This window comes from Pelobates fuscus, chromosome 5 (genome assembly GCF_036172605.1).
Source record: "Pelobates fuscus isolate aPelFus1 chromosome 5, aPelFus1.pri, whole genome shotgun sequence".
NCBI lineage: Eukaryota > Metazoa > Chordata > Amphibia > Anura > Pelobatidae > Pelobates > Pelobates fuscus.
In genome coordinates this window covers 302,724,086-302,866,570 of record NC_086321.1, presented here as the reverse complement: position 1 = coordinate 302,866,570, position 142,485 = coordinate 302,724,086, and the positions used below count along the sequence as shown (strand labels likewise).

General features: G+C 43.1%; 1 protein-coding gene across 1 annotated transcript; it reads right to left on the bottom strand.

Annotated features, from left to right (window-relative positions):
• Positions 1-26,259: 26,259 nt before the first annotated feature.
• On the bottom strand, positions 26,260-102,244 carry RNF126 (ring finger protein 126). The gene is made up of 9 exons (XM_063457336.1): positions 102,113-102,244; positions 76,932-76,993; positions 75,622-75,679; positions 71,216-71,454; positions 54,108-54,176; positions 53,652-53,721; positions 52,093-52,186; positions 49,165-49,280; positions 26,260-26,792 (listed from the first exon to the last, which is right to left on the bottom strand). The coding sequence occupies exons 1-9, from the start codon at positions 102,185-102,187 to the stop codon at positions 26,640-26,642; spliced, it is 936 nt and encodes a 311-aa protein (XP_063313406.1). The 5' UTR covers positions 102,188-102,244; the 3' UTR covers positions 26,260-26,639.
• Between the last annotated feature and the right edge of the window lie 40,241 nt (positions 102,245-142,485).

Here is a 142,485-nt window from a genome sequence, read left to right as displayed (position 1 = left end):
CCCCTTCAGCTACCTGGGAGGGGAGGTGGGAGGGGACCTGCAGTGCCAGGAAAACAGATTGTTTTCCTGGCACTGGAATTTTCCTCTAACGACCATTTTTTGTCCGGGAAGGAGATTGTGCTAAATTGTATTTGGTGTGTTTTTATTATTAAGTTACCTGGAGGACCAAGGCACCCCATTTATAAATTGTCTTGGTGGTGGCAGCGTTAAAATAGTAATATTTATATTATGGTTAAGTGTGGGTGGTGTTAAATGGGATTTTATCATTATTTCCGGTCTAGTGCAGACAATTAGTTTTCTTTAACCCTTTCACCACCACAACTAGGTCACGCACACTCTTGAAGTAGAGTGCATTCGTGACAAATTGGGCAATGATTATAAACACAGATAAGTTGTCACTTAATTTCCTTTTTTTTGAATCCCTTAATGTAAGTTCACCCCGTCTTCCGCTCAGTTTCAATCAAAGCAACGTGGCAAAGTCAATAGACATGTAGAAACGACACAACGGCCAGTGGAAGAAAGTAAATAAATGAATAGATACAGTCCTACGCTGGAGTTGGTAGGGGTTGCAGGGTATAACGGGCATAACCCATGAGACATAATATAGAAAAGAGAAAGGCTGACAAAAGGGATTACAAACAGGTCCTCCCAATCATCAGTCTCAATACCCCTGGATGGATTTGTTCATAGTAGTGGCTAGAAATTGCCAGTATGGAACATACATACGAGAAATATGAACAATAATAAATTTTAATTAATCCCTTCTAGGGAAGAAAAAACACGACAAAATATAGAGTAAAAACAAAAAAACCAAAAACAGTGTATATACAGTATGTGTATATACAGACAGAGTAGGGATCCTCTGTCGAAAGCTGACCTCCCAATATACCTTGTAATCAAATAAATAGATAGATAAATTGCAACAAAGTTACAAACGTTAAGAGTAGCTATTTTAATGTATCTAGGGACAGACAGTAGTGTTGCCCTAATAGAGTTGCAAAGTATCAAAGTCGCTAGAGGGGGGAGGAAACAAAAGGCTCCCCTCACAAGGTATACTGAGGCAATAGAGTATTAAGCAATGTATGATTATATACGGCACTCTAAGACTAGCCCCAGATTCGGCATAGATTCCCCCTTAGTAAAAGATAGAAAGTGGACCCTGATATTGGTAGCCCACTGGCTGTGCATAGAGGGTAGAGCTTCCTAATGTTGTATATAGAGGGTAGAGCTAAGCATCCCATATGAGAGCCTGTAACAAAATCGTTGGCTCCTAATATTATGTCGCTTGGATGTATAGCTCAAAATGCAGCAAACAGACCTAAGTCCTAATGTATAGTTCTAGTCTTGAAAGGTAAATAGAGCGATGGAAACCCCCCCCCCGTCAGATAGCCCAACAAGTTATTAAAAAACTGGTAGAATCATGAGCTTAAACTGAAGGAAGGCTCCCTGCTCCCTCTATGTATGAACTCCGGTAAACAGTCTGCGTAAGCAAAGTAAAGCAAGTGCTGGCTAAACATAAAATCCTAAAGTTCAGAGGCATAGACTTCCCTATTGTTACTGCTAACGTCTGTAAACGAGCTCGGTGCTGGCTCGTACTAACTAAACACACATTCCTATCTGATTCGAGGAGAAAGCTTCCATAGAACAGAATAATAAGTAGACGGATCCCTAAATAAATCTTGGACCAAGTGGTCCCGGTATAGGCTCAACGCGCGTTTCGGCGCTTAGATTTGCCCCTCTGGGAAGAAATAGATTCTGACCACTGTGGGCTATGCTATTCGGTACCCAGAGGCAGTCACCCTGAACAATATTCAGGCCAAGAATGTAGCAGAGGCCCTGATGCGAGTGTTCTCTAGGATAGGTTTACTCCGGGGGATCATCTCATACTAAAGCACCCAGTTTACTGCAGAGATGACTCACCAACAGTGGAAGTTATGCGCCCCCTACCACCCCTCAACCAATGGCCTGTGCTAGCGCTTTAATGGCACGTTAAAGCAGATGCTCCGTACCTTTGCAGCAACCTGCAAGGATTGGGAAAGATTCCTGCATCATCTCCTCTTCGCATATCGGTAGGTGCTCCAAGAGTCTACAGGATTTTCTCTGTTAGAATTGTAATTCGGGCAGAGGGTTAGGGGGACCGTAGACCTTGTACAAGAGCACTGGGAGGGAAATGGAGAGGAGGAAGGGACCCCATCATCCCATATGTGCTGGAGCTGCGGGACCGACTGGAGGAACTCACACACCTGGTGCGTGGGAACCTCCAGGCGGCACAGGAGCACCAGCGCACTTGGTATGACCAGGGAGCCAGGTGCTGTTGCTTTCAAGTCGGTCAGAAGGTGCTGGTTTTGAAACCTGTCCAGTAGGACAGGTTGCAGGCTGCTTGGCAGGGCCATAGTGGACGGAACAGAAATGTGATACCACCTACGTTGTTGGTCCTTGCTCGGGTACCGGAGTTAGACGCTGAAGCCCTACCACGAGCGGACGGAGGAGGTAGCCGCTATATGTGCTCCTGCCTCTGAAGATTTTGACAATCTTCCCCTGCCTGATCTCCTAGAACAGGGCTTCCCAAACTTTTATGGGCCGAGACCCACTTTTCAAAATGGTAATTTTTCGAGACCCACTTGCTTTTAACGCGTATTTTAAAAAGTGAACACCATGGCAATCCGCTTCAGAGGCATACAATTGGCACACCATGGCAAAAAGCTTTAGAGGCATACAATTGGCAAACTATAGCAATCCGCTTTAGATGCATACAATTGGCACACCGTGGAAATCCGCTTTAGATGCATACAATTGGCACACCATTGCAATCAGCTTTAGATGCATACAATTTGTACACCATGGCAATCGGCTTCAGAGGCATACAATTGGCACACCATGGCAAACCGCTTTAGAAGCATATAATTGGCAAACTATAGCAATCCGCTTTAGATGCATACAATTGGCACACCATGGCAATTCGCTTTAGATGCATACAATTGGCATACCATTGCAATCAGTTGTAGATGCATAAACTTGGTACATCATGGCAATCAGTTGTAGATGCATAAACTTGGTACATCATGGCAATCAGTTGTAGGTGCATACAATTGGAACATCATGACAGCTTTAAATACATAAACTTGGCACACCATGGCAATCAGCTTTAGATGCATAAACTTGGCATATCATGGCAATCACTTTTAGATGCATAAACTTGGCACATCATGGCAATCAGTTTCAGAAGCATTTAATTGGCACACCATTGCAAACAGTCAGATGCATAAAATTGGCACACCATGGCAATCAGCTTTAGATGCATAACATTGGCATAACATGGCAGTTTTAGAGGCATAATTTTGATATATCATGGCAGTGTTAGAGGCATAATTTTGATATATCATGGCAGTTTTAGAGGCAGAAACTTTACACATCATGGCAATCAGTTTTAGAGACATACAACTGCTTACTCACAGACTCAGAATCAGAAATGTTGTTGTCCTGCGCTTTCATCCAGGCACCTCACATTGATTATCCTAGTGGTGGAACTAATGTAGAGAGGACCGTGGTGCAAGTATGTTTTCTGGGCCCCCATCTAGTGAAAGTGTGGCCAAAAGGTAGATCTCCATCTGTCGGAGAACTTCAACAATAATATGCCAGATGGAGATCTACCATTTGCACATCATTGCAGGGTTATATTTGTGAGCAGTGTTTGAATGTAAGCATGTTTTTGTATTAAGTATATGTGTGCATGTATGAGTGTATTTGTATGTAATGTTGCTATTGGAATGTAGTGGTGTACTTGTTTGTAATGTTTGCATCTAATTGCAGGGGTGTTTGTATATGTAGTGTAGGACTTTAAATGCAGGTGTGCTTTTTGTGCGTAGTGTTGGTGTTTGAATGAAGGGGTGTTTGTAGATCATTTTAGTGTTTTAATGCAGGGGTGTGTTTTTATGTAATGTTTGTGTTTGATTGCAGTGTGTGTGTAGTGGATGCAGTGTGTGTATATTGTGTTTATAAAATATACATATACACAATGTGTGTTTCAATGTAAGCATGTTTTTTGTATGGAGTATACACACACACAGACACACAAAAACACATTGACACAGCGATACACACAATGACACTTAGTTTCCCACACACAGATACACAGACACTCATGTACACAGATACACACAGACACACAAATACACCCACACACTGACTCAAAAGGACACGCAGAGACAGGAGGTGAGGGTGACAGTGTGGGAGGGAGTGTGTGTACTGGTAACAGTGTGGGGGGCAGTGTGAGAAAGGGTTACAGTGTGGGGGGGCAGGGGGAGAAAGGGTTACAGTGTGGGGGGGCAGGGGGAGAAAAGGTTACAGTGTGGGGAGAGGGGCAGGGAGAGAAGGGGTTACACTGGGGGGTAGGCAGAGAAGGGGTTACAGTGGGGGGGGCAGGGAGAGAATGGGTTACAGTGGGGGGAGGGGGCAGGGAGAGAAGGGGTTACAGTGGGGGAGGGTAGGCAGAGAAGAGGTTACAGTGGGGAGGGTAGGCAGAGAAGGGGTTACAGTGGGGAGGGTAGGCAGAGAAGGGGTTAGAGTGGGGAGGGTAGGCAGAGAAGGGGTTAGAGTGGGGAGGGTAGGCAGAGAAGGGGTTAGAGGGGGGGTAGGCAGAGAAGGGGTTAGAGTGGGGAGGGTAGGCAGAGAAGGGGTTAGAGTGGGGAGGGTAGGCAGAGAAGGGGTTAGAGTGGGGAGGGTAGGCAGAGAAGGGGTTAGAGTGGGGAGGGTAGGCAGAGAAGAGGCTACAGGGGGGAGGGCAGGCAGAGAAGGAGGGCAGGCAGAGAAGGGGTTACAGTGGAGGGGGCAGGCAGAGAAGAGGTTACAGTGAGAGGGAGGAGGGCAGGCAGAGAATGGGTTACATTGGGAGGGAGGAGGGCAGGCAGAGAAGGGGTTACAGTGGGGGGAGGGCAGGCAGAGAATGGGTTACAGGGGGGGGGGGCAGGCAGAGAAGGGGTTACAGTGGGGGAAAGGGCAGGCAGAGAAGGGGTTACAGTGGGGGGAGGGCAGGCAGAGAAGGGGTTACAGTGGGGGGAGGGCAGGCAGAGAAGGGGTTACAGTGGGGGGAGGGCAGGCAGAGAAGGGGTTACAGTGGAGGGGGGCAGGCAGAGAAGGGGTTACAGTGGGGGGGGAGGGCAGGCAGAGAAGGGGTTACATTGGGGTGGGGGCTGACACACACATGCTCCCTACAGAAAAGCTGACACACACATGCTCCCTACAGAAAAGCTGACACACACATGCTCCCTACAGAAAAGCTGACACACACATGCTCCCTACAGAAAAGCTCACTGACACACATACACATGCTTATTATAGACAAGCTCACTGACACACATGCTCACTACAGAAAAGCTCACTAACACACACACATGCTCACTACAGAAACGTTCACTGACACACATACATGCTCACTACAGAAACGCTCACTGACACACATACATGCTCACTACAGAAACGCTTACTGACACACTTGTTCACTACAGACAAACTCACTGACACACACATGCTCACTTACAGACAAGCTCACTGTAGTGGGGGGCAGTGGTGTATCTTGGTTTTGTGCTGCCCTAGGCAGGACAAAACTCAGAACCCCCCCCCCGCGCGCGCCACCCCCACCCAACCCTTCCCCGCCTTCTAAATACACACATATTCACTGACAGATACGCATACACTAGCTAACAGACAAACACAGTCAGACACACACTAACAAACACACAGTCGGACACACACACTAACAGACACACACAGTGAGTCACAGACACTAACAGACACACAGTGAGACACACACTAACAGACACACACAGTGAGACACACAGTGAGACACACACAGTGAGACACACAGTGAGACACACACAGTGAGACACACACAGTGAGACACACACACTAACAAACACACAGTCGGACACACACACTAACAAACACAGTCGGACACACACACTAACAGACACACACAGTGAGACACACACTAACAGACACACACAGTGAGACACACACACTAACAAACACACACAGTCGGACACACACACTAACAAACACACACAGTCGGACACACACTGAGACACACACTAACAAACACACACAGTCGGACACACACACTAACAAACACACACAGTCGGACACACACACTAACAAACACACACAGTCGGACACACACACTAACAAACACACACAGTCGGACACACACACTAACAGACACACACAGTCGGACACACACACTAACACACACAGTGAGACACACACACTAACAAACACACACAGTCGGACACACACAGTCGGACACACACACTAACAAACACACACAGTCGGACACACACACTAACAAACACACACAGTCGGACACACACACTAACAGACACACACAGTCGGACACACACACTAACACACACAGTGAGACACACACACACACACACACAGTGAGACACACACACACAGTCGGACACACACACTAACAAACACACACAGTCGGACACACACAGTGAGACACACACTAACAGACACAGTGAGACACACACACTAACAGACACACACAGTCGGACACACACACTAACAGACACACACAGTGAGACACACACACTAACAGACACACACAGTGAGACACACACACTAACAGACACACACAGTGAGACACACACTAACAGACACACACAGTGAGACACACACACACTAACAGACACACACACTAACAGACACACACACTAACAGACACACACAGTGAGACACACACTAACAGACACACACTGTCGGACACACAGTCAGACACACAGTCAGACACACACACTAATAGACACACACTAACACACACACTAACAGACACACACTGTCGGACACACAGTCAGACACACACACTAATAGACACACACACACTAACACACAGTCACAGACACACACTAACAGACACTAACACACACACACTAACAGACACACAGTCAGAGACACACACACACTCACATTAACACTTTTTTTTTTTTATTTACTCCCCCCCTAGCCTCCTTACCTTTGGGAATGCTGGGGGTGGGGGGGTTCTCCCATTCCCTGGTGGTCCAGTGGCTGCAGGGCGGCACTGGCGGGCAGGCTGGGCGGCCGGCGAGGGAGCCCTTCCCCTGAGCTCTCTGCTCAGCTCCCTCGCGCGCCGCCCGCAGAGTGAGGCTGGGAGGCGGAGCCGGAATATGACGTCATATTCCGGCTCCCAGTCTCACTCTGCGGGCGGCGCGCGAGGGAGCTGAGCAGAGAGCTCAGGGGAAGGGCTCCCACGCCGGCCGCCCGCCCGCCCAGCAACCAGCCCAGCATGTCTGTTAGCCGCAAGGCTAACAAGACATTTGCCTTGGGCATTTGGGGGCGGCATTTTTTGCCGCCCCCTGGAAAATGCCGCCCAAGGCAAATGCCTTGTTTGCCTCGCGGCTAATACGCCCCTGGTGGGGGGGTCAGGGTCAGTACTGCGGTGGATCTGGGACCTATAGTGTGGCATCAAAGGCTGAAATGGGGGGCAGGAGGGATCAATAGCAAGAGTGAGGGGAAAAAGGGGGGGGTCAGGACCTGTGGTGAAAGGTGAGGGGTAGTAAGGGGGTCAGGACCTGTTATGAGGGTCAGGACCTGTAGTGGAGGGGTCAGGACTTGTAGTGGGGGATCATAGGCAATAAAAAGGGATTAGGGGCTGTAGTGGGTACTTAATGGCAATAGTGATGGGTTAGGGGCTGTAGTGGGTGCTTAGTGGCAATAGTGATGGGTTAGGGGCTGTAGTGGGTGCTTAGTGGCAATAGTGATGGGTTAGGGGCTGTAGTGGGTGCTTAGTGGCAATAGTGATGGGTTAGGGGCTGTAGTGGGTGCTTACTGGCAATAGTGATGGGTTAGGGGCTGTAGTGGGTGCTTACTGGCAATAGTGATGGGTTAGGGGCTGTAGTGGGTGCTTAGTGGCAATAGTGATGGGTTAGGGGCTGTAGTGGGTGCTTAGTGGCAATAGTGATGGTTAGGGGCTGTAGTGGGTGCTTAGGACCAGATGAGAGCCATGGACTGTGGTTCTGCCTAAAACGGAACATAGCCCGGTTCACTAAACAGTGAACTGGGCTATGTGAAACTGATAGCTGCTGTGGTACTGTTTGGTAAATATATATACAGAATGTGAGTATTTACCCCACACACCTGTCTTTGTCACCACTTACTTTCTCACTACACTACACTACACACCCCTCCCAGCTGTACCTCTGCCTCCATTAATCATTTATTAATCTCTTCCTTCTCAAGCCCCCACTTTTATTTGTTTTAACTTACCTATTACTTGAGTCTCTTCTCTACACCAGCCCTTGAGCAGCATGCCCCTGCAGTAATCCTGCCCACAGGGTTTCCTCCTGCAAGCAGCATCTCCTAGCAGAGCTTACTACACGTGCTGGGAGCACACAACATGCTGCAGAAGGAGGAGGGGATGTCACTCCCTATTTCCTCCTCGTATTCAGCTCTGAGCTCTCCTCCCTGCACACAGAGAGCAAGACCTGGCAGGGAGACTTCTAACACTGCCAGGTCTTGCTCTATCAAGGATAAGGGTGGTGGGATTGATACTTCACTGGTCAGAGAGATCTTTTGAACTCCCTGCTGGCTCAATCAGCAGCAGGCTCTTTTCCTCGGCACCTCCAGTGAGCTGGGAAGGGCTGACCCTGGGGGAGGAGACAAGCTGAAAAATCCAGGGGGGGGGGGGGCAAGTACCCCCTCTTGCCCCCCCCCTGTGGACGCCCATGGCCCTACCTTCTTTAAACATCCCTGGTGGTCCAGTGTCTCCCTGGTGGTCTGCAGCTCCGCCGGGTGCAGAGCTGCAGACCGTGTAATAAAAGTCTCGCAAGCTCCCAGAGTGTTTCCATGGTAACGCTCTGGGAGCTCGCGAGACTTCTATCACACGGTCTGCAGCTCTGCACCCGGCGGAGCTGCAGGCCGGAGCTGCTGGGCAGACTGACTGGAGGGAGCCCGGCGGCATACATGCCAAGCCGCTGGGCTCCCTCCTGGTGTCAGTCTGCTTGCCTGACTCCCCAGCGGCCCTGGATGTGTGGGTCAGCGCGACCCACTGGGAATCGCCCTGCGACCCACCAGTGGGTCGCGACCCACACTTTGGGAACCGCTGTCCTAGAAGATGGGGTGCAGGCATGGTCCGTAGAGGAGGTCCACTTAGGGGACCAGCTGACCGAGAAAGAACGCAGGCAAGCGCAGCAGATGCTGTCTGCAAAGTGAGAAACTCTTATCTGCCAGGGTTTACCCCACTAGCCACCGACAGAGTAGAGACCACCCCGACCAACCACCTCTGTACAGAATACCAGAGGGAGAACATGAGGCAGGAGATCCAGGAGATGCTCCAACTAGGGGTAATAGAACCGTTCAAGAGTCCGTGGGCCTCCCCTGTAGTGCTTGTCCTGAAACGAGATGGAGCACCCTGGTTCTGTGTAGACTACAGGAGGCTCAATGACAAGACTGTCTCGGATGCTTACCCCATGCCCTGTATAGACGAGCTATTAGACCAGATAGCTCGTGGCCAGTACCTCACCACTATCGATTTGTGTAAGGGGTACTGGCAGATCTCTCTAGCAGCAGATGTTTTTCCCAAGTCGCATTCGTCACTCCATTTGGCCTGTACCACTTCAAGGTAATGCCATTTGGAATGAAGAATGCCCCAGCCACTTACCAAAGGCTGGTGGATCGGCTGTTGGATGGCCTCCAGGATTATGCGTACGCATACCTGGACGACATAGCCATATACAACGACACTTGGGAGGAACACCTGGTACATGTGTAATCGGTACTAGACAGAAACCTAGCAAATGCCATATAGGGGTGACAGAAGTGCAGTACCTGGGACACCGGGTACAGTGTGGGAAGCAGAAGCCCGAGCCAGCCATGGTTAAGGCAGTAGCTCACTGGCCCCGCCCCAAGACCCAAGTGATGGCTCTCCTAGGGATTGCTGGCTACTATCGGAAGTTTGTCCCCAACTGCAGTGCCCTAGCTAAGCCCCTCACTGACCTGACCAAAGAGATCCTACCCAGGAAGGTAAACTGGACCCCAGAGTCCAAGCCCTCAAGAACACCCTGATAAATGCCCGTCCTGGCTGCTCCTAATCTGAATAAACGTTTTCTCATCCACACAGATGCTTCTTTGTGTAGATGCTTTAGTGCAGAGCCAGGTAGGGGACGATGGCGGAGAACATCCAGTAGCTTACCTCAGCAAAAAACTACTACCCCGGGAGTTGAGCTACGCCACCATCGAGAAGGTGTGTCTAGCGGTGGTGTGGGCACTCAAAAAGCTGCAGCCCTATACTTGACAGCGATTCACTTTACTCACCGATCACAACCCGTTGGTGTGGCTTAACCGGTTCGCTGGAGACAATGCTGTTACGGCTGTTACGTTGGAGCCTGGCACTACAACCATAAGCAAAAAAGTGGAAAACACCTTCAAATAAGCATATAATTAATACAACCTGGAGAATATATCCAGAGTATGAATATTCAATATAAGAATATAGTGAAATCTGAAATAATATATATCATAGCGTAATACAGTTTAAATATAATAATTAGAGTGTGAAGCAAGTATTGAACTCACAAACGAAAATGAAAATCAGGCCTCTCACTTCTAACTCTAATTCAGGAGGTTATTCTAATTCTAATTCGTATTCTAAGTCCATTCAAAGAAAACGGAGTCCCCCCAGGTCTCCTAATGACTCCCATTTTCATAATGATAATCAGGAGAATTTTTTAGACAGGGGGCGAGACCAAAGGTCAGAACGAGCGTATACACTTCCAACCCAAAACAGATTTCAAACACTAAGATCTCCAATTAAAAAAAAAAGACCCCATTCAGAGGTAGAGGAAGATCAGAGTACATCAATTCATCTCCCATACAGACAGAACGAAACGGTATTTTCAACCTATCACAGGTTAGTTTTTCATTAGATGAATTATCACTCCTTAAAAAGGGACTTAAGTTTGCCCCTACATCTAATGCAAATAGTTTCAACTTATATTTAGACAATCAAAAGTTTTTGAGAAAATGGACTATTAAAAGATTTTTTTCATAATAAAGATATAGACCATTTACCAACTACCCCACCATTACAGGTAATCCAACAAAACGACCAGAGAAAGGATTCGGATCTTACAGAAAAAAATTATACATACTTCTTTTAAACCAAATTCACACTTCTATCCGTGGTCTGCAAAAAGTAAATATTTGGACATTTTCAATGAATTAGTCCAGGCAGATCTAGATAAACTTACTTACCATAAATATTATTCTAATTTAAATAAAAATGAAAGAAGAGCTTTAAAATGGTTAACTGAAAATCCAAATATTATTATTATTAAGGAGGCGGACAAGGGAGGGGGTACGGTTATTATGGGTAGGTCTTACTATATGGAAGAAGCGTACAATATTCTATATGATCATAACACATATGAGATTCTATCTCAAAACCCTACTTCTTTGTTCTTGCAAGCTTTAAAAGAACTACTGGATCTTGGGGTAGAAAAAGATATTCTCAACAAGAAGGAATATGATTTTATTTTCAATCCTAATTGTAAAACAGCCACCTTCTATTTCTTACCCAAGATCCATAAGACTCTTCAAAAAAAACCCTGGCCGTCCTATCAGTGGGATTGTCTCTTTGTCATGTAATTTATCCGAATACATAAAAAAATTTTCTTCAACCGTATGTTTCTCTTAGTGATTCTTATATCAAAGATACTGGACACATTCTACAAGGTATAACTACTATACCTTGGAAATCTACATATATTTTGGCTACTGCTGATATTACAGCCCTGTATTCAAATATTCCACACGAGAAGGGCATTTCAGCTATACAGGATATACTTATACAATATAAATTTCTTTCCTCTGTTCAAATAGAATTTTTGATACAATGCATATAATTTGTACTGACAAAGAATTTTTTCTGGTTCAGTGGCCAATACTTCTTACAAAAATGTGGCGTCGCCATGGGTACCAAATTTGCCCCTAGTTTTGCGAACATGTATGTTTCCCAATGGGAGCAGCATCATGTTTCACTTGGAGAACATCTAGGGGGCAATTTGGACCTATGGAGGCGCTACATAGATGATGTTCTACTCATATGGGAGGGTTCTACCGATAGTTTGAAACTATTTTTTGAATTTATTAATTCCAATGACTATAATCTTAAATTTACATATAATATTAGTCCAATTTCTTTGGATTTTCTGTATCTTACTATTTACATAGAGCATAATCAACTTAAAACTAAGAAATTTTTTAAACCAACTGATTGTAATGTACCTAGAAGTAAACTAATTCGCCTTAGGAGAAACTGCTCAGATGATGATATATTTTTACAACAAGCTAAGATAATAAAAACACTGTATTTAGAAAAGGGTTATAATCAGGATCAAATTGATTTAGATATACAGAATATATTGGATACTGATAGATCACAATTTTTGAAACATCGATCTAAGAAACAAGTTAATCAAAATATAGATATCCGAAAGAAAAAAATCAAATTTGCATTTACAAGTCAATATAATTCACAAGCCAAACAAATTTTAAAAAAAAAATGAAATAAATATTGGTATATCTTACAAAGAGACAATGTACTTAAAGACATTATTCCGAATAGACCTACGATTATATATAAACGAGCGGCCAATCTTAAGAATAAACTGGCCCCTAGTCTTCTTCCCGTATACCCTTCATCTACACCTGGTTCCTTTCTACAACCAGTAAGGGGCTTTTATTGCTGTGGACATTGTTCCACGTGCAAATATCAAAAGAGAAAAATCACTCACTTTACAAGCACCCAAACCACCAAAACATATCTTATTAAGAAACACATTCAATGTTCTACCACCTTTGTGATCCATTTACTTCAATGTGGGTGCGGAGCCCAATATGTGGGCCTCACCACTAGAAAACTCCACATTAGGCTCTTAGAACACTTTAATAATACCAGGAAGGGTAAATTTGATCATAGTGTCCCAAAACATTGTAGTACATGTCCTTTCTTTCGGTGGGAAAATTTTCAAGCCTTTGGTATAGAACATATCACCTTAGGATGTAGAGGAGGGGATAAACTCCAAGAACTAATTCGCCAAGAAGCCATCTGGATATACACTTTAAAAACATTACACTGTGGCCTTAATGCTGAAATAGACTTACAAGGTCTTATTTAGCATTTAATTGGAATACTAGATTTGGTATCTTATTTTGTGGATACGTTCATTTTCTTTTCTCTCTCATTTTTCTCTTTATTTTTATTATTATATTATTTGTGTTATTATATTATCATTCGTTTTTTTCTTCCGTTTTAGAATATTATTATTCCCAGTTTATATATGGCATTATTATATGGCAATATTATTCCCAGTTTATATATGGCATTGTATGTAAATTGGTAGTGCCTTTAGCCTTTATTATGGTATTTATCCATTTGATATATGAGTTGTGAAGTATCAGTTATATTCTAATGTCATTGGCTCTATGTATATTTCTTCATATCTATTCTACTTGTCTTTCATTCTAATAGTCATTTGGAATGTTTTCTGTTTTACTCATCCATGTGGCGACACGTTCGCCTGTTGTGTACACGTTCTCTTTATTTAGACCTCACGCATGTGCATTGACGCACTCGATTCTCGAGCGCATAGAACTTTGATTTCTTTTCACACATGCGCATTTCGAAAGACGGACGATACAGGAAGTACCTCTTTGCGCTCCAATGTGGAACGCACGCTGCCGGTGAACGGCATGAAAGAAGATTACGACGGGTATAAGAAGTCCCTTTACAGATGAATTTCTACATATCCCTGAAGAAGTCCCTTACATACCTGGACGAAACGCATTGGATATTGGACTTTGCTGCTTGTTGTTTCAATTTTATTTTACTTTATGTCCATTTATTGTTCCTGCTCTCTGCTACTTCAAATTGGATTTGTGCTTTCAACTTCCATACTGCCATCCAGTTCCACTGAGAGTGGAGATATGCCTACTACCATTTTATGTCTGTAAGTGTTTCCAATAAATACTTTTTGTACTTTTTTATTCATACTTCACTATGTATGGCTCTTTTTATCCATTTCTTTAAATACATACTTCGTTTTTGATCTATCAAGACCTATATACATATACCCCAGGGGGGTGAAAGGCCTGATTTTCATTTTCGTTTGTGAGTTCAATACTTGCTTCACACTCATTATATTTAAACTGTATTACGCTATGATATATATTTTTATTATTTCAGATTTCACTATATTCTTATATTGAATATTCATACTCTGGTTATATTCTCCAGGTTGTATTAATTATATGCTTATTTGAAGGTGTTTTCCACTTTTTTGCTTCTGGTTTTATCACTTTGGGTGTTAGTGAGTGTAGCGGAGGGCAGTATTAGAATCCACAATCTCCGCTGGTTTCACAGGTAAATCCACAGTCAGCGCTGAAAAGTAATGCAAGTCCCAAAATCCTCCCAATAACCGGACGAAACACAGTTTGGGAGTCAACTAACTCGCTTTATTCACAAGCTTGCATATTTAAGCAGTTCCCCATGCAAGGGGTTTCCTTACAGATAATTCAGGAGATTTCTCCCATCAGGCATTGTAATTCTCCCAACAGGCATTGCTGCACGAGAGGGATACTCCCACTAAAATGGACGATTAAGTGGATTATCCCCTCGTGCAGCAAAACCGACAATTTACTTTAAAATACATATTTTAGACAATATTCGGTACATTGAGGTAACCGAACGTTCGGTAGATAGCTGGGGTCTGAGCGCACCTTTTGTGAGAATACCGCTCAGATCCCAGCTGAAATGACCGAACGCCGCAACAAATACTGTTCTGTATAGAAGTTCCCCTCAATCTGTCGACTGTATTTAGGGGAACGATTCTACCGAAAACCGGGCTCCCGAACGGCCTGGAAGTGCAGCGGTGTTCACATCATCGAGTAGCCGTTTTTAGTTCCAGGCGCTCGATGACCAAACACCGCTGCAGAATAGACTATCCAAGATGGCCGACCGCCGCATGGTCGGTAGTCGAACGACGGCCACCCAGGAGAGCCTATAATTACCGATTGCAACATTGTTGCAATCGGTTAACAAGCGCCACACGACCCTAAGTGTGTGATCTATCAGGGGGGCCCGTATTCGTTTGGCGAACAGCCCAGATAGCCGCTGTTCGCCGAACGAAGTACTTGTATGCTGGTAGCTTAAGGCTGCCAGCATGCGAATCACTATAGCACAATACACACATAGCAAAATATACATAGCACACAGACAACCTTCCCATATTATATAACCTTCCCATATTATAGTCCAGAAGTGGCTAGGTTTGCCACAATGCTCCCCCAGAACCAAGCCGGCATACACAGTCTGATCCCAACGGATCGGCTTGGGGAGGTCCGGGAGAGTACTCACAGATCACTTTTCAAGTTCAGTCTGTCTAGATAACCCGTCGCCGTTACCGTTTTGTTTCCCTGGGCGATAATGAATTGTAAAATCGAAGGGCTGTAATTTCTTAAAGGCCCACACCACGGCCAGGCACTCCTTCTCAATAGCGGCGTAGCTTACTTCTCGTGGCAATAACTTTCGGCTCAAGTAAGCTACGGGATGTTCTCCGCCATCGGTTCCAACTTGGCTCAGCACTGCCCCCAATCCAAACATTGAAGCGTCTGTGTGAACAAGAAATCTTTTAGTTGGATCAGGAGCAGCAAGTACGGGAGCATTAGTTAGAGCAGTCTTTAGTTGTTGGAATGCCTGCTCACACTCTGGGGCCCAGACAACCTGTCGAGGAAGATTCACGTGTCAAGTCAGTCAGGGGTTTGGCCAGGGCGCTATAATTGGGCACGAATTTTCTATAATACCCTGCGGTACCCAGAAACGCTAGCACCTGGGTTTTTGTCCTAGGGGTGGGCCATTTAGCTACAGCTTCCACTTTAGCTGGTTCAGGTTTCTGTTGCCCGCTTCCCACCCGGTGGCCCAAGTACTGCACTTCTGCCATCCCTATATGGCATTTGCTGGGTTTCAGCGTCAACCCTGCCTCTCCAATGCGATCTAGTATGGCCCCTATGTGTTGTAGGTGCTCTGCCCTGGTCTGGCTGAATATAGCGATGTCGTCTAAGTAGGCACAGGCGTATTCCTGGAATCCGTCCAGTAACCGATCTACCATCCGCTGAAACGTTGCCGGAGCGTTTTTCATCCCGAATGGCATGACTCGAAATTGATATAAGCCAAACGGGGTGACAAACGCCGACTTGGGGATGGCATCCTCGGCTAGTGGAATCTGCCAGTATCCCTTACATAAATCTATGGTAGTGAGATACTGGCCCCGTGCCATCTTATCCAGCAACTCGTCTATCCGGGGCATCAGACACCGTTTTGTCATTTAGCCTCCGGTAGTCGACACAGAAACGTGTCGTGCCGTCTTTCTTGGGTACCAGCACTACCGGCGATGCCCAGGAGCTATCGGAAGGTTCGATAACCCCTAGCTGCAACATCTCATCTATTTCCATTTTCATATGCGTCCTGACTGCTTCAGGGACGCGATATGGAGTCTGCCGCATAGGTAGCTGTCCCGGGGTTTCAACTCGGTGGGTGGCTAGCGGAGTGTACCCAGGCAAATTGGAGAAAGTAGCCCCTTTAGCTACAATCAGCTCTTGTACCTGGGCACGCTCCTGAGGGCTTAGCCGCTCCCCCAGCTGAACCCCCTTGGAGGGCTCGGTCTGTTCTTCCTGTTCTAATAGGTCAGGTAGTGGCAGATTCTCCTGATCCTCAGAGGCTGAGGCGCATATCGCCGCCACGTCCTCTGTCCTCTCATGGTAGGGTTTGAGCATGTTCACGTGGAGCATGCGTCTCTTCCCTACCCCTGAGCATGGGCAAATCACATAGGTGGTGTCACACCTTTGTTCCACCACCTGGTATGGGCCTTGCCAGATGGCCTGCAGCTTGTCTGTGCGGACAGGTTTTAAAATCAAAACCTTCTGTCCCACTTGAAAGCCGCCTCCAGACGGTCCCTGAATTCCAGTACGTACGATACAATAGGGGTTCCATCAGGGCTACTCTCTCCCTCCCAATGTTCTCTAATTAGGTCTAATGGCCCCCGTACCCTTCTCCCAAACAGCAATTCAAAATGGGAAACCCTGTTGACTCTTGAGGTACCTCTCTATATGCGAAGAGCAAATGGGGCAGAAAACGCTCCCAGTCTCTGTGGGCCTCTCCAAACGTACGGAGCATCTGCTTCAGCGTACCATTAAATCTCTCGCATAAGCCATTGGACTGGGGGTGGTATGCAGAATTTACTATTGGCTTAATGCCACATATTTTCCACAGTTGCTGGGTGACCTCGGCGGTGAATTGGGCGCCCCTATCTGATATTATTTCTTGGGGAAACCTACCCGGGAGAATATTTTCATTAAACCCTCGGCCACCGTCTCTGCATGGATATTCGAGAGTGCTACGGCCTCTGGGTATGGGGTGGCATAGTCCACTACCGTTAAGATGAACCGTTTTCCGGAGGGACTGGGTTTGGGTAAGGGTCCCACTATGTCAACGGCCACCCTACTGAAAGGTTCTGAAATAATCGGGAGGGGACATAATTTGGCTTTGTGGCGGTCACCTCGTTTGCCTACTCGCTGGCATATATCACAGGAGGTGCAGTATTGTCTCACATCTTTAGAAATCCCTGGCCAGAAAAATGCATGGGTTAACCTATATCGGGTACGGGTCATTCCTAGATGTCCGGACAAGGGGATATCATGAGCAATCCTAAGTAGCTTGGGACAATATTTCTGGGGAACCACTAACTGTTTGGTGGTCACTGTGACTGACCCTCCCACTCCCCGTTCAGCAATGCAGTATAGTAGCCCTTTCTCCCAAGTGTACCGCTCCCCCTCTAGCCCCCCCTGGTCAGTGCGTACCCTGTCTCTGTACACCTGTAATGTGGGATCTGATTTCACCTCGGCTTCAAACTTAGCTGGGGTATCCCAGGACATACGTGTCGGGTGGGGGTCTTGGTCTCTTACCTGAGCCTCAGAGTGTGTTGGTGGAGCCGTGGTGCGAGCCTGTTGCCGTGTGGTGACTGGATGGGCTTCTTAGTAGGGAGCCTGTGGGACAAAAGCAGAGGTCATCTGGCCCAAGTCATTCCCCAGTACAACATCCGCTGGTAGGTTTTGCATGAGACCTACTTCCACAATCCCCTCTCACACACCCCAATCCAAATGTACTTTAGCAGTGGGTAAACGGTACACTGCTCCCCCTGCCACCCTTACGGCCACTGATCCGCCAGTGTGAGCGGAACCTGGGACTAGATGGGGTGCGATCAAGGTGAGCGTGGCTCCGGAATCTCGGAGCCCTTGTACTTCTTTCCCCTCCAGGGTCACCAGTTGGCGATGATGCTGCCTGTTGTCGGTGGCTCGAACTGACATCACCTCGTGTAATACCCCTAGAGGTTCCTCGGGTTGAACGCTCCACATCTCTTGGGCCGCTGGTTCCCGCTGATAATAGTGGGCCCTTGGTGCTGGATTCGGTCGGGCTTGGTTCCAGGTGGGCCTGCCTCGATTTTGGGTGCATTCCCGGGCCTTATGCCCCCACTGTTTGCAGGTGTGGCACTGGATATTGGCACGTCCATTATACCTGGAGGTGGGTGGTACATTCCCTGGGAACTGGTGAAAAGGGGATGCAGTGGGAGCGTGGGGGGTTGGAACGCTGGGTGACCCCGTGGGTCGCGGGTAACTCTTGGAAAGGGTTATCTGATGCATTCTTGCATCAAAATGCTGGTCGGCTAAGCGTGCCGCCTCTGTTAGGGTGAGAGGCTTCCTGTCCCGCACCCATTCTTGTGTCACTGGAGACAAACCGTCGAAGAATTGCTCCAACAGCATTAACTGTCGCAATCATTCCATGGTAGTGGCTTGGCTCGCTTGTATCCACCCTTGTGATGCTTGGTCCAGCTTGTGTGCCCATTCAGCATGAGAATCTTTATCTGGTTTTCGCAGGTTTCTAAATTTCCGCTGGTATGCCTCTGGGGTAATGGCATACCTCTCTAATATTGCTCGCTTCACTTTCTCATAGTCTTTGCTGTCCTCGCTGGGTACAGCGAGATATGCTTCGGCCGCCCGCCCTGCCAGCAGTGGGACCCATACTGCCCGTTCTAAGTCATGTAAATCACACAGCCTTTCAAAATCTTGTAAAAAACCATCAATCTCATCCTTCTCCTCGCAGAATAATGATAGGGAATTTTGGGTTTTACCTGGCTGAAGGGTGACCCAGTCGTGGGTTCTGCTCGAGACAATGTATGCTGTGGGCTGTGTGCCATCACGTACTCCTGCACATTTGCCATCACCAGGTTCAGCATGTCAGCTGATATAGGCTGTGGCAGAAATGCCAGCCTGGTCCTCATTTCTCTCTGGTAGAGAGTTTCCATGACTGCTGGGGATGTAGCGCTGCAGGCTCGGTCTCCCTCCATCAGCTCGGCAATTAGTACAGCCTTGGGTTTGCTGCTTGCTTCCTTACCCCTGGCTTCTAGTAGTTCTTTTAACGTCTGTCTCTTTATCTTAGAATAATCCGTCTCCATTCACTTCGGTAGTCGGTTCTTTCGCTGAATCCTACTTGCCATTCCCTTTTCTCATTCGGCAGTTGCAATTTGCACGAATTGCGCTTTTTCGGCTGTAAGGTCGGATCCCGTAGCTTGCCACCAATTGTAGCGGAGGGCAGTATTAGAATCCACAATCTCCGCTGGTTTCACAGGTAAATCCACAGTCAGCGCTGAAAAGTAATGCAAGTCCCAAAATCCTCCCAATAACCGGACGAAACACAGTTTGGGAGTCAACTAACTCGCTTTATTCACAAGCTTGCATATTTAAGCAGTTCCACATGCAAGGGGTTTCCTTACAGATAATTCAGGAGATTTCTCCCATCAGGCATTGTAATTCTCCCAACAGGCATTGCTGCACGAGAGGGATACTCCCACTAAAATGGACGATTAAGTGGATTATCCCCTCGTGCAGCAAAACCGACAATTTACTTTAAAATACATATTTTAGACAATATTCGGTACATTGAGGTAACCGAACGTTCGGTAGATAGCTGGGGTCTGAGCGCACCTTTTGTGAGAATACCGCTCAGATCCCAGCTGAAATGACCGAACGCCGCAACAAATACTGTTCTGTATAGAAGTTCCCCTCAATCTGTCGATTGTATTTAGGGGAACGATTCTACCGAAAACCGGGCTCCTGAACGGCCTGGAAGTGCAGCGGTGTTCACATCATCGAGTAGCCGTTTTTAGTTCCAGGCGCTCGATGACCAAACACCGCTGCAGAATAGACTATCCAAGATGGCCGACCGCCGCATGGTCGGTAGTCGAACGACGGCCACCCAGGAGAGCCTATAATTACCGATTGCAACATTGTTGCAATCGGTTAACAAGCGCCACACGACCCTAAGTGTGTGATCTATCAGGGGGGCCCGTATTCGTTTGGCGAACAGCCCAGATAGCCGCTGTTCGCCGAACGAAGTACTTGTATGCTGGTAGCTTACGGCTGCCAGCATGCGAATCACTATAGCACAATACACACACAGCAAAATATACATAGCACACAGTACAGCCTACAGACAACCTTCCCATATTATAGTCCAGAAGTGGCTAGGTTTGCCACAGTGAGGTTCACCTGGAACCCCTTCAATTTAGCAGATTGATTATTTATGGTTAGTTGGTATACTATTGTTTTCTTCACTACAACCATATGACTTCACAATTTATTACAGACCCGGTAAGCAAAACGGGAATGCCGATGCGTTGTCATGACAGACAGAACTGGAGAAGTGATCTGTGAGTACTCCTCCGGACATGCCCAAGCCGATCCGTTAGGATCCACTGTTTATGCTGGCTTTTGGTTAAGCTGTGTGGCAGAACTACTGCTTATTCATGTATTTTCCACTTGCATTGTAGGTTTCCCCTTGTATTAAGTGTATTGTGCCGTTTCCCTGTTCGGGAGTGTTTATACGAACAGAACCCATTCATCACTCGTACAGGGACCACCTATTGCCCCATTAGAACGTTCACACCAATAACATCAGTGCGAAACGGCAAGGGAAGTAATTAATGAGTGCTCCCCTAGGTGGCCGCCATTTCGTATAGATAAACGCAAACCAGGGGGAGCATTCGTATCCCGAAAGGGAAAAGCTTCCCTTACATGATTCTCGCACAGAAACCTCCCGAACGGAGACCGGTCAGGGAAATGTACTTGTGTGGGGTTCCTGAAGTTGGTGAGGACACTTTTGTGAGACCAAGAGACTAGGTCCCTTTTTCCAGAGCTTTGGCTCCCAGGCACAGAGGGTCCTGGGATGAAGACCCCTTACATGTGTGGCGGAATGGGTGCATCTATATTGTAAGAGGATCCAGAGTGGCCGATGAAAGGAATTAGCGGAGGTAACCGGCCGGGTTACCCGTGGTCAGCTACAGGGCTAAATAGTGTTTTTAAAGAATTCATTTTGAACAATATCATATTTCCAGAAATGAACATGTTTTTATGAAAGAAAAGTCATGCCAAACAAACTTAATTGCACATTATGTAGAAATTATTATAAGTAGAAATGTATATCAGGGTGTTCTAGTGAATTAACTACTTGGACTTTTACTTGGAGCTTACTATTAGACCTTAAACGGATACATGGCCATCCTAGGAGCTCATCTATCCTGGGCATCTGATACCATTTTGTCATTGAGTCTCCGATAATCTACACAGAAGCAGGTTGTTCCATCCTGTTTCGGTACCAAGACTACCGGAGACGCCCAAGGACTATCAGATTCTTCTATAACCCCAAGACGGAGCATCTCTTATATGTCCTGTCTCATATGTTCCCTGACAGCCTCAAGGATTCTGTAGGGGGGGGGTCTGTCCCCGGTGAGTGGCCAGCGGAGTGTACCCAGGTACGTTCGAAAACGTTGCTCGCTTCGTGGCTAACAATTACCGTACCCTTATATGCTCTTGGGGGCCCTAACTGTACTTCATCTAGGGAGCCTGTCTTATAATCTTCCCCCAGGAGGTCTGGCAGGGGAAGATTTTCTAATTCAAAGGAGGCGAGCACACATATGCCCACCACATCATCCGTTCTCTCATGGTAGGGTTTGAGCATGTTCACATGAATCTCCCCCCCCCCCCCCCCCACTACCAGAGCAAGGGCCAATCACGTAAGTGGTGTCACATCTTTGTTCTACCACCTGGTATGGGCCCTGCCAGGCGGCCTGTACCTTGTTGTAGCGAACATGTTTTAAAATCAAAACCACTTGGCCAGTTTGAAAGCTACGTCCCCTGGGGCCCATAATACCATTGGCGCTGGTGGGTCTGCGCGCGTTCTGAGTCAATTCCTCCAAGCGGTTGATTAACTCCATCACATAAAAGGTATAACAGGGGTACCATTCTGACCTACTGCTCCCTCCCAATGTTCACAGATTAAGTCTAGAGTGGCTAGACAGAGGGATATCTTGTGCTATCTGGTATAACTCCTTCCTATACTTCTGGGGGAAGACTAGTGGTCTGGTAGGGAACTGGCAGTGACTCTCTCAGAGTCCTGGTACAGTAATCTTTGGTGCCAGGAATACCCCGCTCCCTCTAATCCTGCCTGTGAATTGGTCACTTTGTCTCTCTATACCTGCACAGTAGGGTCTCTAAGGGTTTCCTGCCCAAATTAGGTGGGGTAATCCAAGGGAGTGGGGAAAAGGTTTGTGAAGGTTCTCCTACCTGGACCTCAGAGTGCAAGCAGCTCTCCGTGGTGTGAGCCTGGAACTGGGTAGGTCTCGGTGGCCTGGGTCAGCAAGAATGCGGAGGCCAACTGGTCAAGATAGTTCCCCAGCAAGACGTCGGCGGGGAGTTCCTGCATCAACCCCACTGACCTGGCAAGTGGGTAACCGACGAACTGTTCCCCCTGCTACCTGCACAGCTCCTGAACCTCTGGTTCGGTCGGCATCTGGGACCAGGTGTCGCTTGGCCAAGGTGGGGGTGGCTCCCCTGTCTCGAAGACCTAGAGTTGGCTTTCTGTTCAGATGCACCGACTGGCGATTGTGTTGCCGGTTGTCAGTAACAGCCTGCACCAGATCAGTTTCATACAGGGTACACCATTGTTCTTCTGACTATTCAGACATGGGGCAGCTTCTGTGTGGTAATAGAGGGCAGCTGCCCGCGCTGGAGGTGGTGGCCCTGGTCGGATCCACGCAGCTTGGTTCCTTCCCTGGGTGCAGTCTCTTTGATAGTGCCTGAACTGTTTGCAAAGGTGGCACAGTATGCAGCTGCGTATCAGGGTGCTTGGGGGTTGGAGATGGGACCTCCTCGTTGCTGTGCTGGTGGCCCAGGGTTGGTGTTCAGCAGTCTGGGCATTAGCCCGAGCATAGGCTGTTGCTGCCTGCGAGTGGCTTTGTATTCGTCGGCTTGGCGGGCAGCTGCAGTTAGGGTAGTAGGCTTCCAACCTCTCACTCATTTGTTTACTTCTGGATTCAGTCATTTTGTACTTTTGGATTGCTCCAACAAGATCAGCGGTGTGATTTCTTCTCCATTGGAACCAGGCTAAGGCTTCCTGCTGCATTCGGCAGGCCCATTCTGCGTGAGAATCTTTCTCCTGCCTTTTCATCTCCCAAAAGAGTCTTCTGAATGCTTCAGGTGTAATGGCATATCTTGCCGGTATCACCTCCTTCACCCCAACAATCTGCACTCTCCTCATCAGGTACGGCTCTGTAGACTTCCTCTGTCTGGCCAGAAAGCCTACCAGCCAGGATGTGCACCCAATCTGTTGGTGGTACTTGATACAGGTGGCACTGCCGCTCAAAGTCTTGTAGGAAGCAGTCAAGCTCTTCCTCCATTTCTAAAGATCTGTCTTTACCGCTGCAGTGGTTGTGGTACCTGGCACTCTTTCCACTTTCAGTGCTGCATACAGGTAATCTGTCCGTGTGGGGCCACTAATTCTTGCCCTAGCTGAAAAATGTGAATCCCAAATATTTAGTGACATCTGGGGATCACCCTTTTCCATCAGGTAAATATCCCTGCTGGTAAAATACTGCATGACTGCAAGCTTCTTAAAATAAAAAAGGTAAACATTTTACAGTGTAAGGGACATTATCAGCATTGTTTTCTAAAAAGAGAATAGGTGGGAATTGGAGGCCAAAATAGCTGAACATTAAACGGAGTGTTCTTTTTCTAATTTGGCTTCAATTTAAAGTTTGCTTTGAATTCCAGACAATTCTCACTTTGGTAAAGAAATATTGATGGCAGGATTATAGCATATGAGAAAAAAATGCTTAACTGTACTTTAACTGTTCACTTAGCTATAAAAAAACCACATATGAAACATATAAAAACACAAGATGAGTTTGTAGTTTTTTCAGTTTGACTGTGAATAAGTTGTTGGAACAGAGACATTTACAGGGAGATAGAAAGACACACTGGTAAATATTCTCATCACCAAATGCTAAAGAACTGTGAAAATGCAGCACCACTCTGCTTCAATTTGAACGTTTATCTAGTGTAAACTAGGAAAAAATAATTAGGATATCTAGGTACATACAGTCACATATTCACTAAATTGAGAATTGAATAAGAATTTCAAAATTAGGGTCAAAACAGCCACATTGGAAAACTTCTTTAGGTCAGCCATGATTAAAATTCAGCAATTCTGGCCTTTAATTTTAAATTCAGGTTGAATTTTTATTAAACTATCACTTGTGTAATTTAGGAGAATATTTAAAACCCAGCTCAAAGCTACACCTACCAGTGAGAGTGGGAAGTAAATGGCTGCGGCTGATTTGTAGGGTTGGGTTTGTATCTTTATTTTGTTACAATATGTATGTAAGCAAGCAGTTTGTGGTTTTGGCATTTCTCATCAAATGTATACAGTTACACATTGCCACAAACTTCTCAACACACCGTTCTTAAAAAAAAAAAAAACAAACAAAAAAAAAAACACAAATCCCTACGTCCCCATCCCCCCCCCCCCCCCCATTTAATACCGATAGATACATGCTGCAGGATACACACACACACTAACACTAATGACTATACCCACACATTGACAATGCTATTTTTTTTATTTTTTTTTAGCCATTCTCCTTTGTGCTTACCATTTATCAGCAGGAGGGTGTTTTCAAACTGGAAAATGAACCTCTGTTCAGCTTTTATCCTAGCTCCCAAAACACAAGTCTACATATTTCTCCCTGGTAGTCCAAGACAGGCCTTTGTGTGCCAGTTGAAGGACACACATCTATCGCTCTCTCTACCCGAATTAATATTAAAGAGGCTTAGTCACTTAGTATTTCATAAAGAGATAAGGATTATAAAATCGTAATCTGACTTTTGTCTTATGGAAAAGCCAGAGGTTGACGAAAGTTGATAAAAGGCGAAGCTCTGCTGAAAACGTTTACCCAATCCAAGCACCTGTTACAAAACAGTAATGATTTATGGAGGCTCCCATGGGATCGCCCATAGATTTCAGTGTTGTACTCTCTTTGGCATGCTCTTGGCAGAAGAACCAGAAGCCGAAGAGGGTCCACTGGATGAAGATGGCAGCAGTGCCGAGAGACAGCTTTAGGTAAAACCTACTACTGACTGCACCCCACACCCAAAAGAACCCAACTGAAGATGTCAAAATATAAAAGGATACCTGAAAGTAACATAATTGCTTTATTAGAGATGCCTTAACACTATTTCCCTCCACAGAGAGATTATAATCTAAACTGCACATTTCAAGAGCAGACTTTAGAAAATGGGTAACACACACAAACGAGTAAAATGGCAGCACCATGGGAATCTCATGTACCTGGAATTCAGTTTAAAATGGCTGGCAAGATAGAAAAGCAATAACCACCCATCTAGGTTATGAGTTTGCCTCTATTTAAGACATGCTGGCCAGTGATTGACAAAAAAAAAAAACAGTAATCAATAGCAGTATTTGTTGATCTACAACCATTTCCCTTTCCTGAAATGTATAAGAAAATGTGTATTATATGCATGATTTAAATGTGCAATGGAGGAATATTCAATTTACAGATGTGTAGAAACGGATGCAAGTGCACAATAAATGTTGTGTAGTGTAGAAATGCAGATTGTTTTTGGCAGCAGGCATATAAAAATTAAATTAAACAATTGGTTCAATCCAAACACATTCAAATGTATACTCTTGTCTTGAGTATGTTTAGTGAACATCTTTAAGAAAAGAGAAAAAAAAAGTAGCAATAATCTTTATGTAGTAACTGAGCACACCAGGAGTGGAATCAATCATTTAATTTAGAGATTAAAAATGTCAAACCATAAAAAGAAAAAGAATTTAAAATAAAGTAAAAGGAGTCACCAAATCTCCCCTTTTAAAACTGGGGCCATCTTAAACTCTTAAAAATAATAAAATAATATAACCACACCCAATCAATCTCTTTGCTCATTGAAGTAGCCACACTGTTTGAGTGAATGAGCAAGTTTGGTTCCGAACTGCTACCCAAATGAGCAGGAGGCAAAGAAAAAAATTCCTCACTTTGCAGTTAGGGGCTGTAGATCTCTTGAAGAAAGACCTCATACCAGCTCTGATTTAAGAGGCACCAGTGCAGCATAGGCAATGTGACCTGTGATTGCTCCTCAACTCAGGAATCAGAAACTCAGGAATCGTTGGCAGCATTATCATCAATGGGAGAGGTTGAAGAAGAGGAGGAGGTTGAAGAAGAGGAGAAATTCATGTCAGTCAGTCCAGGAGGGTTTGTTGCTGTATTCTGGCCACTCAGACTTTTCCGGCATACAGGACAAGTATCATGCTTATGTGAAAGTAAACACAAGAAAATTAATATGGTCATGTTGAGAATGGATATATATTTTACAACAGATTTAAGAAAAAAAAAAAAAAAAAAAAAAAAAAAACCCAATATAATTATACATCTTGAATGTTTCCCATGAATCTCTGCCAGTCATTTTGTGGAGCATAAGAGGAACAAATTGCAGTCCTTACTGTTCTTATCAAAAGTGATTATATATACATACATACATACATACACACACACACACATATATATATACACATACACACACACACAGTCATGGGGGCGGGAGTACGCCCTCTTTGAATTCTATGGTTTTACACATTAGGACATAGTAACAGTCATCTGTTCCGTAGCAGGTCTAAAAAGTACATGGCATATTACACTGTCATGATTTATTTAACAAAGCCAAAATGGAGAAGCCATGTTTTAAGTACACACTTAAAGCGGCACTGTCATGGCCGAATACGGTTTATTTTTTTTGTTACCCCCTCTCCCGACTCCACTACATCTAACTATCCCCCTAGTCACCCCCAAATGCCCCTAAGCTCCCTACATTACCTATTTTTTTCATCTTTATTTTATGCCCCAACCTATATTCAGGGCACCGCCATCTTTGTGTGGGTAGATGAAGTCCCTGTTGGACACGTCATCTGCCCACACTAGATAACACTATGAAATACCCGCACATGCCCAGTTCAACACTTGGGCATGCAAATTTAATCTATTCCTTCGTCAGGAAGAGGGGGTACTAGTTTTTTTTGTTTTTTAAACAGTGAGCAGCCACAGTCTGACATACTAGACATTCCCCATCTCTCGATATAGCAAGTAGGGGCAGCATTTACTAATACTAAGTAATCTTTACTTCGTATTAGTAAATGTGGCTGAAAGACCAATTTAGGCGTTTCAGCCTTTTGGTAGATAGCTCCCTAATACCATGGGAATAAGGGAGTTAAAGCGGCTGCAAGATGCAGCCGCGGCACAAATCAGATCGGAGTTTCATTCATTAGAATGAAATTCCGATCCGAATAAAGTCCCCAATTCCTAACACGAATAAGGGAAACTGTTCTCATTCTGTTAGGATGCAATTCGGTAGTTTTGCCGGCTTCCTGTCTAAGTGACAGGACGTTCGGCAACACTGACAGGATGTATCGCGGGAACAGGGAGGAAAGCTAAGAATTGTGGGAAAATTTCTCTGACCACCGGAAATGAAGCACTCTTTGCTCCACCGCTGGTCAGGCGTAGGAAACCTCCATAATACAAATAGTCCCTACTTTGTCTTATGATTTAAAGAAAACTAGAGCAGACAGGAAGAAATGGAGAACAGATCCTGAGAGAGGGAGAGAAGAGGAATCGATTAAAGGCAAGTTCGGCATGACAGTGCCGCTTTAATTGTTGCATAGGAATTAAGAGGCTAAATAGCAAACAGATGCTGCAAATTAAACGCCATTAATTTACCATTAGACAAGTGCAAAAACCTGTACAAAAGCCAAAGTTTTAGCAGTTTGCTGGTCTGAAGCATTCAAGTGTGTGTTAACACAATGCCAAGGAAGAAAGACATCAGCAATGATCTTAGAGAATCTAATGCTGCCATGTCTTTTTAAAGTTGAATCTGAACAAACCACAAAGACTTTTTGAACAATGTTGTTTGGACAGACGAGACCAAAGTAGAAATGTTTCGCCATAATGCACAGCACTACATTTGGCGAAAACCAAACCGCATATCAGCACAAACACCTTGTACCAAATGATTTGCATTTGTTTTGCAGCCAGAGGACCTGGGATCTCTGCAGTAAATAAGTCGACCATGAACTCTTCTGTATACAAAAGTATTCTAGATTCAAATGTGAATACGAAAAGAATCAAGGTGGTGCAATGGCCAAGTCAAAATCTGGACATCAACCTGATTGAAATGCTGTGGCGAGACCTTAAGAGCTATGCTTAAACAAATGCCAACAAACCTCAATGAACTCAAGTCACGTTGTAAAGAAGAGTGGGACAAAATTCTTCCACAATGTGAGCCTGAGGTCATACAGAAAACAATTACTTCGGGAGTCTGACAGCCGAGACAAGCAGTCGCGCGAGCTGAGAGCTCCGGCAGAAAACTGAGAAAAACGGGAAAAAAAAACCCGGGATAAGCACCCTAAAACAACCTACAAAGACACCGCAGTACCCCTGAGCAACATGGGACGGAAAACCAAAAAAACGCCGACCGAAAAACACCCACCCGGCCTCACAATAGGCGACATGTGGAAGCATGTGGATCCGACATGGCGGCGATACGCGGCTGTTGTTCCGATTTTTCGGATGATCCGTCCAGGGACGAATACCTGCCGGCAACCAAGGTGGTGAGACCCCCACAATTACACAGCTCCAACCCAGAGACAGCTCCGGTGACAATTGCGGCCCTCACGTGGCTGCTAGCGGACCACCACAAAGATCTGCACAATGACATCGCTGCACTCAGGGGAGACCTAAAAGGGATAACAACCCGATTAAACGCATTGGAACACACAGCCACAGACACCACCCGAGATATTGGGGAAATCAAGCAAACCATACTCGACATTCAACGCCAACAAATGCTCCATGAACACCGCATGGCGGAGCAAGAGGATGCAGGTCGGAGGGACAACATAAAAGTAAGAGGGTTCACTGAAAAAATCCCCGAAGCAGACCTGGCTCAGGCTGTTGCTCGCTTTATTGCCAAAATACTGCCACCCATGCAGGCCTACACGATCACCCCCGCTAACATATTTCGGATACCCAAATCCCCCAGGGCACCTTCAGAGGCCACACGAGATGTCACTCACTTTCCAATCCAGAACAGACAAGACAACAATTCAAAACGCCTTGAGGGAGAAGTCGCCACTCCAATTCGAAGGGATGACACTACACTTCTTCGCAGATCTATCGAGGGGTACCCTAGCATGGCAGCGATCCCTCCAACCACTTACCACGCTCCTCCGCCAAAGAGGCCTCAAATATCGTTGGCAAACAACCCACGTACTTACCGTACAGCAGGGAGTAGACTCCCACCAGATCAGGGAGTTGAACGATGCAACACGGCTGTTACAAACACTGGGCTTACCGCAAGACTCCCTCACACAGACAGACCAGCAGAGTGCAACGTCACCTCAACACTCGTGGGACCCGGCGAGATCTGTACCGTTTGTACCGACGGGCCGAACACCCGACCTATACGTGGCGCTCACCACCTAATAGGCAGACTCAATGGCACCAAGATAATCTATAGGACAGAGGGAACATTCCTCAGTTGGAGAAACAACGGACGAACACATGCATACAAGTACTCAACCTACACCGAACCTCGCAACGGTCAGGAGGTCCACTTCCTACCCGAAAGCACCCCCTAAATACCTGACTAATTGTCTCAAAGCACATGCCTTAACTCAACATGATGGCTACGGCAATAGGCTGAGGGGACACTTTTCACCCGGACTACGACTATACCTGGACTAACCACTCATAGCTTGCTCCCTCAGATGATTACAGGGCCCTGTAAAAATAGGATTTTCAAATTTTATTTTTTTCTTCTTCTCTCTCATTATATCAGTATTATTATTTCTTATTAGATGGCTACACGGCACCATATTTCCTTGTACACTAGCATGGGTGAACGCAGTCTGCTATTCCGAGCCGTAACACCTCTGCACACTAATAGCGACTGAAGCTATTAGGAGGTCCCAAGACCTCATCTGGTTTACGACTAACTAATCCCTGCGCTAGAATATGTATATGGGTTTGAATCCCAGCACTAAGCCACAAGCTGGCATACACATAGTTACGCAGCTGCTCAGCTACAAAACCCACTGTATCAAGGTCGAAGCAGCTACAGAGGCTCATATACCTGAAAGCAGGCTTCATAACATGCCTACCAAGCACCATAGCGTTTAACCCTCTCTCACACAAATACCACAAACGTCATGTAACGCTTACCACTAATATATCCGTTCATGCATTGTTTATTCTTTTTCTCAAAACTGTATCTACATGCCACAATATGTTGAAACGTGCCTGTTATTATTTTGCTTGCGACTGCTATTGGGGCTGAGCAGGCCTACTGTTATCGTCATTACTATACTATGCAAAACAGAAAATGCAAAAATAAAGAATAAAAAAAAAAGAAAAAAAAAAGAAGAAAACAATTACTTCAAGTTCTTGCTGCTAAAGGTGGCGCTATAAGCTATTGAATCATAAGGTGTACTTTGTTTTTCCACACATGGCTTCTCTATTTCAGCCTTATTTTTGTTAAATAAGTCATGACATGGTGTAATATGTCATGTGTTGTTGTTCATCTAAGGTTGTATTTACCTAAAAAAATGTTTTGTCAATCTCTTTAATTTATTTTTTTTGGTATATCAATGCACAATGAGATACAAAAAAAAAGAGGAGGGTTTGCATTTAAGATGAGAAACATGCGTCTTCATTTGACAGGATAGAGGTATGTGTTGCAGCAGTAGTAACTTAAATATCAACATTTATTCAAGAGGGTACTAAATGCATAGGGAGATCGGCCATATGGTGGCTATGGACAGAAGTGTATCCCAATCAGGGTGATAGTGTCAGGCCGTTTTCTAGGTGTGTCCCTAACCAAGTGGGTAGCAAGGGGAGTGGAAGGGGGGGGGGGGGGGGCAGGATGTTCGTTTGAGTGGCGATATGTGTGCGGTATCACCGGTTAGCGTTTGAGCGGTGCCCTATCATTTGGATGCCGGAACGCGTTGTTAAGGTGAGTGTACACCGTTCACGTGTCAACCAAATACTTGTAAAAAGATTAAACGAAAACAAACATGACATTGCATAAGAGTTCGAGCCGCAGGTTGGTGTAAAGTTCCTCTGTGTAGGATCGGATGATCCTTTGATGTAGAGGGTGCAGCCATTCTAGCGCCCTACCTATTCAATTCTGGGTTTCGGTCTGGAGGGATCATCTTGGCCGGAATACCCATAGCGTTAGAAGGTAGGTGCCTCCGCTAGTAAGGAGATTTTATGTACAGTCCCATTGTGAGTGGCCACTAAGAACCTGCGTGATCTCCAGCTCCCGGTTCTCTCGCCACTCACCTAGCTCATGACCCGATGGGGTTCAGCCCCCCTGAAGAGGGTCCAGAAATCCTGCACTTGTCGCAGTGTTCGGCTGGTGCTGTGAACATGGTACATCAGATCATAGGGATGGCTGGGGCTGGTGGGGAAACCAGCTGGGACCGTTTCAGAGTAATGTGTCCCCCTTGGATGGCATAACACTGGGGTTAGATGATGACCTCTAGGCAGCATACATTTGCCTTTTAGTTTACACCCGGATACCACATGCCAACTACCAGTGGGTTTTTTTCACTTTATTTTATAGCATTATTTTAGTTATACATGTTTCTTGCTCAAAGTCATGCCATATGAATCTAAAATCTTCCAATTTTTTGCATTTTATTAAAAAAATAAATAAACTTGTGCAAAATGTTACACATGCCAAACAAATGTTATAATCTGTCAATATCTGAATTGCGCATAAATGTTTCTATCATATCCCCCCTGTCTCGTCTTTCCTCCAAGCTATACATGTTAAGATCTTTTAACCTTTCCTGGTAAGTTTTATCCTGCAATCCATGAACCAGTTTAAAGGTTGGTTGATCGCAGCACTAGAGATAACCTTAGGCAAAAAAGAAGGCCTGGGGTGCAGGACCACCTTTTCTTGATGAAATATGGTGAACTCCGGAGAAGAAGATAGAGCTCGGATCTCACCTATTCTCCTAGCGGAGGTGATAGCCACCAGGAAAGCCGTCTTGAAGGTAAGCAGCTTGATGGGGACCTGAATCAACGGTTCAAACGGTGGTTCACAAAGTGCTTGAAGGACCAGAGACAAATACCAGGAAGGAAAAGGTACTAACCTGGGAGGCCTCTTCAACCGTATGGACTTAATGAACCTTCGTACAAGCATACAAAACAGGGTAGTACTAGCGCTAATTTGCAAAGAGTGAACAATGGATAAGCAGCTTTAACACCAAGTTCTTATCTTTAAGAGTGAGTTCAGTGGTAGTGTACTGGTGAAGCGCTATACAATATTAAATTATAACAATAGTGTTTTTTCTATTTACAATTGGTGAATAAACTTTAACATGTGAATATATGTATAAACAGTACCTTTTAGGTATATACAGAAGTGTTCTAAGTTGGTAATCAGTACCTTAAGAAAAACAAAATATACCAAACATAGTGTAAACTGTGACAAAAATGAAAATAGATTTAAATTAAGAGGGAAAATTCCCACTCACACTTTAGAGAGCTAATAATATATAGCTCAATTTGATCGCCTGTGGGGTCCGTAGAGGCGACCCTATCCCTTCTTTTTGCTGGATATTGTTGTCTTAAAATTCTGAAATGTTAAAACATATATATGGTGCAGTACCGTATGGTTCCAAATGTATGTGAAAAAAAGAACAGATTTGTACTCACAGACACAGAGCCATCCACATCGGCTCTGATCATATACCCGTGATCAGAGCCGATGTGGATGGCTCTGTGTCTGTGAGTACAAATCTGTTCTTTTTTTCACATACATTTGGAACCATACGGTACTGCACCATATATATGTTTTAACATTTCAGAATTTTAAGACAACAATATCCAGCAAAAAGAAGGGATAGGGTCGCCTCTACGGACCCCACAGGCGATCAAATTGAGCTATATATTATTAGCTCTCTAAAGTGTGAGTGGGAATTTTCCCTCTTAATTTAAATCTATTTTCATTTTTGTCACAGTTTACACTATGTTTGGTATATTTTGTTTTTCTTAAGGTACTGATTACCAACTTAGAACACTTCTGTATATACCTAAAAGGTACTGTTTATACATATATTCACATGTTAAAGTTTATTCACCAATTGTAAATAGAAAAAACACTATTGTTATAATTTAATATTGTATAGCGCTTCACCAGTACACTACCACTGAACTTCGTACAAGCATGTTTGAGGCAATGTCACGAACCAGGAAGTGACTTAGAGCTGAAATCTGGCCTTTGAGCGTAGAGACCCCTAGGCCGGCTTCAAAACCATCCGGCAAAGAAAGAAAGAATTTCCGGGACAGATGCTTTGGCAGGATCCGACCCTCGAAGTGAACACCAGGTTCTGAACTTCATCCAAACCCTGAAATAGATTTTCAAAGTGGACAAGCGGACAGAAGATAACAAAACGTCACATAAATGTTCTGAAAGACCATGTCCTTGAAGGATCATCCTTGCAGCAACCATGCCGTCAGGTGAAACATTTCCAGGGTTTCTACGGGAAGAGTCACATTCTCTAATATGGTGGAAGAGATTGGGAGAGACCAACGTGAGATGTCATATTTTCCACTACTGAAAACCAACTTCTGTTTGGCCAGAAGGACAGGACTGCTAAAATTCTTGCCTTCTCCCATCTTATCTTCTGAACAATCCGTGGGATGAGAGCGACAGGAGGGAAAACATAAGCCATGTCTAAGTTCCAAGGGATCGATAGACCGTCCAGGACATCTGGGTAATCTCCTGCTTGGAGAGAAGCAAATCTCTGTACTTTTCTGTTTCTCCTTGTGGCCAACAAGTCTATCTCTGGCCTGCCGAAGCGGGAAACTAGCTCCAAGAAAACTTGGTTTGATAGCGCCCAGTCTGCCTGAGACCAATGATTTCTGCTGAGGTCGTCTGCAATAACGTTTAGAGACCCTTTGATATGGGTAGCTGAGATTGCGAGAAGATTTGCTTGGGCCCAAGACATTATACGGTAGCAGAGATCTTGTAGAGCTTTTACCTTTGTGCCTCCTTGGCGATTTAAATAAGCCACTGTAGTGGCGTTGTCCGACTGAATCCTCACTGTCCGATTGGTGATGACTGAACTGAAGGATACCGGTGCCTTCCAAACCGCTTGTAATTCCCTGAAATTTGAGGAAGCGCATGCCTCTTCCCTGTTCCAAAGACCTTGATGGAATTGAGAACCTAGATGGGCGCCCCAACCAGTCTGGGAAGCATCTGTGGTTATCGTAATCCACTGTTTTTGTGCAAACGATAGGCCTTTTGAAATGTTGCTTCTGTCTTTCCACGAGTTTAGTTGCTTTTTCACCACTTCGGATAGGTGGAAGGTAGAGTCTAGATCTTCCTGTTTTCGGGTCCATTGGGAAAGAATGTCCCATTGCAATGGTTTTGATTCTGCCTTTGCCCAGGCCACTGCCGGGATTGCAGAAGTGAGGAGGCCTAGTAACCTCATAGCATCCCTGATTGAGCTTAGGTTTTTCTGCAGCTTTGATACGGCTCTTAAGATCCTCCTTTGTTTCTCTATTGGTAGAAACAGAGACAGGGACTGTGATTCTACCCGAAGACTCAAGAATTCCAGGATTGGATTGGATTTTTTCAGGTTCAGGATCCAACCGTGATCTTTTAAAACCTTCATAGTAATCTTGAGATGATCTTCTAGCAGTTGTTTCGATTTGGCTTTCAAGAACCAATCGTCCAGGTATGGAACAATCGAGATACCTTTCAGACGTAAGACTGCTGCTATGGGTGCCAGGATCTTCATAAAAACTCGAGGAGCTGAAGACAGGCCAAAGGGTAGAGCCTTGAATTGTAAATGGAGAATCCTTCGCTTTCTTGTTAGAACTGCAAACCTGAGAAACTTCCGGGAAGATTCTGAAACTGGTACATGTAGATAAGCATCTTTTAAATCTAACTTTGCCATGTGATCTCCTTTTTGTAAAATGTGCGTTACAGACAGAATACTTTCCATACGGAACTTCTGGTACGGTATGCAGGTGTTGACTTGTTTTAGGTCTAGTATCTGCCGAAAGGATCCATCTGGTTTTTGAACCAGGAACAGGCGGAAGTAAACTCCCTGAAATTCCCAACGTTTGGGTACCTTCTCTACCACATCTTTTCTTAAAAGAAGAAGAGCTTCTGTTAGGAGTGCTTCTGTTTTTTCCTTGAAGGATAGTTTGATAGTAGGAAGGAAGGTTGTGGTCTTGTTGAAAACTTTATTCTGTAACCTTCTGAAATTGTTCTTATAATCCACCCATTTGATGTACTCTTTTTCCATTCGTGGGCGAAGAACCGAAGGCGTCCTCCCACTCTTTTGGCGTCAAAACTTCCTCTTTTGGTCTTGCCTGTTGGATTCTTGTCTAGACCACTGGCTGCTGTTTCCATCCTGTTTTTGAAACCTTCGAAACCACCCTTGGTAACGAAAGGACCGCTGACCCTTGTATTGAAATATTTTATATCCCCGTGTTCTTGATTCCAGAGGTAGGGCTTTCTTTGTGTCTGACATTTGTTTAATAATGTCTTCCAAAGGCGTTTCAAAAAGTTTGTTCCTCTCAAAGGGTAATTCACACAAGGCTGCCTTAGACGCTGAATCAGCTGTCCATGTTCGTAGCCAAAGAGCTCTTCTGGCCACTGACGACAACCCCATAATTCTTGCTGCTAAACGAAGAGACTCAGAGGCATCCAAAAGAAATTCATTGGATAATTTCAGTAGGAACATAAGATGGGAAGGATCTGTATCTGATTTTCCCATAAGGGACTCTTCCAGGGCTTGTAGCCAAACGCTCTGAGCCCTGAGAACCGCTGAACCTGCAATTTCGGCTCTGCATTGGTATCCCGCAGCTTGAAAGATTCTTCTACATGAAGTTTCGGCTCGTTTGTCCATTGGGTCTTTAAGTCCTGAGACTTCGCCAATGGGTATAGTGGTTTTCTTTGACTGCTGGGCAATCTGAATATCTACTTTAGGAAGATCTTCCCATTTTTCTTCCGACTACAGCTTGAACAGCAGTTTAAATTGTTTAGAAAGAAATGCACGTCTTTCAGGATTCTTCCATTCTCTATAAAGGAGATCCAAGATTTTAGGTGACATCGGGAAACCTTTAACCTTACCCTTGGTAGGTTCAGTTTCTTGTACAGCTGTTGTCACTTCTTTAATACATTTCTTCAGCTCTTCTGGTGGGAAGCCCTCCTCCACACTGGAAGCTAGGCTGTAAATATCAGAAGGTGAAGAAACGTCAGACACAGAAGGAGATCTATTCCTCCTACGTTTCTTAGGCAGCTTCTCTTGAATAGGCAGTTCTTTCTTCACAGCATCTTTAAAAGACTCATACGTCTGGGACAAATTTTCCTGAAACCAGCCCAGGAAGGATGCCATATCAGTCTGCTTTGCTTTCTCTAGCAATTCCGTAGAGCACTGATTACACGTCTTTTTGCGACATCCGTCAGGTAGAGGTACAGCACATTCCAGACAACATAAGTGCTTAGATTTGCTTGTGGCTTTTTTGGGGACAGATGTTGACATCTTGTCTTTATCCGCTTTATCCGGAGATATAGGACTAGACATATCTGTGGAATCAGAAAAAAAAAAAATAGAAGCATGCATAATAATAGGTGAATAAAAGGAGAGTTTCAAGAGTTAAAGCTCACCTTAAATCACCTAATGTCTGTGTAGGAGGGCTGGTGACACGGAGAACCAGAACTGTACACCCACCCTTGAGGTCAGAAAGGTTCTGCACAGCTTATATACCAAATTTTTTTAAATCTTTTTTAATTTGGCGCCAAAACCCCGGTTTCGCGCATGCGCAGTAGCGCGATTCCGTGTTTGGTGGAACGCAATGCCTCCCGGGCGTGCGTTCCACCGCTGTGCGCATGCGTAATGTCATCGAGTAGGACCGCCTGGGAAGTCACCATAGAAGCCACAAAAAGGAAGTACCCGGTCGCGTTCCATAACGCGAGACCGAAGTACTGTGCCACTCAGTTCCCGCCCGGAGAGCTATCGGGCACTCACCTCCCCGATCAGCAGCCTGTGCTGATAGCACCTTTCTCCACCAGAACTGGGGAACCTGTCCGTCCCGTTGCCAGGACAAGAAGAACTGGCGGGTGATTCGGTCTTGCAGGTTTTAAGGAGGCAGCAGGCGGAGCACAGCTATAAGATTCAAAGAAGGGGGAGCTTCTTGTCCAACAACGTAAGGAACATCCCCACTTGTGAGTACTGACACTATACGAAGGGAAAAACAAGCCCTTCACTTTTCCCGTACATTAAATACATCCTACCCTCACATCATGCCTATAGAATGTAAGCTCGTTTAAATAGGGCACTCGACACCCTCCAGCTCGTCTTGTTGCAAATACATATGTTAGTCAACCAATTGTACAACGCAAAGAAATTTGTTTGCGCTTTAAAAATAGAAAATAATAAAGCCCAAAAGGAATACTAGATCACACTCACAAACCACAAATGGGGAAATGCATATAGGTACATTTCAAATCTTACTAGAATTCCAAATCATGAATCTTTAGGTCACATTAAAAAAAAAAAAAAAAAAAAAGTTCTCTATTCCATATTAAAAAAATAAAAAATGTTACTTACCGTAAATTCCTTTTTCCTTAATATGGTGGCAGTAAACTAGGGATGTGCTTTTCCCTGGGACAAGCATCTGAAAGAAACATAAAAGATCCTCCCCCACTAGGTATAAAGTACTAACCTTACAAGATCCCACAGTTTTTAACAATAAAACACTAGAGACCCAACACTGCAAAAAGAGAGGGAACATGTACTGCCACCACATTAAGGAAAAATTAATTTCCGGTAAGTAGAATTACAGTTTTTACTAACATATGGTGGCAGTACACTAGGGATGTAGTGTAGTGTAGTGTTCCCTAGGGCGGGAATTAGGAAACCACTGCTTGTTACACCTTACGCCCGAAAGCCGCTTCAGAGGCAGAGAATATGTCTAGCCTGTAATGCTTCACAAAAGGTGTTGAATAAAGACCACGTAGTTGCTCTGCATATATCCTCTGGGATGCTTGAGCCTTTTCTGCCCAAGAGATAGCCATAGCTCTAATTGAATGTGCTTTTAAAGATGTAGGCAAAGGCAATTTAGAGGAAGTGTAAGCCAATTTTATGGTATCTACGAGCCATCTAACCAGACTAGTCTTGGAAGCTGTAAGACCTTTCAATTTTCCCAAAACATTTACAAAAAGATGGTCTGATCTTTTGAAGCCAGATTAACTATCAATATAAATCCTAATGGCTCTTCCAACATCTACAGAAAGATAAGTCCTGTGCTCACTCCCATCACTACTGGGCGGCAGCAAAGACAACAGTACACATTAGCCCCAATATATAGTAAAAAACAAAGAAAAACAAATCTCTAATGAGACAGAAAGGGGTATTTTTTTTATATACACCCACTTATATTATTAACCCTTATGTGTACTATGGTCATTGCTGCCGCCCAGGAGTGAGCGCAGGACTTCTCTTTCTGCATTTGTATCCATTTTTTGTATCACTCACTCAGCCTGGTTACAATGCAGCCGCCCATCCCATGTGTTCCCTTTTAAGGGTTAATATATAGGGGTGTATATAAAAAATACCCCTGTCTCAGATTTTTGCCAGAAGCTCAAGGAAGCAAGGCGAATGGTAAGAGTTAGGACCCACCTGGCATATGCCAATTTTTCTCCTGTTAAGAGGCCGACGGGTTACCAAACGATGACCTTTGGAAGGAAAGATAGTTTTGGATGAAGGATGACCATGTTTGGAAAAAATATAGTGAATTCTTGAGATGATTAAAGAGCCTGAATTTCACTGACTCTTTTAGCAGATGTTATTGCTACTAAAAAGGCTGTCATAAGAGACAAAAGCTTTAGAGAAATTTCTTCCAAAGGCTAGAATGGTTCTTCACAAAGGTCCTTAAGAACAACGGACAAGTCCCATGCTAGAAAGAAATTCCTCTTTGGAGGTCTGATGAGCTTTATTGTTTTGAAGAATCTCTGAATCAGAATATTGGAAGCCAAAGTAAAAACTGGCATCTTTCATTCTTAATGCCGTTGTGATGTAAAATCAGCCTTGCAGCAGCCAGGCTGTCAATCTGAACATTTCAGGATTTTTAGGAGAATCCACTTGTTCTCCAGGAGATTTGCTGATCGTGGAAGTTCCCATGGCCTTAAAGCTATTGTGCTCAAGGCAGAGAACCAACTTCGGTTTGGCCAGTATGGGACTAGTGCCAGAACCAACGCCTTGTCTGTTCTTATTTTTTGTAGAATCCTCAGAATAAGGCTTACCGGAGGACAGACAAAAGCAAGGTTGAAGTCCCAGTTGATCGATAGACCATCCAAGACCAGTGGAAAGTCTGCCTTGAAAAGGAAGACAACATTTTCTACCTTTGGAGTTCTTCCTTCTTGCCATAAGGTCTATGACTGGCATCCCGAATTTCTTCACAATCTGAGAAAACAAAACCGGATTCAGGGACCATTTGTTCTGAGACATTCTTGATCTGGTGAGGTCGTCTGCTATGATGTTGTTTATACAGCAGACTGTTGAGCCCAAAAATAATTATTTTGCAAAGAATCTGTAGTTTTCTCACCCCTGTACCTTTTTGTATTTTGATATATGTGACAATAGCTTGGTTGCCTGATTGTATTTTTACTGCCTTTCCTAGAATGAGGGATTTGAACGGAGGAAGGGCATAAAAAACACATAATTAGTTCTTTGAAATTGGATAACTCTTCTACTGACCATATGCCTTGTTTCATATGATAGTGAAGATGATCCTAAGAACCTAGATGCGATGCGTCTGTGGTGGTGATGATCCAATCCTTTAGTTGAAATGACAATCCTGTTGAAAGAAATCTGGTTTCTGTCCACCAGGATAGTTGATCTTTTACTGGCTCTGATATCTCCATTATGCAATGCAACATATAGCTTGATTCTTTAAATTCGATTGGCAGGAGGATACTAGGAAATTCTGCTTTGGTGGATCCGAGAATCTGATCTTGTAACCATGGTGTGCAAATTTTTTTTTATCCTTCCTCCCACTTTTATGGCGTCAAAATCTTTTGGCTCTCTGTTTTGAAGTCTATGCAGTCATCAAATCTTGGATCTTTTGTCTACAAAAAAACTGATCTTTCTTGATAACCTCTCCAGCTTTTATACTGGAAATCTTATATCTAGGCTTCCAGGAAAACTTCCTGCCTTGAGGAAGTGCCTTCTTCGTTTCAGACATCTGTCAAATCAGTTCTTCCATTGGAGATCCGAATAACATTCCTTTCCAAAGGAAGTTCACAGAGTGCTGCCTTAGAGGCTGTATCGGCCGTCCAGGCTTTAAGCCATAGGGCTATACGGGAAACAGATGTTAATCCCATGATACGAGTCAAGAGAGTCTTATTTATTTATTTTTTACAAAATTCTTTATTTTTCTTGTGCAGTGTTAATAACATAGGTATGCGTTGACATATAGTATAGCCCTGAACAGTAGGGAGACAATAGTAGTTTGCATGTCAAGACAATCTGCACAAATTTTTTGTGAAGAGTAAAAGGAAAAATAAACATTGTAAGAGATCACAAGAATGATAATGCATCAGGGAGCAAAGGTTTAGGTAGGATATGCATGAGTAGTCTGATGAGTAACGAGATATAGCGTACATAGATGCATTATAGAGTTGAAACACGGCAGACCAATTAAGCACAGGGCATAAGGAGTAACCACTAGTTGCAAGATTTGATAACCAGAAAATACCCTTAGCTAGGCTGATTAAATGTGAGAAAAATTATAAAAGTAGAGTAGGTATGTATTGGGTAGCATATAGGTAGACCGTAATCTGTCTACAAGATTACATAGTTACATAGCTGAAAAGAGACTTGCGTCCATCAAGTTCAGCCTTCCTCACATATGTTTTTTGCGGTTGATCCAAAAGAAGGCAAAAAAAACCCAGTTTGAAGCACTTCCAATTTTGCAACAAGCTAGGAAAAAAATTCCTTCTTGACCCCAGAATGGCAGTCAGATTTATCCTTGGATCAAGCAGTTATTACCCTACATTGAAAGATTATATCCTTGAATATTTTGTTTTTGCAAGTATGCATCTAGTAGCTGTTTGCACATCTGTATGGACTCTGATAAAACCACTTCTTCAGGCAGAGAATTCCACATCCTGATTGTTCTTACAGTAAAAAAACACCTTTCCTTTGCCTTAGACGAAATCTTCTTCCTTCTAGTCTCGTGACCTCGTGCCCTATGTAAAGTCCGGTTTGTGAATAGATTTCCACACAATGGTTTGTATTGGCCTCGAATATATTTGTATAATGTTATCATATCCCCTCTCAGGCGACTTTTTCTAAACTAAATAGGTTTACATTTGTTAACCTTTCTTCATAGCTGATATGTTCCATCCCTTTTATTAATTTTGTAGCCCACCTCTGCACTTTTTCTAGTGCCATAATATCCTTCTTTAGAACAGGTGCCCAAAATTGCACAGCATATTCAATTTGTGGTCTTACCAGTGATTTATAAAGAGGCAAAATGATATTCTCGTCCCGAGAATGAATGCCCTTTTTCATGCATGACAATACCCTACTGGCCTTGGCCACTGCTGATTGACATTGCACATTGTTGCATAGTTTGTTGTCTATAACAATTCCCAAGTCCTTATCGTGTGTTGTTATCCCTAATTCGCTTCCATTAAGGGTATACGTTGCTTGTGTATTCTTTACGCCGAAGTGCATAACTTTGCATTTTTCAACATTAAATTTCATCTGCCATTTGAGTGCCCAGTCCTCCAGTCTATCTAAATCCCTCTGCAGCAAAGTAATATCTTGCTCACATTGTATTATTTTACAAAGTTTTGTGTCATCTGCAAACACTAAAACATGACTTTCAATGCGGTCTTCAAGATCATTTATAAACATGTTAAATAGAAGGGGTCCCAGAACAGACCCCTGAGGGACACCACTTGCCACCTCTGTCCAGCTTGAAAATTTACCATTAATGACAACTCTTTGTACTCTGTTTTTAAGCCAATGTTCTACCCAAGTACAAGCATTTTCATCTAGACCGATTTCCTTGAGTTTGAACACTAATCTTCTGTGTGGAACTGTATGAAATGCCTTGGCAAAGTCCAAATAGATCACATCCACTGCAATACCCTGATCTATACTTCTACTTACTTCTTCGTAGAATGCAATCAAGTTAGTTTGACACGACCTGTGCTTCATAAAACCGTGCTGATTTTTGATTGACAAGACACATCGTTTAATGAGATGTGTATTCAAACGGTTCTGCCTAGTTTTACATAAGATATTCATCTCAAGCTAGGTATATGTTACGTAAGCTTAATCCAAACCAACAATTCTGCTATGCTAACCACATTTTACAAGGGTTAAATAGACCTATAGCGCTATGCATGAAATCAAGACATAAAAATTATTTTTGCAAGGTGGGCTAGGATAGCCACTGGGTCAGTCCTGTGGATGAGATCATATAAAGTCCCGAGTGTTCAAGATTACCAGGTGACCAGCGTGGGTTTATGTAGTCCGTGCCCGGTTCTGGCAGGATGTTTGCTCTGATGGATGCTTTGCGCCTCACAGGAGAATCCTGGATGTAGGTGCAGTTATTGTCTTAGTTTCCCGGGCGTATAAGGTGGGCCCCAGTAGAATGATGATGTCCTCCACAGGTACAAAGGTTTCCCTTTTTCAACCCAAAATGTGTGGTGTAAGCATCCCTTTGGTCAGCCGACACTTCTCTGGGGCAGTTTTCTGTGGTGGTCAGATGGCGTTGGATGGCTGTCTCTGCAGCAGGCTCCATCTTGCTGGCAGATAGCACATGTGGCTGGCGTGCGGCAGCAATCTTGGGGGATGCTGCCGGAGAGAGTGTGCCGCAGCAGTGTGTTAGCTTACGGCCCAATTTGGCGTGATAGTTTCTTGTGCAGACTAAGTCTGCGTCCAGAGAGGGGACGCCAGACGCCGGAGAGCTTCCGTCTCAAGCTCCTGCACGCCTCGGGCCTTCGTCGGGTCACTGTAGGTGCCGGGCAGAGTCTTGAAAGGTATCCCCTCGTAGCCCGGGATCATTGTGATCTTTGTTGCGGGTGGTTGGGGAGTTTTAGCCTCCAGTTTGCGCCGATTTTCCGCCCCCAAAGCAGGAGCTCAGACTGAACACGTCTGATCCCGTCGGCGGTCCGGCCCCGCCCCCCCCAAGCGAGTTTTATTACTTCTGTTATATCCAGAAGGTGAACAAAAATGTAAGGTTTCTTAACAGGTGTACAATATCCTTATCTTGTTGATCTACTATGAATCTTCTAATGCCTGAATCCAGTAGGTCTGAGCTTTAGCTACTGAAGCTCCTGCCATCGCGGCTTTACTTTGGATACCTGCATCTTGGTAAGCCCGTCTGCAAGAAGTTTAAGACCTCTTATCCATTGAGTCATTCAAGCCAGAAACTTCCCCAATTGGAATTTTTTTTTCCACCACAGTTGTGCTACCTGTACATCGACAACTGTCTTCCCATCTGTCTTCTAACTTGAAAACTTGTTGAAATGTCTAGATATAAAAGCCCTCTTCTCTGTATTTTTCCATTCCCTATTCATGAATTCCAGAATATGTTGGTGTCTAGGTAAGGCCTTTTTATTGCTTCCTCTGGTATATCCTCAGGTAAAGCAATATTAACTTCTTTAACAAATCTTTTTAATTCCTCGTGTGGGAACCCAAACTCCACTAAGGAAGAATAACTAGAAGTGTCTGAAAATGCAGACATTGAACATTCACTAGAAGACAATCTGAACGAGGATCTTTTTTGTTTGGCTTTTAGAAGTTGGCACTTGAACAGGAGCAGGTGGATATGCGTTTGAAGGATTCAAAAGTTTTAACTAGGTTGTCTTTAAACCAAGATAAAAAAAAAATATATAGATTTCATGTCCTGTTGCTTAGATCTTTCCAGCATTAAGGACGAACATTGATTGCAGATTATTTTCTTTGTACCATATGGTTGAGGTGTAGAACATTCACTACATACCAAAATGCTTTGTCTCGTACGCATACCAAAATGCTTTGTCTTTTTTTGGGCACTGGAGCAGTCCCTTTGTCTTTTTCCATATTTTCAGGAGAGACCGGACTAGACATACCTGCAAAACATATTTAAAAATAAAAACCTTAGAGATTTTAAAGATTGAGATAAAATAAATCTCACCTCTATAACCTCTGACTTCTGAAGTTCCGATCTCACATGCAAAGTAGTGCGATAGGAACTTTGGTGGAACGCAGAAACTTCCAGGCGGGCATTTCACAGCTGTGCGCACGCGTCCTATTCAGATAGTGATTTGCGGCCTCTAGGGACCACCCTCTAGTTCTGCCGGTAGCCGCACTCGGCATAAAACAAGCCGCTCCTACCTGCTCTCTAATCCTGCAGGTTGGAGCGTGGCCGCTCAGCTCTCCACCCAGGAGGCTATCAGGCCAGTTCCCCCAGGCATCACCCTGTGTGCCTCACCAGTCTTCCACTTCGCTTCAGATGATCGTTCCTGTTGAAACAAGAAAAAACTGTGGGATCTTGGAATGTTATTTTATACATAGTGGGGGAGGATATTGTATGTTAATTTCTTTCAGATGTTTGTCCCAGGGAAGAGCACATCCCTAGTGTTCTGGTAGTATTTTATTGCACTTGACTCAAAACAAATTCCACAGCTTATCTACGATACCTTCACCAAATCTCCTGAGTAAACAATATGGCCACACCCTATGCATTTCATCTATGAGAATTCTTCAAGGGATTCCAGCTAATCTATTTTCAACTTGGTACAAACAATAAAACCCTGATACAATGGAGAACATGCATACAAACATTCCCTAAACATCAGTACCATTTCCTTGCCATTCACAGAATTTTCCGATATTCAGCCAATCTGGATTGGGCGAGGGTTCAGGCCGGCACACACAACATGTGATTTGCCAAAAGACATCTTGTGGGTTAAGAAACCTCCACTTCCTTGCCTATGAAGCTCACCTTTTCTCCATATTCTCGCATTACCTCCTTTCGCCCTTTTTCGAACGTCCTGTGATCTAATATTGGGTGCTGCTGAAATTTGTTTTGTCCATTTCTTTTCAGATGAAATTTTATTATTTTTTCGATCCTTGCCGCCACTGCAGCTTGTTTAGAAGAGAACTCCCTAAATTGGTATCCTTGTGGGATTGCCATATTTGAGGGTACCAAATAACTGGTTTTTGGTATCCATATCGAATTTCTACGAATTAGGGAGCTATTTACTAGAAAGCTGAAAGATAAATTATGAAAAGCCCTTCCTTTTCTTAATTTTAGTCTTTCAGCCAACTTTACCAATGACCAAGTAATAAGGGAGGTTTAAATCTGACAGGTAATCCTCGAGACTTACCTATTTGAATATTATTTTCACTGGGATTGTTTTTTTTTTATTTTAATATTTCAATGTGACTTTATGCCCAATTGGTTTTCCCCCTTATCATTTAGGGCCCCCACACGCTGCAAATGAGTAGGGTCTGGGGAGGAGAAGAACTAGAAGTCCACCACCCATTATTATTCAGAGTGCCCAGCCACTGACAATGGGTGGGGGCTGGGGTGGACAATAAGTCGCCCCCATTATAAATTATGGCCCCTACACTCCGCCAATGGGTGGAGAATCCATCGGTTTCTCCACATCATCATTTAGGGCTGGGAGGGGGTACAAAAGTTTTCCTCCCCCATTATGACTTTGGGTCCCCAACAGTCACAGGTCACTATGTTACCCCATATAATTATTTTAATATAGGGATGCACCGAAATGAAAATTCTGGGCCGAAACCGAAGATTTAGGATGCCCTTGACCAAAAACTGAAACCGAAAAGGAATTTTCCCCAAATGATTTTTAAAAAAAAAAATTTCCCCCTACAATTGTATTATTAGACTTTTTAGACTCCCTTCTCTTTTAGTGTTCCCCCCCCGTCCCATAGTGTTCCCCCCCCCCGTCCCATAGTGTTCCCCCCCCCCCCCCGTCCCATAGTGTTCCTCCCCCCCGTCCCATAGTGTTCCTCCCCCCCCCCGTCCCATAGTGTTCCTCCCCCCCCCCCCCCCGTCCCATAGTGTTCCTCCCCCCCCCCCCCCGTCCCATAGTGTTCTTCCCCCATTTTGACAATATTTTCAGGCGATAGAATAGTCTTGTTGTTTATAATTCTATAGATCTCTTTTTGGCAATTTTTTTTTTTTTTCAATTTACTCATAATATTTCATATATAATGATGGTGAATCATAACCTCTCTCGGTTTGCAATTGCTTCTAATTTGATCAAATGGCCTCCTATAACACTTGTATGCGGTCCATAAAAAAATTAACATGTAGAGACCTGAACTTTATTTTCTAGAAAGTTATCAGTCATGTTTTCTTGTAAATTATTTTTTGTTTAATATCCCACAAGGCCATCATTCAGCCTCCATTCTGTTTTGAATTTGATGTTTGATTTTGTTACCCATAGTATATGCATTATCATCTGACCACAGTGCTTTCTTTTTTTATATTGTAAAACTACTTGCAACATAGGTTCAGGTCCCAATGACAAATCAATTCTAGAATAGGAAAAATGGTCAGTGGAGAAAAAGGTATAATCCTTTTGTTTTTTATTGTATATTCTTCAATTAACATAAAGCTTACATTTTTAAAATTTGATAGCCTCTTAGCTGAATTCTCCAATATTTTGTCCATTTTATATCCTTGTATGCCAAGCTACATCTAGAACAATATTGAAATCTACAGCAATTACAACTAGTCCTTTCGCAACTTTCTCTAGAATTCTGTGAACTAATGGTTCAGTTTGTTGTTGGGAGCAAAAATATTGACAATTTAATAGATTGAATTTTGTATTTCACAAATCAATCCAATTGGCATAATATTTTAAACTTGAACTCATTTTTTTTGGAAATAATAGCAATTCCCTTATTTTTAACATGATTTAACAGAATCAAAAAAAAAAAAAAAAAAGATTAAGAGGGCCAACATTAAAAACAGACAATGAAAACATAATAGAATCTAAAAATCTACGACTGATTTATGGTCAAACCCCATCAAGACCGTAAATTATTCTAGCCCAACAAGCACAGTTACTGATGTCATTTCAAGATACACATAATGGAAAGGGACAAAGGAAGATCATAAGGCCTCTTTTTTCTCACATAGAAAACACGTATTAGAACATATACTTTATGATTATAATATTATTTATATAGCGCCAACAAATTCCGCAGCCCTTTACAATGGGTGGGTGAATAGACATGTAGTTGTAACCAGACAAGTTGAACACACAGGAACAGATGGGTTGAGGGCCCTGCTTACATGCAAGAGGGAGTGGGGTAAAGTGACAGAAAAGGTAAGGATAGTATTAGACTAATGACAGTTGCAAGAGAGGAATCAGTCCGGAGTTATTAACAGTTTAATTGACACGCTTTTATGAAGAAGTTTTTTTTTTAATGATTTTTTGAAGGATTGGAGACTGGGTGAGCATCTAACGGAGGAGGGAAGTGTGTTCCACAGGAACGGTGCAGCCCGCGAGAAGTCTTGAAGGTGAGCATCAGAGGTGGGATTACGAATAGAAGATAAACGTAAGTCTAGAGCAGAGCGTAAGAGCCTAGACGGGACATACTTGTGTATTAGGGAGGATAGATAGGTGGGAGCAGCATTATGTAGAGATTTGAAAGCAAGAACCAGAATTTTAAATTGAACTCTATATCTTACAGGAAGCCAATGTAGGGACTGACAGAAGGGTGAGGCATGGGAGTACAGGAAGATGAGCCTTGCCGCCGCATTCATCATGGACTGTAACATCGCAAGTTGGGAGCACGTAAGACCACTGAGAAGCGCATTACAATAGTCAACGTAAGAAAGGACAGTGGAATGGACCAGCACCTTAGTCGCATCTGGCGTTATGTAGGGTTGGATGCGCACAATGTTTTTGAGATGGAATCGACATGATTTGTCGATAGACTGAACACAAGCGAGCCTGCATGGTGGAGCGGATGGTAGCAACGTTGACTTGGAGGGAGACAGACACAGGAGTAGTAACACTTGAGGGAGGAAAGACCAGAATTTTAGTGAAATTGAGTTTAAGGAAGTGGTCAGCCATCCAGTTAGAAATAGCAGAGAGGCAGTCAGAGACACTACTCAAGAGGTACAGGGAGAGATCAGTAGAGGACAGGTGGATTTGCGTGTCATCCGCATATCCATTTCAAAACTCACCTACATATTCCAAAATAAATGTAAAAATAAATGTAAAAATAAATGTAAAAATAAATGTGGGGAGAACACATCCTGTTATTAGCGGCAGGCAGGGACCATAATCCTAAATATTAGGGATCGACTGATTATGGGTTTTGACGATATTCAGATTTTTTACAAAAATTTGTAGTGGGGATTATTGTCTAAACTGTGCGTGGTAGCTATAGTTAAAGACAAAAAGTCGGGTAAAGAGTGTAGTCTCCATACTCGCTCACAATTGCTAATGCTGTGTGCGCGCGCTCATGTTAGCATTTATTAATACTATGACAACTGACAGCTGAAATTTACTTGTTTAACTACAGTGGTTTAGAGCGGAAAAATTATTACTGACCTGTTCTAACCAAGGAATAATGCAGTCATTATGAAATAAGTGATTGCATGGTAGTTGTCGCACATTTTCACCAATTGTATAATCCTCTTTACAAACAGGACATTCCAGGCTGGAACCTAGAAAGATAAGCAGTTATAAAACCAGGACTGTTAAAAATCCGAAAACTATAGACTAATTATGCAGTAATTAAAGAGTCAATGAGTCAAGAGTCGCTTCCTTTAGTAACCGCTAGACTAGATTATCATCAGATTTATCGGATGTTCTTCTTTAGGTCACTTGGCTTTCCACCACCTCCAAACAACTGACTACAGCAACCTACTCACTTGGAGTATTGTACGCAGTACTGGAGACCGTATCTGCAGAAGGATATTGATACTTTGGAAAAAGTAAGGGCTACTAAACTGGTTCATGGATTGCAGGATAAAACTTACCAGGAAAGGTTAAAGGATCTTAACATGTATAGCTTGGAGGAAAGACGAGACAGGGGGGATATGATAGAAACATTTAAATACATAAAGGGAATCAACACAGTAAAGGAGGAGACTATATTTAAAAGAAGAAAAACTACCACAACAAGAGGACAGTCTTAAATTAGAGGGGCAAAGGTTTAAAAATAATATCAGGAAGTATTACTTTACAGAGAGGATAATGGATGCATGGAATAGCCTTCAAGCTGAAGTGGTAGAGGTTAACACAGTGAGGGAGTTTAAGCATGTGTGGGATAGGCATAAGGCTATCCTAGACTTAACATAAGGCCAGGGACTAATTAATGTATTTAGAAAATTTGGTAGACTAGATGGGCCAAATGGTTGTCGTCTGCCGTCTCATTCTATGTTTCTATAAATGATTTGGTTTACGTTAGAGAAGCATTACGATGGTCCCTAGAGTAAACCTACTATAATTGTGATTGGCAGAATCACCAATAACTTGCATAATTATTGCTCTTTCATTGTTTCTCAACTTTCGCGGTGTACCTTATAATTTGTGTGTGCAATTATCAATACATTGGTAAAAAGTAGAGTCCTAAAGCACTTCACCTTGATGAAAAGCTGTGTACGTGACTAGTGTGTTTCATTTTACAAAAAGTGCACATTTCAATTTTTCATGAACCTGGTTACACCATCTGGCTATCCAGCAGACAACAGGTTCTGTTACTTCCTGGTTTGGTTAGCTCAGTGAAGCTAAACTCAAGAGGCAAGTAATTGAATTGCAAAGACTTCTACTTGAGCTGCATTGGGAAGTATGTGATTGAACAGCAACAGAAAAACTGGGCTGGGGAGGGTTTGCAAAGGCTGCAAATGTCATCTTGTACAGGTTGGTGATGCATTTCATTTGTCTTTTGAAAAGATCAAATGAAATCCACAAAAAGGAAAAAAATATTTTACTTTTGCAGCACGTATCGAGGTTGATCTTTGAAATGAAAACCCTTACAAGAATTAAAAAAGGAAAGAAACTACACCACATTTTTATGCTATTCTCTCTCATTGGGTCTTTATTACTATTAATAAAAGAAAATGTTAATTTGTACCATTTTGGATCAGTGCATTCACTTTTCCATAATATATTGATCCAATTCTATGAGTGTTACTTTTACTTGAGTTCTTTCTTCCCTTTTTAAGTCTGTCTTTTTCCCCTTTTGCCACTGCAGACCCAAACTGATATCCGTCAGCCTTGCCTTTTGTGACAAGTTATACTTACCAGTACCCTTGTGGTATTTTACTAGCCTTTTTAAATTAGAATTTATATTTTTAAAGGATATCACTTACTGTTGGACTATTCAACAACCTCCAATAGCCCTTCCTTGGAGTGTCATTGATTGACCCAATTCCTCATATTTGATAGATGTAGTGGTTTTATCTTTTCTTTGCATCTTGTGGCAATTTCCATATTTTATACTATGAGCGAATTTTTTTAACAGACTTGTAGGTTCTATATACTATTTATGACTTCAAATCTTCACTATCGGCTTCTGCATAACATTTACACCACTGATTGTATAATTTAATTCGGAGATAGTTGGCTCCATTATAAGGAAGGTATAATGAGACCATTTTTGTTTTTTTAAATTTAGCGAACACTGGCTACTCCCATCTCCCATCGTGGTGGATGTATTTGCTTCAAATATTCAGGTACAACTCTTGTCATGTTTACTTTCTACGGTTGTTAGAAGACTATTTGTTTTCCCATGGAATAAGGTTAATTGAGAAGTATGACAATTACGATTGAAATCTGATCCCACCCCCCCATTTAAAAATAATAAAATAAAAAAAGAGGACTGAAGAGTTTTATGGGGCTGGGGTGTCCCTTTAAGCTTATTTATTTTTCAACAACCAGAAGACTTAAAATTGATATTTGCAAAAGTGTCAATGGTCACGGACTGAAAGTGAAATAAAACTTAATTTCAAGTACTGCAACATGTAGGCCAAAATAGCAACTGCGCTATAGTCACAGCTTGGTTACTGTAGCAATTAACTTTTCAATTCCTTACCATTTACTATTTACTGAATAAAGCTATTGCATCCAAATACACCAGTACCAAGATGACATTTGTTCACTTATCTTACACCTTTAACGGCTTTCACAATAATCTAGTTTAGCAGTATGGCCAGGCAAAAAATAAAGATGGGGCGCAGACCACTAATCACAGAGAGGACAGTGCCAATTTTGCTGCATCATCTGAAGACACTGAAACACAGGGAAGAACACAACACAGCAAACTGTTTCAAACCAGATTCACAGTTTTCCGGTCGTATTGAGCAGAAAAAAGTACTACCTAGATTTTAAAAGGTACATAAGAATTGCTTCTATGAATAGCATTCTATAAAAGAGAGAAGTAGTAATCTTTTTCAGGGATATGTGGTGACATAATCTACTCTAAGACTTAAACTGTTTTAACATGGATTACTGGTGCTAAGCAGTCTCACTTACCAACATGCTCCCCTGTTATCTGGATTGTAGGGAGAGCCTGGATTTTCTCATTATCAGCAGGAGGAGGTCCCGTGTTTTCAAATTGGTTAAGTAACTTGTATGTGTTGAAAGTTGAAAATAAAGGAAGATGAATGAAAGGGGGAGGGAAAAAGAAGGGGGAAGGAGTGGAAGAGAGAAGGCAGAAAGGAGAGGTTTAAAAAAAAAAAAAAAAAAATACATGAGAGAAAGGTCATCCGTATATGGGTTCGAACAAATTAAAAGACACCCTGTAAAACACTTATTGTGTTGACAATTTCAGCAAGAAAAACATATGAAATCTAGCGTATACACTGATTAGTCACAACAATAAAACCACTGATTGATGAAGTGAATAATCTTGTTTATATTGTTACAGTGGTAGTTGCCAATGGGTGGGACATAATCAAGTGAACAGTATATTATTTTATTGTGTGTGTTGAAAGCAGGTAAATGGGCAAGTAAAAAGGTCTGAGTGACTTTGACAAGTCATGATGGAGTCAGATCTCAGAAACAGGAAGTCTTGTGGGGTGTTCCTACAATACAGTGCCAATAGTGCTGCAAGGAAAGAAAACTGGTAAACCAAGGTCTTGGTCATGATTACCCAAGGTTCAATAATGCATGTGGGGAGAAAAGGCTTTTCGGTTTGGTCCGATCGCACAGAAGAGCTACTGTATCTGAAAATCTTAATGTTGGAAAATATATGGCCAACATTAAGGTGTCAAAACACACAGTGCATAACAGTTTGCTGCGTTTTGGACTGCGTAGCCATAGATCAGTTATGATGCCCGTGATGACCCCTGTCCACTGCCAAAAGCGCCTGTAATGGGGACGTGAGCATTAATACTGGACTACAGAGCAAAAGATTAAGGTTGCTTGGTCTGATGAATCAAGGTTTTCTTTAGATCAGGTGGATGGCCAGGTGCGTGTGTGTAGTTAGGGAAGAGATGGCAGCAAGATGCACTGGGGGAAAAAAGCAGGCTGGCTGAGGCAGTGTTATGCCCTGGGCAATGTCCTGCTGGGAAAACTTGTGTACTGGCATTCATGTTGATGTTACTTTGACATGTACCACATACCTAGGGATTGTTGCAGACCATGTACATCCCTTCATGGCAATGGTATTCCCTGATGACAGTGGCCTCTTTCAGCGAGATTATGCACCCTGCCACATTGCAAAGAAATGTCAGGAATAGTTTGCAAAACATGACAAAGTTCAAGGTATTGTCTTGGCCCCTAAATTCCACAGATCTCAATCCGATTGAGCATCTATGGGATGTGTTGGAACAACACCTTGCATCTTGCAGGATTTAAAGGATCTGATGCTAATGTCTTTGTGCCAGACACCACTGGACACGTTCAGAGATCTTGTGGAGTCCGTGTTTCAATGCATTAGAGCTGTTTTGGCAGCACAAGGGGGACCTACATGATATAAGGCAGGTGGTTTTAATGTTGTGGCTGCTTAATATCTAAATATCCAGCTAATTAACATTTGGACATTGGTACAGCAGCCATAAAAGAATGGGTCCACCACCAAAAACACCTACTTGTGTGATTATGGTATCCAGGCCATTTGCTCCCCATGCATAATCCATAGGATTGGAATGCAGGACACCCCTGGAGAGATAGAGATGTAATTCAGACACATAAAAGGCAAATTATTTAAGCAACTTAGAAAAGGATAGAGAGGACATAATTGTTTACTTTCCAATAATAGATTTCCCTATGGGGGAGATACATACTGGATCTATATATTAAATAGGTATAACAAACACAAACAGGTTTATCAGATTGCATACATAGCTCAAGAGTCATATGGAGAGTCATGTAAATCCTAAAGGAGGACTCATGTACCCTGCACACAAACTATACAAGCATGCAAAAGCATGCTGTCAGAGAGAGTAATATCCACTGGACTATAAAAAGGGTATTGATCAACTTTGATGCTTATATTACCATGCATGGATTTTCAAGTAATATATGCCGAATGTCCAGAGACTTACCATGGTCCCAGTCCCAAGTTTGGCATAGCTGTGGGTGCGATAATCCCATTCACCAGCTGCTGAATGATCCTATAATGATAGAAACATGTAAGAACTAAATGAGGCACCAAAAACAATAAATAAAGCTACCCATGGATTACACACAAACACACACACTAGAAGTCATGGGGAGGATTAATACATTTGCAAAATCCTCTGCTCTGTTTTGCACGATATAATGATGTAAACCACACAAGCTGGACCTCATCCATGTCTATTGCAAACAGTAGAGTGCAAGACCATAAACGTCATGGTACCCTGGATATTAGGGATCGACAGATTATCGGTCTGGCCGATATTATCGGCAGATATTCGGTATTTTCGGCAATATAGGTATCAGCCAATAAAGATACGGATATTGCCGATAATACATACCAGGACCGTCGGGCCCATGACAAGCCCGGCGGTCCTGGGGGCCAGCAGCGAGCGCTTACTTACCTTCCCAGCAGATCCCTTCAGCTCCCCTGTGTAAATCTTGCGAGTCCCGCAGCCGTCAGAGCGTTGCCACGGGTTACCATGGCAACGCTCCCCGTGGCACACTGGCCGCGAGATTTAGACAGGGCAGCTAAAGGGAGCATCTAGGAAGGTAAGTAAGCGCTTGTTGGGCCCCCTCTGCACAGTCCAGGTCTCCGGACCACCAGGGAATGCCATATCCCTCCCCTCCATGGCCAGGTAAGAAGCAGGGACGGGGGAAACTAAATAAATAAAAAAAAAAAATTAAAAATGCTCCTCCACCCCCCGATTTTACACAAATTACACACACACACACACACACACTACATTCACTATACACACACACACACACACACACACTACATTCACTATACACACACACACACTACATTCACTATACACACACACACACTACATTCACTATACACACACACACACACTACATTCACTATACACACACACACACACTACATTCACTATACACACACACACACTACATTCACTATACACACACACACACACACACACTACATTCACTATACACACACACACACACACACACACACACACTACATTCACTATACACACACACACACTACATTCACTATACACACACACACACTACATTCACTATACACACACACACACAACATTCACTACACACACACACACACTACATTCACTATACACACACACACTACATTCACTATACACACACACACACTACATTCACTATACACACACACACACTACATTCACTATACACACACACACACTACATTCACTATACACACACACACTACATTCACTATACACACACACACACTACATTCACTATACACACACACACTACATTCACTATACACACACACACACACACTACATTCACTATACACACACACACTACATTCACTATACACACACACACACACACACTACATTCACTATACACACACACACACACACACTACATTCACTATACACACACACACACACTACATTCACTATACACACACACACACTACATTCACTATACACACACACACTACATTCACTATACACACACACACACTACATTCACTATACACACACACACACTACATTCACTATACACACACACACACTACATTCACTATACACACACACACACTACATTCACTATACACACACACACACTACATTCACTATACACACACACACACACTACATTCACTATACACACACACTACATTCACTATACACACACACTACATTCACTATACACACACTACATTCACTATACACACACACTACATTCACTATATACACACACACTACATTCACTATATACACACACACTACATTCACTATATACACACACACTACATTCACTATACACACACACTACATTCACTATACACACACACACTACATTCACTATACACACACACACTACATTCACTATACACACACACACTACATTCACTATACACACACACACTACATTCACTATACACACACACACTACATTCACTATACACACACACACTACATTCACTATACACACACACACTACATTCACTATACACACACACACTACATTCACTATACACACACACACTACATTCACTATACACACACACACACTACATTCACTATACACACACACACTACATTCACTATACACACACACACTACATTCACTATACACACACACACACTACATTCACTATACACACACACACACTACATTCACTATACACACACACTACATTCACTATACACACACACACTACATTCACTATACACACACACTACATTCACTATACACACACACACACACACACTACATTCACTACACACACACACACTACATTCACTACACACACACACACACACACACTACATTCACTACACACACACACACACACACACTACATTCACTACACACACACACTACATTCACTACACACACACACACTACATTCACTATACACACACACACTACATTCACTATACACACACTACATTTACTATACACAGCAGCCGTCAGAGCGTTGCCACGGGTTACCATGGCAACGCTCCGCGCAGAACACTGGCCGCGATATTTAGACAGGGCAGCTGAAGGGAGCATCTAGGAAGGTAAGTAAGTGCTTGCTGGGCCCCCTGCACAGTCCAAGTCTCCGGACCACCAGGGAATGCCATATCCCCCCTCCCTGGCCAGGTAAGAAGCAGGGAATGGGGGGGAAATAAATAAATACAATTTTTTTTATTAAAAATGCTCCTCCACCCCCCGATTTTACACAAATTACACACACACACACTACATTCACTATACACACACACACACTACATTTACTATACACAGCAGCCGTCGGAGCGTTGCCACGGGTTACCATGGCAACGCTCCGCGCGGCACACTGGCCGCGATATTTAGACAGGGCAGCTGAAGGGAGCATCTAGGAAGGGAAGTAAGCGCTTGCTGGGCCCTCTGCACAGTCCAAGTCTCCGGACCACCAGGGAATGCCATATCCCCCCTCCCTGGCCAGGTAAGAAGCAGGGAATGGGGGGAAAATAAATAAATACATAAAAAATGCTCCTCCACCCCCCGATTTTACACAAATCACACACACACACACACACACTACATTCACTATACACACACACACACACACACTACATTCACTATACACACACACACACACACACACACACACACTACATTCACTATACACACACACACACACACTACATTCACTATACACACACACACACACACTACATTCACTATACACACACACACACACACTACATTCACTATACACACACACACACACACTACATTCACTATACACACACACACACACACTACATTCACTATACACACACACACACACTACATTCACTATACACACACACACACACACTACATTCACTATACACACACACACACACACTACATTCACTATACACACACACACACACACTACATTCACTATACACACACACACACACACACTACATTCACTATACACACACACACTACATTCACTATACACACACACACTACATTCACTACACACACTACATTCACTATACACACACACACACACACTACATTCACTATACACACACACACACACACTACATTCACTATACACACACACACACACACTACATTCACTATACACACACACACACACACACTACATTCACTATACACACACACACACACTACATTCACTATACACACACACACACACTACATTCACTATATACACACACACACACACTACATTCACTATACACACACACACACTACATTCACTATACACACACACACACACACTACATTCACTATACACACACACACACACTACATTCACTATACACACACACACACACACACACTACATTCACTATACACACACACACACTACATTCACTATATACACACACACACACTACATTCACTATACACACACACACTACATTCACTATACACACACACACACACTACATTCACTATACACACACACACACACACTACATTCACTACACACACACACACACACACACACTACATTCACTATACACACACACACACACACACACTACATTCACTATACACACACACACACACTACATTCACTATACACACACACACACACTACATTCACTATACACACACACACACTACATTCACTATACACACACACACACTACATTCACTATACACACACACACACACACTACATTCACTATACACACACACACACACACTACATTCACTATACACACACACACACTACATTCACTATACACACACACACACACTACATTCACTATACACACACACACTACATTCACTATACACACACACACACACTACATTCACTATACACACACACACTACATTCACTATACACACACACACTACATTCACTATACACACACACACACACACTACATTCACTATACACACACACACTACATTCACTATACACACACACACTACATTCACTATACACACACACACACTACATTCACTATACACACACACTACATTCACTATACACACACACTACATTCACTATACACACACACTACATTCACTATACACACACACACACACACACACTACATTCACTATACACACACACACTACATTCACTATACACACACACACTACATTCACTATACACACACACACACTACATTCACTATTCACACACACTACATTCACTATTCACAAACACTACATTCACTATTCACAAACACTACATTCACTATTCACAAACACTACATTCACTATTCACAAACACTACATTCACTATTCACAAACACTACATTCACTATTCACAAACACTACATTCACTATTCACAAACACTACATACACTATTCACAAACACTACATTCACTATTCACAAACACTACATTCACTATTCACAAACTCACTGCATTACACACACACACACACACACTGCATCCACTACACACACATACACACGCAGCTCCCCTGTCTAAACACACTGCATCCACTGTGGCATGTATATTTTGTGCATTTACCTTTAGAAATAGTTTATTTTTTGCAAAATGGTAAATGTACAGAATATCGGTAAGTTATCGGCTATCGGCCTGAAAGTTCACAGATTATCGGTATTGGTTTCGGCTTTAAAAATGATTTTTTTAAAAACCAAATCAATATCAGTCGATCCCTACTGGATATACACAATATATTTAACCCCTTAAGGACACAGCTTCAGAAGCTTGTCTTACGCTTAATGACAAGCAATTTTTGCATTTTCTTGCTGTATGCGTTCAACTGCAATTTGCATCTCTCTCGTTTATTGCACCGACACATATTATATACTGTTTTTTTTAAAGGACATAAAAGGGCTTTAATTTGATGTAACACATACACACACACACATATATATATATACTTTTTTATTATTTAAAAAAAATACACGTGCCCAGCCATCTTGAACGCAATACGTATATGGGATGCGTCAAACGTCAATTACGGTCTGGCATCGTTCCCGTCCCCACTAACGCCGTTGCTTCGAAACAGAGCCTTCCCCCCCCCCCCCCCCGGGTATGGCAGCGAGGGAATTTCGGAACATAGAAAGGGTCGGTCTACAGAGAATAGACAACATGTTCCAGGGGGGAGAAATAGTGCAGTTCATAGACATTCAGCAACATCATCACTTATCACCGTCCAACTTTTTCAGATACGTGCAACTTAAGAGACTTTGCTAACCGCTCCCACATAAAAACGGCAGCCTGTAGACAGCTGACCTTCTTCGAGGGGCTGTGCGCGGCAGAGAGAGCACCGAAGGGTTTAATAACGCTGCTGTATGCCCACCTTAGCTCCGAAAACACGGAGTGGGGCAGACTGACTTACACGGACCAGTGGGAGAGGGACCTGGGCGAGGCCCTGGAGGGTGTTGAATGGCAGGAGATCTGGGAGGCAAACAAAAATACATCAATGTGCGTGATGCTTCAGGAACAGGCATGGAAAACCATGTTCCGATGGTATACCACCCCAGTGAAGCTATTAAGAATGCATAAAATAACCACTGATGACTGCTGGAGGGGGTGCGGTAATAGAGGAACGTACATTCACATGTGGTGGGAATGCCCGACCGTGCATAGATTTTGGAAATCGGAACTTAGTGCAACAGATCTTTTATAGATCACCAGCTATGGACCCGTGGGTATACCTCCTGAATAGGTCAGTGGAGGGGTGGACTAGGAGGGAGCAAAAATTATTGCACAAAATCACTCTAAGTGCACGTAGAACGATAGCGACAGCGTGGTTGGCGCTTGAGGGACCGAGTTTTACAGAAGTATGTTCTAAGGTTAGGGATAGTAGATTAATGGATGACCTCACAGCCAGGGTGAAAGGCACCACAGCAGCGTTCCAAAAAATTTGGGAATACTGGGATAACAGCCCACTGGGACAGGGAGGTGAGTGAGAGGAGCCCTATGGGAAGCTAAATGGCAGGATAGGCAGTCGCTATAGAAAGTGCCTATAGGAATGCAACGTGGTTACAAGCGGTATGGTCCGGATCGCCCATATTTCCCGCCGCACGCTACAGGGGCCCCTCATTTCCTTTTATATGTCTATAATTTCCTCTCTTTTCCTTCCTTTCTCTTCTTTTTCCTCTCCCCATGCTTTACATGGGAGCGAGCGTGTGTCGAATGCAATACGATAAGCGATAGCGTGGCAAACGCTCTGTAGACATAGAAAATGATTGGAGGTACGATGACGGAAAGGCAAATAGACAGTCGGTCGTAGCAATATTTTGTGTATTTCCACAGGCTGACGGTAGAAAAGAGATGAGTAAAAAGAGATTGGGTACTGACCTACCCACCGTATAATGATATTCCATTGACCGACACAGGCTTTTGCACACGCCGGAATGTTATAACGTTTGTCTTATTGTTTACGCCAAATTTATTACATTGAAAAATACAAAATTCATATAATTTTAAAAATCCTTGGCAAGTAGCTAAATAAGCCTAACGTCAAATGCGCTTGTTGTTACATGTATTGTATAGGCAACTGTATAACTACATTCATCTATGATGTAAAATACTGGGCTTTTGCATAAGCCGTAAATGCACACATTTTGCATGCTACCTTTGTCAAGATGGGGAAAAATAAAAAATAAAAATAAAAATGCATCTCTAACATGCCACATTATTGTACCAATATAAATATGCTAAACGAGCATGCTAACGCTGTTGTGGCGACACAGGCACTGTTGTACCTACCTGCATACCTAAAAATAAAGAATTTAAAAAAAATAGAGAAAAATGCAAAAAAAAAAATAGAGAAATGTGTTTTTTCTACAGTTTTTGCAATAATAATGTGTGCCTAGTTAGTGCAGGTTAAAGAAAGCAATTAAAAATAAATTTATTTAGTTGTTCTGATTTACAGAATATATAATGTGTCTGGGATTTTAAGTTTATTATGGTAGATACATGTCACAAAGCACAAGAAGTAAAATGAACTTTTAATGTGGAGCGATTTTAGAATTTGGTATGTTTGTCTTGTAAGATTAATAGCCATAAAAGAAAACAAAATTGTCACACAAAAGTATATATTTATATAAAGTAGACACCACAGGCTATTGTCCTAAGGTTGTTTTGACACTTTCTAAGTAGCCATTTCACCGCCAATCTCTGCTAAATATTGGAGTAAAATTTAGTTTTTGGGGGTTTTTGGCACACAAACTTTTAACAAAGAACTTCTCATGTGTATTTTGTAAAGTTGGTGCGTGTTATTCCTGTACAAAGTTTTATTTTGTGCTCTCTTACTTCTGCTGAGTACAACGATACCCCCATTGTATGTCTTTGGCTCTATTTCGTGAAGCTTCAATGCCATATAGGAGACCTGTCCGTTTCAACATTTACAGTAGAGGCGGATTTAATGGGCCTATGCTTCAATTTGGGGTATTATAGCAGTTTGACTGTTCAAAAAAAAAAAACACAAAAAAAAAAACACAAAGGCCTACCATTTGTAAAAGTAGACACTCCAGGGTATCTCATATGGTGCATATTGTGCCTTAACATGCACCCATTTTTTCACCAATATATGCCAAAGTATGTGGTAAAAAATAATTTGGGGCTTTTTTTTTTTTTTTTTTTACACATACGGATTACATTTTTGCTGGGCATTTTGTAAATTTCATATGTGCCACCAAGTTCATACCCCCCAAATTATGCTCAGCTAAGTCTTCTGAGTAAAACAATACGCCCAATGTATGACCTAGACCAGGGGTAGGCAACCTTTTAGCAGCACTGTGCCGATATAGGATTGTGATGTCCCGTAGCGTGCCGATCCTATTTTTTTAAATTGTGTGTATGCTGCCGTATTCTGCTTGTGTTCTTTTTACTGTTATTGCTTTGTATCGTTGTATTTGTGCGTATGAGCTTTTATATTGTATATGTTCATTATTAGTTTATGGTATCGTGTATGATACATATGAATGTGGGTTGTGTATGAGGGCTGCTTGTGGAATTGTGTGTGGATGGATGTCTCATTGTGTGTTTGGTAGTGTGTGGGGGCTGTTTGGGGTATTGCACATGAGAGGCTGCATGTGGGGTTGTGTGATTGTTAGTGGTGTTGCGTTTGTGGGGATTGTGTGGTGTGTGTGTGTGTGTGTGTGTGTGGGGGGGGGGGCTGTTCATATTATTTGTATGAGGGGAGGCTTATTCTGCAGGTCTGTGTATATCTAGCAGTGTGGGTGGGTTCCAGTGGGGACCAGGCTGGCCAGCTACAGGTCAATGACAGGAGCTGCGATAGCTGTGGAGGGCTGCTCTACTACAGTGTGGATTCCCATTCACAAGTGCTGGGAGGAAGTGATCTGAGATCACTTCCTCTATGTGCTGCAATGCATAAATTGAAGATTGTCCTTCACCACCTCTTCATATTAGCAGATATCTGAAGTTTTACTGGGACTCCTGATAGGCCAGAGTGCGTTTGGCTCTAGCAGCTTTGAGTGCCGTGCAAAGACACCTCGAGTGCCGTGCATGGCACTAGTGCCGTAGGTTGCCTACCCCTGACCTAGACACTATTTTGTGAAGTTACACTGCTGTAAAAGAGACTTAACAAGTTAAGGTTTTTAAGTGTGAATTTTCATGGAGGGTTTTGATGCGTCCGTGTCCCACTTTGGAGCACTTGAGCAGGCTACATATTACAACTACACCATAAAGGCATACCATTTCTTAAAGAACACATCCCAGGGTATTTCAAAAGGCATATTTTGAACCTTAGCGTGGGATCATTTTTCCGCTAGCTTGTACCAAGTGTAATGGTAATAAGCGTTTTTTTGCCTTTTTGACACACAAAGTGAATTTGCACAGTATATTTTTCAAATCGTATGTGTGCTACGACTGTATAATACTTCATATGTTGCTCAGCTGTGTCAGCTGAGTACAGAAATACCCCCGTATGTACCTTTGCCTGGTATATGTGGACATCGGAGGGGCACATTTGGGACACAGCCATTCCAGTTCTTTTCAAACTTTAAATTTTTACACTGTGCCCATGTCCCATTTTAGAGTATTTTACCAGGCTATATAATCCAAATACCCCATAAAGCCATACCATTTCTTAAAGAAGACATCCCAGGGTATTTCAAAACGCCTATTTTGAAACTTAGCGTGGGATCATTTTTTCACTAGCTTGTACCAAGTGTAGTGGTAATAAGAATTTTTTTCTGCCTTTTTGACACACAAAGTGAGTTTGCGCAGTATATTTTGCAAACCTTATGTGTACTACGACTGTATACTACTTCATATGTTGCTCAGCTATGTCAGCTGAGTACAGAAATACCCCCGTATGTACCTTTGCCAGGTATATGTGGACATTGAAGGGGCACATTTGCGACACAGCCATTCCATTTTTTTTTTTTCAACTTTTAATTTTTACGCTGTGTCCATGTCCCATTTTAGAGTATTTTACAAGGCTATATAATCCAATTACACCATGAAGGCATACCAATTTTTAAAGAAGACATCCCAGGGTAATTCAAAAGGCATATTTTGAACCTTAGCGTGGGATCATTTTTCCGCTAACTTGTACCAAGTGTAGTGGTAATGAGCATTTTTAAATGTATTTTTTTTACTTTGTAAAACCCATTCTTAAACTTTTTTTATTAAATATTTTACACTCTTAACTTTTTTTACACTTTTACATTTTTTTCTAATACTTTTCTTTTACCGTTAACCCCTAACTAGCAGTAAGCAGCACTAACCATAAATTCCCCATAACTCCCACCCACCCCAGCTAGCAAAATATATAATTATAAAATATTTAAATTAATTAAATAAATTGAACCCCTGAGGGTTAAAAATAAATTAATTAATTAATCCTCAGGGGTTAAAAAAATTAGATCACAGTATAATACTGTAGGCAGTGATCAACTGGCAGGGAAGGGGTTAATTTTTATTTAGACTGGGGGGTGTTTTGTTTTTTTAATTAAACGTTACTAAAACATTTTTACGTTTTTTTTTTTACCTTTTTAAAGCTCATTTTAAAAGTTTTTTTAACGTTAACCCCTAGTTAGCCTAACACCAAATTCCCCAATTCCCCACTAACTTCCACCCATCCCAGCTAGCTAAATATATAATTTTTAAATATTTAAATTAATTAATAAAATAAATTTTAAAAAAGGGGTTAAAAAAAATAATCAGATGACATTAAAATGTATCCCCTGCCAATTGATCACTGTAGTCAGTGATCAATTGGCAGGGAAGGGGTTCATTTTATTAAAATCAGGGGAAAGGGGGGGTGGGATTTAAATTTATTTTTTCTTTTTTACACACAGGGAGAGGAGGATCAGCACTGATCCGTCTCCCTGCACTTCACACAGAACTCGGAAGGCAAGTAACATTGAGCACATGTGCTCGCTCTGACATGCTGTCAGAGCGAGCACCGGTGCTGGGATAGCCCAATCGGGTGCTCCCGGTCTGCCTCTAATACAGAGGCAGACCGGAGCACCGTTAACTCCGCGATCGCCGCGATCTGGGGTTAACTTTAGTAAATGACGGAAATTTTCCGTCAACGGTCCTTAACTGAAGGACAAGGTTGACGGAAAATTTCCGTCCCCGGTCGGGAAGGGGTTAAGGACTGAGCCAAATGTACACGTTGTGATCAAAACAAAACGTAAACAAAACCTTGCATTAGCGCTATATGTCTGTCCAACCGTAATTCACCTCTTTCATATTAAATACAGCCCCCCTTATTACCGTATATACTCGAGTATAAGCCGACCCGAATATAAGCCGAGGCCCCTAATTTTACCCCAAAAAACTGGGAAAACTTATTGACTCGAGTATAAGACTAGGGTGGGAAATGCAGCAGCTACTGGTAAATTTCTAAATAAAATTAGATCCTAAAAAAAATATATTAATTGAATATTTATTTACAGTGTGTGTATAATGAATGCAGTGTGTGCGTATGTGTGTGTATGAGTGCAGTGTGTGTGTGTGCATGAATGCAGTGTGTGTGTGTGCATGAATGCAGTGTGTGTGTGTGCATGAATGCAGTGTGTGTGTGTGCATGAATGCAGTGTGTGTGTGTGCATGAATGCAGTGTGTGTGTGTATGAATGCAGTGTGTGAATGCAGTGTGTGCAGGGCCGGTGCAAGGATATTTGCCGCCGTAGGCAAAAAAAAATTTGCCGCCCCCTCCCCCCCCCCCCATATGTCCTGACTTCCCCTCCTCCTCCCTCAGTGGTCCTTACCTCCCCACCCCCGTGTTCCTTCACTCCCCCCCCCAGTGGTCCTTACCCTCCCCTCCCCTAGTGGTCCTTACTTTCCCCTCCCCTCCCATAGTGGTCCTTATCCCACCCCCTCCCTCCCATAGTGGTCCTTATCCCACCCCCTCCCCTCCCATAGTGGTCCTTATACCCCCCCCTCCCCTCCCATAGTGGTCCTTATACCCCCCCTCCCTCCCATAGTGGTCCTTATACCCCCCCCTCCCTCCCATAGTGGTCCTTATACCCCCCCCTCCCTCCCATAGTGGTCCTTATACCCCCCCCTCCCTCCCATAGTGGTCCTTATACCCCCCCTCCCTCCCATAGTGGTCCTTATACCCACCCCCTCCCTCCCATAGTGGTCCTTAACCCACCCCCTCCCTCCCATAGTGGTCCTTAACCCACCCCCTCCCTCCCATAGTGGTCCTTAACCCACCCCCTCCCTCCCATAGTGGTCCTTATACCCCCCCCCCCCCCCCCCATAGTGGTCCTTATACCCCCCCCCCCCCCCCCCCATAGTGGTCCTTATACCCCTTTTTTTTGTTATTATTAATTTTTTTTTATTATTATTATTATATTATTATTTCTTATTTTATTTATATATTTTTTTTTTCGTCCCCCCTCCCTGCTTGATATATGGCAGGGAGGGGGGCTCTCCTTCCCTGGTGGTCCAGTGGCAGTTCAGTGGGTGGGAGAGGGGGGCTGGCAGATCTGTAACTTACCTGTCCTGCAGCTCCTGTCAGCTCTCTCCTCCTCTGCGCCGTCCGTTCTGCTCTTCTGTCAGCTCCCAGTGTAAATCTCGCGAGAGCCGCGGCTCTCGCGAGACTTACACTGGGAGCTGACCGAGGTGCTGACCGGACGGCGCAGAGGAGGAGAGAGCTGACAGGAGCTGCAGGACAGGCAAGTTACAGCTCTGCCAGCCCCCCTCTCCCCCCAGTCTGTATTATGGCAATGCAAATTGCCATAATACAGACTGACTCGAGTATAAGCCGAGTTGGGGTTTTTCAGCCCAAAAAATGGGCTGAAAAACCTCGGCTTATACTCGAGTATATACGGTATATATCATTTTATTCAGGGGAAACAGGGCTTTCATTTACTATCAAATATTTAGCTATGAAACATAATTTAATATGAAAAAAATGGGAGAAAATAAGAAATGTTATTTTTTTAGTTCTACATGACATTTTAACTGTCAATGTCATAATACTGTTTGCTTTTACTGCAATAAAATACACATTTGTATTCAGCAAAGTCTCACGTGTAAAACAGTACCCCCTATGTACAGGTTTTATGGTGTTTTGGGACTGTATATTAGCCCAGGAATACAATTTACACCCATAATGGCATACCATTTGCAATAGTAGACAACCCAAGGTATTGCAAATGGGGTATGTCCAGTCTTTTTTAGTAGCCATTTGGTCACAAACACTGGCCAAAGTTAGCGTTAGTATTTGTTTGTGTGTGAAAAATGCAAAAAACGCCAATTTTGGCCAGTGCTTGTGACTAAGTGGCTACTAAAAAAGACTGGACATACCCCGTTTGCAATACCTTGGGTTGTCTATTATTGCAAATGGTATGCCATCATAAGGGTAATTTTCATTCTTGGGCTACCATAGGGTCACAAAGGCAACGTAAGCAATCTGGCGAATTTTAATGTGAAAAAAATGAAACACAAGCCTTATATTTGACGCTGTAACTTTTGAAAACACCATAAAACCTGTACATGAGGGGTACTGTTGAACACAAATATTTGTGTTTCAAAACAGTAAAAAGTGTCAGCAATAATATCGTCCGTTTGTGTGTGAAAAGTGCAAAAAACGTCACTTTTACTGGCGATATCATCTTTGTAATACATTTTACTGTTTTGAAACAATATTTGTGTTCAGCGAAGTCTCCCGAGTAGAACAGTACCCCCATGTACAGGTTTTATGGTGTCTTGGAAAGTTATAGGGTTAAATATAGTGCTATCAAATTAAATTCCCTTTACTTTCGCCATGGGTTGTCAGGCAGCTCATTAAGATACCCAATTATGTAAAAATATTACACATACACATACACATACACATACACATACACATACACATACACATACGTGGCCTGAAGTTGTGGGAGGGGCTTGGTTCCCCTTCTTAAGGAGCGCCAGCCCTTCCCTCATTACCTGTTAGGTCTGGCGAGTTGTAGGAGAGAGATCGTCACTTCCGGTCGTTTCCTGACGCCATTCTGCGTACCTGGGTCTCCGTGGTCGGCTTCCAGGGTCCTGTTCCCTCCGGGTTCTGCTGGCTGGCTTCACCTTTAGGCTGGGCAGCCGCGGGGTTTGTTCGTGCGGCAAAAATCGTAGAGTTACACGGCCGTCGCAATTTTTGGCGCGGCCGGTTTACGTCATCACTATACGACGATCACACGTACGGTAGCAGTGCGGTACATAATTACACGAATACCGGCATTCGGTTACGGCTTATATACAGTACATATCAATGTTTAAATGTTTATTCGTGCGGGAAATCCGTTTTAAATCAGATGTTAAAACTTGTTATAGGCACTAGGGCGACCTCTGGTGGCTGGTTATCATTACTGATTGCTCTTAAATTATGGTTCAACGACCCCTGGTGGTAATATAGGTTAGGACATGTGGCATTAAAATGCATTTTTGATTTAGGTATTATCACAGCATATTTTTAGACATATGTTATGACATATGTTATGACATACACGGCTGGAACAATTACGTGTTACAGAGCTTTTTGGTAGCAGTAATTGTGACACATTAGTTTGGTAGGATATATGTCTGGAAATTCTGCCATAAGGAGCATGGTTTTCTAATAATACTCGGCCTACGGTATACTTTTGGTTATAATTAACACATACACCATTTTAGTATCAAATATATATACAGGACATATGGTCACATATAATGCTTAGCATTTTGAGGATTATGGACCTCTTATGTTTTCAGTATTCAACAGCAATTCCACGGTGGGCTGCTAATCTACCAACTTTTTCACTTGACATAGGTCAGTAATCAGGATTAATTATACCTTAATGATCACGCAAGACCTGTGTCCTTATATGTTTTTTTTGTCTGTATTACTAGGTATAGTGCTCTTGCTCTTTTAAGCATTTGGTTCCAGTCTCCTACTATTGAGGTAATTACTGGTAGGTATCAGAATAGCAGGGGATTAAGGGGTACATACTCTTGTAGGTTACTACAGATCGCCTGTATCACCTTATCACACTATCTTGCAACTTGCTCATCAGGTACGTCATGTTTTTCTCGATTATTCCTCCCTCCCTACCTACCCTTTCGGGTATTAGTACAGATATTCTGGCATACACAATAGGAGCCTCTAGGTATGTTTTTCTGGCCTTCTACGCCTTACGTTAGTGGTCCCGCGAGGCCAACATCCATCCTCATTTCGGAGGTACGGCATTCCCTCAGGCCAATTCATAGCTAGCCGCCTCGCTTGGTTGCATAGAGAGGGCCTCACTTGTCATGTCCATTCTGTCTTATGCTATTACAAGTCACGGAGAGGCCATCTCCCCCTGCCATAATGCCAATGGCCACGTACCCCACACAAGCCAAATCCTAGATAGTGCCTCTCAAAGCCGCTTGGCAACTAATAGGGCCTCACCTGTCACGTTACTAAGTAATACTTTCGCCGCTTGGCATTAGTTACACCAGCCAGTTGGGTAGGACCCCAGGTAACATTTTTATGTTGTAGCATGTCACAAGCACCTGAAGGCGGGGAAGATTTGTCCATCCCCAGTACACCGGCTAGATCGGTCACTCCATCCCGGGGTCACGACAACGCGTGCCCTGCATCACTCAGGGCATGGACTATTCCTAGGATCACTGCCGAATTAAGAAAGAAGTATTCCTTTCCCTGCTACGGCTAGGAAAGCAGAATTATACAGACTGATGAATAACTCAGGGGCGGGGGAAGGGTACAGTGGCAGCCAGTCTTCTGATCTGCATACGGTTTTGTCCTCAGTCCTGACCTCTTTGGGTCGTATTACAGATAAACTCGACAAGATGGATGCAGATAGCCAGCAACGGTCATCTGTTACTTTAGGGAATCCGGTCGCTACGGTGCGCCTGGACCCCCTACCGGGTAATATACCAACCGGTCTGAAAGACCCACATATCATTAAACCAGCACACATGGTGCCTGCAAACACTAAAAAGGACATTTTGGAGGGGAAGGATATCAATCTTCATCTAACACTATGGTTCAATACCATTAAGTTGTATATCACAGGTATTCAACATCACATCCTCACCACTTGGCCTAACAGACAACGCTTTCTGTCATCCTACCAAGTTAAAGCCATACTTAAAGGTATTAAAGACTCCACCCCTATACCCTCACCATCCAGACTACCCATCCACGATCTATTGTTTCAGTCACTGTCAAATCTGCTAGACACCTCACCATTCGAAGCCCATACTAAATCGCATAATTAAAACAACCATCTATTTGGCCTTTTACGGTTTTCTTCGGCCCAAAGAGTTCACCACTACTAACTATAACTCACCCAACTTCATCACAAGGTCAAATCTGGTGAAGGTACAAGATCACCATCTGCTATCCCTACACCATACCAAAACTAGCGCCAAAGGACAGACGGTCACTATCACCTATTATTCCACTAGTAATAAATGGTGTCCGGTGGAAGTTTGACAATTTTCTTGCCTTCTGTACTATGGCTCCAACGCAACCACTCCTGTCCTTACACGGTAATAAGCTCACTACGAGTAAGTTCATGGTGTATGTTAGGATGTTGTTGGTCCGGTATATATATATATATATATATATATATATATATATATATATATATATATATATATATATATATATATATATGATCTAAGTGTATTATTATATTTTTTTACACTTATTAACTTTATTTTATTTTCAGCCAGCAGGGGGACGGTCATTACAGTTAGTCCCCCTGCTGGCAATGCCTCAGCCAGCTAGTCCCCACCCCACTCAGGAGTCCCCACCCAACCGCGTCCGCCGGCGTGGGATCGGCGGCCACCAAGTTAAAAAAAAAAAAAACGGAGGGCGTACTATTACGCCCGGCGGCGTTTAGAGCCGCTTAAAATAGGGCGTAATAGTATGCCCTCCGGTCTTAAGGGGTTAATGAACATGAATCAAAAGGAGGTTTACATATAGCATGTAACAATGGGAAGGGCAGGGGAGTAAAAAAAAAAAAAAAAAAAAAAACATCTCTTATCTGACTTGTACAGCAAAAATTGCATACTGTTTCATATCACATGAGCAGATATTGGTAAAATCTGGTTCTGTGTTGCAGAACTTTGAGAGTGTAATCTCTCCATTTCAAATTGGTTTAGTTGCTTCTTACCCCTCCAGCGTAGGCACACCTTCATGCCTCCCTGCAGTTCGCCTTGTGCTCAGCCTAGCACGTGGCTGTCTAGCACTATATCTTTGTCGTGATTGTTGCTCTCTCCTGCTCTCCCCTTCACGAGTCTCCTCGGTTTGAGCAGTTGAGCTAAAGATAGGGAAGTCGAGGCCTTCATTGAAAATTCCAAATGTAACTTGGCCATAACCGGATGGCAAAGTGAACCGTGTGGATTCTAGACCCTTAAGGAAGCAGAAAGTGAATGAAAAAATGTGGGTTATTAACCTGTTCAGGACAGAGGCAATAGCACAGGTTCTGATAAAAACAAACTCGAGAATTTGACTGTCTGTTCAACCATAATTTACCTCTTTCATATTAGGTGCACCTGCACTTATATATAATTTTGCTCAGTAGAAACAGGGGTTACATTTCATATCAAATATTTATACAGTATATGAAACAATTTTATAGGAATTAGGAGGTGCACCGAAATGAAAATTCTTGGCCGAAAATGACTTTTCCCCCAAATTATAAAAAAAAAATATTTTCCTATAATTTTTTTAATATTGGAGTTTTTAATGAATTTAATGAATCTAATATGAAAAACTTCCCTTCTCTTTTAATGGTACCCCCCCCCCCTCCCCTGCCCCATATTGTTCTCCTCCCCCTTCCCCTGCCCCATATTGTTCTCCTCCCCCTTCCCCTGCCCCATATTTGTTCCCCCCCCCCTTTCCCTCGCCCCATATAGGTTCCCCCCCTTCCCCATTTTGGTTCCCCCCCCACCCCCTTCCCCATATTGGTTCCCCGCCCCATATTGGTTCCCCCCCCCCTTCCCCTGCCCCATATTGGTTCCCTCTGCCCCATATTGGTTCCCCCCAATATTGTTCTTCCCCCACCCCCCTACATATTGTTCTCTCCCCCCCACCACCCCCCGCATATTGTTCTCTCCCCCCCACCACCCCCCGCATATTGTTCTCTCCCCCCCACCACCCCCCGCATATTGTTCTCTCCCCCCCACCACCCCCCGCATATTGTTCTCTCCCCCCCACCACCCCCCGCATATTGTTCTCTCCCCCCCCACCACCCCCCGCATATTGTTCTCTCCCCCCCCACCACCCCCCGCATATTGTTCTCTCCCCCCCCCACCCCCCGCATATTGTTCTCTCCCCCCCCACCCCCCGCATATTGTTCTCTCCCCCCCCACCCCCCGCATATTGTTCTCTCCCCCCCCCACCCCCCTCATATTGTTCTCTCCCCCCCCCACCCCCCTCATATTGTTCTCTCCCCCCCCCACCCCCCTCATATTGTTCTCTCCCCCCCCCACCCCCCTCATATTGTTCTCTCCCCCCCCCACCCCCCTCATATTGTTCTCTCCCCCCCCACCCCCCTCATATTGTTCTCTCCCCCCCCACCCCCCTCATATTGTTCTCCCCCCCACTCCCCTCATATTGTTCTCCCCCCCCACCCCCCTCATATTGTTCTCCCCCCACTCCCCTCATATTGTTCTCCCCCCACTCCCCTCATATTGTTCTCCCCCCACTCCCCTCATATTGTTCTCCCCCCCCCACCCCCCTCATATTGTTCTCCCCCCCACTCCCCTCATATTGTTCTCCCCCCCCACCCCCCTCATATTGTTCTCCCCCCCCCCCCCCCTCATATTGTTCTCCCCCCCCCCCACCCCCCTCATATTGTTCTCCCCCCCACCCACCCCCCTCATATTGTTCTCCCCCCCACCCACCCCCCTCATATTGTTCTCCCCCCCCCCACCCCCCTCATATTGTTCTCCCCCCCCCCACCCCCCTCATATTGTTCTCCCCCCCCCCACCCCCCTCATATTGTTCTCCCCCCCCCCACCCCCCTCATATTGTTCTCCCCCCCCCCACCCCCCTCATATTGTTCTCCCCCCCCCACCCCCCTCATATTGTTCTCCCCCCCCCCACCCCCCTCATATTGTTCTCCCCCCCCACCCCCCTCATATTGTTCTCCCCCCCACCCCCCTCATATTGTTCTCCCCCCCCCCACCCCCCTCATATTGTTCTCCCCCCCTCATATTGTTCTCCCCCCCTCATATTGTTCTCCCCCCTCATATTGTTCTCCCCCCCTCATATTGTTCTCCCCCCCTCATATTGTTCTCCCCCCTCATATTGTTCTCCCCCCCTCATATTGTTCTCCCCCCCTCATATTGTTCTCCCCCCCCCACCCCCCTCATATTGTTCTCCCCCCCTCATATTGTTCTCCCCCCCCCCATATTGTTCTCCCCCCCCATATTGTTCTCCCCCCCCCCATATTGTTCTCCCCCCCCATATTGTTCTCCCCCCCCCACCCCCCTCATATTGTTCTCCCCCCCCCACCCCCCTCATATTGTTCTCCCCCCCTCATATTGTTCTCCCCCCCCCTATTGTTCTCCCCCCCCCATATTGTTCTCCCCCCCCCATATTGTTCTCCCCCCCCCCATATTGTTCTCCCCCCCCCCATATTGTTCTCCCCCCCCCCCATATTGTTCTCCCCCCCCCCCATATTGTTCTCCCCCCCCCCATATTGTTCTCCCCCCCCCCATATTGTTCTCCCCCCCCCCATATTGTTCTCCCCCCCCCATATTGTTCTCCCCCCCCCCATATTGTTCTCCCCCCCCCCATATTGTTCTCCCCCCCCCCATATTGTTCTCCCCCCCCCCCATATTGTTCTCCCCCCCCCCCATATTGTTCTCCCCCCCCCCATATTGTTCTCCCCCCCCCCCATATTGTTCTCCCCCCCCCCCCATATTGTTCTCCCCCCCCCCCATATTGTTCTCCCCCCCCCCATATTGTTCTCCCCCCCCCCCCATATTGTTCTCCCCCCCCCCCCATATTGTTCTCCCCCCCCCCATATTGTTCTCCCCCCCCCCCTTTCTTTTTTTTTTATTTTGGCAAATTTTACCTATTTTTGGCCGAAACGGGATAGGCCAAAATTTCGGTGCACCCCTAATAGGAATACAAACAAAAAAAAGTTCGAGAAATTAAACAATTGTATTTTCTTAGTTCTGCGTGGCATTTTAACTGTACATTAGCTTTTACTGCAATAAATTACAAGTATTTGAGTTCAGCGATGTCTGACGAGTAACCCCATGTACAGGTTTTATGTTGTTTGGGAAAGTTACAGAGGTAACTATAGCAAGTTCCCCTTTCCAGCTTTTACATGTTGAATGTTGTCAGATTTTGGGACCGTATGGCAGCCCAGGAATGAAAATTACCCGATCATGGCTTTCCATTTAGAAAGTACACACTCCAGGTCATTCAAAATGGAGTTTTGTCCAGTCCTTCCAATTAACCACTTCGTCACAAACACTGGCCCAAGTTGGCATTCATATTTTTTTGCATTGTTTTACACAAAACTGCCCTTTCACGTATGACATAATCAGCATTATTTGTTTTAGTGCTCTAAAACACTATTTGTGCTCAGTAATCTCTCACAAGTACAACATTACCCTCCTGCCCCATGTCCAGGTTTTATAGTGTTTTGGAAACTAGGGTCAAATATAAGGCTTGCCCATTTCCAGGTCTGCACATTGAATTTAGACAGATTGGTTGTGTTGCATTTAAAACCGTATGATAGCCCAGGAATGAGAATTCCCCCTCCATCATGGCATACCATTTGAAAAAGTGGACAACCCAGGGAATGTCCTCTCTTTTTTAGTAGCCACTTAGTCACAAACCCTGTGCAAAGGTAGTGGCGTTTTTTGCATTTTTTTTTTACACACAAAAAAATCCATGTTTATGGATTAGTCATGATCTGTTTTGGAACACTCATATTTGTGTTCAGCGAAGTCTCCAGAGTATAACCGTAGCACCTATGAACAGGTTTTATGGGTGTTTTGGAATGTTACACGGTTAAATATAGGGCTTGAAAATGAAATTCTCTGGACTGTCTGCATGGGTTGTCAGGCAGGTCCCTCAAATTCTAATTAGTAAAATCAGGTAATTACGTTAAATAAATTACATATACACGGAGAATTTAAATATATTTAAAGTCTACGTGTATGTTTCTATAATTATTTATGTATCTCTCTCTCTCTCTATCTATCTATATATATATATATATATATATATTGAGAGAGCGAGCCCAGGCAATCCCACTGCATGCAGATCCATAGCTGCTATTGTGGCCATGTGATTGCTCTGTGAGAGACTGCATGGCCCGTGGGGGCCTGATCCAGGAGGGAGAGAACTGACTGGGCCGCCGCCTCCCCCAGTCTTAAAAAAAAAAAAAAAGCCATTACGACGTTCCATGTCACTGCAACGGCTTTAAAGCCCATTTAAATGTGGACGGCATGGAAGCCGTAAAAATGTTAAAGGGTTAATACCAATTTACTGTAAGATAAACAAATCATAAAAGGCAAACAGGTTGCCAAATGCAAAGTTCAGTTTCCTCACCTCAAAAGGATCTCTGTTTTGTTCTGTTCCAGTGGAGCTGGTATTATTCTCTGAGTTCCTATAAAGAAGAAAGGGAGGGAATGAAAAAATAAAAAGTAAAACTTGTTTAGTAGATAATCTCTCTACTGAACAAGATTAGCTAGCTCACAGTAGCTGCAGATCTACTTCCCCTTTCTGTCTCCTCTATGAGCAGATGCAGATTATGGCAGTGCATGCACAATAGACTCCCAATGTTTTCCTACGGGATAGCATTAAATTGGTTGAGATGATCACAGCCATAGAGGTGGGGCCAGCCGCAGCACAACAAGTGCAGAATGGAGAAAAGGTAAGTTTAAATACCTTTTAACCCTATTCTGAGGGTGGCCGTAAGCTAAACATGTACTCCAGCAACAAACCTGTATTCCTAACACTATAGTGTTCCTTTAAAAGAGCTTAACTGCAAAACTTATTGCAGAACTTTATCCTCACAGAAAAATACCGGCAATTGTACTGTCGGTATTTTTGCAATACCGACATCGGCCACACAGCATCAAATACTGGCTGTGCCAGGTGGCAACCCTAATATAGCCTCTAGCTTGTGCGGTGTAGACTGTGGTTGAGCCATGTTACTCGCCTTCTCCACCAGCAGTGGTAGGTGCCTGAGATTGTTGGGGTGTACTCTTGGGACTGGGATAACCCACATCGGCCCAGGAGGGAGGGGGACAAGGGCACAGACTTTAAGGTTTCAGCCATCTTTGGAAGAAGGGAGCAACTGCTTTCCGCACGCCAGGCATGCTTGTAGGCCACATTTTCTGGCAATTTTTGCAGTAAAAGCAGCTTAACTGGTATCTCCATTGACACCAACTTATCCCCTCTCACTGTGTAGTTGGCTTGTATCCGCAAATATTAATCAATATTTGCTGTAAGATGCAGGAGCCGCTAAAAGTCACTGTGCTGTGCGGGCAGGTGCCACCTCCATTTTCCTTCTTTTCAAGTTTTCGAGCTTCATATTTGTGGGAAAATGCTGCAGACTATGCAAGACTAACAACTACAAAGAGAACTTTCATTTCCACTTGTTTCCAGGGGGTGGTTACAATCTACCCCAGAAAAAGTGATGCAGCTTTTAAGATATGTTTAAGATGGGAAAAACATTATAAAAGACAGGGTTATCATATTCTACTAAGAGACACCCTAGTGCCTGTAGAATACAGCACGATTTAATGAGTGCTCCATAAGTGGGGCTGGAATATTTTTAAAAAGCCAATGTAGTTTTTAGTAAAATGGCCATGACACATTAAAAAATAAAAATAAAATAAATAAAAAAGACTCACGTGTGCCTTGGTTCAGGGAGCTCCTCAATGAATCCTGACTCGCACCGAGGGCACGTGTATTCCTGTATATTAAAAAAATATATATATAAAATATTAGAAACTTGATCATACATTTACTATTCCGATCCATGTATCCATGAATTGTCAGAGGGTAGCATAGAAACCAAGAGTAACTACTTGACAACAATTCCATCTGGATGCTTTTATAATATTATATTTTTAAAAAGCTGTTTAATCGGTAAATATCTCCCTAAATCTACACCTGTGGAGTTAATACAATACTACGCCCAAAACCTCAGGTTCTTATTGCAACGCAGAGTTATGGTGTCACATGATATTGAAGAATAAAATGCTTATCCCCTCCTAAACTGGAAACATAGCAGAAACAGTAAGATTTATTGTGGAAGCTTCAACTGCAGTACCAAAAAGATAGTGTGGCTTGTTCCAGCTAACAAGCGTTTAAGTAGGTTCTTTCACAACATATAATTAAGATTTACAAATGAATATGGCTTCAAACTTTTTTTTTTTTTTTTAATTCTTTATTTTTGTTGTGTGGGTGATTACAGTAGGTTTAGCGGTCGCCACAACAGCGGTTCACAACAGTTTGACAGTGGCATGAGAGTACGCACAATTTTTGTTATTTTTAAACATGCTTAACCAAACAGATAAATAGGTTGATAAAAGAAGATGAACTAATATATTATGAGGTATACTGACTATTAGTTGTCTATTCTATTTTGCTGTGCTGTATGAGTCATAGTGTAGAGGCACAGATATCATATTAGCAGTAACTGTTTGAGATGGTGTACCTCAAAGATGTACTATGTGTATACAAGCTGGGAGAAAACATAACATTTAACATTGCTAAAGCCTGCCTATGCTGTGTAGACATATTTCCAGTGATGGTTTGGGCCAGAATCATGGGAAGAGAGCTGGTTGGCCCCTTTAGGGTCCCTGAAGGTGTAAAGATGACCTCTGCAAAGTATGTGGAGTTTCTGACTGACCACTTTCTTCCCTGGTACAGAAGGAAGAACTATGCTTTCCGTAATAAAATCTTCTTCATGCATGTCAATGCACCATCCCATGCTGCAAAGAATACCTCTGCATCAATGGCTGCTATGGGGATAAAAGGAGAGAAAGTCATGGTGTGGCCTCCATCCTATTGAGAACCTTTGGAGCATCCTCAAGCAAAAAAATCTATGAGGGTGGGAGGCAGTTTACATCCAAACAGCAGCTCTGGGAGGCTATTCTGACATCTTGCAAACAGATTCAAGCAGAAACTGTCCAAAAACTCACAAGTTCAATGGATGCAAGACTTGTGAAGTTGCTATCAAATAAGGGGTCCTATGTTAAAAATAACGTGACCTATTAAAATGTTTAAAAAGTTTAAATGTTGTTATAAGTTTGATTGAAATAGCTTTGTATTTCAGTAAATATGCTGCAAACACAACAAATGATAATTTTCCGTTCTTTACAACCTATAAAGTGTTTTGAAACTTCCTGTGCGTAATAATTTGGAACAGTGCATTGTAAGTTTAGGTTTAAAAAAAAAACAAAAAAACACTTATTAGGAGGTTTGTACAATAAAATTTGAATTGTACTCTTAATAGTTGATAACATGAGAATTAAGCTGACTGTTATTTACATCAATAATTTAGGTAAATGAGAAAAATATAATTTGCAACAGGGTGTAGTGGTGGTCTTCCTGAGCCTCTAGAGGTGCCTCCTCTACTATAACACAGTTAAACTGATACAGATTAAACACTGCTCATTGAGTAGAATTTTATTGGAGCAGTGCAGAGTTTTAATGAGAGGAACTATATTGCTAAGCCTCTCCTGTTTCAGAAGATCCAAGGACATCCATTTGTTTGTATTGCATTCATGGAAATAACTGCAGAATTGTTTAGGTTAACATTCCTGAAAGACTCATAAGCCAACTTTGATTGATGCACAGAATTTAGACAACAAATTGCAATACTAAATCTCCTCTGATTTTATCAAGGAATAAACTTGCTGTAACTTTTATAGAAAAAGTAATTCCATTTATATAATTTTATTTTCAGAAACAGCAGCTCATGGAGTTACCCTGCATCATGTAACAGCTAGTGTTCAGCCGTTTTTGGCTGTCGTGCTAGATTAGGAGGAATTCCTTTAGCTTTTAATCTCTGTATTGACTAGCAATTTTATGACATCAGTATATAAAATTCTACTTGCATAAAAGGAAACTGGTCACCAACATTTTAAGCTGCTTATTTGTGCAATTAGATATATTGTAGTCTGCGTTATGAGATGCTCAAAATGTATCACTATACTGTATATAATATCTGAATAGCTAAATATGGCTTGTTCTACATGGCATTTAGAGGTCTCTTTCATATTGAAGAAAAAGGTCTTGATTGCCATTTACCGTTTTTTTTTGTAGGAGTGATGTTAAACTTGTAGCAAGCACTGTCCCTGCAAAAGGTTTTGTAGAAACTATTTATTTATTTATTATTGCCATTTATATAGCGCCAACAGATTCCGTAGCGCTTTACAATATTATGAGAGGGGGATTTAACTATAAATAGGACAATTACAAATAAACTTACAGGAACAATAGGTTGAAGAGGACCCTGCTCAAACGAGCTTACATTCTATAGGAGGTGGGGTGTAAAACACATTAGGACAGGAATTTACAACTACAGGTTATTCCAGTCACTGGCAGTAATCAGCTCATTGAGGTTATAAATGGGGACCTGTATACTGTAGATCAGTGGTCCCCAAGCAAGTCCCCACCAACAATACAGGATTTATGAATTTCCCTTGTTTATATTAATGGAGATACTGACAAAACCTGGACTGTTGGGGTGCAATGAGGACTGGTTTGGGAATCACTGCTGTAAATTATTCCGTGTGGAGGGAAAATCCTTCAGGCTGACGTAAGATGGATCTGGATGAAGCACAGGACCCTAATGGAGGGATGTAATTCTTGGGAGATCACATGGAGGTTCCATGCAGAGGCTCAGAAGAAGGGGAAACCGTGGCCTGCGAGGCCAATATGTAGCTATTAGGATAATGGATACTGGTTCCTGCCTTAAGAGCAGATGAGTGAGTGAAAATTCATATATCTCAGGATAAATTGCAATTTGCAAGACAGAGCGTCTCTTCCTAGAGCTTGTGGATCAATACTTCTTGAGTAGAACCTGTGGACTTTCCTGTTGCTGCAAGTTACCATTAGATCCACCTGAGGAATGCCAAAGCTCTCTTCGGTTATCCTCAGACTTCATCCAATAGGCACCATTCCCCTGGATTTATCACCACTCAACTGAGAATATCCACCACCATGTTATGTATTTCTGGAAGATAAATTGCTACCAGACCCGAAAGGTGCTGTTGTGCCCAGGACATCAGAGGTTTAATTAACCTCATCGATTTTTAAATGATGGTTTAATTAACCTCATGATTTTTTTAAATCACGATTGACACATGCCATCGCAGTGGCGGTTCTGAATTTCACCAAATTTGTGTAGTAGTTGATGTTGAAAATGCTTTAGGGTTCTGTTGACAGCCAGCAGTTTCAGAAGATATGAAGGGGTATTGTTTGCAGATATTGTCCACTTCCATTGTACATGATTCTGAAGATACGCTGGCCAACCCCAGTGACTGGCCACCACAGTCTAAGGGATAACTCCGGAACAAGAATTTATTTTGTAACCACCATGTCAAGAATTGATGAACATGGGATCGAATCCTGATAGGCTGAAGAAGATTCCCTGACCTGCACTGGCACAGGAAATTCTTTTGAAAAGGTCCTCATCCTCAATTGCCCCCACCTTGTCAGTCCTATGGTGGAAGACACAGAACCTAATAGGGTTTCTCTGACAACCAACATTCCATTGACCTGCGTTATAAAAGTCTTTTTACACTCTCTTGCAAGAGGAGAACAGTGTTGAAAAGGACACCCAGATATTACATGGCCTGAGAAGTTCATGTTACAGCAGGAACTGAATGCCAAACCATCCATGGTCTTTTAGAGTATTCTTTTTGTCTGCCAGGACCAAGATATTGTTCAAATAGTGAAAGTTGGCAGTGCCCTTTTTGCTTAAATCTGCTATAATAACCACACAGATTTGGGAAAAAAGTTTAAGGTGCTGTGTGTTGAGACCAGAAGGAAGGCCTCTGAATTTGAAATGCCCTTCCTCTAAGGAATATCTGAGAAACATTTGATGTTGAGGAGCAATTGGAACATGAATATTAATGTCTTGTAACTCTATAGAAAAATCAACCACTGCCCTGGGAAGACTGCTTTTATGATGAATTGTAGATTCCATCTTGAACTTGCAAATGTTTAGGAATCCATTAAGTCTCTGGAGATCCAGGATAAGTGTCCATCCCATTGAGACCTTTTTGGTGTAATATAATAGGTTTGTACTTTCTGCATTTGGGACCTTTACCCCTTCTTTTTGATGCAAAGCTTCTTTTTTTTTCTTTGTCCCCTGGCCATTATGTCATCTGAAAAGTCTGCAGAACGCTAGTAGACATCATCTTTGTAGAATATCTATAATCTTTTATTATTATTATTGGCATTTATATAGCGTCAGATTCCGTAGCGCTTTACAGTTTCATAAAATGAGGAGATTTAACAATAAATAAGAAATACAAGAAACTTACAGGAATGATCGTTTGAAGAGGACCCTGCTGCAACGAGCTTACAGTCTATAGGAAGTTGGGTAAAAAAAAACAATAGGGCAGGAGATGGCAATTAAAAAGGGTGGGAGTGAAGCAGAGCTGGAGGAGAGAGCAAGGGACAGGTATGTGAGGTAGAGGTTACTCTGGGATGCCATAAACCTCCCAGAAGAGAGAGGTTTTAAGGCACTTCTTAAAAGATTGAAGATAGTCTGATGATGGTAAGCAGGCTATTCCATAGGAAGGGAGCCGCCCGGGAGAAGTCCTGCAAGCGTAAGTTGGCTGTATGTGTGCGAGCAGCAGAAAGGAGAAGGTCATGGGCAAAGCAGAGAGACTGAGAAAAGGCCTATCCATCAGTGAAGAGATGTGGGAGGGCTAGAATTGTTCAATGCTTTATATGTCCTATTTATAGTTAAATCCCCCTCTCATAATATTGTAAAGCGCTATGGAATCTGTTGTCGCTATATAAATGGCAATAATAATAATAATAATAATAATAATAATAATAATAATAATAATAATAATAATAATAATAATAATAATAATAATAATAATAGGTATGGATCAGTACTTTGAATTGACTCATATTGGATACAGAAAGCTAATTTAAGGACTGACAGAGGGGTGAGGTGTGAGAGGACCAACTGGAGAGGAAAATCAGTCTGGCGTCAGCATTCATTACAGACTGTAAGGGGCAATATGGCTTTTGGGAAGACCAATTAGGAGAGGTTTACTAAATGCCATGTGAGGGGGCGGCGCTTGACTACTGAAGTGGATGGTCGCATGGCGAAAGGAGCTCCAGGCCACTAGAACCAAAAAAATACATTTTCAGCCCCCACATACGGGTTAAACCCTCCCCGTGGGGACCCCAAAGCACACTAGAACCAAAATGGGGCGAAAAACTAAGAAACTCAACCCTGATAAACCCAGAATGGACTTTCACATCGACGAACTCTGGTGGCAGGCCCGGGGCGCAACTAGCTCCAAAATGGCGTCCATACATGGCGGATGCACAGACCTTTATGATGAAACGTCAGATGAAGCAGAGGAGATGACCCCTCCGCCCAGCCACTGCAGCCACCAATCACAAAAAAAAAAAAATCGCAGCCGATGTGGCTTCAATCCGGGAGGCCTTACAGGGCCCAGGTGGCAGGCTCAGAGTCATGGGGACTGCCATAGAAACCCACGACTGCCAAATAAAGGAGCTGCAGCATGCAATTAGGAAGCTCAAACAGCAGTGACTGAGTTTAAACTCGCCACGATGGAAGACAAACGCCGCTTGAAACACCTAAAGATCAGGGGCGTTAAGGACGATATACATGATGCAGAGCTGCCTCACTTTGCACGCAGGCTCATCACAGCATTGTGGTCCCCGAAGTCTGCCAAGGCAGTGACGATGGAGGGCATGTTCCGCATTCCAAAGTCTGCTACAGCCCCAGCCACTTCCGCATTCCAAAGTCTGCTATAGCCCCAGCTACAAGGGACGTGATCCTACAATTCCAGACCCAGAGGGACAGAATCGCCGTCCTGACAGCTGCCAGAGAACACCCAACCTACCTTTTCGAAGAAATGACCCTCGAGTTCTATTCAGATCTCTCTGGAGCCACACTCTTGTGGAGGAGAGCTCTGCCGCCTTTTACCACCCATCTGCGAACGCACCAATTGAAGTACCGCTGGGGCCCTGCACACACCCTGCAGGTCACCAAACGCGACATGTACATCATTCGGTCCCTACAGGAGGCAACGGAGGCCCTGAGGCATCTAGACCTCCCCTTGGACATGCCTAACTTGTCTAAGCCTCCATCGAGCCCCAAACACGCTTCAAACTGGGCCACTGCTAATGCTCCGGAATTTGTCCCCAGGCGGCCAGCCGAGTTACCGACCGATGCAGCCACAACCTGAACTTCAACTAAGACTGGAAACCCCATAGCTCACAGACACACAGACCATGATTTTTTCCTTGTTATTTGTTTCCTCTAATTATTCTAGTTTCCTTTGTCTTATTAGTCATATCACAAGTAAATAAAAATAGCATGTTCATCATGAATATATAAAAAGGCAGTTATAAAAATGTACTCAATTATTATATTAATGGAAAAGCGTAGTCCAACAACTAAACTTAGTTTAGCCAGCCTCGCAAGACTAAGCACTGCTTTATATCCAATTACCATAGCCATAACCGACCAGTATTTATTCAACTACATTAACTAAAAAAACGATACAAGAAAACTAAGTCATGATACTGTTTTAACATGTAGTTTGTAATCTGGGATTGTGTTACGGTCGGGGCGTAACAAGCCTGCCTTGAACATAATTTGCATGATAATCTTATCCAGACTAAGCCATCTCTCCAGATCTACAGCTTTGACTGCTACTCAGGGTTTTTTCTTTTTACTATTAAATTACTGATAAATCCTACCAGAACAGGTTTATTAACCATGAAAATCGCCATGTTGTGATATATGAACCTCATGTGCTAGCTTGTAACACCCTTATCTTAACATTCTTGACTAAAATTTAAAAACACTGCATGCATATCTGTTTACCCTATTGTTACAAATGTTATAAATTTGCTTGAGGAGTGCCATCGGGGCACCTCAGGCTTGTATGTTACTCTTGATATGCACTACAAAAAAAAAAGAAAAAAAAAAAAAAAAAAAGAATTCCATGCAAGAGATTACCAGAGCATGGACAAGGTCATTAGTAGTATTCTGTGTAAGAAAGGGGCAGATGCAGGCTATATTTTTAGGTGGAATCTACAGGATTTGGTAACAGACTGGATGTGAGGCTCAAAGGTGAGGCAAGAATCAAGTATAACACCAAGACAGCGTGCTTGCAAGGATGAATTGATGTGGGTACCACTAAATTGAAGGGAGCACAAAAGGAGGAGGATCAGTATTAGGAAGAGGAAAGACAAGGAGCTCAGTTTTAGAGAGATTGAGTTTCAGAAAGCGGGAGGACATCTAGTCAGAGATGGAAGAAAGGCAAGCAGTGACACGTTGCAGGACAGCAGGGGGAGAGGTCTGGGGAGGAGAGATATATCTGAGTGTCATCAGCGTACAGGTGGTAGTAGAATCCAAATGAGGTAATAAGTTTGCCAAGAAAGGTAGTATAAAGAGAAAATAGAAGGGGACCAAGGACAGAGCCTTGGGGGACTCCAGAGACAGGACAAAGGGAGGAGGTATCATTAGAAAAGGAGACACTGAATGAGCGTTGGGAGAGATAGGAGGAAAACCACGAAAGGACAGTGTCAGAAACTGAGTGATTGAAGAGTTTGAAGAAGGAGAACAACAGTGTCAAAGGCAGCAGAGGTGTCAAGAAGAATTAGTATGGAATAGTGGAAAAAACACACACTAGAAAAGAGTAATACAAGTTAACTAAATAGCAGAAATGACTGCCAACAGTAACAAGGGCAGGATTGTTGGGCAAAAAAAAAACACAAAAAAACAAAACAAAAACAAAGCAAAATCAACCAGATAAACCATTATTTTATTAGACCATTCTAGTAAAAGTTAATAAAGCCAAAATGAATTATCTGTGGATAGGAGCGGGGTTATATGTAATGGCCTGCAATGCTTAGGGTCATATGGACATGGACACCTTTGCACAGGGCCATATTCTGAATCATCCCAAGGAAAAGAGGCTGTACTCCCTCGTGGCAAAGGGTAAGACAAAAAGAAAAAGAAAATAGCCTTATAAATTAAAACAAAAAAACAACTGTTCTCTAGTGACATCATTGATAGGACATCAACAAAAAGACTGAAGGTGGGAAGATAGGAGGGATGTACACTTTTCTTTTAAATTAGGTTCCTGGCTAACTAGGAATATGGATGAACTACCCATTGTTGTGCTGAGAGGGAGAGGGAGAAAGAAAGATACACACACAAACATGTATTAATACATATATTTGTCTTTTAATGGCTTTCCTTCATTTATATCACTAGCCCCTCACTTAAATGAATGGAGAGAAGAAAAAAAAACGTAAATCTTAATTAAGACCAAGTATACCTTCTTTCTGCACCTCCTTTGCCTTCTGTGATTTCAGGCAGCCACCAGAAGTTCCCCTTATGGTAAGCTTGGTATGTCACCAAGAAAGATTTAAAAACATTTTACGGAAAGAGCAATGTTTACCATGATAGGATAACATGTTAATGTGAAACAGTAATTTTACTTACCGTAAATTTAGGTTTGCCACCTTTTTTGGAAAAAAAAAAAATACCGCCCATTCTAATTTGCATGACATCACAGAGCACAACGTACATAAAAGCATGAGAACATTTGGAAGCAGAAAATTCGCAAATTTACTAATAAACTACTTACAATGTTTGTACTTTGTGTGTATAGCATTGCAGATGTGAGGCAGTGTGTGTATGTACTGTCTGTATGAGTGTGTAAGTAGTAGTGTGTCGTCTTAACGTGTAGCTTCTGAACACACGGACCTGTTCAAGACACAGCTCATACTGCCATGCCTCCATCTCCTTGACCTGCAGCTCTTGCTCCTCCCATGCGGACTATCAGTGGAGAGGGCAGGGACAAGCTGTGACATCCCATCTCAGCCCTCTCCACACAGCCAAGCACCAATGAGTTTTCTTAGTATGTCCTGAGAGCACTGCACACCCTGGTGGCTGGTGCCGATATTGCAGAAAATTCTCTTCAAAGAAAAATACCGGCAATTGTATAGACTGTATTTTTGCAATACTGGCACCAGCCACAGTGTATCAAATACCAGCTGTGCCGGTAAAATGCCGGCCAGATGGCAACCCTACATAAATTACTTTTTCCTTAGTATAGTGGCAGTACTACAAACATGGGAGTTATGCCTTCTGGAATGGACAAGAAGTTCCCCCCCCCCCCCCCCCAAATTGTAATATTTAATTGCCTGCTGCCCTTATAATCCCTGTATCTCCAAGGTTCCCCAGTCATTAAAAGAATCAAACCGAGACCATATGCGGCGATATAATTTAATACATACAAAAACAAGGAGGGAAACGGCAGTACTGCCACTATACTTAGGAAAAAGGAATTTACGGCAAGTGAAATGGCTGCTTTTTTCTCTCGTATAGTGGCAGTACTGCAAACAAGTGGGATATAGCAAGATAACCAACAAAATAGGGTGGGAATTCAGTAGGCCACTGCATGGAGCACCTTTCGCCAAAACCAGCTTCAGAGGAAGAGAATATATCCAGCCTGTATTGCTTAATGAAGGTATGGAATGAAGACCGAGTAGCCGTCTTACAGAGGTCTTCTGGAGAAGCTGTAGATCTTTCTGCCCAGGAAGTAGCCATTGCCCTCGTGGAGTGTGCTTTTATTGGAAGATTGAGAGGAACACAACGTGTTTCATATGCCAGCTTAATATCTTCTGTTAGCCACCTGTCGATTGAAGGTCTGGAGGCTTCTCTACCTTTACAAGAGTCTTGAAATGTGACAGAGGTGATCTGAGATTCTAAAGTCTTAAGATCTCTGAAGATAGATTTCTAATGCTCTTAACATCTGGAAGATGGCATTTTCTTTCTGCCTCTGAAAACAGACTAGCAGAAAGGAAAAACAATAGGATGGTCCATAGATTTCCTTTAACCCCCTAAGGACCAAACTTCTGGAATAAAAGGGAATCATGACATGTCACACGTCAGGTGTCCTTAAGGGGTTAAATAACTTTAGGTAAAAAGCCAGGCCTGGGTTGCAAGACCACCTTATCTTGGTGGAATATGGTCAACTCAAGCTCTAGAAAAATTCTGCAGTTCTCCTATTCTCTTTGAGGAAGTAATAGCCACTAAGAAGACCGTTGCCGATAAGAAGGTCGGAAGCTAGATCACGCTCAAGGAAGTGACTAAACGCTGAAATCTGGACTTTAAGTGTTAAGTGTTGATACACCTGACCAGTTAGAAATCCATCCTGCAGGAAAGACAGATCATCAGGAATAGAGGGATCATCTGGACAGCAGCCTTTCAGAACACACCAGTTCAGGAACTTTATTTAAATCCAACGATAAACCTTAGTCGTGGATGAACGGACAGATGCCAGAACCACCTCACTCAAATTGTCTGAAAGCCCTTACTCACAGATGATCATCCTTGCAGCAGCCATGCGATCAGTTTGAACATTTCCAGGGGTCTCTACTGGAAGATCCATATTCTCTATAACGTTGTCTGATATTGGAAGAACCCAGCGTGAAATTGCCATACGCTCCATTTCAGAAAAACAGTTTGGCCAGATGGGCTTTGTCCCAGCGGATCTTTAGAATTATCCTGGAGGATACTGGAGGGAAAACATGTTGCATGTTGTAGTTCCAGGTAAGGGACAAGCAGACTAGGAAGTCTGGAAAATCCTGTGCCTGGATAGAAGCAAAGCATGGTACTTTTCTGTTTTTTTCTTGTGGCCATGAGATCGGTCTGGTAACCCGAATCAGATTACCAATCTCAAGAACATCTGGGGTTTTAGAGACTAACGTTGTCTGCTGAGGTCGTCTGCGCTGATGTTCTGAGTAACTCTGATATGGGTTGAGAGTGAGTTTACTTCGGTCTGTGCCAAAGACATGATATGGTAGCACAGCTCCTGCAGAGATTTTACCTTTGTGCCTCCTTGACAGTTTAAGTAATCAACTGTGGTGGTCAGATTAAATCCTTACGGCTTGGTCTGCAATGACAGGACTGAAAGCTACCAGAGCATTCATTACTGCCTTCATCTCTCTGAAGTTGGAGGACTCTTTTGCTTCTTTCGAAGTCCATTTCCCCTAAGTGAACTATGAATCCACATGGGCACCCCAACCAGTTTGGGAGGCATCTGTTGTGATGGTAATCCATCTTTTCTGTTCGAATGAAAAGGCCTCTGGAAAGGTTGTTTGCATTTTTCCACCAATTTAGTTTTCTTACTGTTTTTGACAGGCAGATTACTGAACCCAAGTCTTCCCTTTTTCTTGACCATTCCGCAAGAATGTTGCAATGAAAAGGTATTATTTCTGCTTTTGCACATCCCATTGCTAGAGGAACCCAGAACTTTGTAGAGATAAGAGGGGCCGATGAAAGGCCGGGCCTTGAACTGAAAGTGTAGAATCTTTTTCCCGCTAGTATTGCAAACCTTTAGAGAAAATACAGACATTGGAACATGGAGATAGGCATCCTTCAAGTCTAACTTTGGCATAAACTCCCCCTTCTGCAGGATGTGTGTGACTGAAAATATTTTTCATACAGAACCTCTGATAAGGGATGCAGCATGCTTTGACATCTTTGAGGTCTAGGATAGGACTTGTCTGGCGTCCAAACTAAAAATAAGCGAGAGTAAACCCCCTGGAATTCTTGATATCTGGTACTTTTTCTAGAACGCCCTTGCGTAAAAGAAGCATGGCTTCTGCTTTCTTTTGTGATGGATATTTTGAAAGAAGAAACAAAAACTGGTTTGGCACCGTTGAAAAACCATTCTGTATCCCTCTGATATGGTCTTTATAAAAAAAAATTATGTCATCTCCTATTTCTGAGTAAAGAACCGAAAAAGACCTCCCTCTTGGTAGCGAAAGGAACGCAGTCTAGTGAACCGAGATATTATGGGATATCTGGAATCCTGAGGCGATGCTTTTTTGGTTTAAGACATCTGTTTACTTATTTCTTCCAGAGGAATGCCAGATAATTTGTTGCCCTCTAAAAATTTAGTTCACATAAAGCAGATTTTAAAGCAGTCCATATTCTGAGCCACAAGGCTCTTCTGGACACCGAGGATAAGCCCATTATCCGAGCAGATTATCTAAGTATCTCAGAATCATCTGAAAGAAATTCATAGGAAAGTTTCAATAGATACAACAACTGGCCTGGGTCTTTTTCTGATTTCTGAGTAGCCTGTGCCGGGACAAGAAGAAGAACTGTGGAACCTTGGAGGTACAGGGACTATAAGGGCTGCAGACGGGATTTCCATTAAATATGTAAATTTTGGGTGGATATTTTTGCCCACAGCAGAAGGCACAACCCACTTGTTTGCAGTACTGCCACTATACGAGAGGAAAAAATACCTCTAGTAGCTATCATACTGACAGCCACTAGAGGCGCTTCCGCTGCACTGACGGAGTAAAATGGCCGCATGATGCAGCAGTTCATATAAAAGCTATGAATACAATGTTTTTCTATAGATAAGCTTGAAAACTGGCCAATATCTCAGGCTACGTCGGAACTGTTCAGACCTAGGGGATTTCCAAATCAAAGCTAAATCTTTGCGACAACAATTCAAAGAAAAGGGCTACCCGAATAAGTGCCTAAAAAGAGCTTACAAAAGGGCACTTTTGACGGATAGGGCAGACCTCCTGTCAGATACATCCAACTTCAAACCCAATACGACTAAAACCATCAGGATGATAGGTACATTTGATACTGGCTGAAACAAAGTAAAAGAGTCTCTCCAAAAATTCTGGCCCATCCTTCTTAAAGATACACACTTGAAAGAAGTACTTGGTCCACAAGTCAAGATCACAGCCAGGAGGGGCAAAAACCTCCGTGATATTCTGTCTCCCAGCCATTTCTCTTGTAAACAAAATCTGCAGACTACCTGGCTGGGGCGGCAAATCCCAGTGGGCACTTTCAAATGCGGAAGATGCGTAGCTTGTAAATTTATTCTAAAGGATTCAAAGAACGTCAGTGACAGTGAGGGCAAACAATCTTTTCAGATTCTACATTTCTTTAATTGCAACTCCGCAGGGGTGGTCTATCTCCTCACATGCAGCTGTAAATTGATGTACGTGGGGAAGACGTTCCGACCCTTTAAGGAACGTATAAAAGAACATGTGAGATGTACTAGAAATCGTTTAGAGACCCCTATTTCTAGACATCTCAAGGAACATCACGATGGTTCATCTCAAAATATACGTTTCTGTGGTCTTGAGTTGGTTAAACGTGAATCTAGACGGGGAGACTTCGATAAAATCCTGCGCCAATTTTGGCTACCAAAAAATACTGGACATACGCCATTTGCAATACCTTGGGTCGTCTACTATTGCAAACGGTATGCCATCATTTTCATTCCTGGGGTACCATACGGTCTCAAAGGCAACGTAACCAATCTGGCGAATTTCAATGTGAAAAAAATGAAACGCAAGCCTTATATTTGACTCTTACTTTTGAAAACACATAAAACCTGTACAAGGGGTACTGTAATACTCAGGAGACTTCACTGAATACAAATATTAGTGTTTCAAAACAGTAAAACGTATCACCTCAATTATATTGTCCGTGTAAGTGCCATTTGTGTGTGAAAAATGCAAAAAAATAAAATTTCACTTTCACAGACGATATCATCGTTGTAATATATTTTACGGTTTTGAAACAATAATATTTGTATTCAGCGAAGTCCTCCGAGTAAAACAGTACCCCCATGAACAGGTTTTATGGTGTCTTGGAAAGTTACAGGGTTAAATATAGTGCCAGCAAATTAAATTCCCTGGACTTTCGGCCTGGGTTGTCAGGCAGGTCCCACAAATTGTAATTCATAAAATGTCCTAATTATGTAAAATCATTACATAAATATATATGTAGATTACATACATACATACATACATAACCGATAAAGCTCGAAATCCATTAATGTGCACATTACCTAGCTAATCTGCAGATGACCTGATTTGCTCCGTTAAAGTGCGGAATCAAGAGTTTTCCGCATTTTAACTAGGTAATGTGCACATTACCGGCTTCGGTATCGTTAAAGTGCAGCAACAAAATCACAAATTGTCCGGAATGACTATCAAATGAGGAGATACCTGCCAACGCTCCTGCATCTGGTGAGACAGTCCCAGAACTGTTATTCTATCTTTCTCCATCTCCCCCCCATGTCACAATTCACCAGAGAAATATCCCTACAGAGCAATGGAGGGTATTACAACCCATGTGAGCAATGCTCCCATCTCTCTCAATTGTATACATTGCAATGTTCAGAATTGATTCTTGTTTTATTGTATTAACTTGCTTCTTTGTTGATAAATAACATTATGTTAATTTAAGCGTACAGGAACATTGCTGTTGTTCCAGCCAAGATCTTATTTTTGCTTTTCACTTTAACGAGTGCCTAGTAGGTAATGTGCAGATTATCTAGGTAATTTGAGAAATTAAACAGTTTTCGGCACTTAAACAGATCACCCTAGTTAATCCGCACATTACCTAGATAATCTGCAGAATAACTGATTTCTGCACTTTAGCGCGAATAAATATATATATATATATATATATATATATATATATATATATATATATATATATATATTACACATACATACAATATATATTTCGTTCTACGTGTATTTTGATATCAATCTATATATTCATTTTAAAATATAGTTAGAACGAGATTACACACATTTATTTTGTATATATATACCGTATTTATCGGCGTATAACACGCACTTTTTTCCCCTGAAAATAGGGGAAAAATCGTGGGTGCGTGTTATACGCCGATATCCCATAATTACTTACCTGTCCTGAAGCGTGGGCCGGCTTCACAGCTTGCACCGCGGTACAGGAACTTTAATTTCATGTTCCGGTTTCCGGCGGGACTGAAAGGAAGTGTGCACAATAGTGTGCACACTTCCTTTCAGTCCCGCCGGAAACCGGAACATGAAATTAAAGTTCCTGTACCGCAGTGCAAGCTGTGAAGCCGGCCCACGCTTCAGGACAGGTAAGTAATTATGGGAGGGGAAGTACACTATGGGAGGGGAGGGGAGGGGAGGGGGGAAGTACACTATGGGAGGGGAGGGGAGGGGGGAAGTACACTATGGGAGGGGAGGGGAGGGGAGGGGGGAAGTACACTATGGGAGGGGAGGGGGGGGGGAAGTACACTATGGGAGGGGAGGGGGGGGAAGTACACTATGGGAGGGGAGGGGGGGGGAAGTACACTATGGGAGGGGAGGGGGGGGAAGTACACTATGGGAGGGGAGGGGGGGGAAGTACACTATGGGAGGGGAGGGGGGGGAAGTACACTATGGGAGGGGAGGGGGGGGGAAGTACACTATGGGAGGGGAGGTACACTATGGGAGGGGGGGGAAGTACACTATGGGAGGGGGGGAAGTACACTATGGGAGGGGGGGAAGTACACTATGGGAGGGGGGGGAAGTACACTATGGGAGGGGGGGGAAGTACACTATGGGAGGGGGGGAAGTACACTATGGGAGGGGAGGGGGGGAAGTACACTATGGGAGGGGAGGGGGGGGAAGTACACTATGGGAGGGGAGGGGGGGAGAATACTATGGGATGAGGGGGGGGGGGATACTATGGGAGGGGGGAAATTTCCTGGAATTTCTTTCTAAAAATGAGGTGCGTGTTATACGCCGATAAATACGGTATATATATTTTTTTTAAATCAATAGTGCATTAAAAGTGTTAAAATACTCTAGACAGTACCGTGTATACTTTTAAAACATATATGGTTTGATGGGGGTAAGTTACATTGGCCAGCTTCAAAAATGGGTGCATGACCAGCTGTGAAAATTCCAAGTTGGAAAACTGGAATGTGCACCCTCCAAATAAAGTCTTTTAACCCCCAGGGAAACCCAACACACCTATACATGGGTGGTATCACTGTACTCAGGAGATGTTACTGAACACATATTGGGGTGTTCTTTGACAGTAACCCTTAAAGTTCCCCTTAAAGTTCTCAGTAGATTTATTCTTAAATTGTTATGTGTGAAGAAAATCATTTTTATTTTTTTTGGCATAGATTGGTGGTAAAATTGTTACATGACTTTTAAAAATATATACATGTGAAGGGTGATTTAGGGATTCCTGACAGATATCAGTGTTACAATGTAACTTGCGTTCATAAAAAAAAAAAAAAAAAAAAAAAAATGGCTTGGAAAGTGCTACTTGTACTTATTGCCCTATGATTTGCAAAAAAAAAAAAAAAATAAAAAATAAAAACATGTTAACATTGGGAATTTCTAAACTCAGGACAAAATTTAGAAACTATTTAGCGGGGGTGTTTTTTGGCGGTTGTAGATGCGTAACAGATTTTGGGGGTCAAAGTTAGAAAAGGTGTTTTTCTTTTTTACATTTTAGCATATTTTATCATTTTTTTTATAGTAAATTATAAGATATGAAGAAAATAATGGTATCTTTAGAAAGACCATTTAATGGTGAGAAAAACTATATAACGTGTGGGTACAGTAAATGAGTAAGAGTAAAATTACGGCTAAACACAAACACCGCAGAAATAAAAAGAGCCCTGGTCCTTAACGGTAAGAAAATTGTAACACGGTCTGGTCACTAAGGGGTTAACAAACTTGTTTAATTCCTCATCCAGAACACAAAAAAAAAAAAAAAAAAAAAAAAAAAAAAAATCGGAAGTTGACTCCAGGCTCTATACATCTTACCAAGCGGTGTGAGAGTATTCGCCTGACAACTAGTTAGAAGGTAAAGAGAACCTATCTTTTTTTCCTTTGCTGGCTCTGTTCCAGACCGATGTAGAATCTCTGGATTTAGTGTCAGTTTCTTTAAATGCCTCAGAAGTCTGGGAGAGGTTTTCCTGGAACCTGTTATGAAATGTATGCATCTCCTTTTGTTTAGCTCTTTCCAAGGATTAAGTTGAGCATTGGTTAAAAGTATTTTTCTTACAGCCATCCGGCAGGGGGGGGTGGCGCAGTCAATACAAGCTAGATGCTTGGTTTTGCAGGGTGCCCAATAGGGACACTGTAGTGACTAGGGATCGACCGATTATCGGTCTGGCCGATATTATCGACCAATATTCTGTATTTTCGGCAAGATTGGTATCATCCAATAACGATACCGATATTACATACCAGGACCTCTGGGCCTATTACAAGCCCGGAGGTCGTGGGGGGGGGGGGGGGGGGGGGGGGGGGGAGGGGGAAGGGGAGGGGGGCGCAGCAAGTGCTTTCTTACCTTTCCAGCAGCTCCCTGTCCAAACAGGCTGCAAGATTTTGACAGGGGAGCTGAAGGGAGCTACTGGAAGGTAAGTAAGCACTTGCTGCTGGGCCCCCACTGCACAGTCCATGCCACCAGAGAATACTATATCCCCCCTCCCTGGTAAGAAGCAGGGAGAGGGGACTAAAAAAAAATAAATAAAACATTTAAATTTATATTTAAAAAAAAAAAAAAAGGAATAGAAACCCCCCTCCCCCGATTTTACACAAACACACTCTGCATTATACACACACTACACAAACACACAAACTCTGCATTATACATACACACTACACAAACTATAAACACACATAATCTGCATTCATTATATACACAAATTACAAACACACTGCAATATATATATATACACACACACACACACACTTCATTCACTGCATCCACTACACCCACACACACAGCTCCCCTGTCTAAGCACACTGCGTCCACTACATGTGGCATGTATATTTTGTGCCTTTACCTTTAGAAAGGTTTTTATTTTTTCAAAATGGTTAATGTGCAGAATATCGGCAAGTTAACGGTTATTGGCCTGAAAGTTCACAGATTATCGGCTCTAAAAAAAAAAAAAAAAACCATTGGTCGATCCCTAATAGTGACCAAAAGAACTTTGGCTTAATGAAGCAGTTTTTGTGTATAGATTATGCCCCTGCAGTCTCACTGCTCAATTCTCTGCCCTTTAGACATTATGCAGTTCTAGTCACACCTTCCGGCTTGTGATTTACATAGCCTTCCTAAACACTTCCTGTAAAGTTTCATCTAATGTTCACACATCATTTACTGCAAATTCTGTTTAATTTAAACAATCTTAACTCCTGCTTTATTAATAGCTTGCAAGACATGCAGGACCCTCCTGTGTGTGATTAAAGTTAAATTTACAGCGCAGGAGATTAAGACAATTAGTATCGGATTGAAAATTAAACAAATTTTATCTTATGCAGGCTGTGTCAGTCACAGCCAGGGGAGGTGTGGCAAGGGCTGCATTAAAGAAAAAAGTGATTTAACTCATAAATGGTAGAGAATTGAGTAGTTAGATTTCAGGGGCATGATCTATACACAAACACTGTTTCATTAAGCTAAAACTTATTTTGGTGACTATAGTGTCCATTTAAGTCTTGGATTTGTGGTAACAGGTTTATCTGGTCTGTCCATCTTATCTTGGGAGACAGGTCTAGACATCTGCAAAACATATCTTGTGAAAGAAGAAAATAGCTGTGCTATAGGGTAAAATAACAGGAATATTCCTTACTTTAACCCCTTAAGGACATGATTCCCTTTTATTACAGAAGTTTGGTCCTTAAGGGGTTAAAGAACTGTTGGGGGTGGGGGGGGGGGCGCAGGGCTGGTGATGCAGTATTCCTGCAGACATGCACCCTTGCTGTCTGACAGGTATGCACAGCTTAAACATGCTCCTAAAATATAAAAGTTGGCATTAGCACAATCAATGTAACGTAAACATCACCAGGGAGTGCGTTCAATTGATGTGTGCAGACTCCATGCCTGCTTAATCATAGATGCACCTCCCAAGACCTCCTCTAGAGACTTGTGCACTTCCTACGTGCCATGAACATAAAAAGGAGCTACCAGACACGCGGGGAACGATCTAGCGGTGTACATTTGTGTGTGAGTGTGTGCAAATGCATCTCTGCATTTTGTGCATGTCTATGAGTGAGTGCCTGGTGCCCTACAAAATAGTTTTTAAGGGGATTTGTGATGGCAGCCTAACAAACTGAACTATGCAAATAAACCTCTGCAATCGTGCACCTACAATCCAAGACAGACCGGCTGTAAGCACAAAAAAATTATAATATCCAATACATGTATTTGTGGCGACTTGTTTTAAAACTTGGTGCATATGAATATCTACCTAAAAACTTGCCTAATTTTTCCTTTTTTCCCCATTTTTGTACCGAATGTGGTTGTGGCACAGTCAATACAAATTTAAAAAAAAGAAAAAAAAAAACATTTCCCTTCATGAAACTTGAGAGTGCAGCAAGTGATCAAAAATAAATTTTGCCTCTTTATAAATCAATGGTGAGACCCCAGCTTTAAAATGCAGTGCAATTTTTGACAATAATACAAAACTAGTAAGAAGGATAGAAAACAGGTATGAAGAAAAAAAAAAAAACACACCTCAGAGGGGATATGATAATATTATACAAACATATACAAGGTTAGTACAAATCACTATGTGCTAGCCTAGTCATGACAAGAGGTCACCCTTGAGACTGAAAGGCAGTTTTGCTTACAGCAGAGGAAAATAATCTTTACAGTATGAACAATAACAAGGTGGAATTCTCTGCCTATTTTTTCCCTTTTCCCTCCAAGTGAAATCTTAATACATCTGTTGCAAGCGTGCAGTGCGCACTGAGACGTATTTTAGACAGAATTTTCATTTGGCAGACTGGAGTTCCATGCTGTTAAAGTCATGTGTGCAGGGGGTACAACTAGCTCGAACACGGCATATACTGACGCCTACCACCAGGACAAGGTCTAAAAACAGAAGTGATCTTGGTGGTCAGACTAACCCTTTAAAAAAAAAACTAGGAAATCTTTTTACCAAAAAAATCTCCCTGTGAGCTTTAAGGGTTACTCCAACTCTTATAACTTTTTTTGTTTTTTTCGAATGAATAATTCCCTATTGGACATTATTCATTATTTAAGAAGAAACACTGCATATTGAATCCAACCACCATGACCACTTCAAAAAGCAGATGTGGTAATGGTGGTCGCCATAACCCTTTAACTTCCGTGGCTGGGAAAGGGTTATTAAAGGGTTATTTAGTCCCCCCTCCCTGCTTCTTATTAAAGGGACACTATATATTCCCCAGAACAACTACAGCTTATTGCATGTTGTGGTGAGTAGAATCATTCACTCCAGGCTTTCTGTTGTTAAAGGACCAGGGGCAGCTTTAGGTAAGTAAACCTATTTTCCTCTTAACCTGGGCCATTGCACAGCACCATCGTATATCCAAATATACAAAGACCCCAGATTATGACAGACATGTTTTAAAGGGACACCACAGAAGCCCAGACCACTTAATCTCATTGCAAATTTACCATTAAAGACCCACTATAGGCACCCAGACCACTTCAGCTTAATGAAGTGGTCTGGGTGCCAGGTCCCTCTCGGATTAACCTTTTCTGCTGTAAACATAGCAGTTTCAGAGAAATCTCAGATTGGCCAGATTAAGTGGTCTGGGTTTCTGTGGTGTCCCTTTAAAACATCTGTCATAAACTTGGTACTGTGCAATGGCCCAGGTGAAGAGGAAAATAGTTTTTTACTTACCTAAAGCTGCCCCTAATAGCGACACTATGTCCATTCAGGGAATCCTATTCAGGCTACTGGCGCTTCATCTGCCAGGATTCTATATTAGTGATATCTATGGTGGATCCTACAAGACTTATCTTTAAAGGAAAACTATAGTGCCAGGAAAACAACCCTGTTGTCCTGGCACTATAGCTTCCCAATCTGTCAATGCATTCCTATGGGGATTCCAGTGACGCTGGAAGTCCTCATGCATAGCGTCGTTTAGGCAAACCAAGTGTCGCCTATCCATCCTTAAGTTCCTCTAGTCTAGTGTATGGGGGAAAGGGGGGGGTTGGGGTGAGTGAGCCTCTTTAAAAGGACACTATAGTGTTATGGGCAAATGCAAATATTACACGTTTTAGAATGAAATGTTGTATTTCTTAAACTGTGTACTTTGTCTTTAAGAGATATTGCAAACTGACAAGGTGTTAGAAATGGAACATATTGTTTTTCATAGATGTTTCTTTAAGCAATAACCTCAGTGCATAATATGTTTGCGCCATTTTGTCCCAGACGAATTACAATAACAATAATGCATAAACAAGCTTCAAGGCTATACTACGACTCTTTCAGTACACAATATACTGTGGTAACCCCAAGTTAATGGAACTTCCCCAAATCCGGGAATCTCCCACGACTGTGCACTTACGTCTTAGTATAAACAACAGATAAGCTATTCAGACTTTAAGATGCCATCTTGAACTAAGTCAGGAAAATTTCCATGACGTATACACCCTTTAGTTATGGCCTTGTATCTTTGCCAAATTAAGGGAGGTCCTAAATTGATTTAAAAGTAGACAAGTTACTTTTTCATATATGAACTATGGTGACTCTAAAATGATGACACTTAAGGTATAAATAAGTGTACTTTTAAAATGTTAAGAAACAGAGGAGAGACTTGGAGACAGACGCTGCTCCATCTTAAAATGACTGAGAGGCTGACATGATGACATGTTCAGAAGGGTATGTTAACCTATTAATGATATTTGCAAGCATTTAATTTCATCTTATAAACTCTGCTATAATGGATTTGATATGTCTATATTTATATTTTTATATAATAAATATCTAAAAGACAAAACTATTGCTTCCAAGACAATCCTTATTTTATATTGTATTCTCAATTATTTACATATGTTAAATAGAGGATCTCTTACTAACTATATAACATTATGGCGAAGATATCTGTATGGTTAGCCCTGCTAAGTTCTATGCTTTAAGACATTATAGAGGTAAATAAGGGAACCGCCCACGGTTACAATAGACATCCAAGTACTTTTAACACTGCAATGTGAAACGTTTTTTTTACACTGCATGGTTAAAAATCCACCTCTATTGTCTGTCATACTGAAAAAACTCAAACGGTGAGGTGGAAGTACATTGGAAAGCATTATATACAATGCTTGCCTATTAGGGAAATTTAATGTGTGCAGCAATTTCTTTTGGACCATCTCGGAGGAGACCATGCCTCATCAATTATGTTGTGGGAAGATGAGGTGAGCATTGCAGAGTGACCATCGGAACTGGAAAAAGTAAACCTTTTCCTTTTTTTTATGGCAAATGACGAAGTAGTGGCACCATAATACAACTAGGGATGGAAGCACTAAAGTGTTAGGAATAGAGATGTGTATTCCAATTGTTATAGTTTCAATTCATGTCAAGAAATCCTTTAGTATAGCATAGGACAGTTTTCTACAAGACACATTATAAGTCAGTAAAGAATTGAAGGTGTTTCACTGGTCTTTAAGAAGCTGGATATAATTTAACTAGAAGACTGGGTAAAGTGAATGAAAAATGGGTAAATAAATCCAGATCATTGGAACTCAAGGCACACCAAAGGGAATGAGAAACCATCACTGTCTGGTAATCAACAGTTTCAATAGGCCAGATTACGGACATCACCATCCTGTGTCAGTCAGTATAAATGTATGCATGCTCACATAAGCATTGTGCAGTGTCTTGGGTCATCCTGACTGGTTTTAAAGATGATGCAGGGCATATTTCATGATAATCACTAGACTATTGAAATTGCACAGCTGTAACTAAAAAGTGCAAATAATGAAACATTTTAAAAATAAATAGAAGTACTCTAAAATTATATGTATACTGTAAGAGCAGAAAAACAACTAGAAGGCACCACAAACATCAATCGCCTAAAATATCCTTATTAAACATACACAGACCAAAATTAATTTACAAACAGTATACAGTCACTACTAATATCTGAATAAATTGTGTATTACTTACCAACTCTTACATTACTATATTGCCAGGTCTTTACTGAAATCCAAATAACCTTGTTTCATGTGTGGCCAGTTGGACTACAAAATCCAGACATTAAACACAATGTCCAGATTTTGCATTTCATGCTCCAAAAACCTAAATGTTGCCAAATTCTGGATGGCATCCATTGGCTTTAACTGATGGACTACAGTTGCCTTGGGGATCCTCACATGGGGAAGGAAGGATGGAGTTCAGTTTAGGTATCCAAAAAAACAAAACAAAAAAAAAAAGTGGGAGATAAGTAGTTACATGGAAATAGTTAAAGTAACACCATATGAACCCAGACCACTTTAACTCAATTAAGTGGTCTGGGTGCCATGTTCCATCCACCTGAAAACATCTGTTGTAATGTTCACAGTGTGTGGTTAATCTGCATCTAGTGACACCACTAGAGGCACTTAGCTAAAATGGTAAAACCCCACTATTTCAATCAGATTGTCTGTGATGATGGTGGGTAAGTAAACTCATTTTTAAATCTGGCAGCATGGGACCGACATCTGAAAGGCAGGTAGGACAATATAGTGTAAGGAATACACATTTGTATTCCACATTTGTGTACCTTTAATGTATGGACTGGAAAAGTGTGCAGCATGAAAGAAGGCAGTCAGCGCTTAAAGGTGTAAAATAAGAAAAGAGATTACATGTGGGAACAAGAGTAGCAGTTTGAAGTTCAGGAAGGGTTATTGAAGGGAAACTAGCTACCATGCAGGTATAAGGGACTCTCCGGTGCCAGGAAGACATCAGTTTTCCTGGCACTGCAGTGACTTACCTGAACCCAGCACCATGTCCCTCGGCGCTGGGTCAGGCTCTGCCCACGCTCCACCCCTGCCAACGTCAGGCGGCGGGTGAGACCTAATGCTCATGCGTGGCAATGGCCGTGCACGCATTAGACCTTTAATGCTTTCCTATGGGGAATCCGGCGATGCTGGAGGTCCTCATTGATAGCGTGAGGACGTCCAGCGTCGTTTAAAACACTTTTCGTCTCTAATAACTTATGCAACAAAAATGCACATTTAGAACAAGAACAATGTATCTTGTTTACACAGAAAGATTTCCACACACTTTTATTGTGGTTTAAAGTTGCTCCCTCACTACACCTCCATAACAAGTGTTTGAGAAAGATTAAATCTTAAGGAATTACAATGACTGTGCATTCAAGAGATATATTAAGAGAAAGTATGAACTCCTTTGTTAAAGTACATTTCCAAAGATGATGGGGGTGCGTATTATCAATGGAGGATCCTGCAATCGCCAACAATGACCTAAGTGTTGTACTCTTGCGTCTACGGGACAGCTTCAGGCAAATAAAAACTCACTTTCCCCTGCACTTAACAGATGCCCAGTGGAGCAGTCATCTTTTAGTTTTTTTTTCCCCCCTCCAAAAAATAAGCAAAGACCCCAGTCACTGACAGTCTATTTAATGACACGTACACGTTAATAACTATTACCGGTAGTAACTATTATTGCTGTAGAGATGTTATTCAAACAGGAGCTCCTACAAAGAGGAAATAAGGGACTTGAGCACAAAATAGGAACTGTTACTAAACAGGGGCACTTGGGAGGTGTGCTATAAGCAGGTCAATTTGTAATTTATAGTCTGTTTGTACTGCATATTATTAGGTAGCAACATTGTATATAGAAAAGATTTACCTTACAGTGGGTGGAATCTAAAAAACACTTGCTTTGCCTACCCCTTCTCTAAAATATGATAGTGCTTTCCCAGATAGGCAGTTTATTTATCTTGTGCACCTTAAGAACTGTACATATTACTAGCCATCACTTTAGACATTGTCCGTTTTAGTTGGGAAGTTGGTTGGTGTGACACACCGAAATTAAAGGGCAAACTGGCTTCCACACCGTAGATCACTCCCTTCTCCGTTTTTACCATTACCAGGAGATTAGCCCATTCCACCGAGCATCTTGACGTGAAACTCAATGACAACCCAGACAGCATGGTTACTGGGGCTTTCAACCTCTTATCCACCCTGACCTCTTATTCTACTACCAGGATATCCCCTCTGTCTCACCGGGAACCGGGGGCTGATCTCAGCCGAGCAGTTGTGACAGAAGTACCGCCCGGGTTCCTGTAGAGCCTCCGCCATTTTCCGCTACCCGGGAGATGACGCTCGCTGACGTCAACACGCTGCGACAGCGTGAAGGGAACTGAGTTGGGTCAAACTGCACCGCGATCGGTAATAAAGAGTCGGGGAGGGGGCACAGGGTCAGCGTGATAGCTTGGGCGGAAGGAAGCAAACGTGAGAGTAACAGTGTGTGCTGGATAATGCATAATAACCTCAGTCACATCCTTATTTTGTTTTCTTCTTTCCATACTTCTATTTCTCCAAACATTTTAATTAGCTCATGGTGGAGGCGCAGTATTAAACAGAATATTTAGGTGACTTATCACTTTACCTATTGATTGCTACGTGTATGATTTCGACAGTCCTTTGCCTTAACGGGACACTGTAGGCACCCAGACCACTTCAGCTCATTGAGGTGGTCTGGGTGCTGACTCCCATCACCCTTAACCCTGCAGTGGTAATGAGGGATTATTCTAGTTTACAGTGAACAAATAATCTAAATTTTATTGCAGCAAAGAAGTAGTTAACAAGGTTGTAAAAAAAAAAAATAATCAATCAATCATAACACATCATAGAACAATATAGTGCTGTCAGACTCCCCCCACTTCCTCTTTCTTGGTGGTGCCGATCAGCAGTAGAATCAACCATGTAAACTTGAAACTTTCTGGAACCGTAATTCAATGTCGAGTAGATCAACGTAAGATTTTCACACTAGGAGAGAAGAAGAGAGACTTTGTGAAAGTATGGTCTCTTAGACAAGAGAATATTACAAGTACACACTTTAAAGTGATAGCTCAGATTATCTGGTAGGATTTAAAGATCATAATGAGATAAAGTGTGATGTAGGACTAGGTCCCCAGGCTAGCAAAAAAACGTATACTTACAATAAGCAAATTGCAAGAGAGTGTACAATGCAATAACAGTAGAAAAAGAGACTTACCCTTTGGGGTGGGTTCCAGAGTGAACGAAGGGAGGGAAAATATTTGCCTCCTGTCTTTTTAATAAATTTTAGATTATTCGTTCACTGTAAACTAGAATAATCCCTAATTTTATGGCAAGACAGGAGGCTTCATATTTGCTGTTTTAACGCTCTTGAATAAAAGAACAAGCCGCGTGTGATGTAGGTTTAAAATAAAAGGTTCGAAAGGTAGATTCCCTTGACCAGTCTGCGGAGGATAAGATATCCGCCAACGAACTGCCTGCACGAAAGGCAGAAGATGCGGCCGCTCCTCTAACGGAGTGGGCACCGAATGATTGATCAATTCCTACTTGGGTAAGCAACCATCTTATCTAGCGTGCGATCGTGGGGGAAGAGACCAGTTTGTGAGGTCTAACGTAAGAGACAAAAAGTGGTCCAGTAGGGGAACGTAGAGAGATAGTGTTCTCAATGTAACAACGGGTACACAGGGCTACACAGAGAGATGGTCTGTCGGGAAAGTATGGATAAAATATTGAGGAAGAGTTAGTCTTAGTGCGTCTAGTAATAGTAAATCTGACACCGTCTGGCGCAAAGGCCACAGCATGAGAGTCAAAGCCTGAACGTCTGAAACTCTGCGGAAGTACACCAGGCACAGGAGCAGGGCCAATTTTGCAGAGAGTTGGCGTAGGGATAAGGCTTCGTTAGGAGGCCAGGAATCCAACAGTATGAAAACCTTAGAAATATCCCAGAAGTTAAAGTATTTAGCAGAAGGTGGCCTTGTCAAACGTATGCCCCGTAGGAGCCTGCACACGGAAGGGTGTTTTCTACCAAGGAATTATCAATAGTGTCATGGGCCGCCGAAATGGCGGAGCGAAAAATAATCGATCGGTATGATTTACCTTGATCATAGAGGCATGATAAGAAATTTAAAATTGATGAAAGAGATGTTGAAACGGGATCGAGGTACCTTTCCAGACACCAGCTGACCCAAATCCGCCATGTGGAGCCCACGAATCCCACAGGAGTGTCTGAGCAGTGTGCGAAAGTCCCGCGACATGCCAGGCTCCCCTGAAACTATCCAAGCTACCAGTTGAAGATGGCCCTGTAGGGCGAGTGGATGGTAATCGCCCGTTGGGTTCCTGAGGACCCGCAAGGAGCGAGGTAGTAGGATGGGGTAGTCTATTGATAGTTCTAGGAGGGTGGGGAACCAAGTCTGGGCCCTCCATAGTGGAGTGATTATTACTATCTTGACCATTTGTGCTTTGACCCGGTGAAGGGTCCGTTGTATCATCGAGAAAGGAGGGAAAGCATAGGCTCCTCTCCGCGGCCAAGGTTGCAGAAAAGCGTCGACTGCCAGAGATAGAGGGTCTGGTAGCCAGCTGAAAAAATCGTCCGTCTGACGGTTCAGGCGAGACGCAAAAAGGTCGAGCGTGAGGGGCCCCCGTAATAGGTGAATGTGGTGGAACAGGAAAGGGTCTAATTGCCAATCGCTGGCATCTCTCCAATGACGTGAAAACCAATCTGCGACTAAGTTGTCGGGTCCTGGGAGATATTCCGCTCGAATGGACAGATTGCTGTCCAGGCAGAATTGGTACAGATCCTTGGTGAGATCGGACAGAAGTTTGGATTTGGAACCTCCAAGGCGGTTCACATACCGCACTGCGGAGATGTTGTCCATCCGTAGTACCAGGGAGCAGTTGGAAGCGTCCTTGGCAAAGCTGCGGATCGCGAAGGATCCAGCAATGAGTTCGAGACAATTTATGTGGAGTGCCTGTTCTGATGGGGACCAGAGACCCCCATGTGGAGGTTCGGGCACATGTAGCGCCCCAACCCAGAAGGCTTGCATCGGATTCCAGGATAAAATCTGGTTGAGGCTTCCCATTCCAGGCTTTCATATTGCGAAGCCACCAGTGGAGTTCAATGAGAACTTTGTCTGTCAGAGATATGAATTGGTCGTAAGAGGTTGAGCGATGCAAGTAGGAAGTTTTCAACCGTTGCATTGCTCTGTAGTGTAAAGGCCCGGGAAATAAAGCTTGAATTGATGCGGACAGGAGTCCAAGAATGTGTGCAAGATCGCGGAGCCGAGGTCGCTGTGAAGAGAGTCATTTTTTAATTTCTTTCTTTATGTTTTTGATTTTGGGATAAGGCAGCTGCAAAGTCGCCTGAACGGAATCTATTTGAAAGCCCAGAAACTGAATTATCTGAGAGGGTTACAGATCTGATTTCTGGAAATTTATGACAAAACCAAGGTTTTTAAGGAGAGCAGAGGTGATGTGTGTGTGTTTGCGGAGCAAATGTTGGTCTTGGGCCATAATCAGAATATCGTCTAGATATATGATGGAACGTACTCCCTGAGAACGGAGTAGTGCCATGACCGGCGTCATTAACTTGGTGAAACACCAAGGGGCGGAGCAAAGTCCGAAAGGAAGGCAGGTGAACTGCCAAATTTCGTCTTCCCAGAAAAATTGCAGGAAGGCACGATGACTCGGTGCGATTGGGACCGTGAGGTAGGCATCCTTCAGGTCGAATCTGGAGAACCAGTCTCCCACGCAGAGTAGATCCCTGAGAATATGGATACCTTCCATCTTGAAATGACGGTATGTGATAAATTGGTTCAGTGCTTTGAGATTGATAATAGGACGGTGGTCTCCCGTCTTTTTCCGTACTAGAAAAATGTTGCTGATGAAGGTGTAAGGGAAAGGCGAAAGTTCGATCGCCCCTTTGTCTAGTAGTTTGTGTAACTCTGAATTTAAGGTTAGTTTGTCTGCTTTCGACATCTCTAAAGATGTCGGAGGAAAGTTTTGAATGGGGTGTGTGAGGAAATCTATCTTGAAACCCCTGACTGTATGAAGGATCCAGTGATCCTGAGAAAGTAGTTTCCACTGTTGGAAAAAAAGGGTTAATCGACCAGCAATTGGTACATTTTTTAAATAAGTAAGGTCCATTACCTGAAGCAGTGCGTCCGCGCAGGGATGCAGAACCACGTCCTCAGATAGAGCCTCTGGTGTTGAAGAGCTGTCTGTGATAGGGTCGAAAAGATAAAACAATGAGACAGTGCTAGTCAACTTATAGGCAGCAACCCTTTAAAAAGGAATCCCTCAAAACCCTTTAAAACATGACAGGTATAAACAATAGTAAAAAATGGCTGCGCCACAAATAGCAAAGTAAAAAATAGTAATAAAAAGTCTTTATAATAAAAGATAGCAAAGTCCAAATAAAAGGAGTCCAGTTTGTTAATCCTTACGTATGATCTTGAGATCTTCAAGTAAGATGACGTGCCCACTTATATGAAAGATAAAAGAAAGGGACAAACAGTAGTGCAATATGTATGGCTCAAATATGGGCATAAAAAGTAATGATGGTGAAAGAGAACTCACATTTACAAGAGCTTTAATCCAGCTCTAGGGTAAAGCGCGTACAGCGGTATAATCCCCGCTTATGGGATATGTGGTGGGTATCTCTCCTTTTCTGATGTCCAATTCTCAAATAAAGAGAGAAAGCAGCCATTAGTGCTCACCGTATAACAGTGTGGGTATAAATTAAAATAAGACGTACTTACAAATAGAGAGCAGACTGACTGCTCTATGATTTCAGCATAGGTGGATTGATCCCCACCTAGGATTTCTTTAGATACAGGAACCTTCCAGCAGGTATTAAGACCAATAAAAAAGTAAAAAATATAAAAATAGTAATAAAAGGCCAGGATAAAATACAAGATGTATAGTGTGACGAGACCAATCTTGCCACATTGCATTGGAGGAGCCTGGTCGCCCGCCTGCTGCCTTTGGATTATGGACCGGCAGCTAAAGGGTTAATTTTACTGTGCAGAAGGATTTATTTCTCCCTTTCTGCACAGCCGTTCGGTAGATTCTATTTACCGAACAAACAGCTTCTTTTCAGCCTCCCCAGAGCCATGGGAAGCCGGCCGGCACTGTTAATGGGCCACCCAGAAGCTGGAGTGTGCCCTCCATTTACCTCCCAGGAGCCGCGGTTAACCGCGGCTTAACAAGCGTGTGCCGGCAATTGACCACCCAGTGTCGCGGTTACACTTAGCCGCCACACGATGGCGGTGTTCTGGAGCTCCCCGGGCAGCCAGCGCTTTTCTGCCCAGCTTCCATGCACCAAACCCCGACACTTTTACGTGCAGGCACCGCTGAACCTCCAGCCCCTGGTTCTAATTCGTACCGATTTAACGAATGCATGGAAATTCGGTATTTTATGTTGGGGGAATGTTTTAACCCAGATAGCCATGCCATGGAGCATATTAGTGTAATTAAAGACTTTGGCTCCATGGCAATTAAACTGTATTCGTGTGGTCTGAGTGCCATTCACCTAATAATGTGCACTCAGACCTGAGCTATCTGGGGATATGTTACATGTCTGTGTTTTATGTGTAAAAAGTAACTTTGTGTATTTTAAAGTGATAGTCTGTCTTTGTGTCCCCACGTGTGTAATGGAGTTTTGCCTTTGTCCTAGGAGATAATTGAATTACTTCTCCAGGGCAGAGGGGAGGAAGCCAGGATGCATTGTGGGGATGTTTTACTTCTGTATGTCTGTAATTGGTACTTGTCTTTCCGTTGTTACAGTCTTCCATCTGGTCCCCTATGGGAGTGTCCACCAGGTGGGAGACCTGCATAAATACAGGGGCAGGTAGCCCTCAATAAACAGACCACTGCTTGACCCTCAACACGGAGCCTTGTCTCGTTCTTGGGGGGTTCACTGTATGCTGATAGGGACTGACTGCCAGGAGTGTAAGCCGCTTGAGAGCTTTTCCTGTTCGTCTGCTAGCAGCTATTCGTGAGGTTCCAGTTCGGGAGTTTGGAGTGCTACCTTATTCCCTTGTATACAGTTCGGGAGTTTGGTGCATTCACTTATATCCAATTCGTGAGTTTTGGTGATTTTACAGTAGCTGTGCCTGTCTGTGAAAAGGGGATTATCGCCTAAACGGATTTTAACCCCTTGTCTGCTGAAACGGTCCGTAACATATAGTATATATGTGTATCTAAAAAAGGTTATTGGCACAAGCAAATGACCAAAAATACTTTAATATTTAAAATACACAATAAAAAATTTCCATAACGCGTTTCGTCAACAGACTTTATCAAATGGAATTACATACACTACCTGGCACATGGTATTATATAGGAACATAAGTGATTTGAATTTTGGCACCAAAATTGGTACCAGACAATAAAATGGATTAAAATGAATTTAAATAAAACAAAATTAAAACACTTATTAAATACTCTAGCTAGATTCTTTACAGTGTCCCAACCTATTTGAGCTATAAATTTAGCGAAAACGAGCGTGGGAAAGTATAAAATTTAACGATGGAAATATATCATGTGACTTGCGGCACTTCCGCATTTCGGGAGTTAGACCGCACAGCCTCTTGGGAAATGTAGTGAAAAACGTCCGTGAATAGCGACCGTATAGATTAAAGCAGAGGGGGTTAGAATACATTAAAAAAACATATACAGCCATATTGTAGAGGCAAAAATGGAATGTAAAAAGCCATATTAGGAATGGCAAATAAGTAATTAAATAGTATGTTTGTGTAAAAACACATTAAATAATAGCACAAAATAAAAGTACTTAAAGGGGTAACATAACAGATTAGAACAGCTAAAAACCATTGTTAATAGTGAGAAATTAAGAAAACCATTGTAAAAACTTAAAAGGTATTGTACAGATGCAAGACAGAATAATATTATACAGATAAAAGGCAAATTAATATAAAGTCATAGATTTTTTTTTTATATGATTATAAAAAGTTGTGCAAATCAAAATCTGCATTGAGATCATGGGGTATGAGTCTTAACGTTATACACCCATTCCATTTCTGTTTTTCCAAGTATCTTTATTATATCTCCTCCACGCCAAGAGGTAGAGCATTTTTTTATACCGATACATTTAAGTAGATGTGGGTCTTTATTGTGCATAATAAAATGTTTGGATACTGTATGATTCAGGTATCCATTTTTAATATTTCTGCAATGTTCGCTCAGTCTTATCTTTAAGCACCTTGTGGTCATCCCCACATATTGGAGGCCACATGGGCACTCAAGCAGATAAAAAATTTTTTTCGTATTGCAACAAATAAAATCATAAATATTATACACTTTTTTGGTTATATTAGACATAAATTGAGTCAGTTTAGATGGAACAGAAGGGTCTGTGGTTCTGCATACTATACATTGTTTACATTTAAAAAAAAAACTTTTGTTTTGTTCTGAGGGAAAAAGGAAGAAAAATTCTTATTCAGGGATTTCGTAGTAAAATTGATTTAAAATTGGGTGCTCCTCTAAAAACAATATTTGGATGTTTTGGTAAAATTGGATTAAGTATCTCATCGTGTTTGAGTATATGCCAATGTTTTTTTATTATTTTTTTGACACCGTCTAGGGTGAGCACTATTGGCTGCTTTCTCTCTTTATTTAAGAATTGGACATCAGAAAAGGAGAGATACCCACCAAATATCCCATAAGCGGGGATTATACCGCTGTACGCACTTTACCCTAGAGCTGGATTAAAGCTCTTGTAAATGTGAGTTCTCTACCATCATTACTTTTTATGCCCATATTTGAGCCATACATATTGCACTACTGTTTGTCCCTTTCTTTTATCTTTCATATAAGTGGACACGTCATCTTACTTGAAGATCTCAAGATCATACGTAAGGATTAACAAACTGGACTCCTTTTATTTGGACTTTGCTATCTTTTATTATAAAGACTTTTTATTACTATTTTTTACTTTGCTATTTGTGGCACAGCCTTTTTTACTATTGTTTATACCTGTGATAGGGTCGGGTGGGTCCTAAGGACCAATAGTCTGTGGGTCGGGGCCTGTAGCCTGCAAAGGCTGCTCTACTGGTAGCTCGGCCCCTGTAGCGACCAGCTCTCCCAGAAAAACATTGTGTTTGGGAGTGGAAAACCCTGCGTAATGAGGACTGGGCTTTATTTAATGTAGTAAAAACCGAGACATGCTTGGAGAGGTCTCGCATAAAACTGTCGCCGAATAATAGACCATCGGCTTCTGGTCCCAACTCTTTAGAGCTTAAGTCTACCAATTTGGCATCAATTTTATAGAGTGCCGCTTTTCGTCTCTCTATCGACATTGCCACATTGGCGTTGCCCAAAAGGCATAGAGCTCTCTGAGCCCATTCTCTTACGGTGTGTGGGTCAAATTCACCGCTAGTGAGTGCCTCATCTGCCAGGATAAAAATCTGGATTATAGGACCTGAAATTCCCAGAAGTTTGTCTTGGGCCGTTTTTAACCCTTGTTCAATACCCTTACGAGGGTCTTTGCCAGATTTAGTTAAGTAAGTGACACATAGGGTCAAATTCAGGAGTATTATTATTATTATTATTATTGCCATTTATATAGCGCCAACAGATTCCGTAGCGCTTTACAATATTTTGAGAGGGGGGGGATGTAACAATAAATAAGACAATTACAAGAAAACTGACAGGAATAATAGGTTGAAGAGGACCCTGCTCAAATGAGCTTACAGTCTATAGGAGGTGGGGTATTAGAAACATTAGGATAGGAAATATCAAGTAGGAGTGAAGCAGAGCTGGAGGAGAGAGCAAAGCACTATTCCATAGGGACAGGTATGTAAGGGAGAGATTACTCTGGGAGGCCATACGCTTTCCTGAAGAGATGGGATTTAAGGCCCTTCTTAAATGATTGAAGACTAGGGGAGAGTCTGATGGCAGTAGGCAAGTTATTCCATAGGAGAGGAGCCGCCCGTGAGAAGTCCTGCAAGCGTGAGTTGGCCGTACGGATGCGAGCAGCGGTCAGGAGGTGGTCGCGGGCAGAGCGGAGGGTACGAGGAGGGGCATACCTCTGGATCAGTGAAGAGATATAAGAGGGGCTGGAATTGTTCAGTGCTTTAAATGTATGGGTTAGCACTTTGAATTGACTCCTATAGGATACAGGGAGCCAATGTAAGGACTGGCAGAGGGGCGAGGTGTGAGAGGACCGACTGGATAGGAAAATCAGTCTAGCTGCAGCATTCATTACAGACTGTAGCGGGGCAGTACGGCTTTTAGGGAGACCAATCAGGAGAGGGTTACAGTAATCCATGCGGGAAATTACTAGAGCATGGACAAGCTCCTTGGTAGCATCTTGCGTAAGAAAGGGGCGGATGCGGGCTATGTTTTTGAGTTGGAACCTACAGGACTTGGCAACAAACTGGATGTGAGACTCAAAGGTGAGACCAGAGTCAAGTATATCGCCAAGACAGCGCGCTTGTAGGGATGGACTTATGTGGATATCACTGACTTGAAGGGAGAGTGAGAGAGGAGGATCAGTATTAGGAGGAGGAAAGACAAGGAGTTCAGTTTTAGAGAGGTTAAGTTTGAGAAAGCGTGACGACATCCAGTCAGAGATGGAAGAGAGGCAAGCAGTGACACGTTGCAGGACGGCCGGGGAGAGGTCTGGTGAGGAGAGGTATATCTGAGTGTCATCAGCGTACAGGTGGTAGTTGAATCCAAAAGAGGCAATAAGTTTTCCAAGAGAGGCAGTATAAAGAGAAAATAGAAGGGGACCAAGGACAGAGCCTTGGGGAACTCCAACCGAGACAGGGCGAGGGGAGGAGGTATCCTTGGAAAAGGAGACACTAAATGAGCGTTGGGAGAGATAGGAGGAAAACCAAGAGAGGACAGAGTCACAGAGACCGAGTGATTGAAGAGTTTGAAGGAGAAGAGAATGATCAACTGTGTCAAAGGCAGCAGAGAGGTCAAGGAGAATTAATATGGAGTAGTGACCTTTGGATTAGGAGTAGAGGCAACTTTGCCTGGAATAGTTGGTCTTGAGCATTCAGCCCTTAATTTATTTCTAATTTCTTTCTCGAGGGGCTTGCAAAGCCACATTTTGCAGAAACTGGCAATATGGTCAGGAGGGGCCCATTCGGCAGATCGTGGGTGACGAATCGCCCTTGGATCAAAAAATGGGAGGCCTGAAGCATCCAGAAGGATGTCTTAGTCAGGGTTGACACTTAAAAAATGAGACAACTCAGCTAGAATACTGGAAAAAGTGGGGGTCACCCACTATGAGGTAGGACATTGGGGTCACTCACAATATTTTGATAAGTGTGTTAGGTCACTAATGTGTAAGTGAATGCTATGGGGGGTCACCCAGTAACTAGAGGTGGTGATCAACCACTTAGTTCCAAAATAATAGATATATACAATAATCAATGTGGTGGGGGTCACCCACTAGAATAAAGCAGATGGTGGTAATCACCAGTATAATACAGATATATGCAGTGATAAGTGGGGGTCACCCACAATACAGAAATATATGTAGTGATAAGTGGGGGTCACCCACAGAATAAACAAGGTGGTGTCAGCCACACAAAATATTTTTAATAAATGTGAAATTATATAATTAAAAACTAATTTCTTTATTAATAAAAGGGGGGTCACCCAGAGTTGAGCAGGCTGGTCCTGTTGGGGCAAAAGTACCTGCAAGGATATAGAAGAAAAAAGTGATCAGAATTCTGATCTGCAGGAACACAACAAAACCCTTAATGAAAGGGTTAAATGGACAGAAGGAACTTACCTTCCGAAAGGGCTATAGTAGTGCCCACAGAGGATTCATCCAGTCAGGAGCCGCGGAGTGTGAATAGAACGCGAGCACCGCGATAAAAAATGGCCGCCACGAGTAAAAGGGGGCGGCGCAGTTCGGCAGAAGGCGGGAAGCAAATGAAAAAGGCGCGAAGGTTGCAACAGAAGTAACGGTCTCCTGGGAAATGGAGTCCGTTACTGAAGGGATTCCACTGACGGGAGGGGAGGGAAGTAGCCCGGCGGGCCGTTTCTGTTTGTGAAGTAAGAAACGGCCCGGCAGAAACTGAATGTTTAAAAGCCAATTAAAGGTGTATAGGCACTTGTAACATAGAGAAATAAGAAAAGATATATACATATAGAACAGGTGAAATAAAAACTTCTGGTATTAGATGTAACACTAGGAATCCATGAACCTGTCATTAGGGTTACCCCAGTACAGGATTAGTCATAGAAAAAACCCCATCAAATAATCTATGACAATTTAAAAATTCAATTAATGAAACTAGGCAACGTAATTAGAATAGACTCACCTGGGAGGCAAGCAGCAAAGAAAGAGGAAGTGGGAGGAGTCTGACAGCACTATATTGTTCTATGATGTGTTATGATTGGTTGAATTTTTTTTTACAACCTTGTTAACCCCTTAAGGACACAGCTTCAGAAGCTTGTCTTTCACTTAACCCCTTCAGGACGGAGTCAATAGTGCACGTTCTGATCAAAACAAAACGTAAACAAAAACTGGAATTTGCGCTATATGTCTGTTCAACCGTAGTTCCCCTCTTTCAAATTATATGCACCCACACTTATTATATATCATTTTGTTCAGGAGAAACAGGGCTTTAAGCTATCATTAACTATTCATATATGGAACATAATTTATTATGAATAAAATAAAAAAAAATGTGAGAAAATAAGATTTTTTTTTAAATTTGTATTTCCGTCTGCCATTTTAGCTGTGAATGTCATAATACTGTTAGGTTTTACTGCAAAAAAATGCACATATTTGTAATCAGCGATGTCTCACGGGTACAACAGTACCCCCCATTAACAGGTTTTATGGTGTTTTGGAAAGTTACAGGGTCAAATATAGAACGTTCCATTTTCAAATTGAAATTTTCCAGATTAGTAATGTTACCTTTGAGACTGTGTGGTAGCCCAGGAAAGAGAATTACCCCCATAATGGCATACCATTTGAAAAATTAGACAAGCCAAGGTATTGAAAGTGGGGTATGGTTAGTCTTTTTTAGTAGCCACTTAGTCACAAACACTGGCCAAAATTAGCGTTCATATTTGTTTTTGTGTGAAAAAAGCAAAAAACTAATATTTGGCCAGTGTTTGTGACTAAGTGGCTACTAAGAAAGACTGGACATACTCAATTTGCAATACCTTAGGTTGTCTACTTTTGCAAATGGTATGCCATTATGGGGGTAATTCTCATTCCTGGGCTACCATACGCTCTCCAAGGCAACATAACCAATCTGGCAAATTTCAATGTGAAAAAAATGAAATGCAAGCCTTATATGTGACTCTCTAACTTTCCAAAACACCATAAAACCTGTACATGGGGGGTACTGTTATTCTCGGGAGACTTCACTAAACACAAATATTAGTGTTTTAAAACCGTAAAATATATTACAACAATAATATAGACCATAAAAGTGCCGTTCGCTTGTAAAAAATGCGAAAAACGTCACTTTTACTTAAAATATCATTGTTGTAATACAATTTACCAGTTTGAAACACTAATATTTGAGTTCAGTGAAGTCTCCCGAGTAAAACAGTACCCCCTATGTACAGGTTTTATGGTGTCTTGGAGAGTTACAGGGTCAAATATAGTGCTTGCAAATTAAATTCTCTGCACTTTCTCCCTGTGTTGTCAGGCATGTCAATCAAATTTTAATTAATCAAATCACATAATTACGTTAAAAGATTATTTAAATATACACATAGAATTTTAATATATATGCATTTATAGGTATTTAAATTCTACGTGTATACTAATGTCATCTTTTATGTAATTATATGTATTTATCTATATATATATATTTGCGGTTATTTGTATTTTATACATAGATAGATATATATAGAATGTCATTCTAAGTGTATTTTGTTACCGATATATATATATTAATAACAAAATACAGTTAGAATGAAATTACATATGCATATATAATTTATATTAAATTTTGTTTCAATATTTTATTTATTTATTTTATTATTTTATTTATTTATTATTTTAATTATACGTATTTATATATAATATATATATGTACATCTATTATATATATAATATATATACATATTATATATATGTAACGTCATTCTAAGTGTATTTTAATATTAATTTATATACTTATATTAATATTAAAATACACTTTGCATGACGTTACATATATATAATATGTATATATATTATATATATAATATATATACATATTATATATATATTAAAATATATTAAATTTATTTTTAAACATGTTTATTTTATTTTTTTTACACCTCCTACCAGCAGGGGGACTGTCTGATATTTCAAACAGTCCCCCTGCTGGCAGATCCATAGCCAGCTATAGGGGGCCATGTGATCGCTCTTTGAGAGCGATCACATGGCCCCCGGGGGCCTCATTTGCCGGAGGGGGGCTGCCTGGGCTCTCAGGCAGCCCCCCAGAAGAGGATCGCGGCGGAGGTGAGTAGTTGCTGGCTCCTGGGGGCTTAAACCGTTACGGCGTTCCATGCCGCCGCAACGGCTTTAAAGCCCATTTAAAGCGCGACGGCATGGAACGCCGTAACGGCGTTAAGGGGTTAATGACACAAGCATTTTTTGCATTGTTTGCATTTTTTGCTGTTTGCGTTCAACTGCAATTTGCATTTTACTAATTTATTGCACCGACGCATATTATATACCGTTTTTTAAAGGACAGAAAGGGCTTTAATTTGATGTAACATATATTTACATAAATGCATATTTATTATTAAAAAATACAGAAAAATGCAAAAAAAATGAAAAATCTTGATTATTTTTTAAAGTTTTTGCAATAATAATGTGTGCACAATTAGTGCAGGTTAAGGAAAGTAATTAAAAATAAATTAATTTAGTTGTTCTGATTTACAGAATATATAATGTGTCTGGGATTTTAAGTTTTTTTTGGTAGTTACAGGTCACAAAGCACAAGGAGTAAAATAAACTTTTAATGTGGAGCGATTTTAGAATTTGGTATGTTTGTCTTGTAAGCTTAATAGCCATAAAAGAAAACAAAATTGCCACACAAAAGTATATATTTATATAAAGTAGACACCACAGGCTATTTACCTAAGGTTGTTTTGACACTTTCTACGTAGCCATTTTACCGCCAACCTCTGCTAAATATTGGAGTAAAATTGTGTTTTTGGGTTTTTTTTTCGCACACAAACTTATAACAAAGAACTTCTCATGTGTATTTTGTAAAGTTGGTGTGTGCTATTCCTGTACAAAGTTTTATTATTTGTTCAGTTACTTCTGCTGAGTACAACGGTACCCCCATTATATGTCTTTGGCACTATTTTGTGAAGCTACAGTGCCATATAGGAGACCTGTCCTTGTCAGTATTCACAGTAGAATTTTGAGAGACGGATTTAATGAGCCTATGCTTCCATTTGGGGTATTATAACAGTTTGACTGTTCAAAAAAACCCAACAAAGGCCTACCATTTGTAAAAGTAGACACTCCAGGGTATCTCATAAGGTGCATATTGTGCCTTAACATGCCCCCATTTTTTTTACCATTACATGCCAAAGTATGTGGTAAAAAATAATTTTGTGCATTTTTTACATACCGATTGCATTTTTGCTGGGCATTTTGTATATTTCATATGTGCCACTAAGTTCAAACCCCCCAAATTATGCTCAGCTAAGTCTTCTGAGTAAAAGGACACCCCCATTGTATGTCTATGGCACTATTTTGTGAAGCTACAGTGCCATACAGGAGACCTGTCCTTTTCAGTATTCACAGTAGAATTTTGAGAGACGGATTTAATGAGCCTATGCTTCCATTTGGGGTATTATAACAGTTTGACTGTTTAAAAAAAAACCACAAAGGCCTACCATTTGTAAAAGTAGACACTCCAGGGTATATCATAAGGTGCATATTGTGCCTTAGCATGCCCCCATTTTTCACCAATATATGCCAAAGTATGTGGTAAAAAAAAATTTGGGGCATTTTTTTACATACGATTGCATTTTTGCTGGGCATTTTGTATATTTCATATGTGCCACTAAGTTCAAAACTCCAAATTATGCTCAGCTAAGTCTTCTGAGTAAAAAGACATCCCCAATGAATGTCTTTGGCACTATTTTGTGAAGCTACAGTGCCATATTGGAGACCAAGCCATATCAGTTTTTACAGAACTTTGAATTTTGACGCTGGGCCTATGTGCAATTTCCAAGCATCTTCGCAGGTTTTAAATTCAAACTACCCCACAAAGGCCTACCATTTCTTAAAGTAGACACCCCAGGGTATTTCAAAAGGCATATTTTGAACCTTAGCGTGGGATAATTTTTCCGCTAGCTTGTACCAGGTGTAGTGGTAATAAGCGTTTTTTCTGCCTTTTTGACACACAAAGTGAGTTTGCACAGTATATTTTGCAAACCTTATGTGTGCTACGACTGTATAATACTTCATATGTTGCTCAGCTATGTCAGCTGAGTACAAAAATACCCCCGTATGTACCTTTGCCAGGTATATGTGGACATCAGAGGGGCACATTTGGGACATAGTCATTCCATTTTTTTTCAAACTTTAAATTTTTGCGCTGTGCCCATGTCCCATTTTAGAGTATTTTACCAGGCTATATAATTCAAACTACCCCACAAAGGCAAACCATTTCTTAAAGAAGACATCCCAGGGTATTTCAAAAGGCATATTTTGAACCTTAGCGTGGGATCATTTTTCCGCTAGCTTGTACCAGGTGTAGTGGTAATAAGCGTTTTTTCTGCCTTTTTGACACACAAAGTGAGTTTGCACAGTATATTTTGCAAACCTTATGTGTACCACCACTCTATAATACTTTATATGTTGCTGAGCTATGTCGGCTGAGTACAAAAATACCCCCGTATGTACCTTTGCCAGGTATATGTGGACATCGGAGGGGCACATTTGGGACACAGCCATTCCATTTTTTTTCAAACTTTAAATTTTTTTTTATTTTTTTTTAAATTCTTTATTTTTGTTGTGCGTGGTATAACAATGGGCTCGGTCAGCCACAATAGCATTTCCAAGCAGTAATGTAATAAACAGTTGTGGCGAAACCAACCTCGCCACTGGGCCCTGGAGGAGCCTGTTTGCTAGCCTCCTACCTACTGACTATGGCCCCTGGGTTATTTGGGGCATATTGTACTGTATATTGCTGCTACTGGCCCTTTTAACAGCATCTATGGACATATTGGGACTTTTGGGACTACTGTCCCTTTAAGACTGTGCTACATATTCTAGTGTACTGCCTGTAATATTATATGTGTATTTGTGTGTTAAGTTTAACCTGGGATATGTATGCAGCATTCACCTGATTGTTCGGTAGAATCACTCCATTCATTATATTGAGTGAAACTACCGAACAACCAGACCACCCAGGAATAAGTGTGCCTCCAATTACAGTTTGCAACAATGTTGCAAACGGGTAATTGGCAATCAGTGTAATGTATTCTTTGTCCTCTGGGTGGCCGCCATTCGGGAAACAAACACGTGGCGGCGGCCATCTTAAACTACCGAACAGCGGTGTTTTGCCGTCGAGTGTCTGGAACTAAAATCGGACACTTGACTAGGCAAACACCGCTGAGACCTCCATACTTCCAGAAATTCGGATAGAAACTACCGAATGACCCGCCGTTCGGTAGAAAGAACCCCACAAACAAGGGAATTCATTCAAACCCTCTCCAGGCTCTATAACACAGGAAATTCGCCTGTTTTCATTCCCTTGTTTGTGACCGACCGCAGGGCCAAAATGCATGGAACTGTTTTCGGATACTTTACCCATGCGGTCGGTCAAATCTTTGGAACCCCATATCTCCCGAACCGTTCATCCGAATTACTTGAATTTTGAATATGTTGTCCCCCTGAATAAGGGCTATCCAGCGATGCTGGATTTAAAGGTGTACCCCCGGTTTTTGGGGTACATCCAGGAATTGGGGAAAAGTGTGTACCGGATAATTGAGTTTAATGTTATCTGAGGGGAGGGGATGTGTGGGCTGAACCATGTATGTGATTGGTTATTTTATGCCTCCCCCTGGGTGTGGCCTGTATGTGGATTAGTGTAATAAAAGCCAGGCTGGATGAGCCAGTCCAGAGTTCCTGTTTTAACCTCAAAGTGATGTGTCGTCTCATTATTGGGGGAAGGATTTATTGTATGCTGTTCCAGTTGACTGCTAGGGGTACAAGCCTATTCGTATGGTTCCTATTCAATGGTCTACAGCATTCATACGCTTGGGAGAATTTAAAGGTTTCTTGGATTCGGTGATTATGGTGTCTGCCAGAGTGCTTGGAGCCCTCAGGAAGCACTAGGAGCATCCATTAACGGAGGTACTCAGTCGGGGTGCCAGGTGGTCCGTTACATTGGTGGCAGCGGTGGGATGGCGTCCTAGTGTGAGGTAAAGCAGCTCGGAGACACAGTTCGTTTGGATTTACAAATTGAGGGCAACGCTAGCAGTCGTGCAGCGCCCCTGGGAGCAGACAAGTATGGAAGGTTCTGGCTCTGGAGATGATTGGCTGGCCGAGGTGAGGCAGCGAGTGGCTGAGTATGGGGATGATATACCCATGGAGACACGCCGGGTGATCTGGAACCAGGTCATGGCCGAGCGAAACACAAGGCTGGACCGAGAATTCCGGTTGGCAAAAGAGAGGAAGTATGCTCAGCAGCAGGAGCGTTACAGCAGCCGGGTAGAGGCTGCATCCGAGGAGGTTAGCCGTCTTTCCCTGAGGCGGCGGGAGGAACCCGAAGTGGGGGTCCTCATAGACTGGTCCTGTGAGGAACCACAACAGGCAGGTAGAGATGGGACCAAGGTCACTCCACCGGGATGCTGGGCAGCCGGCCCAGATCCCCAGCAGCAGCCAGAGTTGCCAGGTGGGGAAGCAGGTGGCCCTTACTCACAAATGTTGAGGGGCCTCACGGATTGGTCCTGGGAAGACCCACCGATGGCAGGTGGAGATGGGACTGCGGTCTCTCTACCGGCCCTACAGGGATGCTGGGCAGTTGGCCCAGATCCCCAGCGGCAGTGTGTGTTACAGGGAGCTGAAGGTGCCGTTCTTGCTCCCCAGCGGCAGTCTACGGTGCAGGGAGAGGAGCCTGTTATCCCCTCTCCCCAGCAGGACACTGAATTGGGAGGAGAGACAGTCGGTCTCCCTCCACAAAGACTGAAAGTAGGCATAGGAGAGGAGATTGTTACCTCCTCTCCCCAGCGGCAGATCATCAATGGGCAGAGTGTTCTAATGGGAGAGGAGATTGTTACCACCTCTCCCCAGCGGCAGATCATCAATGGGCAGAGTGTTCTAATGGGAGAAGAGCTGGTTACCACCTCTCCCCAGCGGCAGCTTAATGTACCAGGGGGAGACTGTAAGCCCCACACCTGTGCAGATGGGACCGTGGTCTCTGCACTTCCAGCACAGGGGGTAGGGACGGTCGGTCCTGCCCCCCCACAACAGGGCTGTTTAGCCAAAGGGGAGACAGTCTGTCTCCAGCAGCAGAGCTGTGTAACTAAAGGGGAGACAGTCGGTCTCCAGCAGCAGAGCTGTGTAACTCAAGGGGAGACAGTCGGTCTCCAGCAGCAGAGCTGCGCAGCTAAAGGGGAGACAGTCGGTCTCCAGCAACCAGGCTCCAACCAGACTACTCCTGTAGTAGTGCTGGCACCAGGGCAGAGTACCGCTGGTCTCTGCCCACTCAGCAACCCACCAAAACAGCCTACCAGTCCCCCACACAGCCGGGGTGAGGCACCTGGACCTGGACAAGTTTTTCCATTACTCAGGTGTAGTAACCATTCATTGTGGGGGGACTGTACTGCTGTTTCTGTTTTGTGGGTGGGCTGCTGGACTAACAAGGGCACTGACCGGCAAGAGGTCAGGTACCCTGTTAGTATGTTTGGAAAAGGGGAGAAATGTGGCGAAACCAACCTCGCCACTGGGCCCTGGAGGAGCCTGTTTGCTAGCCTCCTACCTACTGACTATGGCCCCTGGGTTATTTGGGGCATATTGTACTGTATATTGCTGCTACTGGCCCTTTTAACAGCATCTATGGACATATTGGGACTTTTGGGACTACTGTCCCTTTAAGACTGTGCTACATATTCTAGTGTACTGCCTGTAATATTATATGTGTATTTGTGTGTTAAGTTTAACCTGGGATATGTATGCAGCATTCACCTGATTGTTCGGTAGAATCACTCCATTCATTATATTGAGTGAAACTACCGAACAACCAGACCACCCAGGAATAAGTGTGCCTCCAATTACAGTTTGCAACAATGTTGCAAACGGGTAATTGGCAATCAGTGTAATGTATTCTTTGTCCTCTGGGTGGCCGCCATTCGGGAAACAAACACGTGGCGGCGGCCATCTTAAACTACCGAACAGCGGTGTTTTGCCGTCGAGTGTCTGGAACTAAAATCGGACACTTGACTAGGCAAACACCGCTGAGACCTCCATACTTCCAGAAATTCGGATAGAAACTACCGAATGACCCGCCGTTCGGTAGAAAGAACCCCACAAACAAGGGAATTCATTCAAACGCTCTCCAAGCTCTATAACACAGGAAATTCACCTGTTTTCATTCCCTTGTTTGTGACCAACCGCAGGGCCAAAATGCATGGAACTGTTTTCGGATACTTTACCCATGCGGTCGGTCAAATCTTTGGAACCCCATATCTCCCGAACCGTTCATCCGAATTACTTGAATTTTGAATATGTTGTCCCCCTGAATAAGGGCTATCCAGCGATGCTGGATTTAAAGGTGTACCCCCGGTTTTTGGGGTACATCCAGGAATTGGGGAAAAGTGTGTACCGGATAATTGAGTTTAATGTTATCTGAGGGGAGGGGATGTGTGGGCTGAACCATGTATGTGATTGGTTATTTTATGCCTCCCCCTGGGTGTGGCCTGTATGTGGATTAGTGTAATAAAAGCCAGGCTGGATGAGCCAGTCCAGAGTTCCTGTTTTAACCTCAAAGTGATGTGTCGTCTCATTATTGGGGGAAGGATTTATTGTATGCTGTTCCAGTTGACTGCTAGGGGTACAAGCCTATTCGTATGGTTCCTATTCAATGGTCTACAGCATTCATACGCTTGGGAGAATTTAAAGGTTTCTTGGATTCGGTGATTATGGTGTCTGCCAGAGTGCTTGGAGCCCTCAGGAAGCACTAGGAGCATCCATTAACGGAGGTACTCAGTCGGGGTGCCAGGTGGTCCGTTACAACAGTTATAACAGAACGTGGCATAGGAGTATACAGCACATTTTTAGTTTTGGATGATTACATGTTAGGGTCCAGCGCTTCAACATTAAATATAGAGTTAAACAGGTTAAACAGAGGTATTGGTAGGTACACAGCTTTTTATATCGATTATGTTATTACGAAAGCATGCTTAGTACAACTAATGAGTTCCAGGCAATTGTTCCAGCTTAGTAGGGTGTTAAAGGAGAACGTCTCGAGTTAAACAGGCTGGATGTGTGTGTGTGTGTGGGTACCAGTCTTTTTAAGCCGGTTGACAAGTAACGTCATATGTTAATTCGCTTGGATAGTTTATACCGCACTATTTTTTAGTTTCAAAACATGGAGTTAACAAGTTAAACAAGGAGCGGTACTTTTCTGTGAGGTGCAACGCTCAGAACAAAGTAGAGTATGGTGTGGTACATAATGAGTGGTGCCTGTGGCTATGCGGCTATCTGGTAATGTTTTGATGCATACGCGGTAAGTTGCTACAGGTTGTAGAAGAGTTGATGTGTCTATTTGTGGTACATGTAGCGAAGGCTTTCCCTTCGAGCATAGGACATTGGAAGTGTCTTGTGGTGTCTAGCTTTGTGGCGTAGTGTCCCTTATGACTATGTCGTCTGAGGGTGTATATGTCATTGTTAGGGCTTTTACAAGCGGCCGTAGGCTCTAAAGGGGTGGTTAAGTGTCCCCATTATGTGATGGTTGCAGCGGTGCTTCGGCTTAGAGCCTCTGAGGCCATATAATCCAGCGAGTACAAATAAAATGCAGGTAATAAGTAATAAAATTCTTAGACCGTATATGATGAGCAAGAACAGTGTTTGCCAGACTGTTTGTTTTCTGGCCAGGGAGGTTTTTGGTTAAGATTGCGTGCATGTAACACCCTGTTCCCCATTTGTGAGATGCGCGTTTTAGGTATGTGCAGTAATGGTTTGTTTAAGCTAGAGTGATGTCAGACCCATCGTTGAAGGCAGGTAGGCTAGTGGGTGCAGTAATGTTTTGAAGGGTATGGTAGGGCCTATGTGCGTGTCTGTCAGCATGTATGAGTTAATCGAGGGCCTAACTTCAGCCCTGCGTTAATAGCAGCGTGACCGATATAACAAGCCTATAGTAAACTGGACATCAAGCTGTCTGTAGTATAAACTTAGTAACATGCTTATCTAGCGCCAACATTAAAGTGAAACTGATGCAAATTGTATGGTACATTTCTAACCAACGTTTTTATACCCCCATACCCTGCCACCCCACTTTTTTGTGTGGTGTCGGGTCCAGCCATCACTGCCCACTTCAGCGGAAAGTCACTGCTGTAGGTCACCATCCCAATTCGATCGGGGGACCTCTGGTCCAGCCGTCCAAACTGGCTGTGCATGTCCTAGAGGGAAGAGCGGACAATGTCCCTGCTAGTCTCCCGACTCAGTAGGTAGACTGTCCCAATCGGGTTCTTTTCCAAAGTCAGTCTATTTGCTTTAAGGAGGCGTGGGGTCGGCCGAGAGTTCTGCTTCGGGTCTGTGTGGCCACTGTCGGTCGAAAGCAACAAAGTCACTAGTAGTGTCACCGTGGTTTTTATCTGCCACTATCTATTGTATTTGTAGGCTAATCAACCAGGGCAGTGGTTGTCACTCGGAAGTGGCTGGGCAATAAATTCGAGGGTACCTTCTTCGTCGGGGTCTCATTTGTGCGGCATGTCAAAAAGGCTATTGGGCAACCCGTTTTTCCATCCCATTTGTCGGGAAGCCTTAAGTGGTGACTGCCGCGTAGGAGTTTGGCGTAGAGCCGTGCGGTATGAATGGAGTGACCCTCGTCGGATCCCAGGTGTGGGTTGGGGAAATGTTGTTGGGTGGTCCCTCTTGGGGGAGAGGATCTTGCGGCAGGCCCAGAGATCGTAGTATGGCTGGGGCGTCTTGGATATCTTGGACGGTGTGTGTGTTGGTCCCCTCCAGCACTATCAGGGTTCGGGAGGACCGCCAGCGGTATGTGATCTTGTGCTGTTGTAGGATGGAAGTGAGAGGGCGCAGCGACCTCCGCCAGGCGAGGGTGCCGCTGGATAGATCTGCAAAGAAGGCCAGGTCCATGGCTTCGAAGCTGAAGGGGGTTTTGCCCCGAAGGGCTGAGAGGACCGCCACTTTATCCCTGTTGCTGCGGAAGGTGACTATTACGTCTCTTGTGCCGGTGGCCGGGGCCCTCTGTGGTTTGGGGACTCTGAAGGATTCCTCTGGGGTGATCGGCTTGCCCTGTTTGTGCGGCAGTATTGCTGTCAGCACGCGCCCCATAACTTTCGGCAGCTCAGCGTCCGGTATCCCCTCAGGTACCCCCCTAACCTTAAGATTGAGCCTGCGCCTGGAGTCCTCTTGGGCCGCCATGCGGCGTTCATGTTGTAGGGACTGCAATTGTAGGTTCTGCACTGTTTGTTGTAGCGCAGCAATGTCCTGGGCTTGGGAGTGTGAAGTTCCCTCCAACTTTGTGATGCGGCCTGTCAGGCCTTTCAGGTCCGCCCGTATCGCCATGACATCCTCGTGGATGTGCTTTCGGAGGTCCGCCAACATCGCCCTTAGGGCTTCTGTAGTTACCGGTTCCGAGCTCGCTCCTGTGCCGCTTCGTTTTGCCCGTTGTACCGGGGTGGGAAGCGGTCGGTCTGCCTCCTCCAAGTCATCAGACATGTCTTCTGAGAAGTCGGAGCAGCCGCCATGCATCGCCGCCACGTTGGCTTCACTGGCGCCTCGTGCGTGGCTCCACATCTCCCCGATCGTGAGCCCCGGGGCAGGCTTGTTTGGTATTGTTTTTTTCCCCTTACGCCCCATGTATCGTCGTTATGACTTGTGGTCGTTTTGAAGGGGTGGCAGGGTAGGGTTATACGAGTTTTTCTCGGTTTGTTGCTTGGAGCGACCTGCTCGTGCGACCGTTCTCTCCTGCGGTCAGGCTCCGCCCCAAACTTTAAATTTTTACGCTGTGCCCATGTCCCATTTTAGAGTATTTTACCAGGCTATATAATCCAAATACCCCATAAAGCCATACCATTTCTTAAAGAAGACATCCCAGGGTATTTCAAAAGGCATATTTTGAACCTTAGCGTGGGATCATTTTTCCGCTAGCTTGTACCAGGTGTAGTGGTAATGAGCGTTATTAAATTTATTTTGTAACTTTTTAAAACTTTTTTTACTTTTTAAAACTATTTTTTAAACTTTTGTTTTGCTTATTAATTTTTTTAAAGTTTCCTAAACTTTCGTAAAACTTTTTTTTACAGATTTAACATTTTTCTAAGCTTTTTCTTTTACCTTTAACCCCTAACTAGCAGTAAGCAGCACTAACAGTAAATTCCCCATTTTCCCATAACTCCCACCCACCCCAGCTAGCAAAATATTTAATTATACAATATTTAAATTAGTTAATTAAATAAATTTAACCCCTGAGGGTTAAAAAATAAATAAAAGTTAATCGTCAGGTTAAAAAAAATTAGATCACAGTATAATACTGTGATCTGTATTTTGATCACTGTAGGCAGTGATCGACTGGCAGGGAAGGGGTTAATTTTTATTTGGACTGGGTAAAGGGTTTATTTTTTTAAATTTTTTATTTAATCGTTATTAAAACTTTTTTTTAACTTAATTTTTTTACTTTTTAAAGCTTATTTTAAAACTTTTTTTTAACGTTAACCACTAGTTAGCCTAACACTAAATCCCCCAATTCCCCACTAACTTCCACCCTCCCCAGCTAGCTAAATTTATCATTTTAAAATATTTAAATTAATTAATAAAATAAATTTAACCCCTGTGGGTTAAAAAAAAAAAAAAATTAACCCTCAGGGGTTAAAAAAAAAAATCAGATCATATTAAAATGTAATCCCTGCCAATTGATCACTGTAGCCAGTGATCAATTGGCAGGGAAGGGGTTAATTTTTTATTAAACTGGGTAAAGGGGGGTGGGATTTTAATTTTACTTTTTTTTTTTTTACACCAGGGGGCAGGATCAGCACTGATCCGTCTCCCTGCACTTCACACTGAACCCGGAAGTGCAAGGAGGCGGAGGTGAGTATACAGAGCACATGCTGTCAGAGCGGGCACATGTACTGGGGCAGCCCGATCCGGTGCTCCCGGTCTGCCTCTAATACAGAGGCAGACCGGAGCACCATTAACCCCACGATCGCCGCGTTTGCGGCGATCTGGGGTTAATTTTACCGCGTGACGGACGAGGTCCGTCACCCGTCGTTAAGGGTATACCCTGGATGGCGGACCTCGTCTGTCACCCGTCCTGAAGGGGTTAACTACTTCTTTGCTGCTGGAAGTCACAGTAAAGAAAGATAAGCAAATATGAAGCCTCCTGTCTTGCCATAAAATTATTGCAGTTTTTTATAAACTTTAATAATTACTTCTGAGGGTTAACTCCTCTAGTGGCTGTCTAGTGGTTCCCAATTAATTTTTATGTGGAACCCTTTGACATAGTGTATCAACATCGTGGTTATTGTTTGATTTTTTTTGCCATTTCTTGCTATATATGCACTTATGTTTGGTTTGTGGTGTTAGCTTGAAAAATACCTCTGTGGAGGTCGAAACGTTGCTGCTCTTTCTGTTACATTAAAATCTGCCTGCTGCTTTAACACTAGAGTGCATGGAGATTTATTTTTTTGCCTTGACGTATTGGGATTGCTGGTCCTGTTCCAGAGCACCGGTGGCTGCTGGGGTATGAGTGCGGTTCCTACAATCATCTTTGTAGTGTGTATGAATCTGACACACAGATACACACACTGGCAGATAGTGGCACACAGATACACACACTGACAGATACACTTTGACACAGAGTGTGTATCTGTGTGTGTGTGTGTATGCATGTATGTATGTATCTATCTGTGTGTCAAGGTGTGTGTGTTTGTGTTTGTATGTGCCAGTGTGTATGTATCTGACACAGAGATACACACACTGGCAGATAGTGCCACACGGATACACACACTGACACCGATACACACCTTGACACACAGTGTGTATCTATGTGTGCATATGTATGTATGAATCTGTGTATCAAGGTGTGTGTATCTGTGTTTGTATTTGCCAGTGTGCATGAATCTGATACACACACTGGCAGATAGTGACACACAGATACACACACCTTGACACAGTGTGTATCTGTGTGTGTGTGTGTGTGTATGTATGTATCTGTGTGTCAAGATGTGTGTATCTGTGTTTGTATGTGCCGGTGTGTATATCTGTGTTTGTATGCGCTAGTGTGTGAGTATCTCTGTGTCAGTGTGTATATGTATCTGACACACAGATATACACACACACTGGCACACAGATACACACTGACACACACCTTTACACACAGATACACACACTCAGATACACACTGACACACACATCTTGACTCACAAATACACACACACACTCAGATACACGCAGTGACATACACACACTTGCACCCACATATACACATACTGACAGGATACAGACACAGGCACATACAAACACATTGATACATACTGGCACATACACACACACTGACACACACACTCTTTGACAGACACATAAACTCTCATTGACATACACTCTCACTGACAAACACACACACACTCTTTGACAGACACACATACTCTCACTGATAAACACACACTCTTTGACAGACACACACTCTTTGACAGACACACATACTCTCACTGACAAGCACACACACATACTCTTTTACAAACACACATACAAACACATATACACATATACACATACAAACTCTCATTGACAAGAACAGATACATTCTCACTGACAAACACATACACTCACACACTCATTGACAAGCACACATTCCACATACAATTTTTATTTTTATTTTTACATTTTACTCCACCCAGCCCCCCTACCTTTATGAGTGCTGGCATTGAGTCCATGGGGTCCAGTGGGGCTGCTGGCATGAAGTCCCTGTGGTCCAGTGGGGCTTGCTGCAGCTTGGCCGGTGGTCTGGAGGCCTGGCAAACAGGTGAGCGGTGGAAACGAGGGAGTGCTGAGCTCCCTGCTCAGCTCCCTGCTCAGCTCCCTTGCGCACCTCTTAGTGATGCCGGAGCGACGTCATATTCCGGCTCCGGCATCACTGCTGTGGGTGCAAGGGAGCTGAGCAGGGAGATCAGAGGTCCCTGCTCCCTCGCCGCCCATGGCCATTTTGTTTTAAAATGTTTTTGCGGTTACCCCAATTTGTGTTCGCGGAACCCTACACCAATTGGGAAAAGCTGCACTAGAGGGACTTCCGGAAGTGAAACAGACTTTTGGTAAATACGCATGTGCGAGCATTAGACTTCTCCATAGGAAAGCATTATTCAATATTTTCCTATGGGGATTTCGGCGACGCTGGAGGTCCTCACATAGCGTGATGACGTCCAGCGTTGTATAACACACTTTTCGTGTTCTATGAAAACTGCAATAATTACACTTGCAGGGTTAAGGGTAGTGGGAGTTGGCACCCAGACCACTCCAATGGGCAGAAGTGGTCTGGGTGCATGGAGTATCCCTTTAAGCTGAAATTAAATAGTGTCCCTTTAATATATATGCTGATTGCAGATGCACAGCTTAGTAGATCTTGCTGGTTGCAGGAGCACAGATTGGGCTTTTTATTGCTCCCATAAGTAGGCAACTCTGAAGCAATTACCTGACTGTTTTCACTGGTATGTTTTTCTTTCTCAAATCTAATTTAACTGATCTAAAAGCTGTTGATATTGGCTTTTTGCTTTCACCTGTTTATAACTTTAGTAATCATTTTATTTTTTACAAGCTTCTACTCTGAAAAATTCACTACTCCTGGTCTGGTTTATAATTTTTATTCAGATTTTAGCTCAATGGTCAATGGAATTGGTTTTAAATATTCTTTAGAACCGAGTACATTTCCTTAAAGCATAATCTTTATAAGTTGGAGAATGTGCTATTTGTTATATTCAGTATTCTGCTATTTCATCCCTTGGGGACCTGGAGTTTGGCAATCCCTTTAATATATGTGGCATTCTTTTGGTTAATGATCAGAATTTCCCACAGATTCCCCTGTTGTGAAGGGGAACATTATAATTTCCTTTCTGCAATAAAATGTATTCTTTTAGGCTCATATGCTCCATGTAACTTTGATGCTGGGTATTGCAAGTATTTTAATTGACATTGGAAGGTCTTTCCAGTCCCCAGACCATTCTACCAGGTTTACTACTTCAGGTAAAATTCATCTGCTACCAGAACAATAAAGACAATCCCTAAACATGTAGTTCCATTACGGTCCTCTATTTTAATATTCATGGGGATTCTTCTAGGTGTCCTTATATCTGGAATTTGCAACCAATGTGTGGCTTTAACCCCTTAAGGACACATGACGTGTGTGACATGTCATGATTCCCTTTTATTCCAGAAGTTTGGTCCTTAAGGGGTTAAGCTGTTGAGTCATCCTGCATAATATAATATTGTAGCTTGTTGATGACAAACATTTGGCTGATATGTTTTACATGGTCTCTGTACCTAGATCTGTGTAAGTTATGGTCACTCCTAACATTGCATTGATTTAATACTTGTGGATTATATGCTTGGATTGGTGTTTATATCATCTTATTATCACCGGAGGCTCTGCCATTAGTACTTCATCACTATCTGAAGATAAGGTCAGAGTAAGTACCATATATAAGTCGAGTTTTTCGGCACAATTTTTGTGCTGAAAAACCCCAACTCGACTTATACTCGAGTCAATGTCTGTATTATGGCAACTTACATTGCCATAATACAGACAAGGGGCTGTTGGGGGCTGGCAGCGAGCGTTTACTTACCTTTCCTGCAGCTCCTGTCAGCTCCTTCCTCCTCCACGCCGGTCCGGTCAGCTCCCTCTGCAAGTCCCAGTGTAAGTCTCGCGAGAGACGCGTGGTCAGAGCGTTGCCACGGGTTACCGTGGCAACGCTCCGCGCAGCCGCGAGACTTACACTGGGACTTGCAGAGGGAGCTGACCGGACCGGCGCGGAGGAGGAGGGAGCTGACAGGAGCTGCAGGAGAGGTAGGTAACATCTCTCTGCCAGCCCCCTCCTACACAGCCCATCCACTGGACCACCAGGGAATGAGAGCCCCCCTCCCTGCCATGTATCAAGCAGGGAGGGGGGACGAAAAAATAAATAAAAATGTAATAATAAAATATTAATAATAAAAAATAAATAAAAAATTACGAATAAAACAAACAAAAAATATTAAAATAGTAATTTAAAAAATAATAATAAAAATGCCCACCCCCCACCAAGGCTCTGCATCACACTCTGCATCACACACACACACTGCACTCATACACACACTGCATTCATACACACACACTGCACTCATACACACACTGCATTCATACACACACACACAATGCATTCATACACACACTGCATTCATACACACACACTGCACTCATACACACACTGCATTCATACACACACTGCACTCACACACTGCATACATACACACACTGCACTCATACACACACTGCACTCATAAAAAACACAACTGCACTCATACACAGACACTGCACTCATACACACACACTGCATTCATTATATACACACACTGTAAATAAATATTCAATTAATATTATTTTTTTAGGATCTAATTTTATTTAGAAATTTACCAGTAGCTGCTGCATTTCCGACCCTAGTCTTATACTCGAGTCAATACGTTTTCCCAGTTTTTTGGGGTAAAATTAGGGGCCTTGACTTATATTCGGGTCGGCTTATACTCGGGTATATATACGGTATGTGGTTGTTTGTTCTCATAAGGATAACTGAATATCTTCTACTATCCTGCTTATTATGTGTCTGTTGCCATAATGGATAATGCGCCTCTGGTTACCACCTTCTCATCAGTATCCTGCCTATTACATATCTCCTACTTAAATTGCACAAATGTCTCTAATTATTTTGATTCTACTGTTTGGCTTAATCTGCACTATTTACAATATGTTTATCTTTGAATATATGTACTGACATGGTTGGCCTGCATTGCCTACTTATAATTTAGTAGTTGCCACAAATTCTATGGTCCATACAATATAATATATATTTTATTACTAATCTGTATGATCTGATTCCTCTTGCCTTTGCCTAGTAATATCTGTGTTATTGGTTTCTACCTCTCCTGTAACTGATCATTACTGTATCAATTCATTCACAGTGTGAGGTATGGTTGTAAGTTTGATTTTTGCAATATATAGTCATTGTTGCAGTGTTTTAATAAGAGACTCTCTTATTTCCCTACTAGGCTCTGCCTCTTTCTGACAGGCAGATATTGATTAGTTTTTTCCTGTATCTACAGGTCAGTAGTTCACTAGGCAAGATGAAGCAGTGTGAATCGTCTTTAATAAATACATCCAGAAAGTAGTAGGATTCTCAGTGTAATTCTCCCCCTGTTTAATAGCATGGTGTGACTGTACAACAGTATCTTCTTGTTCCAATATGATCTCTGGAAGTTATGCCTTTGTCAAGGTTCTGATTTGATGATGCCATCCATTTGGTTTTTAATTTATATCAGAGAAGGAGATTATCTTCTATTGTTGACATAATAGATCTATAATTTCTAGACCGTGTCTGAGTTTCATGGAGATTCCCTAAATTTTTTTTTTATATACAAGATGTGTTCCTTTTTTTCTTATGAGAGTTTGTCTGGTATTAGTCTTGTTCCTTCTCTAGGTTTGGCTATCATGACTAGAGTGGAGCAAACCCGAACTGTAAAGTTCGGGTTCGTACCGAACATTGCGATTTTTTTAATTTTTTTTAAAATTTATTTGCAATTTATAAGGTACAAACAAAATATTGTGTGCTTTACATTACATCAATCATCAATCCAACATTTTCGTGCTTTCTTGGTTCACATATACAGTTTCACAATATTGGTATGGGTATACATGAATAGGTGGGTATATGAACATCACCTTGAAGATTTTGTCGAACATTGTGAGCCCCATATTTGAGTCATTCTGTTGCATACTATTCCATATTAACCTGTTTTGTCTCATACCTTTTTCTTTCGTCTGTCATTGATAATGACAGCGTGTAGGGTGCGTAAGTGGGTGCGTAAGTGGGTCGTGGGCGGTAGAGTCGGGGTGGGGAAGGGAAGGTGAAGGGGGGTAGAGGGAGGGTAGCAGGGTCATAACTGTCCCATTTGGAGTTGTATTTGTACTTTTTTTGGCACGCTTTACTCATCTCTATTCTGCGTGTTTCTATAGTTATCCCACAGCCTCCATGCTTTCACCCAAAACATTTATGGGGTCTTATACGCTCTGGCTTTGCTTTCATATAGTTTAGTCATTTTGAGTTGTTCCATACAAGCTGTTAAAAGCGGCGGATCCGGGGGTGGGGCCGGACCGCAGAGCTGAGCGGCAGCAACCCTCAACAGCTCCTGCGACCAGCTTCGGCAAAAACGACATAAAGCCACTAAAAAGGCAACAAAAAGCAAACTAGAGCCACGGAGCGAAGGGGGAAGTCGGGGCAGACAAAATGATACCTGATAAGAGACACCCGACCCGATCTACACCCGACGCACAGATGAGGCCTACTAGCATGGTGGGCGCGGGAGAGGCGGCCGCTCTCCTGCTGCCTAAAACAAAGGGAAAGAAGACACAGAGCCCTCGTTTCCCCCCCCCCCCTTTGGACCGGCGGGGGATATCCCGGTCCTCCCTCACACGAGCACCCGAACAAACCATACTCAAGCGATGGGACCACGGAGTTCGGAGGCTACAAGCGGAGTACACAAAATGGCGGACGGCCTCCACGCCACTACTCTGGCAAAGATCAGGAGAGAAACGGAGCTCCGATACGACCGCTTATTCAGGGCGGTCTGAGAGAAGCTGGAAGCCCTACTGCAGTCCCCACGACCGAAACCCTCATCTGGCGGTAAGCTGCAGGGCAAAGGCAAAGAGAGAGATGGGACAAACCCCACTCTCCCAACAAACACCCACCAGAAGGGGTTTGACACACCAGCGCCCAACCGGAACCGCCATGCGACCAAACATAGCCTGCACATCACACATCAAGCTAAAGGGACTCCTGGGACACAGATTTACAGACGGCCCACCCGAAAAGCAGCGACCCAGCGCAGAATCGAGAAGGGCAAAAGCCACCCAGGTAGCCCAAGCAGGTGGCGAATGGTAAAACCTTACCCAGCCGGGATCGCTACACCAACACCTCGAACCGGCAGCAGCCGGCGACCACTCCAACCTGCACAAATCTTAGCCGGAAAACTACACTACGCACCAGGCGCACCTGGCATGGCAGCTTTCCTCCACTGCACACCCGGACCGCAGAGCGTGAGACTAACCCACCGCCCCAAGTATGCAGACAAGACCTCCAGAACGGGCATCGGCTGAAACAGTCTGGACTGATTCAAGACAAGGCACGCAGCCAGTGACCCGGCTTCGTACTCAAGCTGCCTAGTTATAATTTCCACGATGACCAATGTGTACCTATAGACTATTGACCTTAACAGTTTTTGTCTACTTACATGTATGATAGATCTGACATGCTATAGAACCCCTAAACACCTAACCTTCCCACACTTAACGTAACTCAACACACTAATAGCGGATGGCAAAGTAGTGCTAGTAGTGCTATTTGGAAGGGCTTTCTCAGAAACCTAACCCACCGCTATACGCATGATACCCAGCATAACCCACAGCTCACAGTGTGTTGCCTTTTTGAGGCCTTTGCAGTTTATTATAACACAATCTAACTACCAAGTTATGAGCCAAAGATAAAATAGTTTATTCTTACAATAGTTAACGCCTGATTATCAGCCTTTAAACAAAAAAAATGTGCAAGTTATATCAATGTCCCAAAGGTGATTGTATGCTTTGTAAACTCTCTGGCTTGTTACCTGCTTTTGGGGCGGGACGAGCATGTATGTAACTACGCACAATAAAAATAAAGAATTAAAAAATAAAAAAAAGCGGCGGATCCTTGTTAAGCCATGATTTGGCTATGGCTGTAAGAACAGTCATGATGATATGGTATGCTAAGTATTTGTGGTGTTTGGCCAGGGTTTTTGGGAAGTGCTGGAGGAGGAACACTTCTGGAGCTAGCGTTACGTCTATATTGTCTATTTTTTGCATAAGTCGTCTTACAGTCTCCCATAGTGGTGTTATACGTGGACAAGTCCACCAGGCCATTGTGCCTTGTGCATTCTTTGTGTGTTTGCATATCAGTTCTAGTCCTGTTGTATGACCTGATCCTTTCAGTGTGTGTGTCATTCCTTTTTTGCGTTTGATCCATGAGCTGATCGGTCTATGTGCAAATTCCGCTGAGGTCGGGAGTGTATAGTCGTTTTGTAGTTTATGAAAGGGAATTAATTCCCCATTGTCCAAAAGCTGGTGCATGTGTGTTAAACCCTTATCCGCCCATGTATTGATATTGATGTGGGGTATTATTAGTTCGAAGGAGCGAAGCGTCATTAGTGGGAGGATATATCCTTCCGGGTTAAGTAGTTTATTTTACCTGTCCCATTCCTTCAGAGTTAGGGAAGTGGTATCACACATATGTGGGAAAGCCTTCCTGTATTGTTTTTCTATGCCTGCCAATGTGGTGATTTCGATACCATCTGTGTGGGAGGCTTCTATTTGTACCCATGATGGTGTATATGTTGGAAGGTGGAAGGCCGTTATCAGGGGACTGATCAGTGCAGCTTTATAATACATTTCTGTTTGGCATCCCCATTCCCCCTGTCTTTTGGGGTATGTATAGGATATGTGCAGCTACTCTAGGTCTTTTTGTTGCCCAGACAAAGGAATTGAGTGTTCGTTGTGCTTCTTTAAGGTTCGTTGTCGGTAAGCGTATGGGAAGAGTTCTAAATAAGTATTGGAGTTTTGGAAGCAGCATCATTTTTACGGCCGCTATTCTGCCTGTCCATGAAATTTATTTGTTTTTCCATTGCAAGAGCTGTTGTTTAATTGCATGGAGAAGGGGGGTATAATTGTTAGTGAGTAGTTTGTGTGCTGATTTTGTGAATTTGATGCCGAGGGAGGTCAAGTGATCCTGCCTCCACTCAAAAGCATTCGTGTCTCGTAGCTGCTCGGCAGCCACCGTGGGTACAGTGAACCACATGGCTTGGGTTTTTGTTTCGTTTAGTTTGTAATAGGAACATGCGCTAAATTCTTTTAATGTTGTTTTAAAAGCTAGGATAGATTCCTGTGGGTTGGAGAGTGTCAGCATGACATCATCTGCAAATGCTATAAGTTTGTATTCTGTATTTGCTATGGTAATTCCCTTGATGTAGATGTTTTCTCTGATCGCTTGTAGTAGTGGTTCTAACGCTAAGATATATAATAGTGGGGACAGTGGACACCCTTGCCTTGTTCCATTGGTTATGCTAAACGGTTGTGATGCGAATCCCCCATTCGTTACTCTGGCCATGGGTTGTGAGTATAGTGCTTGGATTAATCGTAGGAAATGTTCGGGGAAATCGAGTTTACGCAGTACTTCTGTGAGATAAACCAAGTGCAGCCTGTCAAACACTTTTTCAGCGTCAAGCGACAGGAATGCCCTGGGCTTGTTCTGGTGTGTTTTAGTGTACATTAGGTTATAAAGTTTTCTCGTCCCATCTGTCCCTTGCCTTCCTTTAACAAAGCCCACTTGGTCCGTATTGACCACTGTGGGTATCAAGGCTGACAATCTTGTGGCGTAAATTTTGGCTAATATTTTGGTGTCTATATTGAGTAACGATATAGGTCTTAGATTTTGCGGTTTGTTGGATGGTTTCCCTGGTTTTGGCAGCGTTGCTATATGCGCCATCAGCATGTCTTGTGGCATGGAGCCAGTGGTCACTATCATGTTTATTGTATCAGGTGGCCCTACAAGGTGGCTAAAGGCTTTGTAATACGCTGCAGTAAGACCATCAGGTCCCGGAGATTTGCCCGACGGTAAAGAGTGTATAACTTGTAATAATTCCGAGAGGGTGATTGGGTTACTCAGTGTTTCTCTCTGGTCCTGGGATAAACACGGGAGGTTTAATTTATTAAGAAATCGTTGGATTTCTATAGTGGTTGGTTGTTGGGTATGTTTGTCGGATTGTATATTATATAGTGCTGTATAAAAGTGTGCCATTTCGGCCAGGATGTCGTGTGGGTTATATGTTTTCCCTCCTTCTTTTTTGTGGATGTATGGAATTTTTGATTGCGCTTGTCTCTGTCTCAATAGGGATGCTAGGGCCTTCCCGGCTTTATTCCCTTGCGTGTAATTCCTAATTTTAAGCCTCTGGAGTGTTTGCGCTGTGTCTTCGATATGGAGCTCATTAAGTGACTTAGTGAGTCTAGCTGTTTTGTGTGTTTTGTCTAAAGTGGGGTTTATTTGTTGCATCTGTTGGTTGTTTTGCTGGTCTTTCAGGAGTTCTAGGTATTTTTTATCCCTCAGTTTTTTGAGATACGATGCTCTGCTGATAAAGACCCCTCTTATTACTGCCTTATGTGCTTGCCATGTAGTGGTGAATTTGAGCTCTGGGAGCGTGTTATCTTTGAAGTAGTCGCTACAGGTTGCCTCTGTCTGTTTATGAAATCCCTCATTCTGCAGTAGGGTGTCGTTCAGCCTCCAAGGGGTTCTACCTCTATGGTCGAAGTTAGTCCGCAATGTTATCGAGAGAGGTGCATGGTCTGACCATTCTATATCACCTAGTTGGCTTGCAGTTATTTTTTGTAGAATTGTGTCTGTTACTAGAATCATATCTATCCTCGACTATGATTTGTGCACTTGCGAGTAATATGTATAACCTTTGTCCCTAGGGTGCTGTGTTCTCCAGACGTCATAAAGGTTATGTTCTAACACTAATTTAGATAAGGTTTTGCATTTTTTTTAGGGATTGAGTTCTTGGTGTATTTGGTGCAAGGGATGTGTCCTCTAGTGGGTGCATGACATGGTTCAGGTCCCTGCATATGATCAATGAAGCCCGCTGGGAGGGTGGTACCTTATTAAGGACTTTGAGTAGGAAGTTCCTTTGATTCATGTTGGGGCTGTATATGCCTACTAGAGTGTACGTGGCTGTATTGATAGTACAGTAGAGAATGAGGTACCTGCCAAACGGGTCTTTGGACATTTGCAATAGGTCGAAGGTGAGGGATTTATGAAAGAGAAACGAGACTCCTCTGGACTTAGATGAATGTGTTGCATGGTATTGGGTCGGGAAGTCTTTTAGGCCGAATTCTGGTACTCTGGCATGTTTAAAATGCGTTTCTTGTATGCACATTATGTCAATCTGCTCTTTTTTCATTGTCTCCATTAGTATTCTCTGTTTGTGTGGGGTGTTGAGGCCCCTCACATTATGAGTTTGTAATTTCAGATCAGGTGGGGTATGTAGGAAGATTTGCATGTTCGTGCATGTTGCCTTCCTTGCCTAGTGCGTTGGGGTCCTGTACAGTCTGACTCCCTAATACGTTTACCTCTGTGTTCAGCTTTTGTTGGGGAGGTGTCGTTGTCGGGATGTTTGATTGTCTGTGGAGATCCCATGTATGCCTCCCTGGTGGATTTCGTGGCTCCTTTGAGCACAATATATCAGTAGTGGCTGGTGGTTTTATGCGTGGTTGTGCTAGCCGTGATCTGCTTGGGTTCAGTGGGGAAGTGATGGGGTCGGGGTTAACTGGGGTAAAGGTGAAGAAAATGTATATACATAGCCTCAGTATTTGAGGCAGGGTACCTGGCGTGGGTACCTCGGGGGTTAGAACTTTAATGTTCTCGGTGGTGGCAGCGGGTCTGCCTATTGAGGTCTATTGTTAGCGGCTATGGTGTACAGGGGTGTCAAAAGCGTCATTGGTATTCCTGAAAAGTTTCTGACTGAATACTTGTTTGTATATATATATATATATATATATTTTTTTTTTTTGATGATCTGTGTTTCGTCCATAGATTCCCTATCGTGGGAAAATTTGACCTGTTGGTGTTCTTAGGTGCATGGACATAACTGTTGTAAGCCTAAGTCAGTGCCGTCTCCATTGAAGCTGTCAGCCTTAGTCAGCGTTGGTCCTTATGTGTGCCCCTTAAGTAGATTCCCTATCTGTACCATTGTTAACATGAAGTTATATGTATAAGACCTATATGACAGATATATAATTACAATGAAGTCCATCCTGCTCATATACGAAATTATTAAAGAGTAAGCTGGCAAGTTAAGTTGTTATAAGATAAAGTGTGTAAATGTCTTAAGCTGGTTAGAGCTTTTTGGTTGCCATGTGGATGTAGGTTTATACTTGCTGGCTCAGTGGTCTCCCCGTCTCGGCGAGACGGTGCTCCACTCCAGTGGCAGGCGTTCAGTCGGCGATGTCTCCTGGTCAGCCTGTTGATCTGTGAGGCCCCATGAGTGGAGTTTGCGGATGCCCTCCTCAGGTGAGGCAAAGATTTGAGTGGCGCCATCTTTAGTGATGATCATTTTAGTGGGGAAACCCCATCTGAAGCGCAGTCCATTCGCCCGCACTATGTCAGCAACCCGGGTAAATTCTTTCCGTCTACGCAGTGTGGATGGTGAGATGTCAGCAAAGATTTTTACTCCAGGATAGTCTGCTGGCTGTGTTACTCTGTTGCGGCAGGCTCGCAGGATAATTTCTTTTACATGGAAGTAATAGGCTCTGAGTAGGATATCCCTTGGTGTCGTCTCAGGCAAAAATCTCGGTCTTTGTAGTCGATGGATCCTGTCGATCAGCAGCATGTCTGTTGGGATATCTGGTGCGTAAGCCTTGAATAGGCCTCTAGCATAAACCTGCAGGTTATCTGGTGTGATGGACTCCGGGACCCCCCGTATGCGCAGATTGTTCCTGCGGGCTTGTTCCTCTAGGTCGGTAAGTTTCATTTCAGCTGCTATCTTTTTTCCAGCTGCTCTACATGGGAAGCCAGATCATTGTGGGCTGAGGCGAAGTTTTCCATTTTAGACTCCACGTGTGCCGTGCGCTTCCCCAGTTCCTGGACATCTTTTCGCAAAGAGTCCACTGAATGTTGCCATGTGCTGATTAATTTATGGGAGAGCGCATCCAGCGCGGTTTGCAAATAGTTTTTAGTGATTCCGTCTGTGCTGGTGGCTCGGGGCCTTCATGGGCTGTGTCGCCCGCCTGCGAGGAGGCCCGTGGCAAATCCGGCTCCGTGTTCGTTTTATTTCCAAAGAAATTGTTTTTTCCGCCTTGTTGGCGTCCTTCTTAGTTTTTGGTTGTGCCATCTCGATATTTTTCGGGTATATTTTGTTTGTGTTCGTTGGATGGATGTGGATTGCAGACCCGTATAGCCGGAGCTAGGAATTATGCGTCCATTACTCTCGGCTGCTGGCCACGCCCGGACATTTCAGTAACCGTTCGGGTTCGAGTTCGGTGATTTAATGGCGCCTTTTGAAAAGCTGCAGGGCAGCCAATCAACAAGCGTTTGACTCGTGTGCCCTTAGAAGCCATCATAGCCATTCCTACTAATGGCATGTGACCCTAACTCTATATAAGATGGAGTCACATGAGCTCTTATTAAACATGTCTAGTAAACAGTGAGCAGCCCTATTGTTGTTAAAGAAAACATTACCTGCCTATATCTTGCCCAATGCTTAATATCAGTTTGATGCTTACAGTCATATTAAACAAAAGCCTTTCTGTATAGTTCAGCTAAATTCTGTTTTACGTGCACAAATGATGTTACAACACCCAAGAACTGTAAGGACGAGATAAGAAAACCCTGAGTTAGAGAACGTGCAGAGAATTCTATTGGACAAACTGCATCACTGGGATATCTGCAAAACGTATACGAAACAGCTTTTTATCTGATTATGTGCGCGTCAGCTAAATAACATTGAAAGTGCTAAAACCTCTGTCACTTTGTTTTGTAATTTTGCTTATCTGTTCAATAATAATATTTTAATTTGGACCAGTTGTTTCACGTGAATTTATTATCCTCAACATTTTGGTGCCGAACTTGGGGAGGTGAAAGCGATCAGTGGACGGAACCAGGCCTGGAAACTGAGGACAGGAGACCAACCGGCGCCTCTAATAGGTGAGAACCTTTGTATCTCAATTGCTCTCCCTTCCTCTGATTCCTAAACCCTCTGTCCCCTGTCGTAAGTACAAACCTCCTAAGAACCTGAAACAACTGTTTTATGTTTTAACATCTTTTGTTATGAATGTGTGAGTGAGTGAGGATACTGGTGCATAAAACCCACCGTATCAGTATGCAAGAGGTCCTTTACGGCGTATGATTGAAACTGCCTCAAGACGCACCTCTACGGAGAATGCCTATGGGGGCAGTGATGTGCTAAGTAAGAGCACCCTATCATCCTCAGACACAAAAGTTTCTATCTCTCTGAGTTTGTCAAGTAAATTGTAACTAACCATAGTCTGCACAGCAAAGGGACAAAAAATCATAGAAGGTTCAGTGTGTGTTGATGCAGAGTTTTTACTAAGTGTGCCTTGGTCTGTAAGTGCAAAGTCTTTGGGTACCCCCTGTGCTCTGCCTTTGGACATCGTCGGCTTTTGTCGGCTTCAGTCCACTGCTGCTATTGGGTACAGGGCTACTCCCAGAGAACGAGAGCGACCCTGATCTCTGATCACCTCTCGGCTTTGTTTCTAAGCAAACCTGGTCATGCTGGTTTGAGCCTGTACTCTCCCATGCTAAAGGGCATGTCCCAGAGCTGTAGCAGACTTGTCTCCCATGAATAATCAGACTGTTGAGTCAAGCCTCCTAGGGTGACGAACAGCGGGGATTTTCAGAGTGGGACGAACAGCGGTGATTTTCAGGGTGGGACTTTCCCTGACAGCCACAGCAACAGTGTTGCTAAGAATCGAGAGAGAAGGGTAAGAGTCCCCTCCATCATAGCCGGGCTATGGGAAAAGATCTTAGCAAGGGTGCTATTGCATCACCCTCAAGTAAAGGACGTCCAAAGAGTCCTCCTACCCCACAGGAGAGTATGAATAAGAAATATGGCGTGTGGGTCAGCTGGCATCTGCCAAAGTGGAGCAAGCTGACTAAGGGAATGGATTTTGGGATCCCCAAAGGGGGAACCTTTGAATTATCCCGCTGGGAAAATCTCTACAAAAATTTCAAGCTAAAATTAGTAGAACCAAATGAGAAAGCAGCATGGTGTAGATGGACTGTAGACTACTATCAGAGACAGCAGAAGGCCCAAGGTATTTTTACTGTAGAGACTAAGACAGCATCAGTGAGAACAGACCAGCAGAGAGAGGAGAGTCAGTCTGAGTCAGAAAGGGAAGAGGCAGAACAGATAGAGCAGCTTGCAATCTCACTTGTGGAGCATGCCGTGGACAATACCTAGGGGCCACACAAAAAAATCCTGTTGGCCCAACCACGACATGCCCCACTGGAGGATTGAACCCCCCACCCTCTTTGTACCCACCCCTATATGTTGAACCCCAAGTCAGAGCCACTGCCCCATCATTTGTGCCTCAAAGCCCCCCCCCTCCCCCCCGCGTGGCAAGATCTGTGTGCCCCAAGGGGAGGAAAAGTATTTTGTGGAGTGGAAGGAGAACTCCTAATCACTCCCAAAATAGACTCTGAGGAGGTGAGCAAAATGGCTGAAGAATTTTTATTACCTCAAGCCTCAGCTTACCCTGTCAGACAGCAGTTTATTCCAGGCACAAATGGTCAGGCAGACAGGCACATTACCCAGCATATCCCATGGACACCTGGAGAAATGAAGGGATTTCTTTCATCAGTCCCTAAGCCGTGGAGCAATCCATATGGGTTTGTAAATGAGCTGTACAATATTTCTGTCAGCTACAACCCCACATGGAGAGATCTGCTGCAGATAATAAGAGTTGTGGCTGGTCAAATAGACACTGCTGCTATTTGTACTAAGCTTACTCTGCCACTTAATCCATCAGAGGTAGAGAATAATCCACGTAGGGCATTGGAGTATGTCAACCAGCTCAAGAATAAGATTACGGAGGTTTTCCCTCCACAGTCTTGGGTCCGAGTGACAAATATCCAACAAAAGGCTAAGGAACCAGTGGAAGATTACTTTGAAAGATTTAGGCAGACTGTGGAAGAGGCAGGAGGTAACCTTGAAGATCAAGGTATGGGGAAAATGCTCACTGCCACATTGGTGTCTGGACTGAATAAAGACATCCATGACAAATTGGTTTCTGCCAATTCGGATTGGAGAGACAAATCAGTCCCAGCACTAATGAGCCTAGCGAGCTCAATACAAAGAAACATTGAGGAAGTGCAGGACAAGAAAGCCCAGAGGGTAATGCTAGTCAGTGCCCCTGGGAAACCTCAATGGAAGCAGTTCAGAGGAGCAAACAAGGTGGAACCCAGAAAAGTTAAATGCTATAACTGCGACAAACTGGGTCATTTTGCAAGGGACTGCACAGCCCCTAAGCGGGGGAGACAGAAGAGCAATTGACAGGCAGGGTTTCCAGTGCTACCAGTCATCTCTGAGAGCAGAGGAGGTGATGCCTTTGTTCGCCTGACCC

Coding starts and splice junctions, on each gene's coding strand:
- RNF126 (XM_063457336.1), bottom strand. CDS start 102,187: ATGGCGGAGGCTCTACAGGAACCCGGGCGGTACTTCTGTCACAACTGC. Junction 52,187..53,651: donor TGGATACCATAATCACACAA/GTAGGTGTTTTT, acceptor AACACATACAAG/TTACTTAACCAATTTGAAAA. Junction 26,793..49,164: donor TTATTCCTTGGTTAGAACAG/GTCAGTAATAAT, acceptor CTTTCACATAAG/CATGATACTTGTCCTGTATG.